At 40.7% G+C, this 144179-nt stretch overlaps 3 protein-coding genes, 1 long non-coding RNA gene and 1 pseudogene across 4 annotated transcripts; 2 read left to right on the top strand and 3 right to left on the bottom strand.

Moving 5' to 3' along the window:
- The first annotated feature begins 2659 nt into the window (after window positions 1-2659).
- LOC122669993 lies at window positions 2660-2833 on the top strand. Its single transcript, XR_006334116.1, has 2 exons — window positions 2660-2689; window positions 2784-2833. It is a non-coding gene; the product is annotated as an uncharacterized LOC122669993 (long non-coding RNA).
- A 16745-nt stretch (window positions 2834-19578) lies between these two features.
- Window positions 19579-22065, bottom strand: LOC122666928 (annotated as a pseudogene).
- A 5162-nt stretch (window positions 22066-27227) lies between these two features.
- Window positions 27228-87372, bottom strand: LOC122668110 (probable sugar phosphate/phosphate translocator At3g17430). Its single transcript, XM_043864681.1, has 9 exons — window positions 87113-87372; window positions 66474-66581; window positions 44789-44820; window positions 44655-44705; window positions 43593-43654; window positions 43239-43500; window positions 33727-33992; window positions 33479-33573; window positions 27228-27627 (listed from the first exon to the last, which is right to left on the bottom strand). The coding sequence occupies exons 1-9, from the start codon at window positions 87215-87217 to the stop codon at window positions 27448-27450; spliced, it is 1161 nt and encodes a 386-aa protein (XP_043720616.1). The 5' UTR covers window positions 87218-87372; the 3' UTR covers window positions 27228-27447.
- Window positions 48892-50585, top strand: LOC122668111 (pre-mRNA-processing factor 19-like). The gene has a single exon (XM_043864682.1). It carries the CDS (start codon window positions 49412-49414, stop codon window positions 49901-49903), a length of 492 nt encoding a protein of 163 aa, XP_043720617.1. The 5' UTR covers window positions 48892-49411; the 3' UTR covers window positions 49904-50585.
- Window positions 87373-95163: 7791 nt separating the features above from the next.
- On the bottom strand, window positions 95164-95751 carry LOC122668669 (1,4-dihydroxy-2-naphthoyl-CoA thioesterase 1-like). Its single transcript, XM_043865205.1, has 2 exons — window positions 95562-95751; window positions 95164-95382 (listed from the first exon to the last, which is right to left on the bottom strand). Exons 1-2 carry the CDS (start codon window positions 95697-95699, stop codon window positions 95164-95166), a joined length of 357 nt encoding a protein of 118 aa, XP_043721140.1. The 5' UTR covers window positions 95700-95751.
- Between the last annotated feature and the right edge of the window lie 48428 nt (window positions 95752-144179).

A 144179-nucleotide genomic window follows, 5' to 3' on the forward strand; every position in this document is an offset into this window, starting at 1 on the left:
TACTGCACATTTGTTGGAGGAAATCTGGTTTCATGGAAGAGCAAGAAGCAGAGTGTTGTGGCTCATTCCAGTGCTGAGTCAGAATACAGAGCTATGGCGCAAGTAACATGTGAATTAATGTGGATACAACAGCTATTGTCTGAGTTGGGGTTCAAGGTTCCAACTCCCATGCAATTATGGTGTGATAATCAGGCATCAATTCATATTGCTTCCAATCCTGTGTTCCACGAGAGGACGAAGCACATTGAAATTGATTGCCATTTTGTTTCGGAAAAGATGCGGAGTGGAGTGATTCTTCCAAGCCATATCAAAACTGGAGAGCAGCTTGCGGATGTATTTACTATGTCATTGGGTAATGGGAGGATAGAGTATATCTGTAACATGCTGGGCATTATTGATATATATGCTCCAGCTTGAGGGGGAGTGTTAGAGTGCTGTCGTGGGGTCCAAACAGGATCTCGTGATTAGCGCCTGGTGCTAATCATGAGATTCCTTAAGCCCCAATTATGAGGCCCTTTTTTGTCTTTTTACCCTTACCCTATACCCATGTATATATATTCTTTTGTCTCTCTATTGAATAGATTGAAGTCTTACGGCTGCAACTCTTCTTTCTTCTTTTCTTCTCTTCTCTGATTTTCACAGATATCATGGAGGATTACAAGGATACTCCATTTGAGACTGTGACCCTGACAAACATTATTCTTGATGTTTAAGTGATGGAATTTTTACTTCCCACCTCAGTACTTCGTAGATAGAGCTTCCAAGGTTGCCGATTTTATCCATATAGTCAATACACAACCAGAAATTTGTTTGAGACTGGTAAAGGCTGCTATTCAAATGCTACCTTATTACTGCAAAACTCATGGTCAAGTTTTCTCAAGCCGGGAGAACAGATGCAGCATTCAGTTGCCGGCAAGAATAGAAGGAAGGCTTGTGGCTGAATGATGATCAGAGCCCTTTTTGGTCCTCTGTTTCTCGATTTCAACCAGTTTCTGGCTTAAATATGATCTATAGTCCAGTATGGTTCACCCAATCGTTGGGTCCAGTTGGAGTCTTTATTTCTTTGTTTTATTTGTTATTAAATAAAGTGTTTTAGTTAGGCTGCATCATAGTTATCAAGGCGTCACCTAGGCGACGCCATGGCATCCAAGCTCCTTGGTCCCCTAGGCGGGGTGCATTGTCGCCATGGCAGTGTCACCTTGCTTTTTTACCCTTAAAATGCCATGGTCCCTTCCCGCCTTGATAACTATGGCCTGCATTAAAACTCTATTTGTCCAGCCTTAGTTTGGCTATTTTAAAATTGAGAAGAACAATGAGAGGAGTTCTGTTACGAGCAAGATAATCTGAAACTAAAATAAAATAAAAGAGAAATAGTAGGGATAGAAAGAGAGGAAGAGAGAGATAAATTTGGGATAGAGTTTTGCTTTACAGACGAAGCAATGGCGTCCTAGCGCAATTGGGAGGTCGCCAATCCTCTCTCAAGATAAACTCTTAAGAATTAATTAATATTTTTCTCATTTCTTTCTACTTCTTCATACATCAATAAATACACGGCTAATATTAACTACCCACTTCCCCACTCCTACAATTTCTCTCAACTCCTAAAATATCTCCCTAAATGTATCCCACTTTTAATAACTACATATAATAAATAACCACCATCCCGTAGATACATATAATTAATAATAAATTAATAATAACTAACTATAATCACAAAGAGCTACACCTAAATAAAAATCGACACATAACATTCCATCCCCCTAAATTTTGGTCTTGTCCTAAATATCACTAAATTACAAATAAAAATTAAAAACAATTTCACCCGAATCCCAAATCTTGTTTGGGTAATTCCCAAGTTGCTTCCGTCAATTGCAAATATTATGCCCACAAACTTGTCGATCCAACAATACCAATATTTGAAAAACCTGATGAAAAACTCGTACGGACCCGAGACGGTCAATCTCTGTTGAACAAATCGCTTCCATCCAGCTGTTGAATAGAGGAGGATACACCCGCATAGACCCGGGACGATCGATTTTCTCCGTCATGCCTGGCTCTGATGCCATTTGTTACGAGCAAGATAATCTGAAAATAAAATAAACTAAAAGAGAAATAATAGAGATAGAAAGAGAGGAAGAGAGAGATAAATTTGGGATAGAGTTTTGCTTTACAGACGAAGCAATGATGTCCTGGCACAATTGGGAGGTCGCCAATCCTCTCTCAAAATAAACTCTTAAGAATTAATTAATATTTTTCTCATTTCTTTCTACTTCTTCATATATTAATAAATACACGGCTAATATTAACTACCCACTTCCCCACTCCTATAATTTCTCTCAACTCCTAAAATATCTCCCTAAATTTATCCCACTTTTAATAACTACATATAATAAATAACCACCATGCCGTAGATACATATAATTAATAATAAATTAATAATAACTAACTATAATCACAAAGAGCTACACCTAAATAAAAATCGACACAGAGCAAGTTCAATGTTGAAATGGTTTCGTTCTCCTCAGACGCTGTCTCAATTGTTCAGGAGTCTTTTTTTTCCTTTGGAATTAATTTCTGGTAGTTGTAGATTTCAGCAAAGATTGGTTGAGGCGCAAAAATAAACGGTATATCAACTCTTTGATGTTCAAGAATTTCCATTTTTTGTTCTTTCGAAAATCATAATTCAGAGGTTTGAAATGCTGGACAAAGTTCAATTTTATGCATGTTTGTATGTTTTAACTTCTAAAGAAGTAGTTTTCTTGGTTTGGTTTTCGGTTTTGCAGAAACATTTTTGGGAGATTAGTGGGTTTTGGAAGAAGAATTCGAAGTTTTTCTTTGGGAGAAACGATTACCCTTCTTAAAATGATCAGAATCTTCGGCTTGGAAGATCGGAATCTGAAACCGTAGTCGACCTTCTGAAGTCTCAAATGTTGCGGTTCTAGTGGCGGATTTTGGATCCTGATCTCAATTATAATGAATCGGTAGAGTAAAAGAAGAGGTTATGCAACTGATGTTCTTGTAATGGTGAATTTGAATAGAAGTTTAAAATCATTCTCTGGTAGAGAAATTGTTGGTGCAAGACAGTAGACTTTTGAATTTGAGGTGGAGCCTTGGTTTTACTGGTTCTCTGCGAGCAATCGTTCTCTAAGAAGGGGAAATTTTGATTTTTCTTTCATATATTTTGTCTCAATTTTCTACTCAGTTTAGCTTCTTCTGTTCGCTTCAACTTCTGTTCTCTCTTGCATTTTCTTACGTGTCAAATGGACAAACTCCTTGGTCATTCTGTCTTTCCCTCTCTTGGATTCCAGTCAAGAACCGATCGCGTTGGATATCAAAATTTTGAGGCACAAAAGGATTTTGATTTTTTTTTTTCCAATTTGAAACCCTAAATTCCATAAGGGTTGAAAGGGTTTTGAAACCTGCAACTCATCTTCCCCAAAATCGATTTTGGGGAAGACGAGTTGCAGGTGTTTTTTTTTTCTTGTAAGGGAAATTTTGTCAGTTCAAGTCTAATTTTTAACAGTGTTAGTCATGAATTGACGGAATGAGCTTATTTGTTACTGTTTGCAAACCTCAGGGGTTACACAGAATTTTCCAAAACTAGGGGGTGAAAATATCCTTTCGTCAAACCTCAGGGATAGTATGCGTAAATTTCCCTTATTTTAATAATTTTGGACTAAGTCTCCGCATGATCTTTTTACTCTCCTTATTTAATGAATGTGGGCCCTTTATATGAAGTGACAGTTATGAAAACTCTTTTTTGTCTCTAGTCGTGTTGATGATATCAACATAAAAGGAGCAGTTTGTCGATCTTTTTCTCATAAATTATTTATTAATAATTAAGAGAAAGATTTCGTACATAATCGTGTAAACCATGTACGAAACTTCCCCCTCAAAAAAAAAAAAAGTGAAACTTCCCCACCCCAACCCCAAAAAAAAATGGGCATCGAAATCGCTTGAAGAAGTTTCTTTTCCGATGCTACTGCTGCTGCTGCCGATGGTGTGGTCATTAAAAACCTGAGGAAATTCAAAATTGCTTGAAGAAGTTTCTCTTCCGCCGCTACTGCTGAAAACCTGCGGAAATCCTTGGATTGCTGCCCCAAATTTAGATCGATTATCCTGAGCATCTGGATTGCTGACACAATTCAGATGGCCATCGAAATCGCAGGGCTGGCAACCATAAGACCACTGGTTTACCGTGATTTCCCTACGACACATATCACAAGTGAGAAATGTCGGACGGGGGATGGAGAGGATATATAAGAGTGTGGGGATGGGCTTTGTGGTTGAGTGATATGGGCATGGAAGCACAGTGGATATGCAAGTCAAGGGTGCAAGCTTTGCAGTGATAGCAGAACCCGTTGCCTTGGAGGCCGCAGGCATCGCAGGTGAAGGTTCCATCTGGATATGCTAGGAAAGGATGGAAAGTGAGTAGGTGGTTGGGGTCTGATGGGTGGTTGATGAGCTGAGGTCTTTGAGAGCATGAAATATGGAGGATGAAGTTGCAGGTTTTGCAGATGTAGATCAATCCAGAGGGTTGGAGCTTGCACATTGCACATAGAGGCATATTGAAAGTGGGTTGTTGCTGTTGGAGATCGATGAGCTCTAGAGGGTGACCTGTTCTTCAGTCATAATAATTAACTCATAATATTTGGTGACCTGTTCTTCAGATCTCTGAATAATACCGTTTGTTTTGTGTTTCTTGTTTTTATTGGAGTCCAGAAATGGTAGATTTAGAGCTCCTGAAGAGTACATTTGTCTGGTAAGTTTCAGATCTGATGCGCTTTCTGTTACCTACTGCGGTGATGTCCGTCGTCGCCTTCTAAGAAGAAGACTAAAGGAGGGAAGAAGATGATAATGGTCGTGGGACCCACAAGTTGAATTTAACCAAAAAAAAAAAACCTTTTTTTTTTTTTTTGGGAGGGAAAAGTTAGATCCTTTGAAGGGGAATTTCGTATACGGTTTACACGATCGTGTACGAAATCCTTCTTCTTCTTGTTTTTTTTTGTTCTTTTTAGATTCCCATGCTGACTTTGCTTGAAAATCACTTGACTTTAGAAGTTTCATTCTTTCATTTCTTTTTAATTTATTATTATTTTTTTTTAATCTTTTTATGGCTATTTGATTAGTATGAGCTCAAGCTAGTGGGCGACACCAATAAGGTGTGGGATAGGATATCATACAGAAAAGGCAGGGGTTCATTTTCAAAAGGAAAAAAAAAGAGAGATAAACACAGTAGTCGCTAGCGGTATGCCAAACTTGTTCTCTTTCTTAATATAATTGTTTGTTTTCTATTTTAAAAAAAATACATTGAATTTACAAAAAATCTTAGAAAGTATTTGGTTCACCGTTTGGTTGATTTTTGAGATGGATTCTAAGAAAGTACACGATTCTTCATTTCAACGTCAATATGAGGAGATGGGTTGGTCTTTTGCAACCTTCGCCGGAGCTGGAGCTTCACAAAGGCAAAACCTTAAATCGATTTAGGGATTTCTCGTTTGGAGGAGAAGAAGGTAAATAAGGGTAAAATGGTACTTAAAATAAGTCATTAAAGTAAAAGGGTCAAATTGTCTTTTTATTTTCAAAACTAACAAATAACACCGTGAGCCATCAGGGGGTTAAACGTAAATGATGAAACTATGGGGGTTTTGTTATTGTTTCAAACACTAGGGGTATAAGTAATTTGCTCTTTATTTTTTACTTTTAGCATGGGTCCTGGACCATGATCTAGGTGGTGATTGCTTGTCAAATTGAGAAATAGGGACCCTTTGAATTCTTTCAAAGGAAGAAAATGATGATTGATTCAAATATCCCCTTTTCTGGAATCAGTCCTATTTTTTTTTAAGTATTATGTTCCCACGGTCGCGGTTGATTCATATCAGGTTCAAGAACCTACAACAAATTTGAAGGAAAAAAGTGCAACATGATTTGAAACCCTAGCTCACAAGCCCCAGTCGCAATTGATTTGGAACCCCAACTCGCAAGACCTAGCTCCTAGATTTCTCCCATGATCATTGTGCTGCAACGTTAAATCGCAAGCCCCATCTCCTCTAGTCGCTCGAAGAAAACTTAAAAAGATACACATTAAGGTTAAAAGCTTTTGATTTTAGGGATTTTGTACCTAGTTTGTGATTCACTCCACAAAGTTGAGAAATTGCATTATATGCATGTTCTTCACTCTACAAATATTTATCAATCTCAGATCAAAATGGTTAGTACTTGGTTAACCTTTTGGGATTGGTGTGTGGTTTGTGCGATTACACTTTCATAAAAAAAATAGTTAATACTTAAAATTATTTGGGTTAATTATGATGGTAATGACAATTTTGTAAATATTGGCAACAATGTTAAGAAATTGTTTTGAAACTTGTTTTATCAAACGCTATTGTTGTTCTTTTTCTATTATGGATCCAGTTCTAGAATAGGTTTACCAAATGCTTATCTAGAGCCAAAGAACACAATTGGTGAACAGGAACGGAAAAAGATGGTTCTGCAAAAGAACAATGTTCCTAGAATAGAAACATAGCCTAAGGAACTTACCACATTTGGAGTTTGTACTTTGGATAACTCATTTTGAAATAAGAAAAAAGATTTTGCTATGCGCCTGTGTCAGTTTTCCTCTCACATGATTCTTTTTATTATTTTTCTCTTACTTATTCAAAAAATATTCCGTGTAGATGATATCTTTTTCAGGATATCCATTGGTGTAGTGTGCAAACTCCTCCCCACAATGTGGGAAACCTTCTCTCCCTTTTGAAGTGTTGGAATTTTAAATGGTTTTAAATTAATATTTCAAAATATTAATTTCTTTTTTATATAGGTTTGTTAGAGGGTTTGTCTTTTTCTAATAAACACCTAAATGACCAATAAGTGAGACTATCGAAAGATATGTTTGAATGATCAACAAACATGCATTGTGGGAAAAGACGTTGTGTTTGGGTATGTCTTCAGGAGACAACCCATGGGTGGTGTCTTTTCCTCTCCTATATATAGAGAGAAAATTAAGCACATACCTCTAATAAGTTGGATAAATTAAACCAATTTTGCACCAAATTTTAGGTTGTGGTTTAAATTGATGAAACACATTGGCATGATAAATTTGAGATCATTTAGAGAAGATTTGAGGGTCAAAGTGGCACTTGCGAAATTTGTAGTTTTTGTGGCATAAAAAAAATGATTCCGATCATATAATGGGCAAACGATGTCTCCTACATTATTTCTCCTTGATATTCTCTCAATTAGGGTAGTGGATTCCATGTTGAGTATCTCTTTTGAAAAGGCCAAACATTGTGAATCCTGTATACAAATATATAGTTTTTTTTAATGAGAAGAAAAAGATCCATTAGAAAGCTAAAGAGTACAAAGAGTATTGCTCCCAATTTTACTGAAGGAGAGCTTTAAAGTACAAGATGATATAACATAGTTATGAGCGATTTTCGCATGCCGTCTACTAACTTTAGTAATTACAAATGTAATAAGAGTGCTAAGGAGACATTTGATATCAGATAGTAATACAAAAAGTGGTCAAGGTCAATTAGAAAACCGTTCAAAGGATAACCCAGTCACTAATTGTTGAGAGTTCGTCCAAATTTCTAGATGTTTGATGCCCTTTTTAATTGCATCCTTGACACCTTCTTCGATTACTTTTGCTTCCGCTTCAACAGCTGAACCTAAAGAACCATAGTCGCAGGTGACATTAAATTGATCATCATTAAAGAAGAGGCAAGAAGCTCAACTTGCCTCCTTAGAGGATTGTAAGAAACTTCCATGAGTGAGATCATCCATTGCTTTTAATTGGACAGGGGGAAAAGGGGAGAAACAAGAGATTTATTATAACAAGTGTATGGAGGGATACATGTAAATATATAGTTAGACATAAACAATTGATTAACCAAACCCACAATGCATAATCACACCGATAAAGACCCCTCAGATCAAGGGAACAACTGTACACTACTGACGAGAATTTCTTTCCAAATAAACTGAGACAGTAAGGCACATGTGAAAATTCTTGTGTGATCCAGGTTAATGTACACACAATATGTACACTCACACTTGTGCTCTGGAATCTCCATTACTAGGTACAAACAGTTCGACGACCACATGAACGAGGTGTCTAGTCTCATATCTAGTCATGAAAAATTTTAGGTTAAAACCTAAGGGCTACCAAGGACCGTTATTAAATCATACAAATAAATTTATTAAATCCATACAAATATGGATTTGATGGACACATTTCCAACAATCCCCACCCAAACCCTCCCCCTTAGATACCAAGTAAACTACCCTGAAAATTCGACTGCTACAAAGAGTCTAGGAATACAAAAGAAAACCACAGAAGAAATAAGTAGCAAGCACTGATAGCATGAAAAACAATTATACGAATATTAAGCTCTTCTCTAACATCAATGATGGAAGGCATGACACCATCTGCTATAATGTAGTTTAAGGGTGGTCACAGGCTTAATTCTTGCTAAGTAGCAATGATCATTGCATTGAGAAGTGGATTTGCAGTAGCTTTAATGGAGTCTAATATGTCAAAGAAGGTGCCAACGGAATAAGGTGATTGGCTTGAAGACCATTGGCAATGGTTCGGAAGCAAAATCTAGGCCAATGGCTGAAGCTGGAAGACAGTTAGAGATGGTTTGGAAGTGAAATCTAGGCCAACAACTACCTCTGGAATACTGTCGATAATGGGAGGGGGAGGGATCACTACCACAACCTCTCTCTCTCTCTCTCTCTCTCTCTCTCCCCCTCCAACTTTCCCTCCCCCCTCCGGCTTCCCCCCTCACCCTCTCCATCTACATCTCTAACTTCCTTCCCTTAATCTAAGTCTCCCTCTTTATTGTAAGATATATTGGATAACTGTACTTTCAAAACTGAAACAAAACCCACTAACATATTTTGATGGATTTGGGGAATTAATGAACTTATGTCAATGAGACACAAGCCCTCTTTATTTATAATAAACCTTATGAAGTATAAGTTACAAATATACCCTTAGGGCAACACCAACTAAACCCTAATGGAAAAATATACCCTTGTACCCATAGCACAACATTCCCTCTCAAGTTGGTGCATAAATATCAATCATGCCCAACTTACTAAAAATGGAAACAAAATTCTTAACACTCAATCCCTTAGTAAATACATTAGTTAACTGACCATTTGATGGGACAAATGAAATACATAAGACCCTGTTCCAACTTCTCCTTTATAAAGTGACGATCAATCTCAACATGCTTTGTTTGATCGTGTTAAATAGGATTGTGGGCAATTTTGATTGCTGATTTCCTATAAGAGTATAAGCGTAGAGGAACCTCAACTGAGACTCCTAGATCCTGAAGCAACCCATGAAGCCAGAGTAGCTCACAAATGCTATGGACCATAGCCCAAAATTCTGCTTCTGCACTAGATCAAGCCACTACTGCTGGCTTCTTGCTCCGCTAGATGATCAAATTACCACCAACAAAGGTGTAGTATCCAGAAGTAGACCTTCGATCATCTGGGTAGCCAACTCAATTTGCATCTGTGAAAGACTTGATACTAGGTGATTATATGATGAGAAGAAAACACCTTTCACAAGAGTTGCTTTCAAGTACCTTAAGATTCTATACACAGCTTCCAAGTGTGATAAGCGAGGGTCTGCATGTACTGACTAACCACACCAACAACAAGGCTATATCCAACCTAGTGTGGGCCAAATAAATCAGTCTTTCGACCAACCTTTGGTAGTTGCCCTTGTCAAGTGGTTCACCGCCTTTATTCCTGAGATGAGAATTAGACTCAAAAGGTGTATTTGCTGGCTTACAACCTAACATGCCTTGTATCTAACAAGAGATCAAGAGTGTATGTCCGTTGAGAGAAAAAAATCCCTTTAGCTGAATGAGCCACTTCTATACCAAGAAAATATCTCAATCTACCTAGGTCTTTGATTTCAAACTTTGTTCCCAGATATTTCTTCAAGTGAGATATCTCAACAATTTTGCTCCCAGTAATAACTATGTCATCCACATAGACAAACAAGATTGTAATATGGCTACCTGTCTTCTTTATAAACAAAGTATGATCTACATTACTTTGTTTATAACCAATATATATCATGGCTTTATCAAATTGACCAAACCATGCCCTGAGAGACTGCTTCAACCCATACAAAGTTCGTTTAAGCTTGCAAACGTTCCCATGGGTTTCTTGAGATGCAAATCCAGGTGGAATGTCCATGTAAACCTCCTCTTCAAGTTCACCATGGAAGAATGCATTCTTGTCATCCAACTGCTACAGGTCCCATCCTATATCGATTGCACAAGAGAGAATAACTCGAACTGCATTCATTTTGGCTACTAGGGCTAACGTCTCCTGATAGTTAATCGTATATGTTTGAGGGAATCCTCTAGCAATCAACCTTGCTTTGTATCTATCTACTGTCCCATCAGTCCTTTGCTTAACTACGAACACCCATTTGCATCCTATAGGTTTCTTCCTTGGAGGAAGATGTACTAGATCCCATATGTCATTTTGCCCAAGGGCCCTCATCTCTTCATTCATTGCCTCTTTCCATCATGACTTAGCCAGTGCTTCCGTCCATGTGTTAGGAATGGAAATAGAAGACAATGAAAAAATAAAAGCGTGGAAGGAGGGATAAGGGAGTTATATGAGACAATATTAGAGATGGGAAGTTGGGTACAGATTCTACTAGGTTTTCGAATAGCAATGGTAAATTAAAACTTGAATAAGTAGAAGGAACAGACTCACTAGACAAAGTAGGAACTTGTATAGGACTTGAATCCAGTAAGGTCAATTGACTAGGTGAGATGGTGGTAGTCTTGGTATCCTGCCTTTTACTTTTCTTTCTTCGATTGCGAACAAAGACTTTTAGAGGAGAAGCAAGTGGAGGCTGGTCCCTTTGAATCATGGGATGCTGCTCCTGTCCTGTGATGCCATCTTCGAGCTCGTCCTCCTCTATTGGCATCGCCATAGGAGAAATAATTAAAGACACCTCTTCCCTTGGATAAGACTCCCCCCCTGAAGAGGTGTAGTAGGATAATAAAAAGGTACTGATTCTTGAAAGACCACATCCATGATGACAAACATCTTTGGCGAAAGGGGGGGGGGTGATAGCGCTTCTAACCATTCTGAGTGGCAGAGAAACCAAGAAATATACATCGGAGTCCCCTAAGATCAAATTTTCTACTCACTTGGTGGCTGCGAGCAAAAACCACATAATCAAACACCTTCGGTGGGACAGAAAAAGAGGAGGAGCCCAGAAGAACATCTAGTGCGCAATGAGATGCCAACACACGGGATGGCATCCTGTTGATAAGATGTGCCAGGAGAATTGCATCACCCTAAAAATGAGGAGGAACTTTCATGGCAAACATGAGTGAACGAGCCACTTCTAAGAGGTGATGATTCTTATGCTTGGCAAACCCATTCTGTTCAGGTATGACAACACAACTAGTCTGGTGAATTATTCCATAGTCAGACAAATTCAACTGGAAAGAGCTACCCATATACTCCTTACCATTATCTGTTTGAAGAATCTTGATATTGGCATCAAATTAAGTGTGGACCATCTTATGGAAAGATTGAAAACAGTGAAAAACATCACTCTTCTAGTGTAACAGGTAAATCTAAGTGGTGCAACTAAAACAATCTCTGAATGTAACAAACCATCGATACTCAGAAGTAGACACACACCGGGCAGGGCCCCACACATTATAATGAACCACACCAAAGTGCAAGCATCACAAAAGAAACTATAGGGTTTCATTAAATCAAGAAAAAGCCTAGATAAAGTTCCTAAAGGGGGAACTCTGATAACGCAAATGTAGACGGACCAAGAAGAGATGCAACATTTGTTAAAGCTGATGGAGAGCTCTCAAGCAAGTACAGACTACCATCCATTTTACCATTGCCAATTGTTTGTCTTATTTCCAAGTCCTGAAAAATACAGTGAGATGGAAAAATCGCCAATTTACAATTTAAATCCCTTGTTAGACTACTAATAGAAAATAAGTTAGTATAAAAATTAGGGACATGGAAAATAGAAGAAAGAGATAAAGTGGAGGAAGACTTGATGGACTCCTGTCCAGAAATAGAGGAAAGGGATCCATTGGCTACATGAACTCGACTATTACCTAACAAAGGATAATATTGAAAAAAATGAGAGTGGGACGTAGTCATATGATTGGTGACACCTAAGTCGATTATCTAAGGAACGAAATCGACTGAGGCACAATGACCACCAAAAGAAATACCTCAAGTGGAAGGAGAAGAATCAGAGGACAGTGGCATGGTGATGGCAGAAGCAGCATGCTAGTAGCGCTGAGGAAGATGAAGTCTTGAGCTGGGACATCAGGAGATGCAAGTGGAGCAACTCATCCGAAGAGAGAGGAGCATCTGTAGGAGTTATCATTAGTGGTAGAATGATGGGCATCAACACCAGTGGGACGACCGTGCCCACGATTACGAGAAAGTGGAGGACTCCCATGTAACTTCTAGCATATGTCTTTGGTATGGCGTTTCTTCCCACAAAAATCACACTTCATAGGAGCTTTCTCAGGGACAAAATTATGATTACCATGAATAACATTCCCATGGGAAGAGTTCCCATGAGATGGAGTGCCCGAACCAGTGTAAAGGGTTGAGCACTCCATGGGCACAGAATGGACCATAGCAGTACAACAACTGTCCTCAGTTCGCACCATTGCATAAGCTTGCCCAAGAGTAGGAAAAAGATGCCGATTAAGGAGATGAGACATAATCTGATCAAACTCCATATTTAGACCAGCAAGAAAGTCATAAACACGAAGTTTATCTTCCCACTTGCGGAACGCAACATGATATGTATCACAAGTAGTAGAAAATATCCCATAAAAATCTAATGTCTGGCATAGATCTCGCATAGCAGAGTAATACTGGGACAAAGATAAATCTTTATATTTCATGTATGGATCTTTTTCTGGAGTTCATAATATTGTGCATCATTATCAACCTAGGAATAAGTTTCCTTTGCAGCCTTCCAAATTTTTGCAACAATGTTAAGGAGAAGATATCCGTGTGCAATGGTAGGATCCATAGAGTTGAGAAGGTACAGCATAACAAGATAGTTGTCAGTATCCCATTTAATTTGAGCAGGACTAGTAGTATCAGGCTTGGCAGAATCCCCTGTAAGGTGGCTAGACAGACCACAGAGAACACACAACAAGAAAACAAGATCGAGACCACATCAGGTAGTTACTCCCATTGAGTTTGACGGAGCTCATAGGGAACAAAGGGAAGTCACGCTCACGCTGTAGGACTACTCCTTCATGTCCAGTAGATGCATTCGACATGTTTCACATAGTTGTTGATCACAGAGATGTGGGTAATAAAGGAAGAGATCCTACCACATGAAAATATCCAAAAAAAACTTTAGATGGAGATTTAGATCATAAGAATGGAAGAGCACTTGGTGGGAAAGAAATCACCACCAAGGGGAAAAGAGAAAGGAGGGCGAGGTGGTAGTAGTGGCGGTGGCAGTGGTGGCTGGCAGTAAAACTGAGAGAGAGGAGGAGGTGGTGGTGACTGGTAGTGGCTAGAGGTGAGAGAGAGAGAGAGAGAGAGAAAGGCATTGGGTAGTGGCGCTGAAACTGAGAGAAAGAGAAGGTGGAGGCGCAAGAGAGCGAGAGAGCGAGAGAGAGAGAGAGAGGCAATGGTAAGTTTAGGGTTTCATTAGGGTTCGACTCCCAATGTCGATTCTCTGCTCTGATACCATAATGGATTTGGGGAATTGGGCTTATGTCAATGAGACACAAGCCCTCTTTATTTATAATAAACCTTATGAAATTCAAGTTACAAAATATACCCTTAGGGCAAAACCAACTAAACCCTAATGGACAAATATACCCTTGTACCCATATTACAATATATTTAAAAAAATATGGTGGTGTCAATGAATGGTTTTTCCTTAAGATTATCTCTCCAATGAGAGTAAGTGTATATGTAATACAAGAGTGAGAATCCTAGTCTATCTCAATAACTAGGAAAAGAGAGATTGACTGTGAACCGATATCACATGTGATATGGTTTGTATACAAGAGAGATCCAATATATTTAGTTTCCTAATGTAGATGAGCTGCTTGGAGATCACGTGTGTTAATACACCTCCTCAAGATGGAGAATTGGGACACCGAATCTTCACCTTGTCTCTTAGAAACTTGAATCGTGAAGTGCCCAACGGCTTGGTGAAAATATTGGCAAGTTGATCTTGTAGAAGCGTTCATGAACAAAGTGAAATTCAATTTCCACGTGCTTAGTGCAGGCGTAGAAAACAAGGTTGGCAAAGATGTAGGTAGCCCCAATATTGTCACACCACAGAATAGGTGGGCCATGGAGCGAATGACCAAGCTTTTGAAATAAGGATTCCAACCATATAAGTTCAGCCGAGGCATCGGTAAAAGCCTTATACTCGGATTCGGTGGAGGACCGTGCAACGGTCTTTTGCTTTCTGGATGACCATGAAATAAGATTAGGGCCTAAGAAAATTGCATAGCCATCGGTGGAATGCCTATCATGACCACTACCAGCCCAATCTGCATTAGAGATAGGACCTACAGGGTTCGGGAAGTGGATCGGCCAATGTGTAATCCGTGATCAATGGTGGCCTGAAGATACCGAAGGATGCGTTTGACCATGACCCAGTGATCAGTTGTAGGAGATTGCATAAATTCGCAAATTTTATTAACGACAAAGGAAATGTCAGGCCACGTTAAAGTAACACATTGGAGAGCCCCAACAATGGAGCGGTACTGAGTTGGATCCGTATATGGTACACCCCCTGAATCAGTGTCGGATATGGAAGTGGCCATAGGAGTCTGAACTGGCTTGCAATCAATCATACTAGCCTTAGTAAGTAAATCCTTGATGTATCGAGTTTGAGATAATAAGAGACCATTCGAATGACAAACAACCTCAATACCAAGAAAAAAGTGAAGTTCACCCAAATCCTTGATAGAGCATTCAGCCGCAAGCTGACTAAGAAGCAATGGAACCTATGTAGGGTCGGTACTGGTGACCAAGATTTCGTCAACGTATATTAAGACATAAAGAACATGAGAGCCACCCCTGAGAATAAACAAAGATGGATCCATCTTGCTTGCAATGAAATCCAAGATGAGGAGATACTGAGAGAGGCGAGAGAACCAGGCACGGGGTATTTACTTTTAAGCCATACAAGACTTGTGTAGGCGACAAACATACACAGGGTGTGTGTGATCCTCAAATCCTGGTTGTTGAGACATATAGACCTCTTCAGCCAAGAGGCTATGAAGAAAGGCATTATGAACGTCGAGTTGTAGCAAGTTTAATGACAGGACTAAAGGTTTCGGTATAGGCAAGGCCATGCTACTGATGGTAGCCTTCTACAACAAGGCGAGCTTTGTATCACTCAAGAGACCCATTAGCCTTTTGTTTAATACTGCAAACCCATTTGCACCGAACTAAATTCTTCATGGAGGAGGAACGCGGAACGAGAGACCATGTACCATTGTGAACTAGGCATTAAATTCTTCAACCATCGCAGCGCGCCATTCTGAATGCTTGGATGCCTATGAGAAGCAAGTAAATTCAATAGCAACGTAAGCGGTGGTAAAAGCCGTAGGTGGCTTGGTGCATGGGCGGAGAACCATGGGATGAGGTCGGTGTGCAGGGGCAATGCCCGTGTGTTGGTCAGTAGGGCTGGACAGAGGGGAAGTAGGGAAGGCCGTGGGGGGGGGGCAGTAGGGTTGTTTTGGGATGACAGGTTGGGAGGGTCGGGTATGATAATGGAAGCGGCCTGGTAGAGGTCATGCAATATTTTGGTTCAAATTGGAGGAGAAGAGGTGGTGCTAGTAGGGCTGGAAAGGAGTGCCGCAAAGAGAATCGGGGAGACTAGTGAAGTGATGAACTGTGAGGAGGGCAAGACTATAGATGGAGAGGGGGAACTCACTCAAGCAGGGGGTGAGTAGGGTGGCCATAAGCAGGCAACGGCCCAAGGGGAGGATGAAGGGGAAGCCGACGGTGGGGACCCAAAATTGATGGAGTGAGAAAGGGGAATGAAGACTCGTTAAAGTGAACGTGCCTAGTAATGTAGAGGCAATTAGATTTAAGATCCAGACAATGATAGGTAGAATGGGAGGGACTGTAGCCGAGAAACACACACGGTTGAGACCGGTAATCCATCTTATGACAATTATAAGGACGAAGCAAGGGGTAACAAAGACACCCAAAAACCTGTAGAAAAGTGTAATTAGGGGGTTTGTTGTAAACAATTTGAAAAGGAGAAAAACCATCGGACACCATGGAGGGCATTCAATTGATAAGAAAAACATCCATTTCAAAAGCATAATGCCAATAAGACATCGGGACAGACCTATGAGCAAGAAGGGTGAGACCAGTTTTAGTAATGTAGCGATGATAGTGTTTTATTACTCCTTGTTGCTCATGGGTATGAGGAGCGGCCACACAATGAAGGGTGCAATACTCTCCTCCCCAATAGGTTTGAAGACATTTTATTTTTTGCGAAAAAAGTGTTCAACCATCACTTAAAATTGGCGAAAAATAGGAAACACATCAGATTTAAGTATTAATGGGTAAAACCAAATAAATTTGCTATGATCATCAATGAAAATTATGTAATATCGCTGTCCGGACACAGAGGGAGTAGTAAAAGGACCCCACTCTTTAAACAAGATCCAATGGAAACTGACCGTGAACATGAGACCTAGATAAAGACAACCTACTATATTTACCTAACTGCCATGACAGACAAACTGAATGCAAGCGTGCGGACCGGCACAATAGACTATTGACCTTCAACATGTGACGAAGCTGGCATTCATGTGGGTGACCCAAACGACAATGCCAGCCATTAAGAGTGGTGTGCTTAGCTACGTTAACAGATGGAGTGGAGCTGGAAGAACTAGGAGGAAGAGTGTAGAGCCCTCCCTTGCTTGGACCGGATAGCAGTATGGATTTGGTGACTTGATCCTTCACAAGAAAAAAAGAATGGAATTCAAAAAACACATTATTATCCATTGCAAATTTTTGTAAGGAAAGTAAATTTTTGGAGATAGTTGGAACATGTAAACTATTGGATAACTTGAACGAAAGAGAAGAGAAAGGGGAGAGAATAGAATCACTACCCATGTGGGAGATCGACAATCCCTTACCATTGCCTACTTGAACCTGGTTTGGACCAATGTATTCATCATAAGAGGACATTGAATGAACGTTAGGGGTGACATGGTGGGAAACACCTGTATTAAGGTACCAGGTGAGGGCATTGGAGGGATGTGAGGTAGGTAGAAGTGGAGGGTTGTGAGTTGGGTAGAGTGGGGTAGGGGTAGGGTATGGGGTAAGGAAAAATTTGCATTAGGGGGAGGTATAGGGTAATTGGGATAGGGGGTTTGGGGGCGAAAGAAGCAGTTAGCAGTAGAATGGTTGTTGCGGTTGTAAATTGAGCACCATTGATAACCACGACCATGCCCCCCACGACCCCTAGATGAACCACGACCAAGAGAGGAACCAAGTTTACTAGAGGAGGGGAACACTGAACGGTATTGGCAGAGGGAGTGGAGGAAGGAGCAACAACATCAACGACCGTTAATTTTCGGAAGGCGTGCATACTTTTATGACTAAGCAAGAGTTCATGAAGTTCAGTATAAGACGGAGGAGTGAGACGATTGAGAATGCCGAAGACAACACCCTGTAAATCATTGCAGAGAGCCCGAAGAACATGGAGGTTAAACTCGGTGGGCATGATAGCATTACCAGAGGCAGCCAGTTCATCAAAGATAGTTTTTGCACGACAGAGAAGAGAAGTGACCGACTCATCAAGTTTTTGGCGAAGATGCTGTAAGTCTAGATGAAGAGACATAAGGTGGGTGGAGGAGGCAGAACCGTAAGCTTCATGGAGAGTGGTCCAACTTTTATGACTGGTGTCCTTGTCCAAGAGAAGAGAAGAGCCAAATCTTCAGTAAGCGAAGAAACTAGAAGACTGACTAATTGTGCATCCTGTTTTTGTGAGGCAGCGACAACAGTAGGATTGGTGGGCCGGGGATGTGAGCCATCGAGGAAACCAAATAGACCTTGACCCTTTAAAAAGGGGATAAGTTGCTTTCTCCAGATTAAGAAGTTGGATCCAGAGTGCTTGATTGACAAAAAATGTTGCACCGAAGGGATGGTCAGTGGAGTGGAAATAGAGGGGGTAATGGAGGTGGTTGTAATAGGTAGTAGAGAGGAATCGGGTTCGCCCATGATCGATTGCTCGTGGGAGCAGGAAAAAAAAAGGGGATTTGCTCAGTGGAGCTTCTAGGCTCTGATACCATGTCAATGAATGGTTTTTCCTTAAGATTCTCTCTCCGATGAGAGTAAGTATATATGTAATACAAGAGTGAGAATCCTAGTCTATCTCAATAACTAGGAAAGGTGAGATTGAGTATGAACTGATATCACATGTGATATGGATTCTATGTGAACCAATATCACATGTGATGTGGTTTCTATACAAGAGAGATCCAATATATTTAGTTTCCTAATGTAAATGAGCTGCTTGGAGATCACATGTGTTAATAGGTGGCAAGGTTATTGATCATTCAAACTCAGCGTACTCATTTCTTTTGTAATTCTTCTTATTGGTTTTGCAATACGCATAATTGTTGATTTTCATACAAGAAGTATTAAAAGATTATAAACAAATTATCACCATACATGGGTTGAATGAATAAACTGAAATATATTACCTTAACTGATTGCTTCCCTTCTTAAATGAATCAATTGCGTCCTTTCCTCTATTGTTGTTAGAGGTATCTGATACAGGGGTTTTGTAACTTTCATCTGTCCAGTACAAGACACTGTTATCATTAAGAACTCCCAGAATGGTCATGCTGGCAGGTTTCTTCACCTCTAAATCGATTGAAAGTTTCAAATCTTTTTCAACCCATTCTCGGAGAAGAACCAGGTTTTTGTCATTCTAATCTCCTTCTACACCACACGACAGATTACCATTTCTCAATAAGTTGCCTTCCATTTGCCACCAAACATGTTCTCAACTATTTGTTGCGTGACTCGACTGGGCATGATATGTAAGTAACTGGAACCAGGAACCAAGATGGATCTGGGATTCATGCAGACCTGCACCATTGTAGATTTATGGCTTCATAATGATAAACTTGTTAGGAAATGTTAAGAGATACTGGTCTGGTGGTGCTCCCAGGATAAACAACCAAAAGCTGTGATTGTAAATGACAGGCTTGTAGTCAATTTTTTGAAAAATCGGATTCGGATCGGTTAAATCGACCGTGATCGATGCTGTCCAATTCTGATCAGATTCCAGCCTATTCGGATCGATATCGGTACTGCCCTGACTGATTCGATTCTCAATTCCAATTTTCATAACCTTGGTTGTAGCCCTTAATGTTTACCCTAAGTTCAAATTTGTTCGGCCTGCTTCAGCCCAGCATTCTGTACAGAAGATCTCCATGATAGTCCTAGGTGCTCGATGTAGCCACCAACCACTGCCTGATCCCGACTTTATGGCCATAAATTCCCCTACTGTAAAGACTTTCTGTTCAGGGTTTACAATTCCACTGAACCATTTGCCACACCATCATGGACTAATGGGTCTGTGGCAGTAGTCATTTTCCATGTCGATCTCCTCAACAAACACTGCTAATCTTTTCATGAAGGATATGGCCACCCTACTAGTATATAAAGACTGCCTACCAGTAGTCCCCACAAGAACACACACCATCTTTGAAATGATGAAAACGGTTGGTGTCTCGGACAAAAATTTCTCTCCCCTCGAAGCTGGATATAAATTTTATCACAACATGGCAATCACCACAAATTCGAAGGTTCTTGATTACTCGAAGTGGGGAGCCTGCATGAGTGTTCAGAAGCCCCAACACTACAGCCAACTTTTCGCTATGCCCACATAATATCTGCTCCTTGTCCTGTTCCTCAACATCTTGAAGCACGAATTCGGTATTCGGAAGGTAACCTAATTTCTTCATCTCCATGCTCACTCTTCCCAGCCTCTCAATAATTTGATTCATTTGAGGATGTGATTTGTCCCCCGCCATAAGTGTGTGCACCATGTTCTTGACCTCAATCCAACTGCAACCAGGGTTCTTCCTCAACCCCATTCTTTTCATCATATCTCTCACTCTATCTACCTCACTCCACATGCCCTGGGCAGCATAAATATTAGAGAGAAGAACATAGTTCCCAGGATTGCTTGGCTCCAACTTGAAGAGCTTGTCAGCTGCAGCTTCCCCTAAGCTGACATTGCCATATACTCTGCAAGAACTGAGCAATGCTCCCCAAACACAAGCATCTGGCTCGGAAGGCATTTCTTTAATCATGGCATAAGCCTCTTCAAGCCTTCCAACACGGCTAAGGAGATTAACCATGCAAGCATAGTGCTCCATTCTAGCTTCAATTCCATGCTCTGTAGTCATGCTATTGAAGAAGTACCGCCCCTCTTCTATGAGGCCATTCTGGCTGCAAGCAGATAGGACACAAGTAAAGCTGATAAAATCAGGCTTCTGCCCACTCCTCTGCATTAAATGGAATAACTTGATAGCCTCTTTAGCCTTGCCATGCATAGAATATCCACCCACAATTGCATTCCAACAGACCAAATTTGTAGTACGCATCATATCGAACCAATGCTGAGCATCTCCAATTTTCCCACACTTTGCATACATATCAATCAACGCGCTGCCCACATACACATCATCGGAAATTCCCTGCCTGAGGGAGAAGCAGTGAGCTGCCTTCCCATGCATCAAGGCTGCAATATTGGCACAGGCTGGAAGCAAGCATGGGATTGTGACAGAATTGGGCTCCACACCTGCAATCTGCATCTCTCTGAAGAGCTTCAAAGCTTCAATATCCTTCCCATTTTGAGTGCAACATGAAATTACCGATGTCCAAGATACAACATTCAGTTCTATCCCTTGGTCTTCGAATTGCCTAAACACTCTCAATGCATCTTCAACATGACCATTCCGAGCAAGCCCAGCAACCAGGGCATTGCATGAACCCAAGTCCATTTGAGCCATCTCGTCGAATGCCAGCATCATCTCTAAGGTGCACCCACACTTGCCATACATATCGAGAAGTGCACTAACCACACAGTTGTCCGACCCAAGACCCTGCTTGATCACGTAGCCATGGATCTGAACCCCAACATCCTGTTCTTTCAAGTCCCCCACTGCAGAAAGAACACTAGAAATGCTAGTCCCGTCAGGCTTAAACCCTTGCAAATGCATCTCCTGCAGAACCACAACCGATTCAGAGGATAAACCACTATGGTGAAGACCCGAGATCAAACCATTCCATGATATAGGATTGGGTTCCACCTGAACACCTCATCTCATTGAATAGTTCCTTTGCCTCATTTATGTATCCTAGTCGAGCATAACCAGCAATGATAGCACTCCAACTAACCACGTTTCTATGTGTCATTCTATCAAACACTTTATAAGCATCTTTCACCTCACCACATTTAATATACATGTGAACCAAGGAAGATTGTACGAAGTAGTCTGAAGCAAACCCAGTAACAGATGCAAGGCTGTGGACTTGCTGCCCTATCCGAAGAGACAATAGGCCCGCGCAGGCCTTTAGCATACTAGGGAGGACGAAATTATCGGGCAGGAGGCCACGGGAGACCATTCGGCGGAGGAGACGAATAGCGTAATTGAAGCGATCGAATTTGGCACAAACAGATAAGAGAGTGGAGAAGGAAAAGACATCAGGTTCAGGGATTGAATCGAGGACGAGAGCTGCGTCGGAAAAGCAGAGGTGGTGAGCGTAGAAAGAGAGAAGCTTGGTGTTGAGATGGGTATTGTTGGAAAGCCCTGTTTTGAGGATGTTGCCATGAGCTCGTTGGGCTTGTGATAGAGAGGATGTGTTTGTATTGAGTTGATTCAGAATAAGGTTGTAGAAATTATCGACAAGAAGGAGGCTTTGCCTGGCCATGGCTGCTCTCCCTCCACCTCATAACAAGAAGATGATTCCCTCTCTATTTCTCTCTCTCTCTCTTCAGTGGAGACTTCCATTCGAGCAATTCATTTAATAGTGATCGAAACCAGAGAAAATAAAAATTCAACTGAAAATTCAATTTCAGGAATTTTTTATTTTATTATTATATTTTTTTGGGGAAGCAGTTTTCTGCACGGGCGTGTGGCCTATGCCAGCACTCTCATATGTCTATCTCTCCTCATTAAAAAAGGGATTAGAGATGTCTTTTCATATGGGCAGGAGAGAGATAAACTCATGGGACCATACTCTCACACAGAAATCTTTTTCCCATATTTTTTTCTATTTTATGAAAGGCCAAATGTTCACGGGGGTGTACGCTATGCCCAGACACATGGGGGTAGGCAAAATGACCATCTTGCCCCCTGAATGGCATGTAAACCCAACCCATGTGTCTAGACACAGGCTACACTGTGGCACAGAGAACATCATCCCTTTATTAAAATTTATGGGAGTATGACACTTTTTAAAAATAGGATAAATCGCATCGGCCGATTTGGATTAGAATTGGCCATGACCAATCCCGATTATGGACGTTCTGATCCGACTGAGTCTAGGGCTTTTCTCATCGGATCATTGGGTTTTCAAATCTGAGGGGCCGATTCTATGATTCTTTAGATTGATTCAGGCTGATTGGGATCATAATGATTCGATCTTTGAATCCCATAACCCCCGGGTTATGGGATGGGATTTTTGGGGAAATGTTGATAGTGAAAACCAATGGTTCATGGCTCCATGAACTGACTCAGTACATTCCAGAAACAATATTACAGTGCAGAACCTGTGGTTCCAGTTTTAAAGAGACAATAAGAAGCAAGGGATATAATTCAAGGATTAAAAGAACAGATCGACCCAATTCCTTCGTTCCAGATCAGGCGTGGAATGGTCTGATATGGATCTATCAATCCAGTTGATAAAAAGATGGTAACCATGATGGACACATGTCACCACATGTAGACACCTCATTTTTTCACTTTAGAAGATATGGACAGTGCCCAATCCATCGCTGTGGACGTGGCTTGTGGAGTAGTTTTAGGATCTCCCACTCCTCAGACTTCACTTAGGAACCTTTTTTTTGGGAGAATGTTCTCTGTGTCGTAGCGCAGGCTGCGCCCAAGCACATGGGCAGCTTGTGCAGGGGGGCAGGATGGTCATTGCACCCACCCCCATGTGCTTGGGCGCAACCTGCGCTACGGCATAGAGATCAGCACCCTTTTTTTGTTTTTTAAACATTTGACATCAACGCTCAAAGTAGCCCTTGTCAAGGTTTTACTGGGTTTGAGCCGAGTTGGTTAGTCAATAACCTTATTTTATGTTGTTAAAATAATCATTTTTATCTAAATTAGATTGACCAACCTGGTGGACCTAGGTTGAGAGCGACAAAACACACATAGAGGTTTTCCATAGTTTGGGTTTGCATGCATGGTTTTAGTGCATGGTATCGGAACGGATATCGGCAACCTGCAAAACCGATACGATACCAATATGGTATTGGCCTGAATCAGCTATATCAGACAAAATTACCACTGAATTTTCTTAAAAAATGAGTTTTCTAACCATTTTACCCCTTGTCTGTACCATGCTATCGATACAGTATCGATATCGGTGACTAGCAAAATCGGTATGTATACGGACGATACGATACCGATACTTAGAACCATGTTTGCATGCAATAAAAGCTAGTTGACACTCAATAGGGTCCTATCAACGTCGACTAGCCGTCGGCAAACACTCAGTCAACGTCGACTGGAGTCTATCTAGTGCTAATCTGAGGCCATTGGATGTCAACTCCTGAGTTTCATGTTACAAGTAAGATTGCCAGGTGTGGACTCTTAAAGTCCTAACCTCATTCCAGTTACCTCTAATCATTATGGGAGTGGGCACACTACCCCTAGATTCCTTATCACATTGTATAGAACAAGAAGACCTTGCCAAAGATCGATTCACACTCAATTTGAGTTGTGGAAGATGTTTTCCACTATTTTCAACCATTGATATCATATTGTCCATGATCTATAACTCAATCAAAATCCAACGGTTTTGGGTGAGGTTTGTTGCTAATTGAAGTAGAGAGGTATTAAACAAAATCGATCACTGAGAGGGGGTGAATCAGTGATTTTCAAAAACTCGTTTCCTTAGACCTCACAAATTCAGGTACACACATTGCTTCTCAACCACATGTACACACAATTCTGTGGCAATGTCTACTCAGTGTGCACACCCATCCTGCAGCAAATGGACTCCATATATACACACATATAATCCATAGAGCCACCCCATTACATAAGATATTTGCATGGTTTGGCACTTGCCTACTACATCCATAGAGCAATGCCTCAAATGCGCTCCATATATGCTTAATACACTATTCTCTTGACTACTACAACGACCCAGGAGCACCTACCCCTAATTTATCCAGGATAAAACTAGGAGGGCGCTACAACACCTCACTTTAGGTAAGCTACAATCCCTGTGTTCAACACCCACTAAAACTTTAGTACAAGTGTACAACAGATAAATTTGGGCTTATAAATATTTGCCTTACAATGCAAGCACAAACTAGTCCATGTATTCAACAATACATCAACCTAGGTCTAGCACATATAGAGAGAATAAAAATGAAACAAGTCTTAGAGTAGAAACCCTTGCTCTGTTTCCATTCCTGGTACCTAGAAAACTCTAAATCACCAACCACAACTTCAATGACTACTGGAATCTTTGACTAACTCCTTGATGTGAGTAACTTGAATCTTCAGGTAAGCTTTTATTTGTGGGACTTCTTTTTCTTTCTTTTTTCTTCTCTTCCTTTGCAAAACCCCTCTAGGTTTACACACATTCCTAACCATCAGTCTTCTCGCCTAAAATGGAGTAATAACTCACACAAGAATGGTAGGTAGAATGGATTTAAGCAAGAACCCTATCTTCTCTCTTCCCTTTATCTTCTTCTCTTCTCTTTTAGGGCTTTGTCACTTTCGTTTTTGGGTGTTCTTCTACGATTTTAAGACTCAAGGGTTGATTATATAGTGCCCAAAACCACAAATCAAAATGGACCTGGTTGAACTGGCTACAGTTTGTCCATTCTCTGCGCGATGTCGGCAAAACGACAATATCTCACTCATTTAGAGTCAGAATGACTTGATTCCGACACCATTGGAAAGAAGACTTGAATCTATACAACTTTCAAGTTTTTAGCTTCAACCTAAGTCATGAGGAACACCTCAAAAATCACAATGCAAGTTGTTTTATGTATAAATAAAGTTTTCTCGTCACATTGCGCACCATTCACAGTCAAGAATAATACATACTCCTAATTTTGATCAGACTCAGATTGAGTTGATTCTTGAAGCATATGAAAATAGACTTCAAGCTCTCCACATCAAGACCTAAAAAATGCGCCACAATGTCGAAAAACAAACCCAGATTTTCCTCGGCGTTTGACAGAACCCAAGAGCAACACAACCTTCAACATTGACCGACTTCTGTCCATACAAACCTTCATATCTCTTTCAACTGATCTCCAATTGATGTGATTTTTTTTTTTTTTAGCGTAAAGCTGGCTCGAAGGTATGCATTTCTTATGATGTGACCTTTAACTCAGAAATAGTGCACATCTTCCAAAATTGATTTTGAAATTGAAGCATATGATGAAACTGCTGCCTGAAGCATATGTGATGCAAATAGTCATTGGGCTACATCCACGATGCAAATGGGCACTGGACTACAATCCAATTATGACTTCTGTGTAATGCACGATACAACTTTGATAGCTACAACTTCCAAGGAGCACCCACCCCAAGCTTATGCAACTCTAACTGTGAGGGAGCACCTACTCCCAACTATCAAGCACCCAGTTGACAGTAAATACAATGATGCACAATAGAATGGGCTTATAACAAATGCCCCAATACAAGCCTGGTAATGGAATAGACCTTTTAGAAATAAATTAATTTACCCAACATGAAAATAATTACAGGTGTTGAGTATGTCTTGTATTCCAAGGATCCGAGTGCGATGCGGATCCAACTCGATCCGACATATTTTGTGGCATGATCTGAAAAGAGAAAAAGTTGAGATTTAGTTCCTGACACGGAGGATATATAGGGCACTTTTTTCTCATTCTAGGGTAAGACGAAATAACTTGTATCTTTATCTTGCTTAGTGAAAAGTTTTGCCGCTGCTCTTCTCGTGAACGTAGGTTTCTCACGAAACCGAACCACGTAAATCTATGCGTGTTTTCAATTGTCTTGATTGTTATTTTCTTCAATCCAATAATTGACCATCTTGTGTGATTCCGTTCTAACAACAGGAATGAAACCAAACAATGAAAACTAAAAAATCTTACAACTCTTTGAATGGAGCATAATGTCAGGAAATAGACCTCCAATTCTCGATCTTACCGGCAGATTTAGGATTCCATTTCATTTGAAATTTCAGCAAAGTTATCTTTTATTCCTCCTCAGTGTTTAGATACTCCAAGAAACAGGCTCATTATTAATTCCTGAGACCTTTATAATGTTTCTTTTGTTGCTTTGGACTCCCCTAGCTAAGTTTGGGTTGGCTTTCCTATTCTTTCTTTTTCCCTTTTGAGGTCTCTTGTATGTCTTCTTCTTTTTTTCTTCTGGTAATGAATTTATTTATTCACCCAAAAACAACATTATAGTGAACAAGATATTAGCAATAGCCTGAGAAGTACATAATCCATTCTTAATAAAGTACACACCCATGTATTAGGCTCAGAATTGTGAACAATTGGTATCTTCAACATCGCCTTAGAAATCGAAGCAGGACTTGTATATGGTAGGGATGAGGAGCGCCTACAAACTAGACAAATCCCCTTGGCCTAAACCTTCTATGTGCTATTTCAGTCATCATCTACTAGACACACATGGCCATCTCTCTGCTGATTTTGAGTAAACACATGTAACACATTGATAACTTTTACACCCAAATCATCACTTGTAATAGCAGAGAATATCAATCTTTTCATTGAAATTCGATAGGTGTAGATTCCCTTCTTGAGACTCTTTCCAAGGGGTGGAAAAGCTTTGAGAGGTTTCATGACCTCACTCTCAACCATTTGCTGATTCTGTTACACCTGTACTGCTCAAATCTCAAACTGCGACATATCCATTAGTAAGCACAGACAAGGTCAATTGAAAATTACAAACTCCATTGAGTTCCCATACTAAAATATGAAGCTTCTACAACAAATTACCTTCTAATTTTGAGTGGCAAAGAATGACTCTTCATAGAAGGAATATACTACATTTCCTCTCTCTCTCTCTCTCTCCTTGAATTTTCTGCTCTCAGAATGAGTTGTTACACGAAAATTGACCTATAAGTAGGCTGCACATCTTAATTCAAGCACGGAGGCTGCTACCTGCTAATCTGAGTTCGTCCAATATGAGACAGCCTAGAAGATGGAATCAGAGGTGCTTCTTCATCCACAGGGGAGTCAGAGGCAGTGATATGCACTTCAGTGCTTCCTACATTGTTAGAGTAATTACTGTTGCTAGGTACATACAGATCAGACGACTTCTTCTCCAGTTTCCAGTCCTGCATTTAACAGAGTACCAAATTCAGAACCTGATGAATAGTAAGGGCTTACATAATGCAAACATAATCCCTTCAAAATCATTACAGTTAAACACAAACTGCCATACTGTCGCATTCTTATCAGACACATGGTGATTGTATAACGGAAGCCAAAGGGAACCAAATGATGAAGCCGATTTTAAGGCTAGAAAGGGTGTAGTTAGACAACATCGAAGTTTAGGGCTCTTCTTTCCCATGTAGCCAATTTCTATGTAGTGGACTTGTTTGTACCTGTTATTTGTAATCCTTCTCCCATACTGGGGCCCGTGGGCCTTGACCCTTGGGAATTTGTACTACTATGTGGACCATTGCTGAATAGTTCCTCCTTCGATATATAATTTGTTATTCAAAAAGGAAGATTTTTGGTTTCTTTCCTTACATACACCTCAACATACTGCAAACAACATTATTTTTTTTTCCCATACAGATCTTCCTTCAACACAACATGTACAAAGGTATTGATGTAGTCCTAGATAGGTAGGAGACCTACTAGGAGCCAGTTCAACCAGGATCTGATTTGAACAGGTCATCTGAATGGGTCAACCTTGAGTTTTAGGTCAAAATTAGGGTTAAAGTTAGGTTTAGGTTAAGGTAGTCTTATATGGTAATGATAGGCATGTGTAGGGAAGTCTAATGGTATAGGTTTTATGATGTTTGAGTGAATGAAAGTAGGTTAGGTGAGTTGGGCAGCAAGATAAGGAAGGTTATTTGAGACAATTCCTAATGGAGATAGGAGAAGGGGATTCTAGGGTTTAGGGTGGTGGGGGTCTGATGAAACTTGGATCGAGTGTCAATAATGATGTAAGGGATGTATGCTGAAAGTTTGGTTTGAAACTGATGGACAGAATTGAAGTTATGGAGTAATCCTAGTTAGGGTAGGAGTGAGGGCATTATGGTAAATAGGGTATTGGAACTAGGGTTAAGAGATATGATTAGGTTACTAATTTCAGAATTTAATATGTCATGAAATCAACTACTTATTCTGAGCATGAAATCAGAATCGATTATGGTTGAAGCTCTGAAACTGCACTTTAATGGAGGTAGGGGCAGAATGAGAAATATGAGAATATATTCAAATCAGGCCACATGAATTAGGTCAAATTTGAATCACTTCCCAAATTAGGGTTAATGGAGGTATGGTGAAAATCTGAGTTCAATCGGATGGCTGGTTTGGTAGATCTCAAAAATCACCCTGTATGTGACCTTCTCGAAGGAAGAAGAATAGTTGCAGAATTTTTTACTTGTTGCAGGTCTTCAATGGTAGCAGCTTGTTTGAAGATGAAAACTTGAAATAAAACTGAATCTTGAACTAGAACTTGAAGGAGATCCTCAAAAACTTGAAGGGAAAATTTGACAGAGAACTTGAAGTAAACCTCCCGGTACTACAAGACACAAGGAGTCGAATTGGAAATCCAGCAATCCCACTTGAATGAACCTCCCGATACTACAAGATGCAAGGAGTCGATTGGAGATCCACCAATCCCACCACTTTGATATGACACACAAAGCAAAAGTCTCTTGAAGAAGAGGAGCAGCAGTAATGGCTAGCAAGCAAGAATATTTTATTAATCAAAATTCGTGTTTAAGGCTTTGCCAACTTACAACCTTATATAGAAGACTCAAGAATAGACTCAAACACTAAAAAGAAAAGGCCTAACTCAATCCTTAACCTATTAGGTAACTTAAACTGACTAGGAAACTGAAATAGACTAAAAAATAGTCCTAATCCAGCTCAACTTAAATACTTAAAAAAGAAAACTACTAAAATCACTTAAATTGAACCATTGGCATAGTTGTCACGGCGTCACGGCGATCCAAGTCGGTGGAGGGGTGTCACGTCGATATATCGACATGTCGCCCGCCATGGCGTTGCCATGGCGAGCATGTCGACCATGTTTTATTTTTTATTTTCTCTATTTTTAATGTTTTAATAGATGTATACTCAAGCCATGTTTTATTTTTTCTCTATTGTTTCTCAAGTTTTAAGAAGAAAATTCAGAAATCGAAGAAGAAATCGAAGAGGGAAAGAAAAAATCGAAAGAAATCGAAGAGGGAAAGAAGACAGGAAGAAGAAATCGAAGAAGAAATCGAAGAGGGAAAGAAGAAATTGAAAGAAATTGAAGAGGGAAAGAAGAAATCGAAGGGGGAAGAAGAAATCGAAGACAGGAAGAAGAAATCGAAGAGGGAAAGAGAGACAGGAAGAAGAAATCAAAGAGGGACGCCATGGTATAGGTCGCCATGCAGTCCTCTCCTGTGCCAGGGCGCCATGGCGACGCCATGACAACTATGGTTGAACTGGTTCAATTTAAAACACCAAATAAAAAGCTAAGTACAGAAATAAAACTAAGTATGGGAGCTAATATCGTATGCAACCTATTTACCCATATTTTAGGCCCATAAGAGTGACCTATTACATTAGAAACCCATGGGATCAAAGGCCCAACATGTATGTAACCCAACCCTAGACTTATTCTCAATGAAACAAGCCCTATTTGGTGATGAATCTGCATCAGGTATCCAAAAGATATTTAAAAAAAAGTAAACATATGCATTAATTTTCCCTACAAACACAAATTTCTTAGCTAGCAGAAAATATTCTCTTTTGTAAGTGGTTAACAGCCATTAACCCATAAGCACAAGGACAGTGGAAGAGATCCAACCTACAGCATGACTAGGGTTGATGGAGCAGAACCCTCTTCCATGTAGGAAGTATAATAGAAGAATAAGAATAATATATTGTTGTGTACCCTTCCTAATAGCTCGAGCTTTTGGAACTAGCATTTATAACATGGTATCAGAGCCAGAGGTCGGATGATCGATCCCTGGTAGGTGCGAGGGATTGTGTTGTGCTCCTACGTTCTGTACCCTCAGTGCCACGTGCAGAGTCATGTGTGGGCCTGCACGTGCAAGGGTTGGGGGTTGCTGATATACATTGTTGTGTGCCCATTCCTAACAGCTTGAGCTTTTGGGATTAACGGCATAGTTGTCATGGCGTCGCCATATCGTCGCCATGGCGTCCTGGTGCTGGAGAAATGTGCATATCGAACTACGCCATGGTGTCCTGTCTCTCTTTCCCTCTTCAATTTCTTCTTCTTTAATTTTTTGTTTCTTCCCCAACCTTAGACCCACTCCCTGTTTCCCTAAATCTCCTATTTTAGCCTTGGTTTCTGAGTTTTTTCTTTCTATCGTGTTATTGCAAGGTTGAAGGACAACTTATATCATTTAAATTAAACCCCCTATATTCTCTATTGCTATTCTGTTTAGCCCATTCAGTTTTCTCTTTAACTCCATTAAATTACAGTTCTGCCACTCCTTTACAACTTCAGATTAATTACACTTCTGCCATTGCTCTCATAAATCTTGATTTATCTACTAGTTTGCAATTCAACTTTGGATTTAATTACAATTCTGCCATGGTCGACATGATTGCCATGGCAACACCATGGCGGGCGACGTGTCGATATATCGATCAGACACCCCTCCACCGACTTGGATCGCCGTGACAACTATGATTAACGGTTGTAACAAGGCTTAAATCTGTGGGCTCTCTCTAGAGCTGCTTTTTTTTTCTTTTTCAGTTTCCTTGTTGAGTTATGCTAGTTTTACTTGTTTCTGTATAAATTTGGAAGTTCTATTTGTAATAGGAATTTGATCATTAAGCTTTAGTAAGTTCAGGGTGAATGGAGGTGGATGGATTTCTCTGCAACTAAGGATGATTCCTTAGTGATTTTTGGCTAACCTTCTGAGGTAAAAGGAGGTGGATAGATTTCTTTGCAACTAAGGAAGATCTTTGACTGATTTTTGTCCAAGTTTCTGGGCTTCTGATTCTGGCTACACAGAGCTGGCTTCTAGGGCTTCGGTATTCTGGATACCCAAAAGTTGGCTTCTGAAAGGCAGGACCAACCATTGTCATTGGTTTGAAATAATCCCTGCCCCCCCAGGACCAAAATCCAAGAAGCTGGGGTGGGGGAGGTTATGGGCTTATGGACAGCTTATGTGACAGGAGGAAGGGATTATATCGGAGAGACACAAGATATGCTAAAAATACGCATGGAAATGCCTAGGATACATGCAATTTTTTTTTTACAGTTGTTGAAGCATAAAACACCTTATTGTGCAAGATCTAAAGATATATCATGTATAAAAAGGAGAATAAAGCATTAGAACTCAAAAACAGACAAATCTCAAAAAAAAAAAGAAGACTTAAGAATAAATATAATTGCAAAAAAATTCAAAAAATTGAGATATAAATCGAAGAGGATGATAGAGCTCATCTACTTTGATCATATATAATTCAATCAAAGCATTATATTAGCATTTTGCAAAAGAAAATCACAAATAAAAAAAAAAAATCAATAAAAAAAATAAAAATAATAATAATAAAATAAAAAAAATAAAAAAAATAAAAAAATAAAAAACTCATTTATGTTTCAGGAAAGAAATCAAAAGATTACATGCTCAAATCCTTGTAATTAACCCAGTTTGATGCAAGGATTTGAGTTGTTTTTACCTAATCTAGCAATGCATAACCAAAAAATAACATAAAAAGAGATCTGCGAACTTTACCTCTTTTTGCCCAAATCTGTTTCAATCCGAGACTTGAGCAATGTAAATCCCCAAAACTTGGTCAAATGGTCAAAATTAGGGTCTCCCCCAACACAGATTGAAGAGAAAAACAAGTTTCCAAGGCCTTCAGTAGCTCTCGGTTTCATATCTCACTCATGGTTTCTATTTTGCAGGTAAAGGAGGTGTATTGAGGTCTGTATTGGACCTGTATCGACCTATATCAGTCGATACAATTAAGATACAAGATTTTTTATTTTTGCGTATCGTATCGGTGAGTCCTGATATCAATACATATTGGCTGATATGATACAATACGATACTTCATTCCATGTCTCCACCTATATACATATGCCACAACGAAGAATAGGGAACAAAGTAGATCTCCCATTTCAAATTCTGTTAGGATTTGGAATCTGATTCCTACATTAGGTCTTCCTCATATTTTGCTTATAGTGGTGCCAAGGCAAGCCATGGGCCTGGCCAGCCTCCATGGTGCCTTGGCAACATATAGGTAGTGCCAAGGTGCCTAGGTGTCCATCTAAATACATACTCCATAACAAAGAATAGGGGAAAAATTTAGGAAACAAAAGCCTGCTAGAGTTCAGAAAGTTCCTGATACGCATTTGAGCTATAAATAACAAGAAATAAAAAGTAGAAAAAGCAATCTACAGTTCTAGACATTTAAGTCAACACATCTTAATGGAGAGGCCATTGCCACAAGTGGTGCCAATCCCCTAAATGTATGGAACATGGATCATATATAAAGGACCAGAACCCATCACTGAACAGTCTCCACCAAAGAGATCAACTATGATGGAAATCAGACTCTACATTAGTTTTATTTCTGTTTGTTATGGTACCACCACTTGACTTTTCGATCTTCGAGGTTTCATTTTCAGAAAGTTCTGAATTTAGGGCTGCCAGAAAGAGCATAAAAGATAAGATAAAGATCAGATAGCAATAAAATCTATTTTATAATGCAATTCTTAGCTTAATATCCCTTTCAGAATCAAGTGGGACTCATTCAATGATGGATCGTGATCTTCATTACATGAGAAACATTTCAAACTTTTAAGTGCAGCTGAAACCACTCGTATCCTAAGATTAATGCTATCGAATCCCATTCAAAAGACATACATAGATAAAAGCATTATATTAAGAAAAAGGGGGAAATTCTTCATATAACATCATAAGAAGAGAAAATTACTTGATCATAAAATTATCATGATTTATCTGTTTAACTAACCTTAGATGCTCTTTCAGGGATACTTTCAGCAAGAGATTGAGATGCACGAACATCCTTGACTTTCAAGTAATTGTACATGATTACACCACATAAAGCTGCAGCAGAATACATGATATTTAAGTATGTATATATACCTTTCTACCTTTTCTTGATCAGTAAAAGTAAATTTAAAACTCTTTATTATTAATAAAAGAATAATGAAGTGGTCATTCCATGAATCCCTATGTTTGCTATGGCAGGATAAGTACCAATTGCATAGCCAATGATATTGAGTCCAGTAATCGCTGACTCAGGAAATATTACTGTTGAAAGGGCAATCAGAATCCAGTCTTTCAAAACACCAGCAACCCGAATAGTGACAGCTCCAGTTCTACCAATTACTAAGAATATTGAGAAGTTCAATGCTAGAGCACATAGAGCATTGGAAAAAAATATCCAGAAATTGAACTGAATCTGTGAAACTTCCATTGCTGGCTGCTCCAGTAAATACCAAGGAACAAACAAAAACAGAAAACTGCAAATGGCAAAATAGGAGGAAATAAGATCTTCAATAAATAACATAATATTTATCCACTACCAAACAAGCAGTACTGCATGAACTAAACTGTCGAGCAAGAAGGATAGACTCCAAACAGAAAGTAAGTTATCATGGTACAAAAGGTATTCAAGGATTAAAAGTAGATAACCTCCAGAGGAAAAGGAAAGATCAGACGGAAAGATGACAACTGAAAACCATAAAGAAAATGATTAACATGATTTACCACATGCAAGAACTGGGCTCAGTGTATAAGATATAACGTCCTAGCTATTAATGTCCACGGATACAAAACTCTTACGTTCTCTGTCCAAAATAATAACAAACAAATCATGGATGATGGAACCTCTCCATCTTGATGACTGGCCTTGGACACATGTTAGCCAAAGGGTTCCATTAGCAACAAATTGCCAGGTCAAAAACAAATAAGAATACAACTCAACTCAGCCTTATCCCAACTAAATGGAGTCAGCTACATGGAGACTTTCTCTCCAATCAGCTCTATTCAAAGCCATTCTTGATACTAGTCCTAAGCTATGCACTTCTGGCCTCACCATTCCTCCTAGAGTCATTTTAGGCCTACCTCTGGCTCTTTTAGCTCCTTCAATCTGAATCAAACCGTCCCTAAGTACTAGCTCATTCAAAGGCCTCTGGTACACGTTCAACCACAAACAACTTTCTTGCAACTTGTCATGTATTAGAACTACTCCTAAATTATCCCTAATTTGTTTTGTAGGATCGTATGGCACACCCAAGAGGGGGAGAGTGAATTGGGTGACAACACATTCTTCTTTTGATTGAAGAACTTTAACACAATATTAGTGCAAGACAAAATATAGAGACAACAATGCAAGTAATATAAAAATGAGAGCAAAGAGAGATAAAGACAGAGATAATGACACCAGCAATTTAGAGTGGTTCAGATCCTCCTCGATCCTACATCCACTACCTTGATCTCCTTGACCAAGGATTTCCACTATCCACGACCCTTTTGAATCTGAAGGAATCAAGCCTTACACCTCTCAACCACAGTCAGTCGGATTGAGCACCCTAAAGATAGTCCGTCGGCCAAGGATTTCCACCTACAACACTGTCTGTCGGTCCTAGGATTTCCTCCACACAAGTTCAAAAGGTACAACGGAGCTTCTTCAAGCTCAAACACAACAACAATGGCTTCTTCTTTCAAGCTGAAAACTGTACCAATGCAAGCAAACTTTGAAACACACATGATAACTTTTGGAGCCCTTTTTAGTTCAGATATTGTATGACATGTATGATTAAGTTCTAATTCATTTTAGCCTCTTATATAGGCAAACAACTAGCCATTAACTAGCTGTTGGAGTCAACCTTGCTCTCCAACAATTCTAGCTGTTGGAAGTGCTAAACATCAATGAAGATGTTTCGTATTCCCATTTAGCATGTTAAAGTTAATTAAGTGCTTTAGATGTTCAAGATCATTCAAAGCAAGCACAATCGTAGAGCATTAATTACTTTGCGCACAGTCGTCCACACGACCATCACAAAAGTCCATGAAACAGAGGACTCATGGACGAAGCTACCATTTAGCACGGATGCATCTCGAAGATGCATGTCTCTTAAGTGTAGTCGTTTGTCAGTTATGACTTGAGACTCAAGACTTTTTCTGATTTGGTATAGTTTTTATTTTTGATTTTTGTCTTCAAAAAAGTTTTTTGTTGCATTTGGTATCGTTTATGGAGCCTGTTTCTATCATAGTTGTCACGGCGATCCAAGTCGGTGGAGGGGTGTCACGTCGATATATCGACATGTTGTCCGCCATGGCGAGTATGTCGACCATGTTTTATCTTTTATTTTCTCTATTTTTAATGTCATTTAGTATGCTATAATATATGTCCTATAACATAACAAATCAACATGAAAGTGTACTACTAATATACTATGGTTTAATTCATGAAAGTGTAATATCCATTAGTGTAGAACCATCCATTAGTTGAGTAAAAGAGACTACAAAAGTAACAAAACAAAAAAAACAATTAAACTGGTGTTTAGCACATTAACATTAAGCTGAACTAGGATGGAAAACACAAAATCAAAGTACTGGTTTTTAGCAGATTAACATTAAGCTGAAGGGAAAAAAAACCTGAAATGTGTAACTGTGTATGTGTGGGCCTGTGCCTGTGTGCCTGTGTGCAAGGTAAGAAGAAGAAAAAATAAAAAACAAACACCTTCTCTGTGACTGTGCAACCCTGCAACTGCAAGGCAAGAAGAAGACAAAAAAAAAAAAAAAAAAAGAAAAAAAAAAACAGAGATAGTTTGGCTGTAATAAATCCCTCCCCCCCCCTTCTGTCTCTCGACTCACTCCCTGTCTCTGTGTGTGACACTGTGTGTATGTGTGCACTGTGTAGGGCAACAAGAAGAAAAAAAAAATACATTCTCTGTCTATGTGGAAGCCTGCAACTGCAAGGCAAGAACTCCCAAGGTCTGCGACGGTAAGCAAGCTAGTTGCGGGGCAAGAAGAAGAAAAAAGAAAAAAGAAAAAAGAAAAAAAACCGAGAGGACTATGGCTGTAACTACTGACTGGAATAAATCCCTCCCCCCCTCTGTCTCTCGACTATCTCCCTGTCTCTGTGACTGTACAAGCAGTGGCGAAGAAGAAAAAAGAAAAAAAAAAGAAAACCGAGAGGACTACTAACTGAAATAAATCCCCCCGTCTCTCGACTCTCTCCCTGTCTCTGTGTGCGTAACTGTGGCTGTGCAAGGCAAGAAGAAAAAAAAAAAACGATACTACTAGTACTGGCTGTAATCATTACCGGAGGCTGGGAGAAGAAGAACTGAAGAAGAAGAAGTTAAGAAGAAGAAGAAGAGGTCTGCCTGGGAGGAGAAGAACTGAACTGAAAAATCGAGTTGCCGGAGGACTGGGAGGAGGAAGAAGAACCAAATTTAAAAAAAAATAAAAATTTACTTACTTGGAGTCCTGGAGGTTGCCGGAGAAGTTCGAACTCGACGGAGTGAAGAACTCTCTCTGCCGAGAGTTGCAGGAAGCGAGGAACACAAGCCAAAGTTGCCGTTGCCGGAGTCAGGATCCTCTGTCTCAACTCTCACGAACTGTTCCTCTGTCTCACGAACTCCCCTCGACTCTCGAACTTTGTTTTCCCTTCTGCAATTTCTATTTCCCTTCAATTAGGGTATATGACTATATGTTATTATGTTTAATGTTTTTAATTTTTATGTTAATGTGTATTGCAGGTGTAACTTTTCAAGTTACACCTTCAATACACATTAACAAAAAAGAATCTAAGTTATTAAATGGTTTTAAAAAAATATATATATAAGCCTGACTTTTATACATTCAAATGTACAAATATCGACCGACATGCCCATATATCGTGGTATGGCGTCCATGGCGACGCCATGGAAGCCATATCGCTCGATATTTATACATATATCATGGCGGACCTCGATATGTGCTTTCCCCCAGCGCCAGGACAACTATGGTTTCAATTTAAAAAAGATTGAAAAAAACCAAAAACCAAAAATAGATTGAAAGCCGTTTATGGTTTTTGGCCAAAAATCACTTTTAACCATTTATGCGGTGACTTTAATGAGCACGTGCTCATAGGTCTTAAAATCAAAGGGTAAGAGCATCATTTCGTTGTTTAATTAGAAATATGACCCTCATCCTCCAACTTCTTCTTCCTCCTGTGAGGCTGCGACTCCATCCGTCACTTCTCATTTTTTTATTTTTCCTGCAACTCCATCCGCCCTCTCTTCTTCTTCTTCTTCTTCTTCTTCCTGCGACCCTCATCTTCTCATTTTCCTGCAACTACTCTTTCACCCAAAAAAAAAAATAAAATTGAAACTACTCTCCCTCTGCAATCTCTGGCAACCTGACGATACCAATGCCCGGATGAAGAATTCATTCTTCGCCATAGATGAAGGGAAACTCAATCCTGATTTTATTATGTTTTTTTTTTTTTGGTCCTGGAGCAATTTGTGCCTGTAATGATGAAATCCAAATGACACCTTATCCCAATTAGCAAGATTGGTTTCTCTCATTAAAAAAGAAGGAAATTTCCTCTCTTCAAGGCTTCAAGCTGGGTATCAGAACACTAAGGTAATACAGAGAACACTCAGAAATCAGAATAGTAATTTAATGTTGAGGTTGCAGATAAAATACTAACCAAATAGCCTCGAAAAGAAGATTGAATCTTAACAGTGGCCCACTCCTCTCGCTTGCCAACATTTCCATGGGTCGAAGCGCACTGGCCACTAGTGCTGGTTTACTTGACTACAGGGGCAGCCGCTTGAGCCGCCACCACCGCAGCCTCGGCCACAGCAGCGGTGGCCGCAACAACCGCAATGGCATACTTATTCTGCTATTCAACTGATCCAGCGTTGTACGAACAGGGATACGATGACGATTCCTCTTTGTAAGACCCCCTCCTGGTCTGAGGTTATCGCAGACACATACACTTATTTGCTGCAACCGTGGGTTGTAAAGAAAGGATCTACTTTAGCCCTGAACAAGATATGAGTCAAACTTGACAACTAGATTTGCCATGGAGGTAGTTTTCCTTTACCGTGAACAGTTCTAATTCAATTTTGATTTGCAAAAACCTTTCGTATCTGGTTCTTAGGGGATTAAATCGCATATGGATGGGTGATCTAAACCCAAAATCCTAAAATGAAATAAGGAAAATCCAAAGAGATTGATACTCAACAGCTCGGTTCTGAGTTTATGCTTTGGGAAGGAAGATGGGTAAAGGTGGCATCTCTCCACCCACCCACTTCAAAAAACTATTATGCAGATAGGTATGCCAACCATATTTCTTTGTCTACAATCTATTCAGTGTAGTGGTTACCAAACAATTTTTATGTTTTGACCAAAAATGGTTTTCACAAATGGTTTTTGTTACATAGGCAAAAATCAAAAATAAAAAGCATACCAAAGAGAGCCTACCTCATGATAGTCCGTGGACAATAACCTTTAGCCATTCTCTAAGTCAATCCTTCTAGTTTGTTGGGTTTATCCATTTAGGTCATTTATGTGACTATTACTTGGGCTTTTCTATCTTGTGATCATCTTACAATAGGATTACAAAGATGCAACAATAAAACTCAAAATTCAAATCCTATGTCTTGAAAGATTCCCCAACTTGATGTACCTTTAAGTTCTTAAACTTTCTCATCGCAGGAGTCCGTCATCAACAGTTCTTCTCAATTTCAACATGTCATTTCTTCCATTAGTGATTCCACCTTAATGGCTTGCGTTCCATCATTCTCATAGCAGATGAATAAACATGTTAGGACACTAAAACACACATCACATAAGGTTTTCATCATCAAAACATATAATCACATATAGAAACCTTCTAGGTTCAACATCTTCTTTCCTTATTTTATCCTATCTAGTTCTATCTAGTTTTACTACTTATCCATCTCAACATCCTCATTTCAGGTACACTAAGTTTATTTATATGTTGTTTCTTCATTCCCAACATTCAGGCTCCATACATCATTGCTGGTCGTATAACTGCCTCGACACTGGATGTGCCAGTGGAAAATGATGGTGCACGACTGCACACCACTGTCCCAACTTCCCAACCCCACTACTATTCTCCAGCCTTAGGCCTCCAAGTGTGTCAAACGCAGAAGAAACATCTATCTCCATGTCAACGCTATCATGCTCCTCATCTGGTCTAAAACTACGACGTGGGTGTGGGGGTATGTACACCATGGTCAATATTTTTGTTAGCATGATCAAACTGACTCTCTTACGAATCGGATAGGCTCCAACTCCACCTTTGTCTGGTCATACTCATCTCAAAGGCTCGCATATCTATCTGTATCACAACCACCATTATCTCCATCAGCAGGGAGTGACAGTGTGGTAATGCAACCACTAAAATGTGACCAGTCAACATCTTCATCATCCCCGCTAGGCTGTAACTCAAAAGGTCGGGGTCTGTGTGTGGACTCGACCCTCTCGAGAAGAAATGAACTTGCTAATATCGGCCCCCATCTGACTAGAAATCTCAGGGTCGGGCCTACCACCAGCCTGATCCATCACCGGGTCATTGCGATCCCTCACCCACTCGTACAAGGGCTCCTCCTCATCTGACTTCAACTAGAAGATGTTGCTGAGTTCGATTGGGTCTTTGTCACTGTTTGCTCCAACGTGTATGAGATGTATGCCTGCATCTTCAATCTCATGTTTTAGTGCACACACCAGCTGCTCAAGACGTTTATGACCCAATCGGTTCCGCCTCTATGAATGGATGAGTGACAATGTACTCTAGTTGCGCTCTCATCCAGAGACGGAACATGACTGGGAGAGCACTTTAATTGCTATCTTCCTCAGGTTAGGTGCATATCTCCCATATAGCACCCACCATTATTCTTGGTAAGTGCTAGAACTTGGATACGTACATATGTGAAATTGCAAATTGAACAAAGAAACAATGTTAATGGACCTACTAGGTGCAGTTTTTTCTGTACCAGCCTGTGCGGCAGCACAGCCGAAAGTCCCTAGTGCCTAAAGGTCTTCATCTATTTCCATGCAAACATTGATACGTCAACATCAGTAATGGGACTAACTGTATTGCTTGTAATAACTTAAGAAATTACAAGTTAGCTTCTAACAACTTGTTCCACCAATCTCCCTCAAATCCACCAAATGTTAGCAGTAGATGACTTGTACAAGCTTCTAACAATTTGTTCCACCAAGGGTTGGAAGTGGAATGGCCAAAAACAAAGTAAAAATGAATTTTCTAGGGTAACCACAGTTGTCACGGCGTCACGGCGATCCAAGTCGGTGAAGGGGTGTCACGTCGATATATCGACATGTCGCCCGCCATGGCGTTGCCATGGCGAGCATGTCGACCATGTTTTATTTTTTATTTTCTCCATTTTTAATGTCATTTAGTATGCTATAGTATATATCCTATAACATCAAAAATCAGCATGAAAGTGTACTACTAATATACTATGGTTTAATTCATGAAAGTGTAATATCCATTAGTGTACATGAAAGTATGAAAACATAGATTAGCCTATCAAATAACTGTGTATGTGTGCCTGTGTGCAAGGTAAGAAGAAGAAAAAATATAAAAAAACACCATCTCTGTGACTGTGCAAGCCTGCAACTGCAAGGCAAGAAGAAGGGGAAAAAAAAAAACTGAGAGAACTACTGGCTGTAATAAATCCCTCCACCCCCCCCCATTCTGTCTCTCGACTCTCTCCCTGTCTCTGTGTGTGTAATTGTGTATGTGTGGCTGTGTGCAGGGCAAGAAGAAGATAAAAAAAAAACACCTTCTCTTTCTATGTGCAAGCCTGCAACTGCAAGGCAAGAAGAAGAAACAAAAAACCGAGAGGTCTATGATTGTGTGCAAGCCTGCAACTGCAAGGCAAGAAGAAGAAAAAAGTAAAAAAAAAAAACTGAGAGGTCTGCGACTGTAAGCAAGCCTGCAACTACAAGGCAAGAAGAAGAAAAAAGGAAAAAAAAAACAAAAAAAACTGAGAGGTCTATCACTGTGTGCAAACCTGCAACTGCAAGGTAAGAAGAAGTTAAGAAGAAGAAGAAGAACTGACGGAGAAAGTTGCCGGAAGTGAAGAAGACGAAGAAGTGAGAAGAACTGAAGAAGAAGAAGAAGAACTGAAGAAGAAGGATCGAGTCGCACTCGCCGGAGGACTGGGAGGAGATTGGAGAAGAAGAAGAAGAACCAAATAAATAAAAAATAAAAAATTACTTACCTGGAGGTTGCCGGAGGGGTTCGAACTTGCCGAGAGTTGCAGACTTGCAGCTTCAGTTCTTCTTCTTCTTCTTCTTCTTCTTCTTCTTCTTCTCACTTCTTCGTCTTCTTGACTCCTTCAGTCTCCAGACGTCTCACGAAGTCTCTCTTCTGTCTTGACAAACTTTGCGATTTCTAAAATCCCCAAATTTCAATTCCAATTAGGGATTTAGGGAATACTACTAAAGTGTACTGTTTAATCTTTAATGGTTTTAATTTTTAATGTTAATGTGACCAATACAAATGAAGGAAAAAGCATTTAAGCTTTTAAAAAAAAAATTTAAAACCTGAGTTTTTTACACTTATATCGACCGATATGCCCATATATCGTGATATGACGTCCATGGCGACGCCATGTACGCCATATCGGGCGATATTTATACATGAGCCATGTCGAAGGTCGATATGCCAGTTTCTCCAGCGCCAGGACGCCATGGCGACGCCATGACAACTATGAGGGTAACAGCAGGTTTGGGTCGAAACCTATCGAAATCACTGGTCGAAACAGTACAAATGATTGTACTGTTGATATCAGCCCTTTGGACCTGCTGATATCACCTTGTTTTTTTCAGCCTGTCCTTGAGATCGATTTCAGTAGTTTCAGCCTTGCTTGTGAAATCGGTAGGAGGTGTTTAGCTTACAGATTGCACAGAGACCTTGGGACTAACTCTACCTTGTTTTAGACCTATACCCATATACCCCTGTTCTATTCCAGGTCCCTAAACTGCTACCGAACAGCCTGACTTTCCTCTATTCTGTTTCATACCCTTATCCCATCAGCTTCACTACACCATGAGCATCTCTTAAGTGTGATTCATTCCCTGGTTTAAGATCCTGTTCTGGGATTGATTGAAGCTTTCACATCTGTCCTACATTAATTAGGTTTTGCGCCGGTTCAGGTCGAAACCGAACATTTTTGGTAAGTTTCAATTGAAACCACCGACTTCTTGAACCATGCTTGAACCTTGCTCCTGCATAATACACTGAGTCTGCCTATGAAAAGGTTTATCAACCAAGGATTTGATCTCGTAGGTAGTAACTTCCTCAAATTCTTGTTGAAATGTTAATCACTGTTAACCTACAAATACCCTCCTCTTTCTAGAGTTTAAACTAGACATAAACAACAAACACCTAACTTTCCCCACTGCTATTATACTTTTTTACTTAGTAACGAGATCATATTCAGGCATACATACTAAATTGCACATATATAACATAAAAAACAGATTTTATAAATTCAAATCAGTAAGTAGAAAATAAATTATATATAAAAGGGTGTACCCAGTGCACGAGGCTCCCGCCACTGCGGGGTCTGGGGAGGGTCATAATGTACGCAGCCTTACCCCTGCTTTTACAGAGAGGCTGTTTCCAGAAAATAAATTATATATGTAACATAGAAAACAGATTTTATAAATTCAAAACACTAAGTAGAAAATAAATTATCACAATTTGTTACCTGCAAGGAGCTATGTAATATAAGCTGGTGATTGGATTCAGAGTCAAGCCCTTCTTTTGTAGGAGTACTTGAGTTAAGACCAGTCTAAGGGCTTCAGCAAATATGCCAGTAACCTGGTAAGCTGTACCAACCACATTAAAATGAATTTCCCCATATGAGGAAACGACAACCCCAACGCTGACCAGCACCATGTTCAAGAACACGTCACACCTTAGTTTGTCAGTGCCACATACAACAGCCATGAGAAAAGTAGCCACTGGCACTGTAACAGTTTAAAAATAAGATTTCTTCTGAGTGAGTTCCAGAACAGAGTCTTGAATCAAGGAAACATGTAGACAGATGATATTAACTTACTAAGGGCTTTGAGCATCTGGATGAACGCCACAGAAATATGCAAATAAGCAGTGTTCCCGAACCTGTGATGGCAAAAAGTGGTGCTTTTCAGTACCTAAACAAATAATAAAGGCAATGGTTGACATGACAGAGAGGACGGAGAGAGACAAAAGCTGTCATTCCTCCAAATATATAAAGAGCTCAAAGATGAGCCACAAATTAGATATAGAAATAATACATAAATCAAAGAGGAAAAGATACAATAGGGTGAAAGACTTATGTTGAATGCCTTCCATTAAGTCGAAATGCTCTACAAATGGAAAAACTGTTTTTCTGATGGATCCTGAAAATGTACTTACATAACAGCATGAGAAGAAAAATATATCACCAACCATAAAAGAATTCAATGTATAATCCCATTAAAACATCCATCCAGAGAAAAAATAATTCAAATATTTGTTATTCTACTTTTTCTTCAAAAAGTAACAGCATCCCGAAAAAAAAGAAGGAAAAACTTAAGAGAGGGCAAAGAGAATTTAAAGCACTGCCTCATATGAAGGTTTGAAATGCAAAGGGAAGACCTACAATACTTTATTTTGTTTTTGTTTTATGTTTTATACCTACAATACTTATTACTTAACGTTTGTCTGCTGATTCATATGTATGAACCATAACCCATTAACCACCAGCAGCAGAAGCAAAGTTGTGTCAAGCAAAAGAAAGAAAAATGAAAAACATCTCGAAAATTAAACTGGTTTATTCAACTTTGGTTAAGAGACTTGAAAGTAAATACTCAAGACTGTCTAATAGGAACTCTAAGGAGAAGTATTAAATTTGGGTAAAAAAGTTTTAAGGACTATTATGTGGGGCTATATATATATATGGAAGGAATATATACTCAAGCTAATCCAGAATCATTAGCAAACTACTCTTTTAAGTATAGCCTGCAGAAAGAGGTTGTACCAAATTTAACAAGAATGCAACCCAAAATTGTACCGTCACGAAATACATTATAGTCAGGGATTCATGCAATATTAAGAAAATCCAAAGCATTAGTACAGTCCTGACAAATTAAGGGCTTACCAAAGGCTTGATGCAAAGAACGCACTTATGGGAATCACACAAGTCGCATATCTGTAATATAAACAAAATATTCAAGAAAAAAACAATGGAGAAAAAGAAAAAGAAAGAAACACAAGGCATTCCTGTAGTCTTACATCTCAAATGTCATTTTCACTGGCGAAACAACCTGCATAATTGAACCATTAAACAATGTCAACTAATATGTGAGAAGGAAAACAATAGCTTACGGGGAAAGACTTGCTAAGGCAGGACCACCTCTAAGAAAGTCAGCCATCATTAGAAACATTTCATCATGTTGAGCAACCATGAATTACGGTCACATAAATGGTAAAACAGCAAAAATTACACATATATGTTGTCCATATTGCTAGTCAGAATCTTAACACCTGACACAACAGAGGAAGGCAACATAAAACGATTGGGAGGTAAATGACAACAGAAATAAGCCATAGATATCAGATAGAATTTTATTTTTTTAACAATGTAAATGAAACAAGCAGATTAAACTGCAAGTGAAATATTAGCAACATAAACATGGAAAGAATATGTAGACACAGAAGTAATACATTGCACCACCACTGCTTTGAGAGGTAGGTGAGGCTAACAACTCCAGGCTCACTTGAAGGCCCGCATTTAGGAAGACAACTCAAGTATTAACTTGAAAAGCCCACATGCCAGATGTGTAAGTTACAACAAGAAAAGTAGGTACAGATCACAAAAAATCATGCTTTTGCTACAACATTCAAACTTAAATATTTCTACAGATGCATACAAACTTGTATTTCAGTCATCATATATTTCAACCTAAATAACTTTGAGCCGTGTTAGACATCAAAGCGTTTGTGATGAGGTAGTTTCAAGTTTGGCAGATCTTGTAAAATGACCATCCATCCAATTACAAGGTTTGAGGGGGGTAATAGAACAAATTCCTTGTGAATTCTGAATACCCACCGCTGAAAGAAATGAATTCATCTCTTTGAGCCTAGCCATTGCTGTTGCTAGATGCCAGCCAGAAAACTGTTGACTGCTCCAGTGGGGGCCAGACTTGCATTAGTCAGTCGTATGCACTGAGAGAAGAATCTCCCAACACTATCCTTGTTTTTTTTATCAAAATCAAACCCTCCGCACATTCAATGATACCGCAGTTATGGGGAAGCAGTGGGGTCAAAACCCTAACCATGGGGTTCAATTTCCACTTCTAGTTTTAGCCATGAGCTTCTTATAGAAGCTGCTTCTTTTCTTCCTTCTGATTTCTACGTCCAAGTCCTACTCTTATTATGAGTCCAGTTAGTTTCTATTTTGGTGTTAGAAGTTTCTATTTTATTTAGTTTAAGGAGAGTTTTTATTGAGCGGCAGTTTAGCCCCATAAATAGTGTTATTGGCTCTAACACAGAAGAATGTCCAGAACAGATGGCGAATATGAATCAAGCAACCAGAAGGACATAACAAGACATTAAATAGCATTTACTCAAGTCACAAGTTCGATCTATCAGTAAATTACGGAAGAAAAGTGGTTCTGAACTGTTCAGAACATTGCTAGGGTTGGGAACTTCCCAACTTCAAACAAATATCAGTAGAATATCAATATAACAAAGTCTTTCCATCCATACAGCCCTACTGGCTATTTATGAGAACTTCTAATGCAGGCCTGGTTTAAATTTGGCCAAGGTTTAGAAAAGAGGTCATGAGTTCAACTCTCCTTGGAGGCCACCTATCAAAAACAGAAAAGAAGAGAGAATAGGGGAAAGAACAACCGGGGGGAAGACAATAGAGAGTCATCCAATCAGTATGTCTTTATATATATATATATATATAAAACAAAGTGTAGTGGCTAGATCAAGTGCAGAGTCCGAGTATAGAGCCATGACACATGCAACTTCTAAACCGGTTTGGCTGAAAATGTTGTTGATTGAGCTTGGGTTTGAGGACTCCTCACCCATGCAACTATGGTGTGATAACCAAGCAGCAATACATTATGCCTCGAACCCAGCGTTTCATGAAAGAACCGAACATATTGAGGTAGACTATCACTTTTTTGAGAAAAATTTCAGCAGGGAGTAATCTCTACATAGCATGTGAAGACAGGAGAGCAACTTGCAGACATCTTTACTAAGTCATTAGGAAGTGGGAGGGTTGACTATATTTGTAACAAGCTGGGCATGATTGATATATATGCTCCAGCTTGAGGGGGAGTGCTGAGAGGGTAGATATTCCCTCTCAAGATTAGCATCAAACCTTTTGGCGCTAATCTCGAGAGATCCCCTCTCCTTTATTGTTTTTATTATTTCTTTCCTTTTTTTACCCCTATTGTGTAAAACCCTTTTATATTACAGTTTCAAAACCATTGTCAAGGTTGCTATGGGCCCACGGGTGGCAAGTCTAAGGGTCAATGGCAGTTTTGTAATTTTGTTGAAGTTCAGAGCCTATTGGGAAGGTAACCAGGAACAGTGACAGAATGGGTATTAAATTTAAAAGAGGACGTGCCTGGAATTTAGAAAAAGATGGGGGTAAAGCAGAATTCAAATTAAAAGAGAGGGCTATATGTAATTCTTTGAAAATAAGGGTCCCAACAAGTAGAAAACCAGCAGTAAACTGTTTCTGTTTCAGGTGAGTGAACTCTCTCGTTTGGATGCCAATAGTTTTAAGATTCAGGAGAAGATTACCCACCCACAATACTATGAACTCCAAACAAAAAGCCTTCGACTTAATAATCTGAAAATTAAATAAAAAAACCTGAAACTGAACCTGGTGGTGAAACAGAACTCAGATTAGGTTGCAGTCTTCAATCTCACAGCAGAGAAGAAATTAAAAAACAGGGAACTAGGGTTCAGGTCACCCTAGGGTAGCGATTCAATCCCCAAATTTTGAGGCTGAAAGTGAAGGACACAAGAGATATCAACACCAGTCTTCGAGGGACTGTAGTACCATTAGACAGAACAAGGGAAGAAGAAGAGAAGAGGAAAGAACACGGAGAAACAGGAAGGAGGAGACTAGGAAGAAATTACCTGAGAAGGAACGAGGACTGGATCGAACAGAAAAGGAAAAGAGGAAATCAATTGACCAACGTAGTCACACTCCACAACCGGAAGACAAACTCATCTCAAAATTTTCATTCGATATCTGAATACTCAATGGGTATAGAAATGTATAAATAGAGACTAACAGAACCACTCCTATACGTATCTAAAACAGAAATAAAAAGCACATTGGACTCAACCTCCTACTCTACCAACGCTACCTAAACTCCCATATAAAATCAAAGTGCAACAACAACAACTCAGCCTTATCCCAATTAGAAGAGGTCGCCTACATGGATCCCAGAAAAACCATAAATTAAAAATACAAAGGTAAAGGGAAGGAGCACACAACAATGACACAAACTCTAGGGCATCAACCCAACTTAGCTACGAACCGCATCTTAACTGCTCTACAATGAGCCCTAGACCTCGAGATAGGATTGTAATAACAACGGCGTCACAGCAAACAAGGCCCAACTATATGGGTCAACCACATGGATCCTCGCTCTCCAATCAGCTCTATTTGAAGTCATACAAGGAGCAAGGCTTAAGCTAAGCAGGTCTTTCTTCACCACTTCTCCTATGGTAACAAAAATAACCCCTAGTAAATATAAAAAATCCCTAGGTATTCTTTTCGATTGGAATCCTGATTTAGATTCAGTTCTTTTCATTGTGCCACGTAGATTCCCCAATAATTTGGGAAAAGGTCACTGACTCAGGCATATCCAGAACCCTTTCCAGCTGCCTTACCTATTTCGATCACATGGAATAATCAATTTGTCATTCCAACCGTTGAATAGATACGGAATCCATTAGATAGAGCACCTTTCAAATTTAGCGGCCTATCTCAACCATATATATAACCCACCATTTATGGGAATCTTTCCTTTTTCTTGAATTGTCCCTTTCCTTCAAACAGGAGTTACCTTTCCAAAACAATTTCAAAACAATATTCTGAAACATGGTGATGGTTAGTGGAACTGAAAACTAACCCATAACCAGATGATGATGGGGACAGTTCATCTACAAATCAAAGTTAGAATGCAATGACACTTGGCCCATGTCGCAGAAAGCCAAGATCATTAGAAGTCCTCTAGCTAAGTTGCATCTTGATCCCTCCCCCTACTCTTTTGAAGCCGATCTAAAGGAGGGAGTCACAATTTCTCTTCCGCCTCCAACAGTTCTCACTGGAACTCCTGGAACCACTCTCTCCAGTCTCCTCTCACCAGAATATTGGCAGCTACTAGACCTTCAAAACTGAGGAGGAAACATCGCAAAAAACCCTAGCTTTCATTACAATGTTCTGTTTTCAATCTCCGGCGTAGTGACGGAAAAGCCGGTGGTTTGCAGGAAATCCGGACTACTCTTTGAGAAGAGGTTGATTGAGCGACATATAGCGGACAATGGGAAATGTCCTGTGACTGGAGAGCCCCTCACTATGGATGACATTGTCGTATTGAAAACCAGTGAGATACTGAAGCCCAGGTCTTCACAGGCAGCTAGTATACCAGGACTGCTAGGAATTTTCCAAAATGAGGGGGACGGCTTGATGCTATCCACTTTTGTATTGGAGCAGCAGCTTCATATGGCAAGGTAAGAGCTCAGTCATGCTCTGTATCAGCATGATGCTGCTAGCCATGTTATAGCAAGACTAAAGAAAAGAAAGGGATGAGGCAAGATCGTTGTTGTCTCTGGCAGAAAGACAGATTCCTATTTCAGCCTCTTCTCCTGTGACAGCAAATGCTTTGGCTCTTAGCAATGGGAAAAGAGCTGCTGAGGATGAGGAGCTTGGCTCTGGGGAAAGAGAATTCGTCCAGGTATTTCCTCTGGTATCACTGGAGAGCTGACAGACTGCAATTGTGCACTCGCACAAGAGCGGAAAAACGGCAGATTCCTCCAACGTTGGCCTCCGTTGATGCACTGGAGAGGTACACCCAACTCTCCAGTCATCCCCTCCACAAAACTTGCAAGCCGGGTATATTATCTATTGATATTCATCCCTCTGAGGACGTGATTGCAACTGGTGGTGTTGACACCAATGCTGTTATATTTGACCATGCATCTGGTCAGATCTTGTCTACACTCAGTGGCCATTCTAAGAAGGTTACCTGTGTCAAGTTTGTACCTCGAGGTGAACTTTTTATTACTGGTTCAGCTGATAAAACAGTTCGGCTATGGCAAGGATCTGAAAAATGGAAACTACAATTGCCAGCACATCTTGAAGGATCATAATGCAGAGGTGCAAGCTGTCACGATCCATGCTACCCATAATTACTTTGTGACTGCTTCTCTCGACAATACATGTTGCTTTTATGATCTTCTTCCGGACTATGCCTCACTCAGATTGGGGATGCTTCAGGGTCAGAGGGCTATACCGCAGCTGCTTTTCATCCTGATGGTCTCATCCTTGGGACTGGAACTGCAGAGGCAATGTTTGAATTCGGGATGTAAAAAGTCAGTCAAATGTGAAAAAGATTGATGGGCATATTGGGCCAGTAACTGTCATGTCTTTTCCAAAAATGGTTACTTCTTGGCGACATCAGTTCATGATGGTGTTAAGCTTTGGCAACTCTGCAGATTGAAAATTTCCCAAACCTTAACTCCTTATGACTCAAATACACCAAAAAATGCCGCGGAATTTGACCAGAGTGGATCTTACCTTGCAATTGCTGGTTCAGATGTGAGAGTTTACCAAGTTGCAAGTGTCAAGGCACTGAGGCAGAATGGAATTGCATCAAAACATTCCCAGATTTGTCTGGCACAGGTAAAGCAACTTGTGTGAAGTTTGGTTCAGATGCAAAATATATGGCAGTAGGATCAATGGACAGGAACCTCCGAATCTTTGGCTTGCCTGGGGATGGTCCAGAAGAGTCTTGGTGCTAACTCATTTCCCCTGCCCTGCCTGCTTATCAGGTATTCATTTTTTAATTTTCGGGTGAGATAAATAGATGAAAACCAGGCATTTTTAGGTTACGTGGTTTGGGGTTCAATTCTGGGTTTCAAAAGTATACATGCAATGGTGCGGTAAAATTTTTGGCAGGCATTCTACTTTGAGCTTATTGTAGTGAGCATGAAACATGTAATAGCAGCACACATGTGATGGCGGAATTACCTTTTAACAAAATTTCTCTCTAAAAAAAAAATCCCTCCCTCTAATTTTTATATTTTGATTAAATTTATTTAAAATTATTCCTTTCCAGTGTTCATCTAAAAACATTTTTACCCCACTTTTCTTAAATATATGAATTTATGCAATGCACTCTGTACCTAATTATTTATTGAAATCTAAAAAACCTCCTTGGTGAAGTTGCTTATGCTCAATGCTTAAGGGGTATCAGACCCAAGGTTCGAAAACTCGGGTCTCCCTCCAAAAACCGAGACGAGTTGAGATCTCGGCGAGTTGATGCATTTTTTTTTTTTCTAACTCGAAATCCCATCTTGGTGGGTTTTAGACCTATTTTGGGTCTGAAAGTTAGTATTCAGCCTATTTAGGGCCATTTAAACACAATGGCATTATCAAATTTTGCAAAAACAAAGTCCAAATAGGACTTTTACATTGGACCCTAAGTTGGTAGGCGACGACGTACTAAAATACCCTACTCTACACATTAATGACATAATTTAGTAATAGAAAGCTAGCAAAACATTTAATTAATAGTAAAACAACTTAATAAGCATTAGAAATGTTAAAGTTATACATAAAATTCTTTAAGTTTAACAATGTTACAACTATCATCACATAAAAAGAGATTGAATCACGTATTCATTCCCCACTTGTTCCACATAGTCTTCTCATGACATATTGTTGCTGCACTGTTGCATATAGTGCTCCATAGCATTCATATAAGAGTTGTTATCCACATATACCAAGGCCCCTATCCTAGGGTATAGCTGTTGCCATGTGGCGTGAGACGGTTGCTATGAAGTGTGAGATCCACTGCTTCTGCAACTGTCATATTGAGGCATGTATGGGACTGGGAATATGGGCCCAATACTAGACTCAGTGCTTTGATTGTCAAACTCATGTGTTGACTGGCCAAATTGACCATAGGCACTATATTCAGAACTGGTGCTCTCCTGGCCATAATCATAGTGATGATGAGACTGAGATGAATGCCACGACTGATGCTCACTACCAGTATCCATACTCATGCTTCCGAAACTTGCTAGCATGGTGTTCATACTCGTGTCATCATGCTGAGGTTGGTTGTGTTTGCGACCCGTCCTCTTGTACGTTTTAGTGTGGCCACCATGGTCTTGATCTTGTGTGGCATGTGTAAACCGAGTCTCACCTGTGTAACGCACAGGGTGCACCTGCATTCCCACATCATGCTCATACTGCTCGCACATCCCCTCATGACGATCATCATAATAACCACCAGCAGGGTCATCACCATCACCATCACTCATCATCACTCATCATCAGTAGCAGTTTCTGTTACAGCCTCAAAAGGTCTCAGTGACTCTGAATGTGCACGCTCTTCTTGCAACATATAGTTCTCAACATCTGTACCGGCTAAGGACGCAATGGTGGAGTCAGGCCTACCTCCAGGCTCATCCATATCTAGTGCACCACGATCCCTCACCCACTGGAATAGGGGATCCGCATCATCATCAAAGTCCTCATGGAATATGTTGGCTAGTTCGATGGGATCTTTGTCATTGGTGTCAAATTCTTCACGTATGTGCCTCATCCTTAGTCTCATATTGTAATGCACATATACCAGCTACTACAGTCGTTGACTACCCAATCTGTTCCGCCTCTTTGAGTGTATCAATGAGAATGTACTCCAGTTGCGCTCGCACCCAGAGGATGAACAAGTTTGTGAGAGCACTTTCACTGATATCTTCCTCAGGTTGGGTGAACTTGTACCACAAAGCACCCACCAGTCGGCTGCATTATAAATCTAGAATATTAAAAATATGTACATTCTAAAGGGATAAAATTATAATTCATAAATGTAAAACCATACCACCATCTAGGGTCTGACTTTTGTCTACCCTCTACTGCAGATTTTCGACTGAAACTTGCTGAGGCCTCTCTGAAGAATTTGATCTATTGTCATTTTAAATTCCAAACATTGTTAGAGGCATTAGTATTTGCTATTTAGTAATTACATTCCTTTACTTACTACCAAAGTAGTAAAGTCCCATACTCTCACCTCGTCATTGCAGTCAACTTGTGTTTTGGCATTGGGCTCCAACTTCTCAATAACAGTTTGAACTGCCACTAACAAATCTGTGTCTAGCCCAAGATCATGCGAGTACTGGTACTTTGGATTAAAATAGTATGCTAGTAAAGGGGAAACCACAAATATAACTCGTTAGTGACTTAATGCTTTTGAGTTTTGAATATGTAAATATAAAAACTCATATAAAATGTAAAGTATGTTGAAGTGTTGAACTCACCAGCTTTATGCAATGGATGACTCAAGTGCTTCTCCCACCGCTCATCAATGATGTTAATGTATGACCTAGCACTTCGGGGTATCGTAGCTCTGACCATTTCCTTCATCTTCTCCAGGGCTACATATATGTGGGGCAAGGTACGCTTCTACTCCGTATCAACCATCCTTAGTACTGCCACCACTGGCTCTAATATGGCAACAACTTTATGCAAGTCCTTCCATAATTGGTCACTTCCAATGGTCTGTTGTGCTGTCCTCCCTTCTTCTGAATTAGAACCATGCCAAACAAACCACTGTTTACTTGCAAACATAGACCTCAGACCTATCACCTTCGTCTAAAAGCTCTTCAATACAATGTAATTAGCGACAAATTGAGTGACACCAGGCCTCACTAAATCTCCCTTACATTTTTCCCTCATCATGGCTAAAACATTACCATGGTTATATACAAAGTTGGTCACTTGCCTTGCCCTATTGACCACACCTACCACCAAAGTTTTTTTCTCCATGTCCTTCAACATTAAATCAATAGAATGTGTTGCACATGGAGTCCAAAAGAGGCGGATCCTCTTACTCTTCTTGTTCATCAACTTCTCTCCAGCCTTTTTAAAGTTAAAACTGTTATCTGTCATAATTTGGATAACGTTCTTTGCTCCTATATCTTCCTCCATCACTTGCTTCAGTAGCTTATACAAGTATGATGTATCCTTTACATGCTTCGATGCATCGACAGACTTTAAGAATATTGTCTTCCAATTGCAACTCACCATGAAATTGATAATGGATTGTCTAGTAAGTCCAGTCCAACCATCAGCCATAAAGGTAACCCCATATGTGTCACACCTTGGCTTCAGACCCTCAATATACCCTTTCAACTCCTCTACCTCTTTAGGCAAACATACATTATATAACTCATGTGATGAAGGCCCCTTCCATCCTAGGCTAGCCCTCCTTGCAGCGTCAAGGAATGTATTATAGTATGTTCCTTGTGCTACATTAGCTGGAATGCCATTGTATAACATGAACTTGCTTAGGGCTTTCCTTGCTTCCACTTGTTTACCACCAAACACTTGCGGGATGGTTGGCTGGTAGGCATCTTGTTGCCTAAAGGTAGATGGATCCTGCTAAAAAATGGAATCTGGGGAATATGCTCGTGGTCGGGCTTGAGGCCGTGGGATTTCTCTTGTGTCAATGCTTCTCCTCCTCTCAACTTCTTGCACTGGTGCAGCTGAGCCAGATCCACCAGCTCCTCTTGCTTGCTCATATCTTCTCACAATTTTTGCCAAAGTCTGCTGGTAAATTCTCCATTCAGCCTCTGATTCGAACTCACCAGGTGTAGGCCTATATTCAGTATCATCTCCTCCACAGATCTCTACACCAGGCCTCTCTAGAACTGCCTCATCAAAAGCTATTTGTTGTCTTTCCCTCTCTGCTTTCTTTGTTCATACTCCTTAAGTTTTGTGCCATAGCCAGTTTCACTTGGCTCGGAACATTTCGGCATGAGGTAATGTCCTTACTTGTACCAGACAAATGTTGCTTTAACCCAGTTGCTCCTTCAGAATTTAGAATCTTTCCACAATAATTATACTTCGACTTTTTTTTATCCTCGGACATCAGAACTCCATGTAGCCATGCTATATCCCCCATTGTGTAAGAAATGTCTTATTTTTTACACTGTTACATAAAAAAACATGTATTAGTAACTATTATAGACTTAAAGTAATGTATTAAAAACTTAAAGTATTGTGTTTATAACTATTAAAAATAATGTCAAGCTACTAGAACAATCAAATAGCTATCTCTTATTTATTCCCTAACCCTAATATTTATTTCTTAATTAAAAATAATATTTAGAATTTTTATTAAAAATAATATTTAGAATTTTTATTAAAAATAATTATACCTTAAAGTATAAAATATTATAACATAATGATGTATTTGACACCATTTGAAGTTAGACATTATGTACATATGTTGTACATAATTTTTCAACAAAAATAGGTATTTATCCTTAATTTTATATATTTTTTAAACATTTCAATAATATTTTTATTAATTTTGAAAAGTAAATTATTTTTTTAATGGGTGAAAAAATAAAATGACTCCATTAGAGCATTCAAAGTTGTCCAACATATATGAAAATCACATCCAAACAATAAGTATTCATCCTATTTTTTTCAATTTCTTTTTTCAAAAACTTCTTTTTTTTTTTGCAGAAAATATAATAAAAATATTAATAACAGAAAAAAAATTCGGACTCCATCAAGTGATAGATCGGCCAAAGTTGTGTAACATAACTTAAAATGACATGAATCTACCAAGGTTTCAACAATTTTTTTTGAAAAAAATATATTTGGGGAAAAATAGCTTACCTTTCAAAAATCCTTCAAATACTTTATGAATCACGCAAAAGTGGAGTTGAATCTTTAGTTTGCAGCTGAATCACCCTTGAAAGCTTGCAATCCATCAAAAAAATCAAGTGAAAGAGAGGTTTTAGGAGAAAAAGAGTAGAAGAGAGGTGTTTTAAGGTTTCTGGACAGAACTCACTGAGATATGCGAGTTCTATCGAGTTAGGTAGATAAAATAAAGATAGGTGGGTTAAAAAAAATGGGTCGAAAACAAAACCATATCCGAGATCCGATATCTCGGCGAGATATTAGACTTTTTTCTCTCGATCTCTGTCTCGTCTCAGGATTTTGGAATACCGAGAAACTCGGCGAGATCTCGCGAGTTCTCGAACTATGGAACTACTCGCTTTCCTAGTCAATTCCAGCCTCCATCATGGATCGAGAACTCGCGAGATCTCGGTGAGATCTTGCCGAGTTTCTCGGTTATTTCAAAACCCGAGACGAGACAGCCTACGGTACAGGAAATTACAATTTCTCGCCGAGATCTCGGATCTTGGATCTTGGTTTCAGTTTTGTCCATGGTTTTGACCCATCTACCACCATATATTCCACCTAACTCGACAGAACTCGCATATCTAGGCGAGTTTTGTCCTAAAACACTCAAAACACTTAAACACCTCTCCAAACACCCCAAAAACGATATTTCTTCTTCTTGGCTTCAATTTTTTTATGGATTGCAAACTATGAAGTGTGATTCAACTACAAACTTGAAGATTCAACTCCAATATTGCAAGGATCATCACATATTTGAAGGTTTTTTCTATTCCCTCTTTTCCCCAAATCTATTTTTTTCAACAAAAATTGTTCAATCCTTGGTAGATTCATGTGATTTTGAGATATGTTAAACAACTTTGGCCGATCAATCATTTGATGGAGTTTGAATTATTTTTCTGTTATTATTTTTTTATTATAATTTCTGCAAAAATAAATGATTTGTTTGAAAAAAATTGGATGAATAGTGTGATTGTTTGGAAGTGATTTTCATATATTTTGAACAACTTTGGATGCTCTACAGCCTCATGGATCAGTTTTTTATTTTCACCCATTAAAAAATTATTTTATTTTTCAGAATTAACTAAAATATTTTTAAAATTAAAAAATATATATAATATTAAGGAAAAATAATTGTTGTTTATAAAAAATTATGCACAACATCTGTACACAATGTTCAACTTAAAATGATGTCAAATACATCATTATATTATATTCTTCTTATACTTTAAGGTATAATTAATTTTAATAAAAATTCCAAATATTATTTTAATTAAGAAATAAATACTAGGGTTAGGGGATAAATAAGAGATAGTTATTTGATTGTTCTAGTAACTTGACATTATGTTTAACAGTTATGAATAGAATACTTTAAGTCTTGAATACATTACTTTAAATCTTTAATACAATACTTTAATTCTTTAATACATTACTTTAAGTCTTTAATAGTGACTAATGCATGCTTTTTATGTAACAGTGTAAAATATAAGACATTTTGTAGACAATGTCTGATATAGCATGGCAACATGGAGTCCCGATGTCCGAAGACAAAAAGAAATCCAAATGCAACTATTGTGGAAAGTTGCTATCTGGAGGAACCACCAGGCACCAGCTTAAAGCAACATTTGTTAGTACAGGCAAGGATGTTGCCCCATGCCCAAATGTTCCGACCCAAGTGAAACTGGCTATGGCACAACACTTGAGAGGAGGAAGAGTAAAAAAAGCTGAGAGGGAAAGAATACAACAACAGTTTGACGAGGCAGTACTAGAGAGGCCTGGTGTAGAGGTCCGTGGAGGAGATGATACTGAATTTAGGCCTCCACCTAGTGAGTTTGAATTAGAGGCTGAATGGAAAATTTAGCAGCAGACTTTGGCAGAGAGTAGACAAAGTTTGCATTTTGAGAATGTGAGAAGATATGAGCAGACAAGAGGAGCTGGTGGATCTGACTCAGCTGCACCAGTGCAACAAGATGAGAGGAGGAAAAGCACTGGGTCAAGACATATACCACGGCCCCCAACCCGACCATGAGCACATTCCCCAGATCCCATTTTTTAGCAGGATCCATAAATTTTTAGGCAACAAGATGCCTACCGGCCAACCATCCTGCAAGTGTTTGGTGGTAAACAAGAGGAAGCACGAAAAGCCTCAAGCAAGTTCATGTTATACAATGGCATTCCAGCTAATGTAGCACAAGGAACATACTATAATGCATTCCTTGATGCTGTAGGAAGGGCTGGCCCAGAATGTAAGGGGCCTTCACCACATGAATTATATAATGTATATTTGCCTCAGGAGGTACATAAGCTGAAAGAGTACATTGATGGTTTAAAGCCAATGTAGGAGACGTATGGGGTTACCCTTATGGCTGATAGTTGGACTGGAACTACTAGACTATCCATTATAAATTTCATGGTGAGTTGCAATGGGAAGACAATATTCTTGAAGTCTGTCGATGCATCAAAGCATGTAAAGGATGCATCATACTTGTACAAGGAGTTGAAACTAGTAGTGGACGAGGTAAGAGCAAAGAATGTTATCCAAATTGTGACGTATAACGGTTCTAACTTTAAAAAGGCTAGAGAGAAGATGATGAATAAGAAGAGTAAGAGGATCCGGTTCTTTTGGACTCCATGTGCAACACATTCTATTGATTTAATGCTGAAGGACATGGGGAAAAAAACTTTGGTGGCGGGTGTGGTAAATAGGGCAAGACAAGTGACAAATTTTGTATATAACCATGGTTATGCTTTAGCCATATTGAGGGAAAAATGCAATAGGGATTTAGTGAGGCCTAGTATCACTCGATTTGCCACCAATTACATTGCATTGAAGAGCTTTCAGACGAAGGTGATAGGTCTGAGGTCTATGTTTGAAAGTGAACAGTGGTTTGGTTGGCATGGTTCTAAGTCAGAAGAAGGGAGGGCAGCACAACAGATTATTACAAGTGACAGATTCAGGAAGGACTTGCATAAAGTGGTTGCCATATTAAAGCCAGTGGTGGCAGTACTGAGGATGGTTGATACAGAGAAGAAGCTACCATGGCCCACATTTATGCTGCCATTCAAAAAATGAAGGAAATGGTTAGAACTGCTATACCTCGAAGTGCAAAGTCCTACATTAACATCATTGATGAGCGGTGGGAAAAGCACTTGAGTCATCCATTGCATAAAGCTGGTGAGTTTAACATACTTTACACTTTAAATGTTAAAACTTTACATTTACATATTTAAAACCCAAAGGCATTAAGTCACTAACAAATTATATTTGTAGTGTCGACTTTACCAGCATACTATTTGAATCCAAAGTATCAGTACTCCCATGATCTTGGGCTACACAGATTTGTTAGTGGGAGTTCAAGTTGTTATTGAGAAGTTGGAGACCAATTCAAAGATACAAGCTACCTGCAATGATGAGGTAAGAGTATGGGACTTTGGTACTTTAATAGTAAGTAAAGGAATGTAATTACTAAATAGCAAATACTAATGCCTCTAACAATGTTTGAAATTTAAAATGAAAATAGATCAAATACTTCGGAGAGGCCTCAGCAAGTTTCGATCGACAAGCTACAGTGGAGGGTAGATAAAAGTCAGACCCTGGTAGATGGTATGACATTACATTAATGAATTATAATTTTATCCCTTTAGAATGTACATATTCTTAATATTCTATATTTGTAATGAAGCCGACTGGTGGGTGCTTTATGGTACAAGTTCACAGGTAGGTAACAGTGAGAGTGCTCTCACAAACTTGTTCATCCTCTGGATGCGAGCGCAACTGGAGTACATTCTCATTTATACACTCAAAGAGGCGGAACAGGTTAGGTAGCGAATGACTGGAGCAGCTTGTGAATATGAGATTAAGGATGAGGCACATACGTGAAGGAATTGAAGCCAATGACAAAGAACCCATCGAACTGTCCAACATTTTCCAGGAGGACTCTGATGATGATGAGGATCCCCTATTCCAGTGGGTGAGGGATCGTGGTACACTCGATATGGATCAGCCTAGGGGTAGGCCCGACCCCACCATTGCGTCTGTAACCGGTACTGATGTTGAGGACTATATGTCGCAAGAGGAGCGTGCACATTTAGAGTCACCGAGACCTTTTGAGGCTGCAGTAGGAAGTCCTACTGCTGATGATGATGATGATGGTGGTGGTAATGGTGGTGATGGTGATGGTGATGGTGGTGGTGGTGGTGGTGGCATACGGAGTGGTGGTTATTATGATGATCGTCATTGAGATGCACGAGCAGTACCAGTATGATGTGTGTTAGGAGTAAGGGGGAGGAGGAATCGTGAATAGAGCTAGCGTCAGCACTCTATTCACGATTCCCCATTCAGGGGTATTTTTGTCTCTGTAATATTTGATCCAAACCTATTATAAATATACTGATTTGGGAGCAGTCTAACTTACGGCTGTATCTCCTAATTGCAGCAGCTCTTCTTCCTCCTCTCTTCTTCTTCTTCTTTCTTCTTCCTCTCTACATTGATTACATGGTATCAAAGCAAGGACTGTAGGAGTCGATCCAACATCCTTAATCCTTCTCTGTTCCCTGCGTTTTATTTTGAACAACCTTGCGGTTTGAAGACCTAAAGGTTTGGAGTTTCCCGTGATATTATCTTGAAGGGGATGCAGCACCCTTTGCTGCAGTTTTGTGAATTTATTTGAGACTTGTTCATGTCAATATAGAGGAACTAGGTCTCGGCTTGGGGTATGTATAAAGGGTGAGATCGATTCAGGTACTGTTTGTGATTTGAATCTGAATCGAGTCATTGGTGATGATTTTTGTTGCTGGCTGGATCGAGTTATTGGTGGTGTATCAATTTCAGAAATTTTTTCGGTGATTGATTGTGATATTAATTAAGAATGGGTGATGTAAAGACTACTGTGACTGAACTGTCCTCCTCTTCTCATCGCATTACCGAAAGGAAACTTGAAGGGATTTCTAATTTAGCAATGGAAAAAGGTTGTTCGATTGGCCTTGACGGGGCGTGATCAACAAGATCATCTCACAAAGCCAAAGCCTGAAGGAGACACGACATGGGATACGGTGGATGCATGCATATTGAGTCAGATGTTGAACTCAATGGATAATTAGATTGCAGACCTGGTTACTCACATTGACACAGTAAAGGATTTATGGGAATACTTGAATGTCCTCTATTCCGGGAAAGACAACTTGTCTCGGATTTATGACCTGTCCCAAGCTTTTTATAAAGTGGATCAGAAGACTCTGACTGTAACCCAATATTTTGCGGCATTCAAACGACTATATGAGGAGCTGAATTTCATTCTTCCTATCACGTCTGATGTGAAAGAGATGCAGCAACAGCGAGAGCAGCTGGCTGTTATGGTATTTTTGGGTGGACTTCGAAAAGAATTTGAGCCAGTACGGTCTCAAATCCTCGGTGGGGATAGAGTCACCACACTTCCAGAAGCTTTTTCTCGACTTTTACGGGTTTCTCGTGAGAACAGCCAAGATTCCACCCATAGTAATAAGAGTTCAGCTCTTGCAGCATTTCCCAACCGTGGGTCCAGTGGTGGGACAGGTACGAGCAGCAGTGGTGGTAGCCGTGGTCGTGGGTCAGGGAACAGTAAAGCACCCACATCCGGTACTTCAGAGACTTTAGGACAGGTGCGCACTTGTCATCATTGTGGCAAAGCTGGTCACATTCAGCGCTTTTGTTGGAAGCTTCATGGTAAACCACCTCAGTTTGCAAATTCAGCCAGCAGTGATCCGGTGGTTACCCCTCCTTCCAAGCCTGAGGGTAAAACAGTGACTATGTCTAATGAAGATTATGAGCGATTTACTCAATTTCAGAATTCTCAGTCATCTCAGTTCTCCACTACTACCCTAGTTCAACCAGGTAATGCTATTGCATGCCTATCATCTACTTCTCGTCCCTGGATCATTGATTCAGGTGCTTCGGACCATATGAATGGAGCATCAAGTATTTTTTCTTCATTTCGTGAATCTTCTTCCAATGTTGTGTTAGCCGATGGATCTCTTGCTAAAGTTCGAGGTACAGGCACTGTGCAAGTTACCCCCTCTTTGTCGTTGTCCTCCGTTTCTTACTTGCCCAAATTTCTTTTTAATTTATTATCTGTTCGAAAACTTACCAAAGCTAACAATTGTTCTGTTACATTTTTTCCTGATTATTGTGAGTTTCAGGATCTCCAATCGAGGAAGACGATTGGTAGAGGTCGCGTATCTGGGGAACTGTATCTTCTTGACGACGCATCCATTGTGGCGTGTTCGAGTGTGGCACTTCCTCATCAGATTCATTGTTGTTTGGGTCATCCTTCATTGTAGAGTTTGAAGATTTTAGATAGTCGGTTTCAGTCCTTGTCTAGTTTACAGTGTGAGTCTTGTCAGTTTGGGAAACTTCACCGTGTAAGTTATCCCCCTCGAGTCAATAACAGGGCTGTCCAACCCTTTTCTTTAGTTCATTCTGAGTTCATTATGATGTGTGGGGTCCGTGTCCTGTTACTTCTGTGCTGGATTTTCGTTACTTTGTCACTTTTGTAGATGACTTTTCCAGAGTAACCTGGATTTATTTAATGAAAGATCGTTCTGAATTGTTTTCCATTTTCTGTACTTTTGTGCTTGAAATTCAGAATCAATTTCCTACTTCTTTGAAAGTTCTTCGAAGTGACAATGCAAAAGAATATTTTTCTGCTCCCTTTAATGAGTTTATGGTTCAGCATGGGATCATTCATCAGTCCTCCTATGCGGATACACCTCAACAAAATGGTGTAGCCGAGAGGAAGAACAGACATTTGATGGAAGTTACTCGATCTCTTTTATTTGAGATGAATGTAGCTAAATTTTTTTGGGCTGATGCTGTTTGACTGCGTGTTATCTTATTAACCGCATGCCTTCTTCTGTTTTGGGTGGCGGTATTCCATATTCTTTGTTATTCCCTTCCCATCCATTGTTTGTCTTACCACCAGGTGTGTTTGGGTGTGTTTGTTTTATTCGGGATCATCGTCTTGGTCGCTCTAAGTTGGATCCTAGAGCTCTTAAATGTCTTTTTGTGGGGTATTCTAAAACCCAAAAGGGTTACCGTTGTTATTCTTTTGATTTAAGAAAGTACTTTGTTACCGCTGATGTCTCCTTCTTTGAATCTACTCCATTTGTTGCATCCTCGCTGCCTGCTTCAGAGTTGGACGATGATCTCCCTCTTTATGTTGTCAATACTTGTTCTCCTGTGCAGGATCATTTGCCTCATGTGCCACCTCCAACACAACCACTGGCTGTTTTTCGCCGTCACCCACCCGATGAGCCGACACATCGCATTACACCTATGGAGAGATACAGTACCCAGGCAGCACCATCTCCCACGTCCTCCTCGCCTTCAGATCCCCATCCAGGTAATTCCTCCTCTGCTACTGTACCTCCTATTTCTGATCTTGATGTTCCTATTGCTATCCGTAAGGGGGTTCGGAGTTGTACCCAACACCCTATTAATTGGTTTGTGTCCTATGCTCGTTTGTCCTCTTCTTTTGTTGCTTGTTTGTCTACTATTGACAATTATCCCATTCCCAAGTCGGTGGTAGAGGCCTTGGCTCACCCTGGATGGAGGACTGCCATGACTGAGGAGTTATCTGCTCTGAAGGACAATCAGACATGGGACCTTGTTTCTTTACCCTCTGGTAAGTCTGCTATTGGTTGTCGCTGGATATTTGTGGTGAAGGTTAATCCTGATGGGTTTGTGGCTCGGTTGAAGGCCCATCTTATTGCTAAAGGGTATGCCCAGGTCTATGGTGTGGACTATATCTGGATACTTTCTCTTCGGTTGCGAAACTAACTTCTGTCCGCATTTTGATTTCATTGGCTGCTATACATCACTGGCCATTGTTTCAGCTAGACGTCAAGAATGCATTCTTGCATGGGGACCTCCTTGAGGAGGTGTATATGGAGCAACCTCCTGGGTTTGTTGCTCAGGGGGAGTTTGGTAAGGTGTGCAAGTTGAGGAAATCTTTGTATGGGCTGAAACAGTCACCGAGAGCGTGGTTTGGCCGTTTTACAGATGTTGTGCTGGAATTTGGTTTGACTCGGTCTGAGAGTGATCACTCAGTGTTTTTCAGGCAGTCAGATGCAGGGAAGATATTTTTGGTAGTTTATGTAGATGATATTGTTATCACAGGGAATGACTCTTCAGGTATTGAGAACTTGAAGACATATTTGGGACAGCAATTCCAAACTAAGGACCTGGGACGACTGAAGTATTTCTTGGGTATTGAGGTAGCTCAATCAAGGAAAGGGATTTCGCTCTCACAGCGAAAGTATGTGCTTGATTTACTTTCAGAGACAGGATTATTGGGATCTAGGCCTTTGGATACTCCTATGGATCCAAATGTGAAACTTATGGCAGAGGATGGGGATGTTCTGGATGATCTAGAGAAGTATCGAAGGCTTGTAGGGAAACTCAACTATTTGACTGTGACTAGACCTGACATCTCTTTTCTTGTCAGTGTTCTGAGTCAATTCATGTCCGCCCCTCGGACAGCTCATTGGGAGGCAGTAATAAGGGTGTTGCGATATATTAAGAAGGATCCAGGGCGTGGTCTCTTATACTCTAATCATGGCCATAGAAGGATTGATGGATTTATTGACGCGGATTGGGCAGAATCTCTTATTGATCGAAAGTCTACCTCGGGCTATTGTGTCTTTGTTGGAGGGAACCTAGTTTCATGGAAGAGCAAGAAACAGACTGTGGTAGCTCGATCTAGTGCAGAGTCAGAGTATCGGGCTATGGCTCATGGCACTTGTGAACTAATATGGATTAGACAGTTGATGGCTGAACTTGGATTTGGTGATGAGTCTCCTATGCTGTTGTGGTGTGACAATCAGGCTGCTATTCATATTTCTGAGAATCCGGTGTTTCATGAGAGAACGAAACACATTGCGGTTGATTGTCATTTCTCCTCATCATATTCGTACTGGGGAACAGCTTGCTGATTTGTTCACCAAGCCCATGGGAAGTATGAGAGTAAATTATTTTTGTACCAAGCTGGGCATGATTAACATCTATGCTCCAGCTTGAGGGGGAGTGTTAGGAGTAAGGGGGAGAAGGAATCGTGAATAGATCTAGCGTCAGCACTCTATTCACGATACCCCATTCAGGGGTATTTTTGTCTCTGTAATATTTGATCCAAACCTATTTTAAATATACTGATTTGGGGGCAGTCTAACTTACGGCTGTATCTCCTAATTGCAGCAGCTCTTCTTCGTCCTCTCTTCTTCTTCTTTCTTCTTCCTCTCTACATTGATTACAATGTGGAAATGCAAGCAGACCCTGTGTGTTTCTTAGGTGAGTCTCAGTTTACGCATGCCACTCAAGATCAAGACCATGGTGGCCACATTAAAACGTACTACAGAAAGAAGGGTCGCAAACACTCACATGCTCAGGATGATGACAACAGTATGAACACCATGCTTGCAAGTTTCGGAAGCATGAGTATAGATACTACTAGTGAGCATCAGTCATGGCATTCATCTCAGCATCATCATGGCTATGAATATGGCCAGGACAGCACCGGTTCTGAATATAATGACTATGGTCAATTTGGGCAGTCAACAGTTGAGTTTGACAATCAAAGCATTGGGTCAGGTTTTGGGCACATATTCCCTGTCCCAAACAAGCCATACACGCCTCAAACTCAATATGACAGTAGCAGTGGATCTCATACCTCATACCAATAGCCTCCCATGTACCCTAAGATAGGGGGTTTGGTATATGTTGATGACTGCACTTATATGGAGGCTGTGTCACACTATGTGCAACACTATAGCAATTCTATGACATGGGAATTCTATGTGGATCAATATGGGGAAGAATTCATTACTCGATCACATTTTATGTAACAAATTCAGAGAAGATTGATGTAATGTACTCTTTATTTGAATGTTTTGATTGCTATGTACTAAATTGAATGTTTTGATTGCTACGTATTACTAAATTATGTGTAGAGTAGGGTGTTTTAGTACGACTCGTCGCCTACCAACCTATGGTCCAAAGTGAAACTCATATTTGGACTTGTTTTTTGGAAAATCTGGGCATGCCATTGTATTTAAATGGCCTGAAATAGGCTGAATACCAAGTTTCGGACCCAAAATATGTGTAAAACCCACCGAGTTGGGGGTCCGAGTCCAAAAAAATAAAAAATGCACAATCTCGGCGAGATCTCGACTTGTCTCGGTTTTCCAAGGGACCGAGATCCCACCAAGACCCGAGTTTTCGAATCTTAGCCTCCATCAATTATATTTGAAAATGGCAGAGAATAGTTCATAAATTACATGACTACCATTTAATGTAGCTTATCAACGTTTGATCAAGAAGACACTTCACAATATATGCACCAGATTTCTAAGTTCTGATTCTTCATGCAAAATTTGTACGTAGAACCACCAATCAGGAGCAGCCCCCCCCCCCCCCCAACGCCCGGGTGGGTTGGAGAGCAATCAAATTTGAAACCTTCTTAAGAAGGATCCATAATGTGTAAGTTTGTCTGGTGAAAAGAGCAATGCAGTCCCAGCATCATGCAAGCTGGCTCTGGATTTTCAAAAAAGAGGTAACAAAAATGCAAAGAGGCCCAATGCAAAAAGAATCTAGTAAATCCTTTTTCAGTGGAAGGGAACAAAGGCAGGAAGAGGAGAATGAACAAAGGGGTAAATCAAATTTTCAGTTGCAGACGATTTCATGTGTTAAGACACTGAACCAGAAGTTCCAGAACCTCGTCAACATAATATCATGTACTTGCCTCTTTTGCAAGTTGGGTATCAACAAAGTGTTATATAGAAGTGGTATAAGAAAGATACCTAGCAATAGAATGAGAGGGGACTAGAAACAAGTGCGAGCAGATCAGATACGTATAATGAACAGCCAAACTAGATTAATTTAGCTTATTATTAGCAACATTGGTCAGGCAGAAAACAAAAGAATGCGAGTCTGCAAAATAGCTAACAAAAATAGAAGGGAAAACATACCTTAAAGACACGAACAAGAGAAAATGCTACTACACCAGAAAATCCCATATGAATCATAGTGAGTGTTATTGGAAAAGGAAAATTGAAGTACTTTGGAGAGAGAACCCACTGCATGAATAAATAAACAGACATGTTTCAAAATTAATCATATTAATTATCAACAGACAAAGAATAGTTAAAAGGCTTCAAAAATGACTACTGTGATAAGAAAAGCATGCATGTACTTAGACTAGCATCCATATTCGTATTGGATTTATTTAGACTATAAAGAGTCATCTATTTTACAAAGGCTCAACAAATCGGAAGAATGCTCAAGGACACACAAAATACCAAATTCAAATAGAAATAGTAACTTGATGAAACACAGCAAAAATAAATTATCTTCGACAATAATAAAAGCTACTCTGTTAGGAAAATATTCAGTAACTAAACAACAGAAATTGAGAGCAATCTTCTGGCACAATAGAAAAGAGGGTGGACCTCGAAGCAACAATAAGGTTGCTCCATTGTGACCTACTGGTAGCGGGTTCGGGTTGGGAAACAGTTTCTCCACGAAGCGGGGGTAAGACTACGTACATTATTAACCTCCCCACAGACCCTGCAGTGTGGGAGCCTCATGCACTGGGTACGCCCTTTCTTTTGGCACAATAGAAAACTTTCAAGGACTTCTAGTTTTTTTTTTTTTTTTTCTCTTGGTCAGATATATCAGCTAAAAGAAGCATTGGCACTAGAACAGTCAGCCAGAGACCCTTTGAAATCAGACTCAAAAAGTCAAATTCCCAATAGCAATTTATTCCATTCCCTTGATCGTGTTGACGCCCAAATGCTCCAACAAAGCTCATGTGGAGCTCATGCCCATAGTATCAAGGTTGCACCCAATTTTGGACACTAACTCTTGACAAGTCTTTGAGGTTGAAACCTTTTAGTAGACCAAAAACAATGATGAATTTCTGATTCACCCAAGGGGCAGGAATACATCTACGAATTTCCAGTATGCAGTAACATTGCGAATACTTCTTCCATGAGTTTATCGTTTTGTAGTTGTTTGGATAACCATCAGAAGTGTAACAAAGCACATATCAGAGTGTTTTGTTTGTAGAACCAGATATTAGTGGAGTAATAATATTTCTACCTGGTAAGTTGGTGCCTGTTAATACAAAGAAACGACGACTTTAAAAGATAGAAATAGAACAGAGAATTTATTAGCCTGACAAAAGGTATTGAAAAGCTGTGTTCTTCCCTCATTCAAGCCTCATACCTAAACCATAGTTATTTTTGGGGTTCATAGTACAAGGTTTCAACAAAATTTCACGAAACTAACCGAAATATTTTGGTTTCGCAGGTTGTCGAAACAAAACAGCCTGCGATACTTAAGAATTGCAATGTTTTGACCGAAATTTCGTAGTTTCGGCAAATTTTCGACCATGTTTCGGATTTCAATATAGTTTTGGTCAAACCCTTTGTATAAAATGCATGGTTTCGATCGAAATTTTGTAGTTTCGATGAAATTTCGACCCTGTTTCAAGTTTCAGTATCGTTTCATTTCACTAGTTTTGACTCCAAAAGGGAAACTTCCTAGAAAACCTCTGATTTTGTGATTTTTGGCCAAATCACTCCATATTTTTGTCATGAACGATGAATAACATTGATAATTATGAAATGGTTTCTAATTTTATGTTTATTCATTCCTAAAGCATATATTAATAGTTTTAATTGAATTATGTGTGTTCTAGCACTAAATTTTGAGTATACAACATCATATAGCATATCATGTAAACTACCAACCTAGGGTTCAAATCCAAACTACCATTTTGTATGTGATTTTTACAATCTAAGGGTTCCACTATGTTTAAATGGCTTAAAATAGGGTTTCCTAGAAGTTTTGGGAACTAATTTGGTCATTTGGGCCTCGCAATTATCAATCGAAACCAGCAACCGAAACCTTCCAAGTTTCGACCAAAATTTCGCAGTTTCACGAAATATTAGTCAAAACCAGGCTCGAAAACGAAACCTTGAACCTTGTTGTGGTTGGATTATGACCTGTAAATGAAGGTACCGGGGATAAGTTTGCAAATTACCTTGTAACCTGTAGATTAGGTTTAAAATGGGATCTGTAGGTTTGTACCTTTAGCATTTACTTACCTTAATTTTCTGAAATGAATTTCCTGTTTCTGTTGATAATCCTATCCACAAGACTCCTGTATAAAACCTAGCTTAGGTCATCAAGCAACCCAGATTTGCATCAAAGGGACCAAAGTTGTCTTTGGTACCATTTCTGACCCAAAATCCGTTCTAAGCCCGAAAACTGGCATTTGGTATCATTTCTGGATCCCTATTTCTTTTCCTAAGAGCGGGATTTCTCATAATGGGCTAAAAGCTCATCATCAAATTTCTGAGTAACCAATTCTCAGAGTTGGCATGAAAGTTTAACGAGCACGTGTGGCAATGACCAATGAGTAAGGGTAAAAAGGTAAAATAAAGTCTTTTATAAGAAAATACCCTCCGAGACTCCTAACGCAGCTAGTCTAAAACCCAACGCCACCACAACTCTCACGCAGGTAAGCATCTCTGCCAACTAAGATCAGAGCCAACCTACCCTTCTCTTTCCTCTCTCTATGCATGAACCATTGTCTCCCTCTTTCAGAATCTCCACAATCTCCGCCTCCCACTAATTATGTGATGGGCATTTAATGCCCATCCCTTTCCAATGCCCCAACATCTATCTTCCCCTCCCTCTCAACGTATCTATTGTGTATTTCCCAATATTCCCAACGTCTCCCTCCTCAATTCCCCCCAATGTCTCTCTCTCCCTCCAACTCTATTATATATTTGTAAATTGTTTTGAAAAAAAGAAAGTGAATACCCTTATACCCCTTTACCTTTGGTTGTGCTTTGTAAGCCCCACTGAGAATTTGAGGTCCTCTTGGGGTGACAAGAGTCTCACACTTGTGGGAACGAGTCCCCAAGAAACCTTGAGTTATGTGGTCCTCAATGACCCTTGTCACTTTGTACTTGGTTCTTCATTTTGCAATAGAATTCTCTCCATTTTCTATATTATTATGCAAGTTCACTAAGAGCAGCATCAACTTGGTATCAAAGCAAGTTCCACATCTTGAGCACTATGCCTAGAGGTAAAGCAAAGCAACCTCACGGCCCACATGGCATCCTATTGAAGATGCTTCTCTCTGTGACAAGGTAAATGAGTTACAACAAACAAATACCAACCTTCAAAGAACCATGGAAGATATTTTGAGGCTATCTTCATCTAGTGATCCACCACCTCATGCCTCATTTGAAATTCCTAATTTCAATGAAGAACATGACAATGCGTTGAGCTCTACATCAACCCGGTCACACCCATCGTTGCGGTCATTGACATGCCCTCCATTACCACCACATGAACAATCTGCTTGGGCAATGAAGCGTATTGCATGTGCACTAAAAAATACCGATAGGAGTATTCGTGTTCATGTTTCTGATTTTGATGGTGAACCTGATCCTGAATCTTATGTTGATTTGATTGCTTTACTTGAAACATTTTTCAAATGTTAAGAAATGACCAATGGAAGAAAGGTTCATTTTGTTGCAACCAAACTTAAAGGTCATGCACAACTTTGGTGGCCACAACATCAATCGAAACTTCAACGGAGAGGATACCGTCCTATTAGAACATGGACGGAAATGAAATTAAAGCTAGATGATAAATTCCTCCTAGAAGACTATCCTCAAACCTTGTGCCATGGGTTTCACCACCTTCGTTAGAGAATTGATCAAAATGTGAATGATTACAACAACAACTCAGTATTATCCAAACTAAATGGGGTCGGCTACATGCATCATTACCCTCCAATCAGCTCTTTTCGAGATCATACTTGATACAAGGCCTAAGCTATGCATGTCTTTCCCCAACACTTCTCCTAGGGTAATTTTAGGTCTGCCCCTTGCTATTTTAGCTCCTTCAATCTGAATCAAATCACTCCTCCATACTGGAGCATCCAAAGGCCTCCGTTGAACATTGCCATACTACCTCAAATGACTTTCTCGTAGCTTATCATGTATCGGAGCTACTCCCAAATCAGCTCTAATATGATCTTTCCTTACTTTATCCTTCCTAGTTTTTCCACACATCCATCTCAACATCCTCATCTCTGCTACACTGAGTTTATCTACATGATGCTTCTTAACTGCCCAACATTTCGTACCATACATCATAGCTAGTCGTATAACAGTTCTATAAAATTTTCCTTTTTAAGTTTTAAAGGAATATGTTGATCACACCACACTCCGAACACACTTCTCCACTTCATCCATCCTATTTTAATTCTCTGTGAAACATCATCCTCTATATCATCTTCTTTTTTTATGATTGAGCACAAATACCTAAAATAATCACTTTGCAGAATCTTTGTCTCATCAATTTTCACCACCTCAACATCCTCCAAATGTGAATGATTATGCAGATGAATTTTACAAATATTTGAGTAAGTTAACTTTGGAAGAAACCAATGACCAAAAGACCAATTAGTGGCTAGATACATTGGCGGTTTGAACAAACCATCCAAGATGAAATTTCCCTAGAGTCTTAAAAAAAAACTCACCAGCTAGTTTGATAAGCCCTCTCAAAGTAAGACCTCTAAGGAGAAGAGGAATATTCAACATGCCGTATCTAAATCCTAAACACCAACATCACATGAAAAGCCTAAAAATGGTGGGTCCTCTTCCGATTGTTTTTGTTGTAGAGAAAAATGTCACCGTATGCATGAATATCCTAAGAAAAGTAGTGTTGTCTGTTTAAATTTTATTGAGGACTTGGAAAATAATTGTGACTATGATACCAATGATGAGGACGTTGAACCTCAAGAAATATATATACCTGATAGTGGGGTTGAAAAGACTTGTATACAACAAGTTTTATCTGCACCAAAAGGTTTAGAGGATGACCAATGGTTAAGAACTATTATTTTTCATACCTATTGTATCGCTTATGATCGAAAATATTTGGTTTTAATTGATTCTGATAGTTGTGAAAATATAGAAGCCAAGAACATGGTGGAAAATTTTAATTTAAAATGTGAACCCCATCTAAATCCCTATAGCATTTCTTAGTTTAAAAGGGGAGGTGAGGTTCTCATTAACCAAAGATGTTTGGTAAAATTTTCAATTGGAAAATATTGTAATGGACTTTGGTTTGATGTTTTACCAATGGATGCATGCCACCTCTTACTTAGAAGACCTTGGCAAATCAATCGGAAAACACAACATGATTGCGAAAAGAATTCTTATGCCCTCTCTCTTGGTAGGGTAAGATACATTTAACTCCATTAAAGAAGTTGGCTTTTAAAGACCATAAGAATAAGAAGCCTAATTTCTTATTGATAAGAACTTTGAAAAAGTTTATAAACAGACTTCTCAAGCTTATATTCCAATTGGTTGTGAAGTTAACCAAGAAGAAAAAGATGAGATACCTAGTGCATAAAAGAGCTCCTCAATGAGTTCTCCAATGTTTCTCCAGAAGAATTACCAAATGGTTTACCTCTAATACGTGACCTTCAACATATAACTGACTTGTTTCCTGAAGCTACTTTGCCAAACTTGCCATATTATCAAATGAGCCCAAAGGAACACGTCTAACTTCGAAGGCAAGTGGAAGACTTGCTAAAGTAAAGGCTTATTCAAAAAAGCTTAAGCCCATGCACTGTCCTGGTCTTCTTACGCCAAACAATGATAAATCTTGGAGGATGTTTTGATAGTCGGGCTATAAACAAAATTACAGTAAATTATATTTCCCATACCCCAACTTGATGACATGCTTGATATGCTACATGGTGCTAGAGTATTTTCAAAACTTGATCTAAGAAGTGGGTACCACCAAATTCACATCCAATCGGGTGATGAATGAAAGACCACTTTTAAGACTCACGAAGGAGACTACGAGTGGTTTGTCATGCCATTTGGCTTATCAAGTGCACCAAGTACTTTTACGAGAATAATGACTTAAGTTCTTAAACTTTTCATTGGAAAATTTATAGTCATTTATTTTGATGATATTCCCATATTTAGTCCTTATGATGAACACACTAACCATATGAGTTAAGTTTTTGAAGTTTTGTGAAGGGAAAAGCTTTATGTCAATCTCAAAAACTGTGCATTCATAACCAAAAGTATATCCTTTTTGGGATTTGTTACTTCTTCTCAAGGTGTCAAAGCAGCTGAGGCAAAGATCAAAGCAATTGTGGATTGGCAAACTCCAAAGTCAATCTTCGAAGTATGGAGTTTTCATGGATTGGCAACATGTTATCAGTGGTTCATCAAAAATTTTGGCATCATTGTTGCTCCAATGACAAATTGCTTTAAGTGCAAAGAATTTATTTGGACTTATGAAGGCGATGAAAGTTTGATTTGATAAAATAATAAATTGGTTGAAGTACACACACTTGCTTTACCTAATTTTGAGGAAATTTTTAAGTAAAGTATGATGCAGCTCATATTGGGATTAGGGCATCTTATGCCAAAAAGGGGCACCCAATTGCCTACTTCAGTGAAAAGCTCAATAATGCTAGGATGAGATACTCCACTTACGACCTAGAGTTTTATGTCGTGGTAGTTTGTTTTATACTCTGACCATGAGGCTCTTATGTTCCTTAATGCCCAAAGCAACTTAATGCTAGGCATGGTAAGTGGGTTTCTTATATTCAAGAATATGACTTTGCGATCTGTTAAAAAAACCAAACTATGAACAAAGTTGCGGATGCATTTAGTCACAAGCTGTCTTCTCAAAATCATGTCTTATGAAGTCATTGGGTTTAAACTCTTACCAAAAATTTATGAGATCGACCCCTACTTTGGAAAATTTTGAAAAGAATTCAAGAATGATTTAAAATAATGATTTAATGATTCCAAATAATTATATGGGAAGCAGTAATCTGTCCGGGAGTGTGGCCTACGCCAGCATTCCCATGTGTCTATCTCTCTCCTCCTTAAAACAAGGGGGCAGAACTGTCTTTTCATATGTGGAGGAGAGAGAGGGAGATTCATGGGAGTGCTGGCGTAGGCCACACTCCCGGACAGAGTTCTTTTTCCCTAATTATATAATAACTATATGATTCTAAACAATTGTCTTTTCAAAAAGAACCAACCATACATTCCCCAAAGCTCTCTAAGATAAAAGATTATCTTTGAATTATTGGAGGATTAGGAGGATATTTTGGTAGAGGCAAAACCATAGCTTTGGTTAGGAACCATTACTTTTGGCCTAAGTTAAACTGAGAATGGTTTGTCCAAAGTTGCTTGGTGTGTCAAAAATCCAAGGGTGGGACCCAAAACTGTGGGTTTTATCAACCCTTACCATTACCCGAACACCCATGGGAAAATATTAATATGGACTTTGTTCTTGGGTTTCCTAATATTCAATGTGGTTTTGATTCAATTTCTGTTGTTATTGATAGGTACTAAAAGATGGCACACTTAATTCCATGCAAGAATACTTCCAATGCTTCACATGTTGCTTATCTCTTCTTCAAGGAAATTGTTCAACTTCATTTAAAGCGGAAAATTTGTCAACCACATCAAAAAAGAGCTAGAGTAAGTGAAGGCCCAACTACAACATGCCAACAACTGCTACAAGGAAGCTTATGCCTAACGCAGAAGACTTAGTTATGGCATATTTGAAGAAAATTTCCAAAAGGGACAGATAACAAGCTCTAGAATAGCAAGCTGGGCCCATGCCGCATTATCAAGAAGCTTAGGCCTAACGCATACCTTATTGAGCTATCAATGGAATTGGAATCAGTCTCAGTTTTAATGTTGCCGATCTCCATCCTTATCCTGGAGATGCAAACCAATCTGCACCTAATGTTTGGAATGTGAATCTTCCACCAACTGATCTTGCCAAATTTCAGAAGTAGTTGATTCAAGGTCTAATACCACTAGAAATGGGACTTACACACAATATCTTGTCCATTGGAAGAACAACCCCGATTCGAAATATACTTGGATTAGTGAGTAAGAGTTGAAGATGTTTGATCATGACATATGGACGAAGATAGCCATTACAAACTCGGACGAGGTCTTTCAAAGTGGGGGAGAATGATGACGTGATGGGAATTTAATGCCCATCTCTTTACAATGCCCCAAAGTCTATCTTCACCTCCTTCTCAATTTACTATTTTGAATTTAACTATATCCCAATGTCTCCCTCCTCTCTCCCTCCTCCCCTATTATATATAATTGTAACTTGTTTTGAAAGAAGCTAGTGAATACCCTCGTAACCATTTACCTTTGGTTGTGTTTTGTAAGCCCCATTGAGAGTTTGAGGTCCTCTAGGGGTGAGAGAGTCCCACACTTGAGGCAAGAGTCCCCAAAAGACCTAGAGTTAAGTGCTCCTCGATGACCGTTGTTACTTTGTACTTGGTTCTACATTTTGCAATAGAATTCTCTTCATTTTCTACCTTATTGTGCAATTTCACTTTGAACAGCATGTCGGCCTCACCCACTCCAATCATCAACCAGATCTGAAGTTTAACGATGAGAGGTCTTTGTAATCACTCAAAATACAATTCAATTTGGGATTATTGGTGCCTCTGGCAAGGTCTGAATGGAATAGTCAACTATCTGAATGCTCGATTCAGCCCTCAATGAAGATAGATTACACTCGAGTTCATAACCAAGAGGTAGCTTCTCTCTCTCTCTCTGGCTGCCACTGCAACACTCTCGTCCTCTCTGAATCTTTCTGTGAATCAATCTTCTGCCCCTTCCCCCTCCCTCTCGCTCTCTATCTTAGTCTAACCCTTCCTACAACTCCAACTCTCCACTCTGTTCTTTTAGTGAGTTTTGAATTGGAATTTTTTATCTTTTAGCATCTGTTTTGTTTTTAATATCATTTTTCTTTCTTGACCCAAATTTGCAGCCAAACAATTACTCTTTTCTAACCAAAAAACAATACTAAGAACACTTTCTGAGAGAGAAGAATGGTTTCTGAGAAAGGGTACCAAAGAAAACCCAAGTTTTCCCAACAGCCAGGCCCATGTGTTGAGATGGGCTGCTTTACCCGATAGGGGTAACTTAGTCCTTATTGTTTTAGTTATTTTATTAGTTGTTTTTATGCTTTTTTTCTATTTCTGTTCTTTCCCCTCTATCCGATCTCTATTTTGGGATTCCTAGTTGTTGTAGGAATTCCTAATAGGAATAGGACTGGGGGGGGGGGGGGGGACTCCTACTTTGATTATGATTTGAGATTAATATAAATAAGGGGCTGGGTGATCGATTAGATCATTTCAAGCATTCATATTCACTGCTGTTTACATGGTATCAGAGCCACCTCTGATCTGAATAGCAGCCCTGGGTTTCCTTCTCTAACTCTCTTGGCTACTGGTTCTTCTCTTCTCCAACTCTCTCGGCTACTAGTTCTCTTCTTCTCCACCACTCTCGGACTCTCTATCTCATTCAGGGCAGCAACTTTGAGGTGATCCAATGAAGATGTAGCAGCTGCCCTCAATGACACCTCACTGAAGATCGAAGACAACTGCTGTGACCTAAATCTGCCGGCAGATTCCCTCCATCCTAGGAGATCAAGCTACTTCTTCAACTACAGTTTGATTTCTGTTTTGTTGGAGATTGGTTCCTGCCATTATTGGTCTACACCATTCCCTGATTGAAGACTGCAGTTTTTGCATCAATCCTAAATCAGATTCCAACCTGCGATTTTTCTAGAAATCAGTTTCTTTTTCCTAAATTTTGATAAATTTAGGGTTTCTTATTGGCTCATTCGAAGGAGCTAATTTTTGGAGGACTTCTTCCCCACTACTAAAGGAGCACTCGATCTGTTTTTCAGCCTATTCTGACGGCTGAAATTGCTGCAACTTCAAAACCCATATTCAGGTTTTTTTAAGATCTGTTTTTCAAATTTGTGGATCGATTTCTGAATGGCTGAATTATGGGTGATTCGGAAATGACTACTGCTACTTCTGGAGGGGATGGTCAGACTAGGACTGACTTTCTTCCCTATCTTGCTGCCATTAAGCTTGATGGTACAAATTATTTAATTTGGGCCAGATCACTTCCTTGACCGTGGCTGGTAGGGGACTCACTGGACATCTTACTAGCACCACCAAACAGCCTACTGAAGATGGTGCTGCCCGTACTAAATGGGCTGCCAATGATGCTATGGTGATGTCATTTGTTTTGAATTCTATGACCACTGATCCTTCCAGTCAATATCTCCTCCTTGACACTGCTACTCAGATATGGATTGCTGTCAAGGGAACTTATGGTAGGTCAGGAAGTGGTGCTCAGGTTTATGAAATTAGGAAGACACTCCAAAATACTACTCAAAAGGAAATGACTGTCACTAAATACTATGCTGCCCTCAAGTGTTTATGGTAACAATTGGATCATTATGCTCAGTTTCATCCTACTACTAATGCTGACATTACTGCCTATCATTCTTATGTTGATCAGTTTCGAGTCTATGATTTCCTGGCTGGTCTCAATGATGATTATGACCCTATTCGGGTGCAAGTCCTTGGTCGGGTTCCTTTCCCCACTTTAGAGGAGACTTTTTCTTATGTTCACAGTGAAGAGACACGAAGGGCTGCCATGATGATTACTCCCAAAGTTGAGAGATCAGCCTTACAGACTGCTGGCTCCACTCCTGTTACTTCTTCTGACAATGTTGCTGCTACTACCAAAGAGCCTGTGAAGTGTGAGCATTGTCACAAACCATATCACACTAAGGCCCAGTGTTGGAAATTACATGGGAAGCCTGCTGATTTTGAGGCCAAACGTGGTTGTGCCAAGTCTAAAAACAAAGCCAATCACACTGAAAGTGTAGCTCCAACGCCCACTGCTGACATCAGTTTCTCCCAGGAAGAACTCTAGGCTCTACGTCGTATGTTGAACACATCCGCTGCCTCTACTACGTCTGCTGCCAATTCAGGTTCCTTCTTTGCCCATACAAGTATTCCCTTTGCTGGTCATTGTGCATCAGTGGTTTCCACTCCATGGATCATAGACTCCGGTGCTACTGATCACATGACAGGTTCTTCCAGCCTTTTTAATACATACTCTCCTGCTTCTGGTAAGGATAAAGTCAAAATTGCTGATGGGTCCCTCTCCTCCATTTCAGGGAAAGGATCCATTGGTTGTTCTCCTTCCCTTACACTGTCATCTATGTTGCATATTCCAAAATTTACAACTAACCTTCTTTCCATTAGCAGTATCACCAAATCCTTGAATTGTAAAGTGAATTTTTTTCCCACTCACTGTGTTTTTCAGGAACTGGAATTGGGGAAGACGATTGGATCGGGTAAAATACGTGGCGGCTTGTACCTGCTCGATGGAAATCCTACACCTATAAAGGCTTTACCTTCGGCATCTTTCTCTTCTGAACTACACAATTGGCACTCTAGGCTAGGCCATCCCCCTTTGGGTACTTTATCCACTTTATTTCCAGTGTTAGTTAAAGATTGTACTAAGGAAGATTTTTTTTGTGAGCCTTGTGTCTTGGCTAAACAGACATGTTCCCATTATCCTATTTCTAATAAAAGATCCTCTTCCTCATTTCATGTTGTTCATACTGATGTGTGGGGTCCTAGTAGGAAAACTTCCCTTTCTGGACATTGGTGGTATGTCACTTTTATTGACTGCTATTCTAGGTTCACTTGGGTCTATCTTATGCACACACAAAATGAAGTTTTTTCATGTTTTAAGCACTTTCATCAGTTGGTTAAGACCCAATTTAATGCCACTCTTCAAATTTTGAGGAGTGACAATGGGACAGAGTATATGGAAGGTCAATTCCAAAAATACCTTGCTGCCCATGGAATCCTCCATCAGACCAGCTGTGTCGATACTCCAGCCCAAAATGGTGTGGCTGAGAGAAAAAACCGCAACCTCTTGGAGGTGGCTAGGGCTCTTCTGTTTGCTCGCAATGTCCCTTCCCTTTATTGGGGGGATGTTGTCCTTACTGCAGCCTATTTAATTAACAGGCTACCCAATCGGGTCCTTAATTTCAAAGCCCCTATTGAGCTACTACTTGGCTCTTCTTCCTTTATAGTCCCACCTAAAGTATTTGGCTGCATTTGTTATGCCAGGGATACAATGTCCCTTGGTAAACTTGAATCCTGTAGTCTCCGCTGCATTTTCTTGGGATACTCTGCTACATAGAAGGGGTACAAATGTTATTACCCTCCATCCCGCTGGACTTTTGTCAGCATGGATGTTGTCTTTCATGAAAATGTTCCATATTTTGTGTCCCCACCTCTTCAGGGGGAGAGTGTTAGTGACGATGTGCTGACTATTGACTCTCCACCTCCACTTCAGTCTGTTTACCCCGAGTCTGAACCAGTTTGGCCTGCCCCTTGTACTCCCCCTGAGTCAGGGGGAGAGGTTCCTATCCAGGGGGAGACTATCTCTATTCAGGGGGAGCAGACTCCTATCCAGAGGACTATTAGTGAATTTCAACGGAGGATTGATGACAGTACTGTGAAGACCTATGCAAGGAAACATAAGCAGGTTCAATCAACCGTTGCTCCAGTACCCATCCAATTGCCGAACCCGGATCCAGAACCTGCCTCTCCATCTGGTAATGTTCCTTCTCCTGAATTACCTATTGCTCTTCGCAAAGGTGTCAGGACTTGCACTCAGCATCCCATATCTCATGTTGTTTCTTACGACTCCCTTTCCACATCCTTTCGTGCTTTTGTTTCCTCTCTTTCTTCAGTTCGTATTCCTAACAATTGGCAGGAAGCTCTATCAGATGGCAAGTAGAAGGCAGCTATGATGGAAGAAATAGAAACCTTAAAGAAAAATAACATATGGGAGCTTGTGGTTCTTCCATCTGGGAAGAAAACCGTTGGATGTAAATGGGTGTTTATGGTGAAACAAAAGGTGGATGGCACTATGGATAGATATAAGGCACGCCTCATGGCCAAGGGGTTCACTCAGACATACGACATTGATTATCAGGAAACTTTTGCACCTGTTGCAAAGTTAAATATTGTTCGTGTGTTATTATCTTGTGCAGTCAACCTTGGATGGGATTTGCAGCAGCTGGATGTAAAAAATGCCTTCCTAAATGGAGCACTGGATGAGGAGGTGTATATGGACATTCCACCAGGGTTCCCTTGCGACAGAAACCAAGGAAAAGTGTGTAGGCTGAAGCGTGCACTATATGGGCTGAAGCAGTCACCGCGAGCATGGTTTGGCCGGTTCCACAAGGCCATGATTTCTGTGGGCTATAAGCAGAGTAATGCTGATCACACACTCTTTATAAAGAGGGCTGGTGAAAAACTCACTGTTCTTATAGTCTACGTTGATGACATAGTGGTTAATAGCAATGATAGTGATGAGATCAAATGGTTGAAGACCTTCCTTGGACAAGAATTTGAGATTAAAGATCTAGGGAAACTACGGTACTTTCTTGGGATTGAAGTGGCCAGATCTGCTAAAGGTATTTTTCTCTCCCAAAGGAAGTATGTCCTAGACATATTGGCTGAAACCGGGTTGTTAGGCTGCCTGATGCAACTCCAAGAAGGAAGAAGAAGAAGAAGAAGCCCTAAACTTAGGGCTTGAATAGGGGGCCATAGATTAGGAGTATTATTTTTCATACTTAGTTTATTTTCCTGTTTTTAGATTGAACCGGTTTAGAATTCGTTGCATTCAATTGGTTCAATTAGTCTAATTTAAGTGAAGTGTTCCTATTGGTCAATAGGTCCTTATATCCTATTGGCTAGTATGGAATCTTCTTTTAAATTAGTTGTTTTAAGTTAGATTCTTTTATTTTAAGTTAGTAGGGGTATCTTAGTCAATTTACTATTTTAAATTAGTTAAGTTAGATTAAATCTCTCCCTTCCATGATTTTAGAAGGAAGGGACTTTAATTTGTACTAGGATTTGGCCATTGGCCCTTTATTATAAAAGTAGAAATCGTGGGAGGCTCCCCCACATTGAAAATTTGAAAAAAAAATACTGTTTCTGCTGCTGCTGTTCCTGCTCCTTTGAGTGTGCATCCTTGTGGATTTCAAGGTGAAAAGGGTGGGTGGATTCCTACGACTCCTTACGCCGTGACGGCTGGGAGGATCTCTCTCTGAAGGTGGTTTCATCCTTCATCATTCAAGCTGCTGCCGGTGGATTCCAGTGGTGGTGAGTTTGAAGTTTAAGTCTATTTTTTTTATTCCTTCTCCTTCCCCATTTGATCCCTTTATTTTTCTGTTTTTACTTTCATAAACCCTAGCCTGCTGAGTTCTGTCCAGATCTATTCCTCCATCAGAATTCAATTAAACTTAGGCCATAGCCTCCCTACACCATTATCTACACTCGACCCTAGCTGCTGCCCATAATCAACACTCAAAACCCTAAATCCCTCTTCTCCATTAAAACCCAAAAAAAACCCTAATTTCTGTCTAGACTTATTCAGCTGACAGAATTCCTTCAAATCACAGCAGAACTTCCATTCCCTTGTCCCTCACACTCGACCTCAAGCCCTGGTCATAAATCCCACTTTAAACCCTAGTTTTGGTAGTTTCCTTAAGTTCTAAAACCCAAAACCCTAACCCTAAATCTGCAGAGTTATAAAACCTAATCAAATCCTATTTTTTTTATATCAAATTAATCCTCTAGGCCTGCTGATCATTACCATGTATCACATTCATCCATAACCCTAGCCTAAACCGTAGATTTGCCCTAAACAGCCCAAACTGCCTAGCCAAACCAGCAGCTGTATTTAGATCCTGTTGCATGGCCTCTAATAGGATCATTTTCCTATTTAGAGCTACATTATTTTGGTATAAGAGCCATGGATGAACATGGCAATCCGATGCTGCCACAACCAGCCGACCCTATGGCAGCAATGTTAGAGATGTTTCAGAAATTTACTGCTGACCAGAAGACTTTGGCTGAAGATTTTAGAGCTGAATAGAGAGCTATTACTGAAAGGCTGCAAGTAATTGAGCATAGACAACTTGCACTAAATGGGGACAGCAATGTACCCATAGAAGAAGATAGGTACCAACTCCATTCAGTGGTACAGAGGCTGCCTGACAGAGATGGGAGCCCCAGAGATGACTACAGGGGTTATAGAGATGGACACATAGGTCACAGGGACAGATTCACAGCTGACCGAGATGACAGGGATGGTAGAGATCATTACAGAGATCGTCGGGACAGATCTAGATATGCCTGTGAACCTTCTCGGGAACACAGAGATTACCACCAAGGCTACAGAGACAGAGATAGAGAAGACCGGGACAGAGACAGAGGTCAACAGCCTACTTTTGAGGAGTATATGAGGTCCTACTTCACTGGAGACCAAGGTACTAATCAGCGCTATATAGGCAACCAAAAAGTGAAGCTTGAGCTGAAGGAATTCGATGGTCACTCTGACCCCCAGGTATTTTATGATTGGCTTGCTACAATAGAAGATTATTTTGACTGGTATGACCTGTGTGAAGAGCGGAAAATGAAGTTAGTCCGTGCTAAACTTGTCGGACCAACACGTGAGTGGTGGAGAACTGCTGAAAGAGAGATGGACTTTAATGGTACTGCACCCCGCACTTGGGAAGACATGAAATATGACCTGAGTAAGCAATACTTGCCAAGGCACTTCAGGTCTCAGTTGCAGGATCAATTCAACTCCCCTCGCCAAGGGACCATGACTGTGACTGAGTACATGAGGAAATTCGATGTTCTTTCTTCTCGCACTAGCATTAGGGAGGAGGGCATCCAAATGCTTTCTCGATTCAGGTTGGGACTGTCAAGTGAGATCAACAGGACAATTGGGGTGGTTGACGTTGCAGACGTTCGAGATTGTTTTGAGAAGGCCTTGAAAGCAGAGGAGTTATTAGCTTCAAGTAAACAGCCGGGTTCTACCTCCAAGCCGACCTACATCAACAATAGCACCTCAAAACAAGGTTCCTCCATAGGCCACACCTCTTGCCCTGCTGTTCCCCCACGTGTGGATGATAAGGGCAAGGCTCCTATGGGCCGGAATGACCCCTTCACTTGTTATTACTGTCAAGACAAGGGACACATTGCTAGGGGCTGCCCACACAAAAAGAAGCCTATCAACGTGGTTGAAAAAGAAGAAGTTCAAGGTGAAGATGAAGACCAAGGCGGAATTCATATTCATGCACTCCCTCCTGATGATGAAGATGATGAGGCTAATTATTTTGATGATGATGATTTACGAGGTGTTCATGTAGTATGTCAAGGGGCTGCTGTCCACCCAGAATTCCAGCCTTCTTCATCCATCAAAGAGCTGTTGTCCGCATCCAAGCTTGAACCATCCGCTGAAGATGAACTCAAGAAACTTGATCCTGATTTGGAAGACCATTCTATGATCTCCAGCCATTCATCGGGGATGAATGCTTTCAAGACGGGGAGAGTTGATGCAGCTCCAAGAAGGAAGAAGAAGAAGAAGAAGCCCTGAACTTAGGGCTTGAATAGGGGGCCATAGATTAGGAGTATTATTTTCCATACTTAGTTTATTTTCATGTTTTTAGATTGAACCGGTGTAGAATTGGTTGCATCCAATTGGTTCAATTAGTCTAATTTAAGTGAAGTGTTCTTATTGGTCAATAGGTCCTTATATCCTATTGGCTAGTATGGAATCTTCTTTTAAATTAGTTGTTTTAAGTTAAATTCTTTTATTTTAAGTTAGTAGGGGTATCTTAGTCAATTTACTATTTTAAATTAGTTAAGTTAGATTAAATCTCTCCCTTCCATGATTTTAGAAGGAAGGGACTTTAATTTGTACTAGGATTTGGCCATTGGCCCTTTATTATAAAAGTAGAAATCGTGGGAGTTTCCCCCACATTGAAATTTTGAAAAAAAATACTGTTCTATCTGTGGACTCGCGCTTGCTTGTTCTGCTCCATTGAGTGTGCATCCTTGTGGATTTCAAGGTGGAAAGGGTGGGTGGATTCCTACGACTCCTTACGTCGTGACGGCTGGGAGGATCTCTCTCTGAAGGTGGTTTCATCCTTCATCATTCAAGCTACTGCCGATGGATTTCAGTGGTGAGTTTGAAGTTTAAGTCTGTTTTTTTTATTCCTTCTCCTTCCCCATTCGATCCCTTTATTTTTCTGTTTTTACTTTCATAAACCCTAGCCTGCTGAGTTCTGTCCAGATCTGTTCCTCCATCAGAATTCAATTAAACTTAGGCCATAGCCTCCCTACACCATTATCTACACTCGACCCTAGCTGCTACCCATAATCAACACTCAAAACCCTAAATCCCTCTTCTCCATTAAAACCCAAAAAAAAACCCTAATTTCTGTCTAGACTTATTCAGCAGACAGAATTCCTTCAAATCACAGCCGAACTTCCATTCCCTTGTCCCTCATACTCGAACTCAAGCCCTGATCATAAATCCCACTTTAAACCCTAGTTTTGGGAGTTTCCCTAAGTTCTAAAACCCAAAACCCTAACCCTAAATCTGCAGAGTTATAAAACCTAATCAAATCCTCTCTTTTTTATATCAAATTAATCCTCTAGGCCTGCTGATCATTACCATGTATCACATTCATCCATAACCCTAGCCTAAACCCTAGATTTGCCCTAAACAACCCAAACTGCCTAGCCAAACCAGCAGCTGTATTTAGATCCTGTTGCTTGGCCTCTAATAGGATCATTTTCCTATTTAGAACTACATTACTGCCACCCTTCAGATACTCCTATGGATCCTACTGTTCGACTCAAGGAAAAAGAGGGTAAGCCTGTTGATAAAGGCCGGTACCAGAGACTTGTAGGGAAGCTTATTTATCTTTCACACACTCGTCCTGACATTGTTGTCGCCGTGAGTACTGTGAGCCAGTTTATGCATGATCCCTACTCTTCTCATATGGAGGCTATACTTCGTATCTTGCACTATTTGAAGTCAGCTCCTGGAAAAGGAATTCTTCTGTCTGCTCATGGTCACCTACGGATAGAAGCATACATTGATGCTGATTGGGCTGGTTCTGCGGATCGCAAATCTATTTCTGGGTATTGCTCATTTGTAGGTGGAAATCTTGTCACATGGCGTAGCAAGAAGCAAAATGTAGTTGCTCGTTCTAGTGCCGAAGCTGAGTTTCGAGCTATGGTACAAGGTATTTGTGAGTTACTCTGGCTTAAAGGTTTGGTACAAGATATTGGTGTTCCTATGATGTTGTACTGCGATAACAAGGCTGCAATAAGCATAGCACACAACCCAGTGCAGCATGATCGTACCAAGCATGTTGAGGTGGATAGGCATTTCATCAAAGAGAAGTTAGAAGATGGGCTGATTTGTATTCCCTTTGTGACATCTGCTGATCAACTTGCTGATATCTTCATCAAGGGATTGTCCAGGAAATTGTTTCATCCCAATCTAGTCAAGTTGGGCATGATCGACATCTTTGCTCTAACTTGAGGGGGAGTGTTGAGATGGGCTACTTTACCCAATGGGGGTAACTTAGTCCTTATTGTTTTAGTTATTTTATTAGTTGTTTTTATGCTTTATTTCTATTTCTGTTCTTTCCCCTCTATCCGATCTCTATTTTGGGATTCCTAGTTGTAGTAGGAATTCCTAATAGGAATAGGACTGGGGGGGGGGGGGGGGGCTCCTACTTTGATTATGATTTGAGATTAATATAAATAAGGGGCTGGGTGATCGATTAGATCATTTCAAACATTCATATTCACTACTGTTTACACCATGTTATTAGGGTCCTAGGCTAGGTGATGCAGGAACATACCCAGAGATACTATTATATTTTATTAATCTTGGGTTTTAACTTGTAATAGGATGGAACATAAAGTCTAATGGGCAGAATTGATTATAATCCATGTTTTGGGGAGTCAGTGTCTTATTCCTTTCTGTATAAGTCACTGAGTATGAATACGAATAGTTGGAAAAGAGTTTGGCATGAAATTGTGAGCTTAAGTTTAATCCCGAAGTTTCAAGATATGCTGGAAACAGAATAACAGATCATACATATTTCAAACCAACTAAATCTGAAATGCTTCTGTTAAAAATATTTCACCTTCATTAAATTCTTAAGAATTAGTAAAGCCATTTAATTATTGTATTATCCATTGCGACTTCCCCAATTGGGTATTTTGTCGCAGCACAAATTCTACGCCCCTATTATGTTACAAATCTTAAATGCGTTAGGAATTCCTAATGATCAGTTCAATAGGAAGGACGTTACAACAGCATAATGACAACCAATTATACAATGACACAAAAACCAACATTAAACAATCAATGACTGCCTCATACAAAGATACATGTCCAGTAATGTAGTCTTAGATTGGTAGAAAACCAACTAGGAGCCATTAAACCAGGATCTGTTATGAACAGGTGAATCGACTAAGTCAAAAATAAGGTTTTGGTGAAATTAAGTAAGGGTTATGCCAAGATGAGGTAGGGGAGTACAATGAAAGTCCTGAAATGTTTTAATGGAGGAAAGTACGCTGATTTGAAATATCAACAATTTAGGGTTAGGGTTTTTGGGTTTTTGAAAAGTGTAAAATAGGGGAATCTAGGGTTTAGAGTGGGAGGATGGGGCTAGGGTTTGGATCAAATTCTATAGGAGCAGGGGTGGAGAGTTTGAACCAAAAAAGGAGGGATTTTGCTGGCCGGTTTGGTCTGGGCAGAATTTAGGATATGGGAATGTTGTTCAGTGATGAAGGGGATGTTAGGGTTTGGTGGTTTAAACTTTAGAGGATTAGAAGAAGAAAGGTTAGAGATGGGGTGATTCAAACTCACTGTTGTTGCAGAGAATCCTTGGCAGCAGCTTGTTTGAATGCGAAACTTGAATAAAAATTGAATCTTGCACGTAGAACACCAAAAGAAAGCTTCAAAAGAACCACCCGGGCTTCACACCGCAAGATGTTGATTGGATCAAACACCAATCCTACCAGCCTTTATCAAACACAAGGCAAAAATCTTCACTGGAGAAGAAGAGCAGCAAAAGTTTTTCATTAATATCAAAATTTGTGTTCAATTTTTGCTCCCCTTACAACCTTATATAAAAGACTCAAAAATAGACTCCTACTCTAAAAAGGAAGCCTAACCCAATCCTTAACCTATTAGGTAACTTAAACTGACTAGGAAACTGAAATAGACTCAAACAGAGTCCTAATCCAGCCCCCACTAAACATTTAAAACAGAAACTACTAAAATCACTTAAATTGAACCACTGGTTCAAACTAGTTTTGGACCGGTTCAATTTAAAACATTAAAACATGAAAATAAACTAAGTATAGAAGCTAATCCCATATGCAACCTATGTACCCCTACTTTAGGTTCATAAAAGAGTCCTATTACATCAAAAACCCATGGGATCAAAGGCCCAACATGTATATAACCTAACCCTAGACTTATTCCCATCAAAATCAATCTCTTTTGGTGATGTATCTGCATCATCTAGACAGCCTTTGTATGACTGAATCAAGACAAACAATACAGAATGGTATACAATCTCCTAACTAAACAGAAAGAAGCTAAAGTAGACCGCATATAAGTCAGCATCCCCTTTCTCGATGGATCTTAACCAATACAAGTCCAAATTTGTGGCTAGTCAACTCAGTATGTCATGCACCACAAGAAGAAAATATAAGCAGACCTGAAGGAACTACCATTAACAAAATAAAGAGCAAAAAAATATTAAAGAACATTACCTTGTTGTACAAAATAACTCCCGATGAGAGTAATATGTATATCAGTAGGTATAGATAGGTTAACAAAAGTGGTTTCCCAATCATGTTGTCTGCTTTTTGTTTCATGTGTTGACGCTCTTCTATGAATTCTTAACTTTCCAATCATCTGAAAAAATGAGATGTCCACTTGAGACAAAACATACTGGGATTCTGTACATGCTCCATCATACTATAACTATCTCAATCCTGAATTATATCCATCTCCTCAACCATTGCCTATCACCATATGGATAAGTTCCTACAAATGAATTTGTTATAGACTTGTAGTACAGGGAGCCTACTAAGCCAAAAACCTGAAAAGCCAAAAATCAGTTAGGTAAAATGACATACGACCTTAGTAGCAGTAGAGCAACGCAAGTAAAAGAACCAACTTATTCTTAATAGTATTTACATATTCAAAAATTGTCCTTGAAAATGATAGCAAGTAATTAATGAGCAAGCTAATCTGACAGTTAATTGAAGGAAAAAAGCAATTGAAAAAGAATTTTACTCTCAATGAACAAAAACTGACAATTACGATCAATATAAAAGAGATCCATAAAAGGGTTTATTTATCCCTCCACCCCACACCAACCCTCCCCCCTCCCATCCCACCCCCTCCAAAAAACATGAGAATAGGATTTCAACCAATATGCAAGCAGTAAATGACAATTACGAGTGAACAGGTATGAAAACCATACAAATTAACCTATTTGAGTGGAGCTATTACCAGAATGGCAAGATTTTAATTAACAAAACCACTTATCCTCACTTTGCTCCATGGTTTTGGGTATGTGCTGGAACATTTCCATTTCCACAGGCCACAGCAACAGCATGAGACAGTCCAGCAAGCAAGTAGCATGTGTTGACTCGCAATTAACTGAGACATAATGATGGGCTTTTGGTCCAAGGGGAATTTGTTCTAATAGGCCACTCTAATGGGCTAACTAAGGGTAGAAACTAAGAATACGAGATAAGTCAAGTAAGACTAGTTTAGTTCAAATCAGTGGGATTATTGAGTCCTTTTTTATGTTAAAAAATAGTTAAGTCCTAGAATTATTAGGAATTTGAGTCCAAATTTCATTCTAAATCTATGTTCTGTATTTAGAATCCTAGTTTGAGTAGGAGTGTCAAATACTAGTAACCAGTCTGTTTTGGCTTTTCCACGCAGCAGTTAGAGATCTAAATCGTTATAGGATATTAGAGTCAGTTTGACAAATCTAAACATAGATGTAGTGGCCAATGGCCTTACCTACAAATTTGTGAGTTAATAAACTTCAGCCTTTTGCAAGTACAGGGGCAAGCTTTGAGTGTTCAAGGGGGGTTTTAAGTGGATTCATGGCCCATTCTATCTCTATTATTCTTCTTGATGCAAACCCGAGAGTGGGTAAGCAAGCCAAGATCGAATCTGGAAGAGAATAGGATAAGTTGTAGAGCTGGAGTAGAGCTGGAGTCCCACCTGGGTTGCTGAGTCTCATAGCTCTTGTTTCTCACAAGGGTTCTCACAAGAGGATTTTTGTTTTCAAAATTTTGGGTTGCCTTTGAGAGCAGCCAGGACTTGCATTATATAGAGATGGAAATCTTGAATACAACACAATAACATTAAGAGACTCTTAGAATTCCAAAACCCCTTTGGAATTCCCCATTATAGAGAACAATTTCTAGACATTGAAACTATCCCCAAGACTTAGAAAGCTGTTCTCAAGACATAGGAATACAAACAAGATATAATAACTACTAAGCTAGGAAAACTAAAAGATTAATTAATACTACCTAGGAAAGTAAAACCCACTACATTAATTAACCTAGGGACATGAAAAGACAAACTAAGAATACAAATAGTCTTCTCCAGCAGCTGTTCCAAAATAATGAACCCAAGTGGACCCAAAAAGAACTATATAAATAAACTCAGCAGGGTCAGGTTGGGACAGTAAGGACCTGCTTGTGGCTTGGGCTGGTGCTGGCCTTTGGACCAGCATTTGGCCCAGGTTCTGGAAAAGAACCTTGTGAGCCAATTTCTCCCTGTATCACTTCTAATTTTTTCTCTCTTATAACAGGTCAGTTTATTCTAATTTCCACATAACTGTGGCAACTCTGTTTCCTATCAAGTTTCCTCTTAGCTTATTCTGATCATAGCTACCAGAATAGTGTTCAGATTTGTACTAAATTTGAGAAATAAGTTTGTCATCTATTCTGTTGGTTTTTGATTGAATCTGCTGAGGTTAAACTGCTGGAATATCAGATCAAGAAACAGAGTTCTGTTTTCCTAGTAGCAATAGGAGTTATCTGCGCCAAACATTCTACTGCTCTGTTTTCAAAGATATTTTGCAGACATATATTGTTGATAGAGAAGACCACTAGGCCAGAAAATCAGACCATTCTGATTTCTCTGTATCGGTTAAATCAGACCAGTCTGATTTCCCTGCTTCGGGTTATCAACTTTCTCCATAGCCATATTTCTCTGTTTTGGTGATTCTGGTTCAGCTAGTCATTACTGGTTCTGTTATTTCGGAACTGTCTTTGCATTACACTATCCAAGGAGAAAAAAGGTTCAGGAGAACAATCATGGTTAGCCAAAACTCAAGTGACCATTCTTTACTTTTCATTTATTTTCATGGACAAAAGAACTAAAGGTTCTAAGTCATTTACCAAAACTAGGAACAAAGACATCTATACAGTCTATTTGCAGCCACTTTTTTCTATGGAATAATTTCTTAGCTTCATTCCGCTACCTAAGGGCTTGAAAAGTAACATCTTACAACCATTAGGCCCTTTGAGAAATACTTAATCCACTGCCATAATACAAATAACAACTGCACCCAGATACTCTTAAGCATCCTCAAAACTCATCTAAGGACCCTCACCAAGGTCAGCCTGTTCCCTTGATCCATGAGCACCACCATGTGTAAGAACAATTCAAACACTATACAGGAAACCTACAAATTGGGTCAGTAGCCTTCTCATTGTTACCTCTTAGCATGACGAAATTTAATTGGTGAACAAATCTGTCAGTTACAAGAAGCAAACTCTTCATTGGAATAGCTTAGTTAAAGACGAACCAAAAATCATGTCACAATCTTTTTTTTCCCCTCCTCGTGTATAGAGTAAATCATATTACCAATTTCCAATACGGGTTTCAATTCTTATGTTACATCTTCCTCTCAGAAAGATGCAAAAGCAAAGCCTTTCAGATATTTTCCTTTTAGTAATAGTTTTCCACCTTAACAACCAGCAAGCAAGGTTCAAGATTTAGGTTCCGACCATGGTTTCGACCGTAGATAAAACTAAAATATTATGGGTTTTGACCGGAACTCTACATGTTTCGGTTAGCCATTTCGGTAGTCAAATGGCCATATTTGGACCCGAAACTTCAGGGAAACCCTGATTAATGATTTCTAAACATATTGAAACCTTTAGACTATATATTTGAAAGAGGGAAAAAAAAAACTCAAAATGACAATGTAAAAGTGTTACAAATGTAAGAGTGTTATAGTCAAGTATAAGTGTACAACCAAGGTTAAAACACACCCCTGTGAAACCATTTCTTTAACTCTATGTCAGTACCACATAGAGTTACAGGAAGGCTCGAAACCTTTGGGGTAAAAGGGTAAACCTCTAAGTTTGAATCGTATACAAATCTTGCTCAAATGCAGAGAATCATCGCTGTAAATGCGTTGTGGTAGTCCCCCAACATTTTGTTCCACCAAGATATGTAGGTGATTTGGCCAAAAATACCAAATCTGGAATTTTTTGAAATTTTTCCTCCTAATAAGAGAAACCAATTGATATTGAATCGAAACTGTGTCGAAACCGTAATTTAGGCTGAAACAGTGCTTTTATATACATACTGTTTTGTACCAAAACCAAGTCAAAACCGTAATTTCGGCCAAAACCCAGCATTCCTACTGAGGCCCACAAACTTTCACTTCAACTTTCGTCAAAACCGAAATATTTCACAAAATTTCAAACTATGGTTGCAAACAAGATATTTCTCTCCGACAGACCCATTAGATGCAGGTTGGAAGATGAAAGACATCCCTAATGGAGGTAAATTGTAACTGTACAGTACCCTAACCCAACCCATAAGCCCAATCCCCCAGTTTAAACACACACACAGAAGTAGGACGACACAAAATGCTCGTAGATTAGCTTCATTGCTTAACAACTGATCTTAGGACAAAGGACCCACATTCCAATGGACTACAGTGTCTCTGCGATGAAGACTTTTATTAGCCAAGTACAAGCATAAACAATTTAGCAGGACTAACATTTTTAAAAGCAAATGTACATCAAAAAGGTCTGGAATTAATGTACCGCATAATTTGTTAACAATGTCTTCAAGCAAATCATGCAAATACAGGGATATTGTAAGCATCTTACAGATCTATAAGAGAATCCGCCACATACAGAAGAAAGCTCACGGATCATAACCACACACTGAAACGAAAAATTCGACCCAAACGACCTAGATCAGACCTAAGAACGAAACCCAAGAACCTAAAAGCTAAGATGTTCACCGGGAATTGGGCAAATAAGTGACTAAACAAAAACAAGTTCCAATTTTCTTTGAAACAAACCGAGACAGAACTAGAACTGAAGGAATTAAAGAATTAAAGAAAATTAGCATTAAACTCAATGGGGGAAAAGCATATATTAAACACAGAGCTTACATTCAATGGTTAAAGCGTCAAACAATGAGAATTTCCTGAACAGTAACAGCAAGAAGAATCGGCAGATCTTTCAATGTAAGACCTCGACAAAAGAATGATCGAAAAGCTTTCAGATGTGTGAAGAGCAAGTGAAGTTTCCTAACCGATGTGAAATACTCTTAGTGCGTTTCTTCTTTTTTTAGTTTCTGCTGTGTCAGACGGTAACAGTTATCCTCCTCAACGCTCACGCTTGTCATCACTCATCACTCTATGCAATTAATAGTATATTATACCGTAAGGGGCCAGGAATCACCTCCTGTGCGGTGCAGCACCGCATCGTGCCGTGCTACAAAGGCCAAGTGGTATAACGGGCCCTACATGATGCACATGTCCTTTGCAACCGTCGCATGATGCATTACTGCACCATACAGTAACAATAGAGGATAAAATTTCAAGGGATCAGTTCAGTTGGCAAAATACCAACTATTCAACTAAGAGGTCATTAGTTCAAACCACTTTAGGGTCTATTTCCAATCCCTATCCCCCTATTAAAGCTCTCCAATTTCAAAAATAAAAATTAAAAATATATTATTATTATTATGGGGATCTATGAGAGTTTCAAGGCATTAATTATAGATTCCTCCCTCGATACTTTGCCTTAATTATAGATTTCTCCCTTAATTTTACCCAATTACATTTAAACCCCTTGGGCTGAAAGTGTTAGCCTTCTGTTAGTTATTGTATGTAAAAGACTATTTTCACCCAATATTAAAACATTACGAATAGAATTACTATGCTACCCTTTTCTTCATCTTCATCCTAAAAGACCTCAAATCGTTAAAATGTGGTACCGTTTTCTTCCGGCTGAGAGTTATTTGGAGAGATCCCACCTGAGATCACGAGTATGCTGACTGCTTTCCAGTGGTTGGAGACGGAGAGGCATTGGTTCACAGTGAAGCTTTATAACCTGTTTTGCCTCTAAACTCTGGATTTGGCAATCTTCGAATTGATTTTGGATCTCATTAAAATGTATTCTCTTCTAGGAAAACTATTGTCAAACAATTGCTTTTGGATCTCATTATGGGTTATGGGTCAAAGGACCTCTTCAAGAAGCTTTATAAAAGCCCCAAACAATCAGCCAAAACTAGATATCAGATCTGGAGTAATTGAAGAAATCGATATTAGCAGAAGTTGCAGGTATTGATGATCAGCACAAGCAAAGGGAAAATTGCAATTGTGCTTCGGCCAGGCCTAGGATCAGCACAATACTCAGATCAAAGGACAAAAATATGGAGGACTTCAATGTTCCAAATTCTGGTACTGGCTTTGCATTGCAGAATTAAGAAATGTTTTTCAAGTGAAAAAAGCAAAATCCAAATGCAGAAGCAACCTGATCTGCTGGGTAATTAAAGAAAAAAAAAACTTGGAAGACAAATCTGGGCTGCAACAAATATTACAAGAAAATGGCGAATGAAAGTTAGGAGGAAGAAGATGAAGTTCAACGTGTATTTATCCCAAGACAAGCTGTTGAGGCTGCACTTAAGAAGTCTAGCCAATCACCAGTCTCCGTTTCGTTTTTAGGTGGCGGGAAGTGTCTCCTTGTTCTCTCGGCGAAGTGTCTCCCTTCTCAGTCAATGGAAGCCGGTTTCATCACCGGCAATGTCCAGGTACAGAGGAGGAAGACGAGGTTGGGAAAAAGAAGAGAAAGAACGGTCATGTGTGCACAATGGGGCCCGCTGTGCACTTATGACCGCTGCTGCACCGCACGATGTGCATAGCAGCACCTCAGTTACAACAGATTAAAATTCAGAAAGAACTTGTTCTCTTTGTTTTTAATCAAAAGGGTAAGGGAAAAGTTTTCATACACGGTTGTATAAACCGTGTCCGTGAGAAGGTCTCTCACAAAGAGTTGGAAAAGTCATAAATCCCTATCCATTAATTAATGTCTTGAAACTCCCACCCTCTCACATACACGATTTATACGACCGTGTATGAAAGCTTTCTCCAAAGGGTAAAATGGTATTCTCACAAGGTCTTAGGGATAGTTTTGGTATTAAAAAAATACAAATACATCACGTCACGACTTAACAGACGAAAGCTAACAGTGGTGGTCTTAGTCTTTTCGCGAAAACTATAGGGGAATTGTATGTAATTGGGTAAAATTGAAAGGAGGAATGTATAATTAGGCAAAGTACAGGGGAGGGATCAATAATTTCTCCATAATAATAAAATATTCACAAGAACATTAAAATATTCATAACCATCCAAAATAATAATAAAATTATCATGGCACATATGTGGGGTGTTACATCATCCCCTTATAAAAGTTTCATCCTCGAAATTAAATGATGTATATAAGCATAAAAAAGATACAGATAGTTGGCGTGCATCTCATCATTTACTCCCAAGAAGCTTCTTCAACCGAATGATTCCGCCACAAGATTTTCACATAAGAAATCATTCAGTTCCTCAAAACATGCTCTTTGCGTTCTAAGGTTCGAATCATTTTCTCTTCATTAGTCAGATCATCCTTGAGTTGAAGAGGTTCATAGCTAAGTACATGGGATGAATGTGACACATATCTCCTCATAGCAGGAACATGATAGACATTTGTGAATTCCGGATAAGGGTGGTGGTAATGCTAGCATGTATGCCATACTACCAACTCTTTGTAGAGTTTCAAACGGACCCACAAATCTTGGGCTCAAGTTACCAAATAACTCCCTTATTGGGGCTGCTCTAAAGAACACCAAATCACCGATTGCGAATACCAAATTCTTATGTTGGGAATCAACACAACTCTGCTATTGGCTCGGGATAATAGAAATCCTCTGCTGAATTAGCTTTACTTTATCTCAAGTTTTCTAAATTATTTGGGTTAAATACATATATCCCTTAAAATGCACCCAATATTCCTCATGCTCCCTAAGGTTCTGACAAATCCACACCCCCTAAAAATTCCACGTACCACCCTTACTTTACCCCTCTAAAACCATTTAAGATTTTAAGTTCACACCAGGCGTTAAATGCTTAAAAATGACCAAACTATCATTTTTTCAATCTTTTCTAAAATTTGAAAAGACTTATTTGCTAAAATTTGAAAAAACCAAAATGCCCTCATCTTCACCAAATCATCATCTTCTTTTACAATGTAGATACCCAATACTACCACCACCACCATCACAGCCACCCACCATTACCACCATCACCACCGTGAAGCCCCACCTCCAACACCCCCTCCAACTCCTCCATCTCTACCAATTCCACCACCGAGTCCCCCTCCCTTACCTATTCCTCCACCAACACCACCGCCCTTACCATTGAAATTTGGGCAGCCATGGTAGGGATTGTTTTCATTGGATGAGCCTTGGCAGCTCTGTGACTCTAAGCTTTCTGTAAGATGTCGCCTTCACTCCTTTCACATAGAAATAGGGCAATGAGGGCAGCGGCCACCACCATGTCGTCCAGGTAAGCCTCGGCCAAATGGTTGATGTTGAGCTCAATTCCGACAATCCGACAGAATCCAGATGCCATTTGAGCTCCCATACTTGCCAGTGACTCTGCAATCAGTGCCGCTATGCCTTCGTGCAACACCTTCCATCTCTGAATCATAATAATATTCATAATTACAAAAGAGAAACTAAAATTAAGATCATCAAAAAATTGATCAAACGAGACAAAAAGGTTAGGGTTTTTGGTTTCGACTTTCAATTCTCAAGCAGAAGAGAAGAAAACGAAAAGAGGAATCGGACTAAGGTGATAAGTTATGACTTATTACTCACCTGGCAACACTTATCGGTCACCTTTAGATGTCCAGTTAGCCTCTTCAGCGAAACTCCCTGGATCTCAAACCCAAACATATGGAGTAATTCGTCCAGAGAAGCTGTCTTTGACGATGATGACTCTGAACCAAATCCCATAACTGATAATTAACTTCTCACCTCTCTCTGAAATTTGAAGGTTGCAGGAGGACCTTTCGGTTCTGAAGTGTTTTGTGGGTAATTGGCTAATAGTCGTCCTTTAATTTTTGGGTTTTGTCGTCAACTGAAAGAGGAAAGTAGGTGTAGCCGTGTAGGTTAGTTGTGATTTGTGAGTGTGTTGCAGGTTGGCTTTCACCTACCAGTACCACCTCCATTCTTCATTATTATATGCCAGATTAAAGAATTTCTCCTTCTCCATTTTTACAAGATAAATCCAAAGAAGTGTCTTACATGCAATACCTAACCAGAGAACCACTGAGCGTTTGATAATCATTTTGACTCTTAGGGTCGGTTGATGTGGCCAATCAATGACCATGGATCATGGAAGGATAAATGGAAAATTGAGGTTTAATGGCTGCCTGAATTTCAGTTGTAAGGGCGGTGATGTTGGTAGAAGAATAGGCAAGGGAGGGGGACTCAGTGGTGGAATTGACAAAGGTGGAGGAGTTGGAGGTGGTGTTGAAGGTTGGGCTTCACAGTGGTGATGATGTTAATGGTGGGGGTGGTGGTGGTGGTGGTAGTATTGGGCATCTACATTGTAAAAGAAGATGATGATTTAGGGAAGATGAGGGCATTATGGTCTTTTCAAATTTTAGCATATAGCTCAGGGCAATTAGGTCTTTTCAAATTTTAGAAAAGATAGAAGAAAGGGTAGTTTGGTCATTTTTTAGCATTTAATGCATTGTGTGGACTTAAATGGCGTTAAGGGGGTAAAGTAGGGGTAGTACGTAGAATTTTTAGGGGGTGTGTGTGGACTTGTCAGAACCTTAGGGGGCATGAGGAATATTCGGTGCATTTTAGGGGGGTATGCGTATTTAACCCAAATTATTTCTAGACCAAGAATCTTTCTCGAACTTCATCATAATATAGTGGGCATCTGCACTTCCTACCATATAATGCCTCTTAAGGTGCCATGCCTATAGTAGCTTGAAAGCTGTTATTATAAGCAAATTCTATAAATGATATATGCTCATCCCAGCTACCACTTAAATCCATCACACAAGCCCTTAACATATCATCTAGGGTCTTGATGGTCCTTTCTGACTGTCCATTAGTTTGAAGATTGAAAACTATACTACAGTGCAATTGAGTACCCAAAGCTTGCTGCAATTTTTGCCAAAACCGAGATGTTAATCTTGGATCCCAATCAGATACAATAGATACTATACTCTATGAAGTCTGACAATTTCATCAATATACATCTGATAAGAAATGTGTTGACTTATTCACCCAAAAAAAAGAAATGTGTTGACTTGGTCAAACGGTCCACTATAACCCACACTGCATCATAACCTCTGGATGTTTTAGCTATGATGTTAAAAAGTCCATGGTCACATGCTCTCATCTCTACCCTGGGATCATCAAGGGCTGCAATAACCCTGAAGGTCTCTAATGTTCCACCTTGACCTATTGGCATACCAAGCCTTGCTCAACAAACTGAGCATTTTCTCTCTTCATGTTATTCCACCAAAATATACCTTTCAAATCTTGGTACATCTTGGTACTACTTGGATGTATTGTATATGCTGACTGGTACGCCTCTTTCAAGATTTCCTACTTCAACTCAACATCATTTGGTACACACAGCCATGTGTTGTACCTCAAAGCTCCATCGTTATAGATATTAAAATTTGTTTCTTCCCTTCCTATACTTCTTTTCTGATCTTCACCAAGGACTGATCATTTCCTTGTCTAGATTTGATCTTATCAAACAAGAAGGTTGTTCTGTAAGATTTGTTAGGATAGCTGTGGTGTTTCTCACAACTACCTCTACCCCTAGTTTCTCTAGTCCTCAAGGATGTGATCTTGTGTGGTTAACAACATTGCTAAATATCCTTGAGTATTCCTACTTAATGCATTTACAACGACATTCGCCTTCCCTGGATGGTAGTTGCTAGAGAAATCATAATCTTTTAATAACTCCAATGACCTGCATTGCCTCATAGTTAATTATTTTTTAGTGAAGATATACTTCAAACTCTTGTGGTTTGTGTAGATCTCAAACCTTCCCACCATATAGGTAGTGTCTCCATATTTTTAGTGCAAAAACTATGGCTGCCATTTCTAAGTCATGGGGTAGGATAGTTCTTTTTATATTCCTTGAGTTGCCTTGAAGCATATGTAACCACCTTCCCATGTTGCATCAAAACATAATCAAGACCTAAACGTGAGGCATCACCGAATATGACAAAGCCTCCTGAAACAGAAGGAATGGTTAACATAGGGGTTGTTATCAATCTTTGCTTCAGATCTTGAAAACACTTCTCAAATTTATCAATCCACTCAAACTTTACATTCTTCCTAGTCAACTGTGTAAGCAACACTGCAATACGAGGAAATCCTTCCATGAATCTCCGATAATATCTCGTTAAACCCAATAAACTCTATACTTCAGTTACACTAGTCGGTCATACCTAATCCAACATTGCTTGGACTTTGCTTGGGTCTACTAATATACCTTCCTCTAAGAAAACATGGCCTAAGAATACAAGCCGATCTAGCCAAAATTCACACTTCTTGAATTTGGAAAATAATTTACTCTCTCAATATCTAAAGCATTGCTCTCAAATGTGCCTCATGCTCTTCTGCACTCTTGGAGTAGATCAGAAAATCATCAATGAAGATGATGACAAATTGATCTAAGTAGTTATGAAAAATTCTATTCATTAAATCCAAACGTTGTTGGTGCATTAGTCAATCCAAATGACATCACTTGAAATTCATAATGCCCATATCAAGTCCTAAAAGCTGTCTTGGGGACATCCTCCTCTTTAATCTTCAACTGATGGTACCTCGAACGGAGGTCAATCTTTGAGAAAGCCTTAGCTCCCTTCAACTGATCAAACAAGTTCTCAATGTGGAGTAGAAGATACTTGTTCTTAATGGTAACCTTGTTCAATTCTTGATAGTTAATTCACATACGCATGGCCCCATCCTTCTTCTTTACAAACAATACTAGAGCTCCCCAAGGTGATGATGAGGCATAAAACACCCCACCTATCAGAGGCTGCCACGTCGCCGACCCGACCTCAGTCCGAGAACCGAGTTGGGCCGAGCAGGAAACTGGGCCGAACCCCATATCCGATAAGTCACCCGACAAAGCCGGGTTTGAGCGAGCTGCCGGTGATTGAGGCCGAGATTATACGGGTCGCCAGGGACTCTGGCCGACCTCATAGCCGAGACCAACCTCCTCTCGGGCCGACCTCGTAGGCGAGCCCTCCTCCATTGAGGCTCCCATGGCACCCCAGGGGATCTCAGAGCCACGTCAAGCACATCCGAGAATCACGGGATAAGGACCGAGCCACGATCCCAAGCCAACACGAATCACACTCTACATGGACTCTTACCTTAATAAGAGTCCGACCCCAAAAATAACTCTCCACTCCGCTCTACGCGAGAGAACCTTCCGAAAGAAGGACTCCTACCATACTAGGACTCTCCCAACCGTCTCATCTCCTCCTTACTCTATAAATACCCAGGTATGGAGCTCTATTCCGCTTCTGGCTTTTAATAGGCGATTACGCTATCGCGTTGAAGACCTGACTTGAGCATCGGAGAGTCCTAGGCCGAGCCACACCGGCCCTCTTGCGCTCATTGCTTGGTTTTGCGGAGTTCATCCACGGGCGAACCACTACCGGAGGTTTTCACACGCAATGATTTGGCGCCGTCGTGGGAACGACATCGGCAAGTATCGTCGTTTACGCCAATTCCTAGAACAATAATAATGGTGCATACGAGGTCGGGCAACATGGCTCTACTTCCGTACGGAGGAGCCGCAACCCGTTGTGCCGACGAGACGATCACCGCCCGAAGCCTCTCGGCAGGGGATAAAGAAGACCCCTAGAGCGGTGCGCAGCCCATCACGGGCACCATTCCACCTCCGAGAGAGCGGGAATGGAGGAGGTGCACTAACCACGGCCGCGGCTAGCCGGGTGCAGGCCGAGCCAAGTTTGGACGGGAATGTCCTACTGCACCGCCACCCTTGCCGGAGAGTTTGGACCCGAAGCCCCGACAAATAATCGACAGGTTATGGATTTGCGGTGCAGATGCTCCACACCAACGAGATGCTGCGCGCCTTCATGAACCGGATGGCCCGATGTGGGCTGATGGGTCAGGCACGCCGGTCCCTCCAGCTCCGGCCCACGCCGAAAGAAACTTACAAGCAAAATGGTGGCGGCATAGGGCCGAGCCGAGTCGGGCTACGTCTTCGCACCCGTCTCGTCGAAGACTCCACCTCCGCGCCCGAGAGAGGCCCTCGCCGGGGTGAACAAGAACATCGCCAAAGCCCGCGAGCAGGGGGGAAATTGAACCAGCCGGCTCGTAGCAAGGAGGTCGGTATTTTCTCGGTCGGATCGGGGAGGGACGAACCGCCAAGGATATTCCGAGAACAAATGAAAGACCGGTTGAAAGCGCGCGCCGAGACACGGACAAGGATAGCGTCATACCCCGGCGTCGAGCTCACCTCCCGAGAAGAACAACGGGGAGCCCCGAGGTCCAACTTCCAAGAAGAAAAAGAACAAGGAAGGATGGTGAGGGCCGAGCCGACCAAAATGGCCGACTACGGTGGACAACCGACCATATCAATCCGGGCCAAGGAGCCGGTTGGCCGAGCACCTGAAACCGAGCGGAGAAGCGGCTACGAGATTTGGCCGAGCAAGTAGAGGGGTTGAAGAAACAAGCAACCCCGGATGCCTACTCTCGGTCGGGCGTCACCCTTATCCTCCAGAGATCATGACCGCGCCGCTACCACACGGTTTCAAACCTCTCCCGTTCGACGGTATGACGGGATGACCGACCCAACAGATCACATCAACTACTTTAATGCGATGATGACCATGTACGGAAGTACCGAGATCGTTTCTTGCCGAGCCTTCCCTGTATCCCTCAAGGGCGCGGCGACCTCATGGTTTTCCTGGTTGCCGCCGAATTCCATAAAAGCTTCGCTCAACTCGTCGAGCCTTTGTCACGCGCTTCAGTAGTATGAAGCACAAGAAGACCACGGTCAACCTCCTCGGCGTGAAGCAAAGGCCCGACGAGTCGATCCGAGCATTCGTCTCCGCTTCAACAAGGAATCCTTAGATATCAAGGATTTGGATGAGGTCACGGCCCATACGGCTATGAGCAATGGATTGGCCGACATGGACCTTATCAAGGATTTGGCCGGAAGCCGACAAGAAACCTGGCCGAGCTCTTGGAGAGGTGCAACGAGTTCGCAAATATGGCGAGGTCCTCCAAGCCCGGAAAGCAACGAAGGCCGTACGGCAAGAAAAGGCCGACAACACGGCAGAAGAGAAGACAAAAGGCCAAGGACGGATCAAGTGACAGATCGGATCGAGCTCGGAGCCCCGACTACACGCCATTGAATGCATCTCGCAAGGAGATCCCGATGCAAATACAAGATGGGGGTACATCCGCCGACCCCGACCGATGCAAGCGGGGTCATCTCGGAATCCCAACAAATATTGCCAATTCCACAAGGACATCGGTCATGACACCAAAGATTGCTATCGGTGAAAAGAGAAATTGAAGAGGCGATAAAAGCAGGCCACTTGAAGCGATATGTCAAAGGAGGCCGAGAAGATCGGGAGGTCGATGGCCTGATGACCGAGATCAAAGAAGAGCCGAGCCTAAGGCCGAAAACAAGGCGAGTTGAAAGAGACGATGACAAGGTCGAGCCGAGAAGAAGGAGGACGGATCGGGCCGAGCAACGATAAGGGAGCCCCCATATACACTATCCTCGGGGGCCGGGCAAGAGAGTACTAGAAAGGCTAAGGCAAACGCTCGCTTCGTCGGAGTAGCCGAGATGCCCGCCAAGAAACTCAAGCGGCGTGCGATCTCCTTCACGGAAGCCGACCTCGAAGGTATAAGTTTACCTCATGACGATGCTTTAGTGGTGCGGGTAGAAATTGCGAACAGCACCCGTACACCGTGTATTGGTCGATACCGGCGCATCGGTGGACCTTAAGTCATTGAAGCGTCGACAATTTGGCTTCGGCGACAAGCGCTTAAGCCCGAAGGAACCTCGCTTCACGGATTCTAGGAGCGCGCGACCATCAAGGGCTCGTCGATCTACTAGTCACAATTGGGCAAGCTCCACGCCGAGCGACGATCCAAGTCAAATTCATGGTGGTACGGTCGGTAGTGGCTTTCAACGCCATACTCGGCCGCCGTCATTGACCGCCCTCCAAGCCATCATCTCCCGACTCACTTGAAGATGAAGTTCCCCACCGAGAACGGTGTCGGCGAGGTCCGAGGCAACCAAAAGAAGGCACGAGAGTGCTACGCTACCTTCGTCAAGCGAAACAAGGGTAATGTTCGAGGAATGGCCATGTGCGTCGAACATCTCCCCGAGGATCAGCGGGATGAGCTTATCGAGAGAAGAGGGCGACCCGTGGAAGACCCGACCCCACTTCATCTCGGCGAAGATGACCCACCAAGGTGGTCCAGCTCGGATCACTACTAAAGAAAGATCAAAGAAGGCGGCTCGGAGTTTTCTTAAAAGCGACGCCGATGTCTTCGCCTGGTCGGCCCGACATGTCGGGCATACCGGACATATAGCCGAGCACCGACTCCATGTGGATCCGGTGGAAACCAATCCGGCGAAGAGAAGTAACTACGCACTTGATCGGCAACGCAATCAAAGAAGAGGTGGAGAAGCTCAGCCGATCGGGATTCATCCGAGAAGAGAAATTCCCGACCTGGTTGGCTAACGTCGTCATGGTCCCTAAACCGAACGGGAAGTGGAGAATGTGTGTCGACTACACCGACCTCAACAAGGCCTGCCCAAAAGATGAGTACCCATTACCTCGGATCGACCTCTTGATCGACGCCATGGCAGGTCACGAGATGCTGAGTTTCATGGATGCGTACTCGGCTACAACCAAATCATGATGCATGAGGAGGACGAGTCGTACACGGCCTTCCGAACCCGACTAAGAGAATTTCGCTACAAGGTCATGCCGTTCAGATTGAAGAATGCCGAGAGCGACATACCAGCGCCTCGTGAACTTTATATTCCGCGAGCAGATCGGAAAGAACATGGAAGTCTACGTGGACGACATGTTGGTGAAAAGTTTGAAGGCCGAGCACCACTTGGCCGACTGGAAGAAGCCTTCGGCGTATTGAGGAAGAACCGGATGAAGCTGAATCCCGCCAAGTGTGCATTCGGCGTAACCTCGGGAAAGTTCCTCGGCTTCATGGTCTCTGTCGAGGCATCGAAGCCAATCCGGCAAAAATCAGAGCCATCCAAGAGATGAGTCCTCCAAGGACGATCCGAGAAGTACAAAGGCTAAACGGACGTGTGGCGGCGTTGGCGCGATTCATGTCGAGATCGGCGACAAGTGCCTACCGTTCTTTAAGGCCCTAAAGAATATCCGAACCCAAAAGATTTTATCCGGTCATCCGAATGCCAAGAAGCTTTTGAAGAGTGAAGAAATATTTGGAGAACCCGCCTCTTCTCACCGACCTGAACCAAAAGAGGAACTTCAAGTCTACTTAGCCGCCACTCCGTAGCGGTCGGTGCGGTGTTGATCGGGAAGAGAGTCGAACTCAAAGGCCGATATACTATATCAGCCACGTTCTTGTTGATGCCGAGACAAGGTATTCCGGGAGAAAGTAGCATTCGCCTAATCACGGCTGCAAGGAACCGAGGCCGTACTTCCAAGCCCATCCGATCGTGGAATCACGACCAGCCACTCAAAAAGATATTGCACAAACCCGACGTTTCGGGACGGCTGATTTCCGGGCGGTTGAGCTGAGTGAATACGATATAAGCTATCGACCAGGACGGCGATAAAAGGACAAGCCCTGGCCGACTTCATCGCCGAATGCACGGGGCCCGAGCATGAGGTTGTAGAAGAAAAGACAGTCGAGGAGGTTGGGGCTACGGCCGACCCGACTTGGACCATGAATGTGGACGGCTCAAGCAATTCCGGAGGAAGTGGGCGGCCTAATACTTGTAAGCCCCGAAGGCTTTCGGTCCAATATGCCCTAAGGTTCAAGTTTTCCGCCTCAAACAATGAGGCTGAGTATGAAGCCCTTCTAGTGGACTTGAGTCGGCAAAGCTATGGGCATAAAGCGGTTGAAGGTGCGAGGAGACTCCCAACTCGTGGTCAACCAGGTCAACGGAGACTACGAGGCAAAAGACGAAAGGATGATAGCATACCGGGTCGAGCCCGAGATCCGATCTCCGAGCTCGAACACTTCGAGATGACTCGAATACCGAGACAAGAGAATGCCACGGCGGACTCCTTATCTAGGTTGGCCAAGGCTGACCTCCAATATCGAGCCGGTCAGTATACATAGAAATATTGGAGAAACCATCCTTACAAGAAGAAAGCATAAAGCACATTGAAGAGGATGGGCCGACTGGTTGGACCCCATTGTCAACTACTTGGAGAATGACCGCTCCCGGGGAACCGAGACGAAGCAAGGAAGGTCAAGATCCGATCTTCCAAGTACTCGATGATCGACGGAGTACTCTACAAAGGGCAATCTCGGCCCCTCTTCTCCGATGTCCGGGACCGAAGGGGGCCGAATATGCATTAGCCGAGGTGCATGAGGGAATATGAGGGAGTCACATGGGCGGCCGAGCTCTTGCATACAAGATACTTCGTCAAGGATTCTATTGGCCACGAATGCAAGAAGAAGCCATGAAATACGTGAAAACATGTGAGAAGTGCCAAGCTGTTCGCGCCAATCCCAAGCCGACCAGCAACAAAATTAACCTCAATGCCGAGCCCAATCCCATTCGCTATGTGGGGAATGGACATTCTCGGAGATTTCACCCCCGTCGGAAACAGAAAATACGTAGTGGTGGCGATCGATTACTTCACCAAGTGGGTCGAGGCCGAGCCCCTTGCCACCATCATCGAGAAGAACATGGAAAATTTTTTCCGAGATAAGGTCATCTACCGGTTCGGGCTACGAAAGTTCTCATCACCGATAATGGCGCACAATTCAACAACCCGACCTTCCGAGAATTCTGCGAGCACTTCCACATTGACTTCCGACCCATCTCGGTAGCTCACCCACAAGCAAACGGACAAGTAGAAGTGTCCGACCGAACATTACTTGCCGGCATTAAAAGGAGGTTGGATGAGGCCAAGGGGAGATGGATGGAAGAACTCCCAAGCGTCCTCCGGGCATATCGGACAATGAAGAACTCCAACCGGGAGAGTCCATTTCGCCTCGCTTATGGGACCGAAGCCCTCGCACCGGTTGAAGTTATGGCTTCATCATACCGAGTGCTCAACTTCGATGAGAAGACCTATAAAGATGGGCTGCGAGCCAATTTGGACTTCCTCGATGAATTCGAGAAAATGCCCTACTTGAAACGCGGCGTACCAACGAAAACGGCAAGCTACTATGATTCAAGAGTCAAAGAGCGGCATTTTCGTCAAGGGGACCTTGTTCTCAGAAAACTTAGCGCATCCCGGCCGAGGCAACAAGGAAAATTAGCACCAAACCGGAAGGCCGTACATAGTCTCCAAGCAAATTCGCCTGGCACATATCGCTTGCGACTCCGGGGCAAGAAGGTACCGAGACCTTGGAACTCGGAAAATTTGAAAAGTTTTTTCAATAATTGAACATGATTGTATTCGGTTTCAGTTCGACATTTGATTCAATAAAGTCTTTTCTCCAACACTCAACGTATTGGCAAGCTCCCAAGTCGAAGTCGTAAGACCGGTCCTCATAGACCAGGCCGACATCAAAGACCGACCCTTATAGGTCGGCGCCAAGTCATAAGACCGGTCCTCATAGACCAGGCCGACATCAAAGACCGACCCTCATAGGTCGGCAGCCAAGTCGTAAGACCGGTCCTCATAGACCAGGCCGACATCAAAGACCGACCCTCATAGGTCGGCACCAAGTCGTAAGACCGGTCCTCATAGACCAGGCCGACATCAAAGACCGACCCTCATAGGTCGGCAGCCAAGTCGTAAGACCGGTCCTCATAGACCAGGCCGACATCAAAAAACCGACCCTCATAGGTCGGCAACCGAGTCGTAAGACATGTCCACGTAGACATGGCCGACCTCTCCGCGGCCGACGTCCCTATTTGGCCGAGCCTAATGAAGTACAAAACCACGCTAAGGCATTGGGCTCGGCCAAGAAGGATATTCGCCACGCGTCCGCTTATATGATAGCCTCTCCAATCGATCAAGGGAAAGGCGAATTAACCAACCAATGCGAAGATCGCATTGACCTCGGCGGGCATAGCGAAACCACCGACAACGTTTGGTATGGATAGAAAAGAGACGAGTTCCTAAGCTCGGTTAGTGAAGCGACTCGGCAGCTCGGCCACAAACGAAGCAGAATACGCAAGGAAAAGAATACGAGGCGCCGAGTTCAAATACTTAGACAAATTTTGACAAAAATAAGTTGTTTTATTCATTGAAAGCCGACTAATCGGCACGGTTACAAAAGAGGCACTCGGCCCCACACATAAAAAAAAAAAAAAAAAAAAAAAAAATTTTACATCTCCGCCTCCTCGGCGTGGGACTTGGAGGCACCCTCGGAGGCGTCCACGGTGTTGGGCTCGGCGGCGAGGTCTTGAGGTCCAGCTCCCGGAGGGACGACGTCGGCCGGCGAGTGGCCTGTGGGTGAGCTTGGGTGACCTCGGCACCCTCCTCATCTCCCATCTCCCCGCAAAAGTAGTCGCATCATCGTCAAAGCGGGAGAGATTGAGATCGGGGATACGTTGCCTTGATCTCGGCCAAAAGCTCAGCTCGGCTGCTTCAAAACCTTCGGCGAAGGGAGGCTTCCTAATCTCGTGGGAGATATCGGCGTACTCCTCCGATTGGAGATAGTCGCTAATCGCGCGCTCCGAGCCGTGGCGGATCTTCCTTGGCCTTCTCCTTCACCTCTGCGAGCCGAGCTGCAGAGCCCGGACCTTATCTCTGCTGGCCACCTAGGCCCGAGAGCTCTCCACTTCGGCCTCGCAGCGGTGAGCTTCTCTTGGGTCTCCCGACGCCTCGAACGGCATCCTGGGCGGCCCTGATAAGCCTTCTTGCACTTGGACGCCCAAGGAATAGTTCTCGGTCAGAGCCGCTCAAGCGGAGCATGGTCTCCACTGCTTTGGCGAACCCTACAAAAAAGCATGAGAACAAAAAATCGGGATAAACTACACATATCGGATCATAGGCAAGAGCCGACAAGGAAACTTACCATGTTGAAGTCTTGAAATAGGGTGGAGAGGAGCTCAGGTCGGACAGCGCCTCCAGCTTCTCCTTGTCGGGGGAGCCGACCGGCATCCAGCCATTCCTTGGCGTGAGCGGCCGACGCCAAGGCCGAGTCCCGGGAAGAGGCGCCAGTCGGCCTCACAGTGGGCGTTGTTGGTCAAGCCCTCCCGGGACGTATCGGGAGATGTTGGTGGGAGAGGCCACGGGCGGAAGGCCGCCACTCGTCGGTTAACCGAGAGCTTTTGGCGTTTAATGTCTCTCGGCGGGCTCCTCTCGCCTTTTCGGCCTTTCCCCTTCCTCGGAGACCCGGCTGGACCCGTGTTCTTCTCGGCCTCCGGACCGACCACACGCGTCCGATGGTCCCGGCATCACCCCCTTTCCTTGGAGGCCTTGGAGGACTCGCCCGGGTCTCTTCTCGGCATTCTTCTTCTTCCTAGCCGCGATAATCTCGGCCCTCACCGAGCCGTGTCCATTGGAGGAATGTGGCCGACCACCGCAAGAGAAACCGAAAACATAGGAAACAAGTCGAGAAAAGGAAAAGAAAACTAAGTTAAGGGGTTGGCTCGGATAAGCGAGATAAGCTCGGCAAGGGTTCCTACCAGGGGTCATATGCCAACTTTGAAGAAACCCCTCGTCCAGCCGGAGAACATCGAAGGGCGGACGCTGGGGATAAGGTCGAGCGAGGTCATCTCGTTCTCGGTCGGGGTAGTACCCTATTTACATAGTTCAGGTTCATCTCCTTCCACTCGGTTCGGAGAGGGCTGTTGGGAATGGAAGCGAAGAAAAAGCGGGGCTTCCAATACTTGTTGAAGGTCGGCGTGCCGACTTGAGAAACTTGTGACCGCCTAGAACCGCACTCTTCCCCGATCGGCGGCAGAAATAATACCACCCCTTCTCGGGAGACTTCTTCAGAAGAAGAGCCGAGAGAAAAGCGCCACGCTCGCACCTCGGTCCATCTCGTAAAACAGGCGTAGAAGCCATAGACGGCCAGCTAGGAGTTCGGCACCGGTGACCAGAGACAGTGGAAGTGGTCCAAGATCTGGTCCACAGGTGAGAACGGGAGCCAAAATGCATACTTGAAGGGTATCTCGCATGAGCCACCTCGCGGCCACGATGAAGCAGGCCATCTCCCGGGATTAGGAACTCGGAGTGAATGTCCTCGGGGATGGCGAGGTCGTCCTCGATAGTCGAGGTCGGCCTCCGTGATTGTGCTCGAACGGTGCCGACACGCCTTCCTCGAGCTCGGGCGTCGGTGGACGAGCTTATCGAGCCAACCCCATCTCGGACGAATCTCCTCGCTTGATTCCTCATCGATGAGGACGACCGGAGTTCTCGGCCCGATCTGCGGCGTGGATTGGGCCGCGTGGTCAAACTCCATGGGTAACGGGGCTCGGCCACCTCGGCCCGACGAAGCTCCACTACATCGGGCTCGTCGAGGTCGAGCCCAACAGTCTATGGTGGGAGAGCGGACGGGAGTTCTCGGCTCGGACTCGTGCCCTCGCCGCCACTGGCGGGTTCGCCCATAGGACTACTACCAACCGACATCTGGCGGAGAAGACTTTCGGTTGAAGAAGAGTTGAGCTGAACGAAACGACGGCCGAGACGATCACGAACGAAGCTTCACCGAGTCGATCACGAGCAGGCAAACGACGAGATCTGCCGAGTTGACGGTTCCAAACTTGCCGAGAAGTCAATAACTTAGAGCGTGAAGAATGAATAGTTAGGAGTCACCTATTTATAATCCTTGGGTTTCATCGATCCGACGGCCACGCAGCTCAAGCATGATCCAACGCCTGCATCGAAGGACGTTCAATTCCCGAGCCCGCCATAATGACTCGGCGCGCGGGCACGGACACCCAACCGCGATCGCGTGCAACGCCAAATCCGCAGCAATAAATAATCTCGGCCCAACCGCAAGAATCTTCCCGACAAGCGCCCAGAAATTTCACTCATCGGCGCGAGCCGACACCGATGAGTGGGGGGCTCGTGATGAGGCATAAAACACCCCACCTATCGAGGTCGCCACGCCGCCGACCCGACCTCGCCGAGAACCGAGTTGGGCCGAGCAGAAATTGGGCCGACCCCATATCCGATAAGTCACCTCGACAAAGCCGAGTTTGAGCGAGCTGGCCGGTCGAGGCCGAGATTATACGGGTCGCCGGGACTCCTGGCCGACCTCATGGCCGAGACCAACCTCCTCTCGGGCCGACCTCCATTGCCGACCCCACGGACCGACCTCGTAGGCCGAGCCCTCCTCCATTGAGGCTCCCATGGCACCCCACCGGGATCTCCGGCCACGCCACATCCCGAGAATCACGGGATAAGGACCGAGCCACGATCCCGCCCAACACGGAATCACACTCTACATGGACTCTTACCTTAATAAGAGTCCGACCCAAAAATAACTCTCCACTCCGCTCACGCGAGAGAACCTTCCGAAAGAAGGACTCCTACCATACTAGGACTCTCCCAACCGTCTCATCTCCTCCTTACTCTATAAATACCTGGTATGGAGCTCTATTCCGCTCTACGGCTTTTAATAGCGATTCTGTTGTCGCGTTGAAGACCCGACTTGAGCATCGGAGAGTCCTAGGCCGGAGCCACACCGGCCCTCTTGCGCTCATTGCTTGGTTTTTGCAGGTTCATCCACGGGCGAACCACTACCGGAGGTTTTCACACGCAACAGGTGACATACTAAATCGTAAACTAAAAGACCTAGAAACGCTCAATAAACATAGAAACACATGCTCTGTAAACTAAAAGAATAAGACTAAGATAGTGTTATCCACCTTTCTCTGGTGTGCCTTTTCTCCTCCGTTTGGAGTGTCCTGGTGTTATTTCTCCTTCTCCCTTGTAGTGTTTTTTCATGGACTCATCTCCACTGCCATGGCCATCTACGGGTGGTCCCCATATTTTAAACCAACGGGTAGGCCCCATTGATACTTCTCCTGATGTCGGAGGAATACGATGTTTTTACAGTCGATGATGAATTTGAGGATAGAATCAGCCACAGTGAATCCTTAACGCTGGTAGGTCATGTTCTTACGGGGAGATGTTACCACAAACAGGCTGTTACGGAGGCTCTGGTTAATGCTTGGAACACCTCTTCTTCGGTTCTGGTGTCACCGTTTGGTGTTGATACATATTTATTCAAGCTCAACATGCCATGGACTTACAGAATGTGCTAGAAGAAAACCCTTGGTCAGTGGCCAGAAATCTTATCGTCTTAGAACGATGGAGGGCGACAAAGGATTGGACGTTCTCGACTACAGATATTTGGGTGTAGTTTCATGATTTGATGGAGGAGCTTTATAATCATGGCCTTATGAAAAAATTGGCTGATAAAGTGGGAGTTGTCTCAAAGTTGCTTTAAATCTCGGGTATTAGAGGAGGGCTAAGAATCAGGTATTATCGTGCCCGTATAAGGATCAATATTACAAAGCCCCTTAGAAAGTCTGTGCAAATCAAAAGGAGGGGGGGTTGATCAGCGGGTGGATCTGAGATATGAGAGACTTCCCATTTTCTGTTACTTTTGTGGAAGAATTGGCCATGATGAGCAGCATTGCAGAGTTCTGTTCGAGGAAGAAGCTAGACATCAAGCAGTACATCAGTGCGAGAGATCAGTGCCCTGCATGGAGTTTTCGAGACGGCTGTTCTCTCCTTCTCTACGCTGTCCTAGCCCTGATGCTCGCTTGCTCGAAGGTGCGGTGATTATCATTCCTAAGATGTCGTCTGGTGGTGTTCCGACTTCTTCTTCATGTGGTCAGAACTGTCGGCAACCTGAGAAAGCCAAGGTGGACGATGCTAGCTCACCGGAGAATCTGTACTCTCCTTATTTTCAGGGATCATACCCGGTAATGAAGCCAAACCCCCCCTTTCACGCATTGATCTTTCTCAGTTACCTTAAGTGAATCCATCCCATTCCATATCTGCTTCCCCACCAAACCCAAATGATCACGCTGACCACACCTTACTAAATATACCCCCTCTCAACGTGATCCTCCCAAATCACCCAGTTACCCCGCTTTCCATGCAATCTGCTGAACAAATACAATCTCACTTTCTCTCTCTCCTATCTACATTACCCCATAACCCTGAGCTGGCGCAAACATTATGTTCTTTACTTCCAAATATCTCGGGGTGCTCCCTTAATGTGTCCCAATCAGCTACCCCTTCCTCGTCAGCCCATAAGGTGATGGATTCGACAAATCAACCTCTCTCAAACTATGACTCGAGTCATTTCCCACTCGGCAGGGCCCCTTTGATACCAGCCCAACCAGACCGTAGGGTTCAACCACAGAAGAGAAGTAGAGTGGATGCCCGCAGGTCATGATCATAAAAGGAAGCTGAGTCTAGTTACGGTTTTACTGCTGGTACTGGTCCTTTTTTAGAGGATACCCCCGTGGAGGCTGGAGAATACCAGCTCCACGGGAAGCAATGAAGATCATTGGGTGGAACTGTCAGGGGTTAGGGAGCCCCTCGACAGTTCGTGCGCTCTTCAATCTCCTAAAATCGGATAGTCCGGATATCCTTTTTATCATAGAGTCAAAGAGTAAGCTGGCAGCAATGGAGAAAATTAGAAGGAAAGGAGGATTCAGCCACTGTAATACAGTGGAGTCGAGTGGATCCGTGGGTGGCCTTGCGTTGCTTTGGAAGGGTAATGTCTCTGTAAATGTTCTCTCAGCCAATAAAAATTATTTTGATGCAGATGTAAGCATGGCTGATGTCCCCTCCTTTTTCCTATCCTGTGTATATGGAGACCCCATTAGACACAAACGTAAGCTGGTTTGGGATCACATTTCTGCTTTGAATCACCATGGTAGTCGTTGGGTTTGCCTGGGGGATTTCAGTTCCTATTTATCTTGGCAGGAGAAGGTGGGTGGATCCCAGAAATGCCAACACGATGGAGATGTGTTTAGAGGCTTTATTCAAAGCTGCAGTTTTATGGATTTGGGCTATCATGGTTCTACTTTTACTTGGAATAATAGAAGAAAGGGGGCTTCAAATATCAGGATCAGGCTCGACAGGGTCCTTTGTAATCCGACCTGGAGACAAACTTTTAAGGATGCTGCTGTCTTCATCAAACCGGCTGTTAGCTCGGACCATTGACCCATTTTGCTTGATACTGATGGTGGTCGTTGCAAGGGAAGAAGACCTTTCAGATTCGAATATATGTGGACCTTACATGATGATTTTAAGAATGTGGTGCATAATGCTTGGACTATTCCAGTCTCTGGATCGGCTTCAAATCAAGCTTTGAGAAAAATTAAGAACTATCAAGGGGTGTTTAGGAGATGGAATAAGGAGGTTTTCGGTAACATCTCAGAAAATATTAAAGCTCTCAAAGACCAGTTGTTACACATTCAAAGCCAGCCAAGTTCCCTTTATTCTCAATCCAAGGAAGCTGAAATGCAAAATCTCCTAGACATTGAATTACAAAAGGAGGAGGAGATGTGGCGTAAAAAATCGAGGGTGGATTGGCTCAAGGGGGGTGATAAAAATACTGCTTTCTTCCATGTGACGACTTTGAAGAGGAGGCATAGAAATAAAATTTTGAAGTTAAAGTCTGCCTCAGGGGAGTGGTCTTCTTCGGAGGATGAGGTGTCTAATATCTTATGTAACCACTTTCAATCTCTGTATTCTTCTGAACCATTGAATAATAATGCCCTCAGTTTGGTCTTGGATGCGGTGCAACCAATTGTCTCTGATGATCTGAATAATGCCTTGAATGCTGCCCCAAAGATTGATGAAGTTCAAAAGGCTCTTTTTGATATGGCCCCTTTGAAATGTCCTGGGCCTGATGGGCTTTCTCTTATTTTTTACCAGAAATATTGGGATGAGGTGAAAGATGATCTCTTTGGCCTTGTGGAGCAATTCTTTAGGACTGGTGTGATTCCTAGAGAGTTGAACAAAACTTATATCTACCTTATTCCAAAGGTGGCAGTTCCTGAGAGTGCAGACCAGCTAAGGCCCATTAGTCTTTCTAATATTGCTTTTAAACTAATCACCAAGATTATTGCAGATTGTCTTAATGGTACTTTGGATTCGATTGTCTTTCCTTCCCAGTCGGCTTTCATCCCAAATAGGCTTATCTCCGACAACATTTTGGTGGCCCATGAACTTTTCCATTACATAAAGAAGCATAAGAAGGGGAAGGAAAATTTTTTGGCGCTGAAGTTGGACATGCGAAAGGCTTACGATAGACTGGAGTGGAAGTTTATTGAAGGTATGCTTCGCAAGCTGGGTTTTAGTAACTATTGGGTGGATCGTGTGATGACCTGTATTACAAGTGTGTCTTACAACTTGCTCATAAATGGGTGTATTAAAGGTGTTGTGAGCCCATCTAGAGGCATCCGTCAAGGGGACCCAATTTCTCCTGCAATCTTTAGTCTTTGCTCTCAAGCCCTTACTGCCGTCATTAAACAGGCTGAGATGGTTGGGACCCTTAGGGGGGTAAGGGTGAGGCATCGCAGTGATCCCATTACCCACCTTCTTTTTGCAGATGATTGCTTACTGTTTGCTCGAGTAGACTTGCAGGAAGTTAATTCTCTTAAGGACTGTCTTGATGTGTACTGCGAAGCCACAGGTCAAGCTATCAACTTTCAAAAATCTAGCCTCACTTTCAGTCCAAACACTCATGTCAGGATTAGGAGATGGTTTGCTAGAGTCCTCAAGGTGAAGCATGGTGATGGTCCTTCGAAGTATTTAGGCCTTCCCTCTTATTTTGGTGTGTCAAAGAAGGATGCTTTTATTGAGATCAAAGAAAAGACTCTTAATAAAGTGCAGGGTTGGAAAGAGAAGTTACTATCCCATGCAGGGAAAGAAATTCTTTTGAAGGCTGTAGTTTCTCCTATGGCAAATTACGCTGGTTCCCACTTCAAACTGCCTGCTTCTTTTCATGACTCTGTGGCAAAGGTTTCCTCTAGGTTTTATTGGGGGGACTCCGAGGTAAAGCAACACATTCATTGGATGTCTTGGAAGAGGCTTTGTAGACCAAAATCCAGAGGAGGCTTAGGTTTTAAAGATACAAGACTTCAAAATAGGGCCTTACTAGCAAAAGCAGCTTGGAGGTTGTGGTCAGCCCCTGAGTCTCAATGGGCAAAATTCCTAAAGTCTATCTATTTTCCTAAATGTGACTTCTTGAATGCAAAGTTGGGAAACCGTCCCTCTTGGGGTTGGAGGAGTCTCCTCTTAGGTTGTGATACCCTGCTTGAAGGTCTTGTGTGGAGAGTAGGGGGGGGTACTGAGATTGACATCGGGAATGATAGGTGGATCCCCTCTTTACCAAATTATAGGTTGAACTTTCCTAAACTTGAACACTGCAATACTTTCTTGGTGTCTGGTCTTATTGATCTGGGTAGTAGAAAGTGGAGAGTGGGTTTGGTTAAAAATCTTTTCCACCCAGCTGAGGCTGTGAAAATTTTAAAGATATCCCTCAGTATTTTGCCGATAGAAGATAAAAGAATTTGGGGAGCGTCAACTGATGGTAAATTCACAGTCAAGTCAGCTTACAAGTTGCTGGTGAAGAGAGAGGAGGAAAAGAGCAGAACAAATGCTTCTACTTCAAAGTTCAGGCATTGGGAAGGAATATCAGATTCAGTGTGGACTAGGATTTGGTCCATCAATACTCTTCCGAAGATTAAGTCTTTCCTATGGAGGTCTTACAATGATGCTCTAGCTACTGGAGCAAACTTGGTCTCACGTAAAGTTCAGATCGATCCTTGCTGCCTCAGGTGTAACGCTCCATCTGAGACTGGAGACCACATTCTTTTTTATTGTCCGTTTGCGCGATGTGTCTGGTTTGGATCCCCTCTCCAGTTTTCCCCCCTGATTCTGAGCCTAATTTGGCTGCTTGGTTACAAAGCTGGGATAGTTGGTTTCGTGACAATAAGAAGGGAGCCAGGTTAGCTATCTCAAGAGCATCTTTTGTTTGCCGGTATCTATGGAGAGCTCGCAATGAGCTGGCTTTTAACGACAAGGCCTGGTCTCCCTCTGAGGTTATCATGCTCGTAGAAAAGGCTTTCTTGGAGTTCCCTGCTACTGTTCCAACCTTTTCAACAACCAGTAATGGCGGTATGGTTAATCCCAGTCTTCGTAGCCAGCTTTGGGTTCCTCCTCCAGTTGGGAAAGTAAAGGTGAATTGCGACGCTGCCCTCTCTAGATCTAATAGTAATGGCGGTCTGGGTGTGATGTTGAGAGATCATACTGGGTCAGTCATCTTAGCTCGCTCTACCCCTTATCATTTTAGAACCATCATTCAAGGGGAGGTTCTTGCTATTCGAAGTGGCCTCTCTACAACCTGGGAGATGGGGGTCAAGCATGTTTTAGTAGAGTCGGATAATCAGGATGCTTTTCATTATGACATAGGCTCTAAGACTGCTTGCGCTGAGGTCGAGGATTTGGTTTCAGATGTTTTCTGGTTGGCTTCCCAATATTCTTTTGTTTCTTTCTCTTATATTCCTAGGACTATGAATAGTATTTTGGATGTCCTAGCTCGGAAGGCTCTGTCGATTGGGTGTACGACAGATTGGCCATTTTCTACTCGGTGGCTTCACGACATGTGTGTTGTTGAAGCTGCTGGTTGTAATCACCCTCTTTCTCTTCAGTAAAGTTTCTATTTACCAAAAAAATAAAAATGAATCGTAAATGACCTTTGTCTAATAACTCTTGCAACTGACTTTTCAACTCCATAATTTCTGTTAGAGCTATACTGTACAGAGCTATTGATATGGATGCTATATTGGGTACTAGATTAATTACAAATTCCATCTCCCTATCCATTGGTAACCTAACCAAGTCATCATGGAAAATATCAAGATAGTCCCTAACAACTCTAATATCTAATAGAACTGGCTCCTTTGCTTATGTATCCATGACACTTGTAATAAAACCCTGACATCTTCGTCTAAGCAATCGACTAGTCTGTAGGGTTGAAATGATCTTCAGTGGTGGTACCATTGTCCTATCACCCTTGAATCGAAATTCATTGTCATCTAGTGGATAGAATGTCGCTTCCTTCTGAATGCAATGGATCCTGACGTGATTAGATGTTATCCAGTCCATGCCCAAAATGACGTCAAAATCCTACATATTGAGTAGATATAGATCTGCACAAAGCTCTCTACCCTCCAGTTGAACGATACAGGGCTCAAACAACATATTAGTTACCATCACTTCCCCTGATGGTGCCATCATATTCAAATCAGTCTTCAACATCCTAGGTAGAGTTTTCGACTTAGTAGAAAAGCTAAGGTAAATAAATGAGGGTGTTGACCCTGAGTCAAACAACAAATATGTAGGATGACTAGATACATTTAACATACCTGGAAACAATAAATCATACTAAGTATACAATTTAAATCAGACAATATACTAATATACGTAGGTCTTTCTAAATAAATAATATACCAGTAAGTACAACTAGAGAAGCCTCTACGCCTTGTTGGGTAAGCTCAAAGACCCTCCCTTGCACCTGGGGCTTCTGACCCCCTAACTTCCCCGTCCTTATTGTTGTTGCTATTGCTTGCCTTACATGTTCCCTGTAGGGAAGTTCTTTATAATATGCCCGTTCTTTCAACACTTGTAACAAGATCTAGTGCCAAATCTACATTGGCTAGGGTGAGACTTTCCATATTTGGGATACGCTTATGGAGCTTTTCTATTGGGCGCTCCTTGTCCAGGATTGGTCTTCTGTTGCTTTCTGAGGGGGATTATCCTTGGTGTTCTAAGTTGGGTAGAACCACTTCCCCTGCTCTTTGTCCTCCAGATTGGAAATTCCTTTTCCTTACCCTTTAATTACTAGGGCACGGGCTCAAATGCCACTATAAAACGTTGAATCTAGAGGTCAGGCCACTCTCAAACTGCCTAGACTTTGACTGATCAGTGGCCACACGGTACGGGGCATACTAGTAGAGCTCCTCGAACTTCTTCTCATAATCGGCCACTAACATGGTTCACTATTGCAACGAAAGGAACTCGGCTGCCATTGCATGCATCACTGTGATAGGAAAGTACTTCTCACTGAACAACTCCAAAAAATAGGCCCAAGAGATCTAATGGTCTGCTCTCAAACTGCTTGATGTAATTCAGTTCGACGTAAATGGTTAGTTCCGGTATTCAGTCACCTTTAATGGAAACTAATTCTGATCCCCACATGGATGTTGTTAAATTTCATGCCTAAGTTAGGATAAGATAGAATGATAAATGTCAAAATGAGGGAGATTCTTATAGCCCAAAGGTACGGGGTTTCTCTTGTTTAGGATATGATGCATTCTAGTCTTATTGATTGAGGTGCAAACCTTGCATAGTTGTAGTCTTATCCCAAAGATAGATTGTGATGGGTTTGGGTTTCTATTGATTAATCAATATGGGTTGATATCAGTACTAAGGATATAAACTGCAGTGAGTTGCAGTGTTGGTCCAAAGGTAGGTTGTAAGATAGTTCAAAACGTATCACGTTTCAGTGTCTCGAAGAAACCTTGAAATTTCAGCAAATTTTTGCCGAAACATTGTATTTTATTCTATAAGTTTTGCTTGGACATTTTGGGGTGTAAGAGGCCGAAATGAGTGAAATACCGAAATGAAATGACCAAAAGAATTGAAATTTTGACGAAACAGTGCATTTTTTTATTTTGAAATGAGCGAGATTTTGAAACAAAATGATCAAAATTTCTAAAAATTTTAGAATTTCGATCGAAACATTGTTTAGTTTGCATTTCAATGCTTCGTATGTTGTTTCAGCTAAGGGTGGGATTGAAATTTTAGAGAAATTTTGATGAGTTTTTGAACTATGGGCTGTAGTGAGCTATAATTTGTTACTGGAATCGGAATGAGTTAATTAAGCCTAAAGTATTGGGTATATGGTAGTTGGTGTTGTCATTGTTGTCAACACATTCAGGATCAACACACTCACACAGTGTGATCAACATTGTCAGTGACAGACTTACACAATGATGGATTACACAGTGGTGGACAGTACTGGAGTTAGCATACATATGGCAGTTGCATGTACAATTGTAGAACAGATGTGTCAGTGGCAGTATAGAGTACAATGGCAGCTTATACATTGACAGTGATAATGGTAGTAATAGTGACAATGGAAGTACAGTTACAATTTCACGTGATATTGTAGTTGATGTAGGCCTCTTGATAGGCTACTAAAACCAAGGATCGGGAGTGACCACTACTCAACTACAAAGCAGGCCTTCTAGGATGTGTTTGTAGCTCCAAGGGTCTTGCAACTCTTATAGGATGCAAAGAGGATAGGGAAAGCTCCTACTCTTTAAGGTTTTCAAGTAGATATAGCAAACACCAACTCTTCAAGGTTGATGAAAAAATTCTGCAAGGTTTTTAAGAGATGAACTCAACTTGGTTCAAAGAGATGTCAAAGGCACTTTCATTCAAAATTATCAAAATTCACTTCACTATGCATTACATGAAAATTGACCACTATTATAGGCCTAACAATCCTTGAAAATATCAAAATGATCTCAATCATCCCCTATAATCTTAGGGCTAAGATTGCACATAGAGAAAATAAAAGAAAAAACATAAATAACTTAATAATTCTAATACATTGAAACTTGCCCCAAGGTGTTGATACTTGTTCCTAGGCATTGATACTTGTTCCAAGGAGAAGACTTGAATTTACTAAGAGAGTGTAGTTGAAATAGCGTGGACCAATGAAAACTTTCTAGTCTTCAAGGAAGACTCTTGGGAGAAGTAGTTGCCACATCATCAAGCACTAAGGATGTGAAGAATTCACATCATATTCTTTGCTTCCACATCATCTTTTCACTAGGGTAGTTGAAATCATCACCAAAAAGATGGCACATCATCTTCCACTGTGAAGCTTTCCACATATCAAACCCTAAAATCTCCTACAATATCTATGCCATTGATTCCAATTGAGCTTCAATGGATGAGATTAAATCTTTACATTGCATAGTAAAGACTAAGAAATGTTAATCATGGGCTTGCTTTGCATTATGGGCCAAACCTAAGTATTAGGTCTTGGGCTGGACTTGAGATTGAATACGGGCCGATCTTTTTACAGTTATTTAGTGGTCCAAGTGGCCTTGGTCCAGACCTGCATCAGTAGTACAGTGACACAAAGTAGTGATAGTCATAGTACAGTTAAGTCAGTGAATTGGTAGCTTCTGGACATATGTGGCAGCATATAATTGTGTTCATTGGAGAAAGAGAAAAAAATCATTGGACCTGTAGTTATAAATTCAAGAGGTGTTGTACAACCAACCCAGATGGTTTGGGTCTTTACAATAAGGCAGCCTCTCAAGACCTTCAGGAATCCTCTACTGTGGTCGATGAAACAATAGGTAGCATGGATCGAGGAATTGAAGCTATGAATCAAAGGTTTGCAGAGTTGGAAGCTTTGAATCTTAGGTTGATGAAATCTCTCTGTCGCATGTATAAAGGACAAGAACTCCTCCTCTTACTCCTTTCCATATTGAAGAGATGGTTCTCTCTATTTGCAATCATTTTCAAATTCAACTCGTGTATTAGTTTGTCTATTGTTCTTTCGATATATCTTATGTGTATTTTTCTAGGTTAAATGTCTTTCTGTTAAGTGTTATAGAATTGTTTTAGTTTCTGGTTGTAAGCATGTTGTGTTTGTAGGAGCCTTGCTTGTGAGTTCCTTTACAACATGTGCTTTAGAAGGAAATATTAATATGTTCTATCCTTCTATTATTATTTTTTTTTATGTCTATATTTTCTATTTTATGTCAATAAAATATGTTTGAATAATGTCGGTATGTGTGTTGTAGCATTAGAGTTCCTGCACTATTATTGGAGTGCGACAACCATATAAACTGATTGCCTAGATCAATCCCCAGGTGCAAACAGTTTAAAGGTCTAACCTTAAGACACAAACCATCGCACATGATTGGAACTAATATCAATTAAAATATTAATATTGGGTATGATGGGCACACATATGGTTATTGGTGAAGCCTGATTTTGGTCCAGCAAGTGCAGTTGGGATCTTCGGAGGGCTATTTTGATCTTAAAATGACCTCATATTGGAGAAAAATGGCGTACATCACCGTCGATGACAGTGAGTTGTGTTGAGCTTGTCGAGATCTTCGAAATGGTATATTTTGGGATATATGTTATGTTTTGGTCCGACCCTATATGGTTTGGCATTTTTGGGTCTGGGGGCATTTCTGTACTTTCTCGGGTTAGGGCTTCTCTATATAATGTTCTTATCTCTGGGAGGGCTGTAAGAGAGGTTTTGTAACATTTCCAAAAGATAGTGAAATCTACTCTATTGCTTGGTCGTGGATATAGCTTCCCATCTTGGGGTTGAACCACGTAAATCTTTGGTCTTGTGTGTTGTGTGCTTTCTCTGTTTCTCGTTTTTCTTCTGCAAATCACCATTCTAGGCATTGTTTTCTTAACACATATGCAACACCCCATACATTCCTCACAACAGTTGTGAAGGCCATAGCTGAGACAATGCATGTCATTGCTATAGAAAGCCCAATTATGGTGGCTAATTGAGCTCTAACTAGCCGGTTTCATGACCCATAAGAGTTGACCGTGGAAAACGACAACCTAAAACGATGTAGAAAAGAATGGAGCTTGCTAAGAAATAATCACACACAATGGACACAAGGATTTATATGGTTTGGCAAGATTTCCTAGGTCCATGGTTTGATGAGATCTTCTTCAATATCAATGGAGAATAGGGTTACATCCGTTCATCCTCACTCCTCTCTCAGATTGATTACAAAGAAAGAGCCCTCGCTACAAATATATGGTGAAACCCTATACAGGTAATTTACCCTTTTTAATGACCCTTCATAATAAGCCCACTAATGCTCATTAAAAAAAAAGTTAGCCCACTAATGCAACGGAATACAAGACATTGCACCCTCAACATTGACAAGCCCATGCTTAATGAATTAGAATTCCCTTTACAATGTTGCCGGACTGTGGTTGATTAGTTATCCACACAGAAGCTGATGAGTTCATACCACCACTACTCCAAATACACGGACAATGCAGTAGTGTCGATAAGGTCTCAAACTCAATTGAGAGAAATACCGAGCTCTCTAATCTGCAAGATTCACAAAAGCAGGATTGAAACTGGTCACTATAAAACACACACACACACACAGAGCATGCACATGTATAAATTGTGACTAGGAAGGTAGTCTAGCACATACAAAGAGGGTCAATCTAAGCCATTAAATGGAAAGGGGAAGAGGATGCCATGTAATATTAAATGAGTCAAATTGGGATCCTACCCTGAAGAAAATAATCCTGAACAAATAAATAATAAATAAGAATAAAAAAGGATTCTTTTAGAAAGTTAATAGGCAAAATGAAACACCGTCAACTACAAATTGTATGCTAGACCAGGATGATATATATAATTATATCCCTCATATATGATGAATAGCATGAAATAGTTTATTTATTGGAAAAGCCCAAGCCTTTCATTAGGACAGGATCAATTACTAAAGCTGCCTTCAAAAGATTGACTGTATCAATTTAAAAGACATTGATTAGAAAGAAAACTGAGTAACTACCCTTCCATGATAAAAGTGTGCACCTTGAATTGGGAACTCCTTAAGTCTATGACATAGAACTTTGACCACTCCAATAGAAGGAAGCATGCCTGTTTTCACCTGAGCATTTCCAAGTAGAAGCATTGCATTATTAACAAAAATTCAGCAGTGCATTCAGCCAAGGAAACAAATACTAATGAGTTTTAGCACAGCAAGAAACGTAACCAAACATCAGGTTTTTAATCCAGTTTTTCCTTGTTGGGGCGTCTCTAGACCTCCGTTGAACATGACCATACCACATCAAACGACTCTCTCGGATATTGTCTTTGATGGGGAAAACTCCTAAGTCAACTCTAATACGTTAATTCTTTACTTTATCCTTCCTAGTTTTTCTGCACATCCATCTTAACATCCTCATCTCTGCTACACATAGCTACTTAATATGACACTTTTAACTGCCCAACATTCTGCCCCATACATCATAGCCAATTGTACAGCGGTGTTTCAAACACCATCCTTTATGTCCCCTTCTTTATTCATGATTGACCTTAGATATAAAAAATAGTCAATTTTTGATATCTCTCTTTCCTCAATTCACACCATATCAGTATCCATCATAGTGTGACTAAAGTTACACATCATATACTTCGTCTTCGTTCTACGAATCTTAAAACCTCTTGTTTTCAAGGTTGATCTCTATAGCTCTTTGTTTGGTTGTCCATAATAAGTGCAAAAAGATAAGGGCTTAAGGCTGATACCTGATATAACCCAATTGTAATTGGGAACTCCTTCCCCTGACCTCCCATAGATCTCACACTAGACACCACACCCTCATACATATCTTTAATTACCTCCACATATTTATTCGACACCTTTCTTCACTAGAACATGTCGGATTAAATCACTAGGGATTCGGTCATAGGCTTTTTCCAGGTCAATTAGTATCATATGGAGATCCTTCTTGTTATCTCTATATCTTTCCATGAGCCTCCTGAATAAGAATATAGCTTTTGTCGTGGATTTGCTTGACATAAAGCCAAATTGGTTCAGCGAGATATGAATCTTTTTTCTCAAACGGGCTTCAAGAACCTTCTCCCAAAGTTTCATAGTGTGATCATTAGCTTTATGCTTCTATAGTTATTACAGTTTTGGATATCACCTTTATTTTTGTAGATTGGGACTACAATGTTTCTCTTCCATTCATCTGGCATCTTCCTTGTATTCATAATCCTGTTAAACAGATTGGTTAACCAGTATACCCCACAAATTCTTAGGGTTTTCTACACTTCTATTGGAATCTCATCTAGGCCTGGTGTCTTGCCTACTTTCATCTTTCTTAAGCCTTCTTTAACTTCTGCCACACTAACCTTTTGTATATATCTTTACCGTGTGTGTAGACACCTAATTTTGTAATTTCTCCTAGAAGGCTTTTCAAGATGATGATGAGCATCATTCGAGGCGTAGAGTCGATGTATCTGTAGATGAAGCGCCAGTGTGTACTTCCCAAATTCATTCACAAATCATTTACCCATAATACCCCTGAGAGGGAGAACCCCATAAACCTCTACGTGAGCCAAAAAAAAGAGCCCATGTGCACTCCAAACCACCCCTAGAAGGGCTAGATCCGGCCCAATCCTTTTTGGAACCAGCTTGGTCCAGCAAAGAATAAGCTTAAACAGCTAAAATTGCGCTATTGACACTTAAACCTAGGGCTAACACTTAAAGACCCCAAGTCAACATCGAACCTACCTTCCACTGACATCAACATCACCCTTGTGAATGTCAAGCAGAGCCCTTTGAATGCCTATTTGCCCTTGAAATTTAGATTTTTCTCAGCAAAACTTAATAAACCCACACTGATGTCGATACCTGTTCATCGACATTAACTCGATGTAGATTCCACCCTTACTTGATGTCGACTCGACCCTACTTCAATGTCGATCCTGTAAAAATCCGAGACACCCAAACTTGCTATGTTTAGTTCTGTTTCACTTTTATTCGCAACTAAGATCAATCTTAGTAACTTGAATCCGTATTTTGGCTCCCTTAAGCCCCAAGAAACCTCAACTTTGGTAACAAACCACTTGCCTAAGCCCTATTGGCCATAACTTTGACCAAATACTCACTGTCAACGACACCTCTTTTAATACCTTATCAATGACCAGGATCAAACCTTTGATCCTTCTGCGAATTATGGAGTGCACACACCCTCTACAACTATAAATACATCCCTCTAACGTTGAGGAGGGTCTCTTATGGAATTGGTCCTTGGGCTTTGGACTTCAACTTCTTACTTCAACCTCTGTTGCTTGCCTTGAATGTTCCACGTAGGGAAAATTTTCATAATATGTCCATCCTTGTCACAGTTATAACAAGCTCCAGTGCCAAATATACATTGGCCAGGGTGAGACTTTCCACGTTTGGGACATAGGGCGCTCCCTGTCCAGGATTGGTCTTCTGTTGCTTTCTGAGGGGGATTGTTCTTGGTGTTCTAAGTTGATTAGAACTACTTCCCCTGCTCGTTGTCCTCCACTTTGGAAATTCTCTTTCCTTACCCTTCATGCAATAGGTCATGCCTTACTGGCTCATGGTTCTGTTCCGCACATGTACTGGCACTATGCCTTTGAATCTATTGTTATTTTGATTAATCGGTTACCCCCTCGTGTCTCTTCTGGCATTTCTCTCTATCAACTTCTATTTCACCATATTCCTAATTATTTTTTTCTTTGTGTTTTTGGGTGTCTATGTTTTCCTCTTGTATGTCTCTACAATTCCCACAAAATGGACTTTTGTTTCTCTCCATAAATTTTATTGGGCTACAGTCCTTCTCACTTGGCTTATCATTGTCTGGATCGCACAACCAATCGTATTTAACTCTTTCGACATAATCATTTCTCTGAGGATGTTTTTCCCTTTGCTGCTCCGTCCTTTTCTCCCTCCCCTTCTACACCTACCCCTGCTCAACCATGGGCGGCTGCTCCTAACCGTCTTATACCATTGCTGCACCACACCATGTCATGCCCCCAGAATGCTTAGACCTAGTGGGGCCCATGACACCGGATCTAGTTGGGGTCTGTGCAAGTTAAACTTAACATTCACATTAAAACATGTACTATGCATGGATCATAAACATTCTTGGAGTCTAAAGCTCCGCTACTACCATAGGTATCCATTCGAAAAATCCATTACATTATAACCATCAGAGTTATACTAGAAACATTCATGGGTTAGGGGTATCAAATTAAAATTATTAGACCATATAAACATTCATCCACCCCATGTTCTTTGGTCTATGGCTGTGGCTTCAATAGGAAAGATTTTGTCTTCCAGGTATGTCTTGATGTCATGAAACCACTGCTTACCTTTCTACTTCTCCTTCTTCGATTGCCAAATAGTATGCATGATCCTCTGTCACTTTGATCTCTATTGGCTGGATATCAATACCTTCTGGGATACTGATCATGGAAGCTAGTGTGGCCATCCATTGGGTAGTAACACTGTTGGCATCTATCCTTGATAATTACAGTCATCCTTTAAAACATTCCTTGTTCCGTAAAAATATTTAACAATAATGGGAAGAGTTTTACAGCCTAGTGAGCAAGATAAACAATCATGCATAACTATACATGTGCATAATCCATAACCATTCCTAGGGCAACATACATCATGCATCATTTCCATCTTTCTTTATATAATTCATATGTTACTCAATTCCATTCTCAGCCTTAGTTTCAACTTCCCGTTGGAGTGGTATCCTTTCATGTTGGGTTGTGTCTTGGCAAAAGCCTCAACACCCGTCATAGCATTTATGTTGAGTCATGTCATGGCCTTAGCCTCAATGCATATCATATCATTTGTGTCGAGTCATATTTTGGCCTTAGCCACAATGCCTCTTATGACACCATTTCATACCATCCCGAGTCGTCTATTGACTTAGGGCTTCGAATGACTTTCTTTCCTTATCCTTGAGCATTCATTGTGGACTAAGGCTACCTTTTCATAATCTATTCTTAACATCATCATTAATCTGTACGTGATTCATAGGAGACATATCTTAGTTGCATGCACAATAAAAGCACACGACATTCATTCCATTCTTTTGTCCATTCATATTCATATGTAATTATGCATTCATTAATCATTCGCATTATAATAGACATAGTAAATAAACATTGTACTATCATCAATCATAACCTTGCATTTAGTTTCTCACTCATAGTCAATCAATCATGTATTCTTATCATTCTAACCATTCACCATACCCATAATGCATAACTAGCATCTCTTATCATATTAAGCCTTCTTACTCACATTCTAACATGCATCATTTATATCTACCATGCGTGCATAGTTTATAGTTAGCATAAATCATTCATTCATTCCAATTATCATTCATACTTGTATAGCCTAATAGCTACATGTCATAACATAATTGAGTATCATTACTCACCTTTCAAATGCTTTCCAATCTTCCAACTTTTAGTCAACTTTGAGTGGCCCTACGGGTCACCAAAACATCGAATCAATGTGTGGTTTCTTATGTCTAAGGACTGATCAAATTATGGAACATTACCATGCAAAAATATATTTCAAAAACCCAACTTTAACTCTATCGGTCAACTGTCAAATCGACCTACAGAAATAGAAGGTTGTTGGTCAATTGTAGGTCGACCGACACCATCGTATAGGTCGACTGTCACTTGAAAAATTATGCTCGTAAAAGCAAAATAGCCATGAAACTCATGCCCAAACATGGGGGTTTCGTCCCCAAACCTTCATGCATGAAAGTAACTAAACAATCCCACCATAACTTGCATCCTAATCACTCTAGAATGCTCAATTAACTCATGCATGAACCAATAAGGAAACCAAATTAATTATAACTTCTTCTTCAATGAAAATCCCCAAAACTTAGGGTTCTTTACTTGAATCCTCAATCAAAATGTGGAATCACTTCAATCCTTTTTCTTCTTTAAATGGGTCGGATCAGTGTTCTTGGGGTTTGACCACCTCTGGGCTATTTAGTGTTAAGACGGCTTGGGACTGCATCAGGGTAAAAAATCCAATCGTTCCTTGGTGTGGGGTGATTTGGAACAAGTCTCTGCTCCCTCGTCATTCTCTTTTTGCATGACGTCTGCTGTTGGGTAAAATTCCGACGGAAGAAGCAGTGAGATTGAAAGGGATTCCGTTGGCTTCTCAGTGTGAGCTGTGTGATTCTGCCTTTGAGTCGTCCCCCCATATTTTTATGGATTGTTCTTATGCTGGGGCAGTGTGGAATCGCTTTTTAGAGTTCTTTGGTGAGCAATGGCCTGATCCAGTTTCCTTTGAAGGTTTGGTGGCATGGTGGAAGAGGAAAGGTAAGCTGGTGCCTATGAAGGATGCCTGGCTTGTTGGGGTGGTGCTGGTCCCTTATGGTTTGTGGGTGGAACGAAACAGTAGGAAATTTGAGAATAAATCAAAATCGGTGATTGCTTGCTTTGAGGGTATTCTTGCCTCTCTAAAGGAGATCTCGGTCAGCTTTAAGTATCTGATTTCCTCTCCCTCTGATCTAGTATGTGTTAGGCGCTTGCACCTCCCTATGCTCTCCAAACCTCTTTAGGTTATTAGAGAGGTTTTCTGGTGTCCCCCCCGGGCTAGGTTAGATTGAATGTTGATGGCTGTTCGTTAGAGAATCCTAGTCGTGCAGGGGTGGGTGGTGTTCTTAGGGATGATGAAGGGGTTGTCCCTTTGTCTGCTTTCAGTCTTTTCCTTGGTACGATCTCAAATTATGTGGCAGAATTTTGGGCTATCTTTCATGGCATTTTAAGGGCCAAGGAGTTGGGGGTTTCTTGTATTTGGATTAAGTGTGACTCGGCATCAGTTACAGGGGCTTTTTTAGTCGGACAATATTCCTTGGTTTGTTAGACAATATTGGATCAGTCTTCATTCCTATCAAATCCGATTGCGGATTACTTAGCAAAATTGGCAGCTAGAAGTGGGGCTTCTTCTCTAGTGGTGTCTGTGTTTCTAGATTTTGTTAATGTTTTCTTGTCTGATGATGCTCTAGGAAGAGCCAGATACAGATTTGGGTAGTGGGGAGCTATTTTCCCCTCTTTTTTTTGGGCAGGGCTTGTACCTAAGTCCCTGCTTTGTGTTTTTTGTATTTGTCTGGGTATGCCCAGAGGTTAAATAGTTGTTTGTGGTTTTCTTTATAATTAATTCATTGCTGATCTTTAGCAAAAAAAAAAAAACCTAAATAAGACATCCAAACCATCAATAGAATGAACCCTCACTTGGTTGCAAAACAAAATCACTTCCATGACCTTTACCTTGAGTTAAAAAACCTCCAAAAAATGAGATAAACGCCTCCAACTTTGCAATACCTATCAAATACAATCAATAACCTTCTTAATTAAGCTATTCTAGTAACAAGCTATGAAACCAAAACATACTTAAGCTACCTATGATGAAACCAACCGAAAATCAAGGTTCTATTACCTCAAAATCCCTTAAATGACTTCACCTCCTCAATCCTTTGCTCTAATCCTCCTTTAATCACATAAATCTTCATTCATAAGCCTTCAATCCACCAATTTTAGCTTCATTCCATCATCTTGAAGCCATTTCCCTTCTCCTCTCACTCTCTAATCCTAATTTGATTAAGTGGAGAAGAAACCTTATTGTGAGATTAAACCTCTCCAAAAAAATACTTATAGTCAATGGCAACCTTGTAAATACTTGTGCTTCTTAAGACAATAATCAACCCAAAAATCTTTACCCTAAGCCTTCCAACCAATAATGAATCACTTTAGGAGTTTAGGGTATCTTCGTAGGGTCTTTCCTAATATGGCCTTGGTTCTATAGCCTAATATTGAACTAGACCAAAATCACTTAAAATGAACCAAGACATGAGCCAATCATTAAACCAACATTGAACCAATAACATAAGTGAACCCAAAAATATATAACATATACCTAGGTCAACCAAATACATGTCTTTCATCATTAACCATACTGTATAAAAATACAACCGTAGTGTATAAACTCACATGATAGTCTATAAAATAGAATCATGGGTTATAAACCAACATAAATGTTCATATAGGACCATCAATCATACATATGCCCAAAAATCATCATAATACTTGTAAAATCATAAATACATGAGAATTTTATCATAGTCTAGCAACATCATACATTAGGATCGGTCCCCTTCCATCCAGTCCAGTCATTCATTAAGTTCAATGATAAATACTTATTAAATCAACAGTTCTAGGATCGGGATGTTACAGTTAACAACCCAACAACTTCGCTACTGGCCCTTCTTGCTCCCCCACCCCTTTGTCACCATCCAACTCCCCTTCTAACATTGAACCAGTAACCCATGGGTCCATTAGTCCTTCTCCCCCTACTCGCACTAGCTCTCTTGCGGAAGTTGAACATCGAGGCCACCAACCTCTTTGCCAATCCTGTCTTCCATGCTTGCACAAAGCATGTGGAGATAGACTTTCTTTTTGTTCATGAACGTGTTTCCTTGAAATCCTTACAAGTTAAATTTATTTCTATACTTGACCAAATTACTGATGTATTGATCAAGGCGCTTCCTACCGTTTGCATACAGTTAATGAGGGACAAGAAAAGATCTGTTGGTTCGGTTCTTCATCTTGAGGGGGTGTATTAACCAATAGAGCGGTTCCCATTCTTGGACCGCTATATTGGGTTTCCATATGTATTCTATTTCCTTTAGAAGTCTTACCGTTGTAAATCACATGCCATAATGGTAACTTCCTTTATTATCGCATGTGAGATATTTCACCCTAATTTGGTTTCTTTGTATTATATGACCTACATTGTAACCGATTGGAATTCATTGAATGGAATACAAACTTGATTAACAACGAAAACAATCACACACAATGCACACAAGGATTTATGTGGTTCGGCAAGATTGCCTAGGTCCATGGTGAGATGAGATCTTCTTCAATATCAATGGAGAATAGGGTTACATTTGTTCGTCCCTCACACCTCTCTCAGATTGATTACAGAGAAAGAACCCTCGCTACAAATATATGGTGAAACCCTGTACAGGTAATCAGCCCACTAATGCAACAGAATATAAGACATCGCACCCCCAACATTGACAAGCCCATGCTTCATGAATTAGGAAATGCCTATATTAAGCTTGCAGTTTGTATTAGAATTCCCATTGCAATGTTGCTGGCCTGTGGATTGATTAGTAGTCCACACAGAAGTTGGATGAGTTCATACCACCACCATTCCAAGTACATGGACAATGCACTAGTGCTGGTAATATTTCAATCTCAACTGAGAGTGATCCCCAGCTATCTGAACGTTTCCTAGATGACCTAGAAGACCATTGAAATGATGCGCTCTTGCTAGAGATATTAGCCACTCTCTGATCTGCAAGATTCACAAAAGTAGGATTAGAACTGGTCACTATAAAAAACATATATTATGAGAGCGAGTATGTGCGAAAGCACGCACATAGATACACTGTGATTGGGAACATACTCTAGCACATATAAAGAGGGTTAATCTAGGCCATTAAATGGAAAGTGGAAGAGGATGCCATGTACTATTAATGAGTCAAATTGGGATCCTACTTTAATAATATGGATCACTATATATTGCACAATTTATATTTTCTCTTCAACTATAACACACCTGGTAAATCATTGATCCGATTAACACTTTGGAAATAGTAATCCTGTATCTCTTCATTTGTAATGCATTTCCATGTTTTGGCACAATCCTACCCTGAAAAAAATAATCCTGAACAAATAAATAATGGATAAGAATAAAAAAGGATTATTTTAGAAAGTTAATAGGCAAAATGAAACACCGTCAACTACAAATTGTATGCTAGACCAGGATGATATATATAATTAAATCCCTTATATATGATGAATAGCATGAAATAGTTTATTTCATTGAAAAGCCCATGCCTATCATTAGGCCTATCATGTCCTAAGAGGATCAATCTTGGACAGAACCCCGAAAAAACTGAGTGCCATGCATAGCCTTTAATACCACATTTCACTGACTAAAGTGTGGCCTAGCTCTAGAGTAAATCTCTAATCATGTGCTTGTATACCAGTTTTATAATGGGTACACCCACAAAGCCATCTTGCAGTATTGAACGATGTTGCTTGGTAGAACAATCTTGAGTATTCTTTAGTAAGGTCATGATGCCTTCAATAATGTAAAACATCTCTAAATAACTACTTAAAGTAATTTTGAAAATGCTCTAAATTTTTTAAGGAATCCTATGGGTTGGATTGTGAAAGATAGATCCAATATCATAATGTACTAGTGTTATTGGATTCCTTCTCCTACGGTTTTAAGATAGCATAAATCTAATGTATTACTTTCAACCTCAAAATTGGTGATTTACTTGATACTATTAGGAGGCGAGATCTATTAATAGATAAATTTTGACTATGATAAGAGTGTCACTGATATCTTATGATCATTATTAAAATGGAGGTGTAGAGATAAACAGTGTTTGATTTGGACCTCCTTTAAGAATGTTGCTATTACTACTATATCAGCAAAATAAAATAAGGGCTTCAGAGGCGGTAGAAAGCTACCGCTGCAGCTAAAATAACCGCCACTAAAGGTTTTACGAGCAGTAATTCCACCCGTCACAATACCGCCTCCAATTTGTCCATCCAAAAGCATTAAATGTGATTTTTTTCTTCAATCATCCGTGTTTCTTTAATTAGAATCTGTTCAAACCGCCTTGAATAACTAAGTTTTAGCTAAAGTAGTACCATCATTAATCATAGTTTATTACTGTTACTAAAGGGGACAAATATTTAATAAAAATCCTTGACTGCGGTCAGCAAAAGATGAGAGCCACTCACACCCTGCTCTCCGCCCCACCTTGATTTTGCTCCCCTGTTGCAACTCCTCTCCCCCAAACTCTACAACTCCTCATCACACCCCAACCTGCAACTCCTCCCCCTCCCTAACCATACCCATCTCCCTCCTACCCCCACCCCCACTCACCCCAACATCTCCCTCTGCTCCTCTCCCCCCTTAGATCAATTGAAAATCTAAAGTACTCAAAAAGGGGTCTCCGAAGTTCCCTACAAGTATTAGATGACAAGAGGTGAAGAGGAGATTCGGAAATTCCTGCTCAATGTCGACAATAGAAGGAAGAAGAAGAGGCAGCCAACTTATTACCCACTCGATCTACTGATTCTAAAGAAGAAGAAAACAGTGATGGAGAGACTGGTGGTTGTTGATGTGAGAGAGAGAGAGAGCATCAACCCAGGGATTCTTCCATAGCTCCACCTTATGCGAGTTGGACTCTGCAAGTTATGTGGGAGGGTGGGAGACTATGGAAGAAGATGATAGAAACCTACACAAAAATGGAGCTTGCGAGCAGGGTTTTCAAAAATATAATTTGGAACAATTTAGAAGCGGTAATTAGTTAGGGTCACTAGTTAGTAACCTTTAGGGGTGATAATTTACAAACTGCTCTCAAACCCTACAGAAGCGGTAAAAACACTGTATAATGTCAAATAGACATTTAGAAGCGGTAACTTGAAGCCGCTGCTAAAGCATAGCACCAAATAGATTACCGCCGTTAAAGCATTGCACCGAAAAGACCTATATATGCGGTAACTTCTTACTGCCACTAAATCCTATCCCAAATAGCTTTAGCGATGGTAACTAATTAACACCATTAAAACTATATTCAAAATGCCACTATTACCCCCTTTTATTGTAGTGTATAGACATATTTGGATATTAAAAGGTGTAGGAATACTAGTGATGATTTTGGAAGAATATTCAGAAAGATTGTTTCTATCCCTAGGGTTAGTGGCTTTGCTTGAGGAGAGGGAAAGAGTATTCCATAGTAGTAGTAGGACTATTAAAATGAATTCTATCTCATTATCCTTATGTTAAAGCAACATATTCGTAAGATGGAATAATCTACTGCAAGAATATCAAGTATTATTCTTTCCACTGTTGGAATATTTTTGTAAGCAAGGAACATTTTATTTATTTTGTCTTTAAGTCTAATCCTATTAGTAATATATCTTCACTAATGCTTCTTAATGGTAGATCATTATATTGACAAAATTTCTCTCACATTTTCATGTTCTTAGCAATGAGTGGGGATTTTTTTTTTTTTTGTTTAAAGAATTAGGTAGGGGTTAACTAAAACATTTTATGAAAATTTAAAATTCAACTTTATTTGAGTCTCTATGCCTAATCCTATAAGTAATATATCATGGTTTCATTATTTGCAACTTTGTTAAGATTCTTTTGTGTGTCAAGGGGAAAGGAAAGAAACAATAGAAAAGCAAAAATGTAGAAGCATTTGCCATAATAAATGTTTTACATTAAGTAAAAGAGTTCTTCTTTGATAATGTGTTCTTTGAGATGCTTTGTAGGTGACTGCCAGCCTAATAGTTCTCAATGAGTTCTGTGAAATTAGAGAATTCATAAATTACGTGTATATGGACATTTAATTTTCTTGGTATATGTTTTCATATTTTTAAGTTTCTTTTATGATGATCAAGTTTACGGATGTTCCCATCAAGTGGTTATCTTTATTTTAAATTAGGAATATCTTTTCATTCTCTATATGATTTGTTGTATATTATTAGAAAGATAAAAGAAAAAAGATCCATTCTATATTCCTAAAAGTTAGATAATTAATTTTTAAGGGAATAAAGCCAAAGTTGAGTACAGATTATAATGGATCCTATCCTTAAAATATTTTGGGGGGAGCACCTTCCTTAAAAGCAGAATGGTCCTTGAAAGAGTAATACTTAGGGCAACCATTCTCCCAAATGCCACCCTAGGCATTTTAGGGATGCAGTGGAGAAAATAAATTGAAAATAGAAACATAAATATATAAAAAGGAAACAATTAAGAGTGTAGGGTAGGCAGCTGGCTCCACTTTCCATTATGGTAAAAAGGATAGACTTCACCTAAAAGATAATATTTTGGAGAGGATTTCTAGTTTTTGATATTATCTATCTCTTTCTTAATAGAGAATAATTAGAATATTTTGTAATCAAGTGCTTAATAACTTACCCATTAATAGTTTCTTACTTTATGTAGATTTCATTACCTTTAAACAAGAGTAAATTTAATGAATTGTAGGTTGACCATAAAATTTTTGGAATTTTAGACTCTTTTGTAGATAATGAAATCTACATTTAGTAAAATGTAGGTAGGACCACAAAACTTTTGAAATTTCAAATTCTTATTTGAAAGGTAATGTGTTGGTGCAATGGATTGAAAAAATCCAACCTACATCCTATAGGGAGTTGCCACCTAGATCAGGTTCTAGGACCTGAAAATGGTGCTAAATTAACACCAAACTCAATGGTTGTGGTCGATTTGCTCAAATTACTGCGTAAGTATCAAGGTTGCGGGATGGAAGGAGTTAGGCATCCAACAACTGCCATGCCGACGATCGGGCTTCCTAAACCAAACTCTTATTGTATTGTTGGTGCATTATACTTGTTACCAAACAAACAAAAGTTATTTATTATACATATTATGTACCTAATTAATATAATTTGGGAAGTTTAACCTATCTTTATTGAGATTTATGAGCTTAATTAGGTTAATTACAATTAATGTCTTATCATATTGATTATTCATAAATAGGTCATAAATATAAATTATGCCAATTAGAGCTTAAGTTAGGTGATTTAATACATTATGGATCTTAATTGATCTAATTAATGTATTTTACCCTAATTCTATGGCCATAGCCCTAAAGTTGACTTCAAGATTAATTAGACGCTTAATCTAAGTGTAGCATGGTGAAAAATTAAATAATATCTAATTATGATAAGATTATAAATATGTAAAATGACCCTTAGGGGGCTAAGACATAAGCTAAATGCATGAAATTATACTTAAATACAGAAACTTGCTAAAAAATATGACTTAACGACATTAAAACATGTAACATTTTCATAATTAAAACAATTTTACCCTATACATGATGCTATGACCAAATTACCGTTAAGAGGCAAAAAATGGTAAATACCTCTATGCATGCTTGGACTAGGGAAAGTTATCTAATTATTTCTTAACTATTTAAGGTAATTAAATATTTTAAAATACCAGAAATGCAACTAATTAACTATAACTAAGTAAGAGGTATATGATGAAAGCATGCATTTACAACATTAGAGATATGCGTGACATATTAAAGTAAATACCTACATGTACTAAAAATGAAATGAAAATGGAAATGGAAATAAAGAGTACATACCCTTTAACTTCTGATTTACCAGGGAGATGTGCCAACTCGAAGGTGTGAGGCCCAATCGGCAGTATTTCGACTGCTCAGGTGATTCCTGACACAATTCTGGAGCCGAAAAGTAAATTTCAGGTACTCAGTCTCTTGGTGGGAATTTCGACAGTGATTCCGTTGGAAAGGGAGAAATACTAAAAATTTTGGTAGAGATCTGGTTCTACTTTCATTGATTGAAAGAAAACCTTTTCCTTCTCTCTCTCCCACTCTACTTTTCCAATGGGGACAGAGGGTACAATAAATTGGGGGTCAGGTGAAGGCAGTGTGTGAGTGACTCCAAGTATGGCACTGTGGGGAAAGTATTTGGGTAGGATGTGTGTGTGTGTGTGTGTGTGTGCTCTTGGGTAAACAAGAAGAATAAGGTGAAGGGGAGTGGATTTTGGGTGTTGGGTTGTTATAGAGGAGAAGAGAGATAGTGGGCTTGGGTGGTTGGGATTAAAGAAGAAGGTATTAAGAGAGGGTGTTGGGTGGGTTAATGGGAGAGAAGAAGAAGAAGATGGTAGAGGGGGTGGCAGTTTGGGAAGAGAAAAGAAGAAGATGATGGTAGAGGTAATGGTGGTTCTTAAATAGAAAAAGAAGAAGAAGATGGTTGTGGTGATGGTGGTTTTGGGAGAGAATGATAAGGAGAAGATGATAGTAGGTGGAAGAAGGAAAGAGAGAGGAAGAAATGTAAAAAAGGGGGGAGGGTCACAGTTATGCAAGAAGGGAGAGGGATGGGGTTTGGGTAGTGGAAAGCTAGGGATGGAGGGAAGATCTCTTGGCTAACAAGTAGGAAGGGGAGGGGGTTCTTGGCTTAGCTTGTCTTCTTTTTTCTCCTCCAAAGAAGGGGGATGGGGGGTTTATATAGGTGAGGAGATGGGTGGGTTGAGTTTAAGGGTGGAAGGGGGCTTAGGTGGCTAAGGAGGGAGGGGTTATTGCATGCAAGAGAGGGAGGGAGTAGGTGAGGCTTGCTTGTAGGACATGAAAGGGGGTACATGGGTTGAACTTGTAAGGTGGATTTATCTTGCAAAACAAGAAAAGGGGTAAGTGAATTTAACTTTCAAGGTGGATTTAACTTATAGAACAAGAAAGGGGAGTAGGAGTTATAAAATTGACCATTTTATCAGATAATATGATGGTGTAACCGCTGACTGCAAGTTAAGCAATTAAATGAGTAACAATTTGAATAGAGATGATATATTAAGGAGTTATGAAATTGAAGGCATGTAACCTCTGGTCAACTATGGAGGTAGATGAGCATTTATCATTGTAGTAGAGAATATGGTGATGTAATCGTTGTAACCACTGGCCAACTGTGGAGGTAGATGAACATCAACCATTGTAGCAGAGAATATGGTGGTGTAACCGCTAGATTCACGTTGAGTATTTAAATGTGTAACTGTTTGGATAGAGTTATGATATATTAACGAGTTATGAAATTGAAGGCATGTAACCACTGGTCAACTGTGGAGGTAAATGAACATTAACCATTGTAGCAGAGAATATGGTGATGTAACCGGTGGCTGCACATTGAGCATTTAAATGTGTAACCTTTTGGATAGAGTTATAACATATTAAGGAGTTATGAAATTGAAGACATGTAATCATAGGTCAACTGTGGAGGTAGATGAGCATTAACTATTATAGCAGAAAATATGGTGGTGTAACCGCTAGCTGCACGTTGAGCATTTAAATGTGTAGCCATTTGAATAGAGTTATGATATATTAAGGAGTTATGAAATTAAAGGCATGTAACCACTGGTCAACTGTGGAGGCAAATGAGCATTAACCATTGTAGCAGAGAATATGGTGATGTAACTGGTGGCTGCATGTTGAGCATTTAAATGTGTAACCGTTTGAATAAAGTTATGATATATTAAGGAGTTATGAAATTAAAGGCATGTAACCGCTGGTCAATTGTGGAGGCAAATGAGCATTAACCATTATAGCAGAGAATATGGTGATGTAACTGGTGGCTGCAAGTTGAGCATTTAAATGTGTAACCGTTTGAATAGAGATGAAATATTAAGGAGTTATGAAATTAAAGGCATATAACCACTGGTCAACTGTGGAGGCAAATGAGCATTAACCATTGTAGTAGAGAATATGGTGATGTAACCGGTGGCTGCACGTTGAGCATTTAAATGTGTAACCGTTTGAATAAAGATGATATATTAAGGAGTTATGAAATTAAAGGCATCTAATTACTGGTCAACTGTGGAGGTAGATGAGCATTAACCAATGTAGCAGAGAATATGGTGGTGTAACCGTTGGCTGCACATTGAGCATTTAAATGTGTAACCATTTAAATAGAGGTTATAATATTTTAAGGAGTTATGAAATTGAAGGAATGTAACCGCTGGTCAACTGTGGAGGTAAATGAGCATTACCATTGTAACAGAGAATATGACGATGTAATCGGTGGCTGCATGTGGGGCATTTAAATGTGCAACCGTTTGAATAGAGTTATGATATATTAAGGAGCTATGAAATTGAAGGCATATAACCACTGGTCAACTGTGGAGGTAGATTAACATTAACCATTGTAGCAAAGAAGATAGTGGTGTAATCGCTGGCTGCATGTTGAGCATTTAAATGTGTAACCTTATGAATAGGATTACGATATATTAAGGAGTTATGAAATTGAAGGCTTGTAACCACTGATAAACTGTGGAGGTTGATGAGCATTAACCGTTGTAGCAAAGAATATGGTGATATAACCGTTGGTTGCCAATTGAGCATTTAAATGTGTAACCATTTGAATAGAGTTATGAAATTGAAGGCATGTAACCACTAGTAATTGTGGAGGTAGATGAACATTAACCATTGTAGCCGAGAATATAAGGGTGTAACCGCTGGTTGTATGTTGAGCATTTAAATGTGTAACCCTTTGACTAGAGATGATATATCAAGGAGTGATAAAATTGAAGGCATGTAACTGTTGGCTATACATTGAGCATTTAAATGTGTAACCCTTTGAATAGAGATGATATATCAAGGAGTTATGAAATTGAAGGCATGTAACCACTGGTCAACTGTGGAGATCGATGAGCATTAACCATAGTAGCAGAAAATATCGTGGGGTAACCGCTCACTGTGTGTTGAGCATTTAAATGTGTAACCGTTTGAATAGAGATGATATATTAAGGAGTTATGAAATTGAAGGCATGTAACCACTGGTCAATTATGGATATAGATGAGCATTAACCGTTGTAGAAGAGAATATGGTGGTGTAACCGTTGGCTGCATGTTGAGCATCTAAATGTGTAACCGTTTGAATAAAGTTACGATATATTAAGGAGTTAACTAATACCAAAAACTGAACTAAAATCCTATCGAGTTTTATCTCATAGAAACTTGTATAATACATGGGGTTTGGCAAAGAATGCAGCAAAATCATAGGTGGCTTCGATTTGGTATGACAATCTCAGCTTTGCTTTTTTGGAGGTTTATTGAGATGCTAAAAAAAGGCCTTGATTCTAATTTAAAAACTGGATTCTTTCAGGTTTAGTTGGGTTGGAAGTCTGCGAAAGGCAATGCTGAAGGTGGCCCTATTATTCAATCCTTGCTAAGTGCTATGTCATAGGTGGTGATAATGAAAATGTGTCTGATGGTTCTGTGTCTGGGTATTATACCTGGACATTTAAACGTGTATTTGTAATTCATCTTTTACTCTATTAATATACTTTGCTGAATTCTAACAAAAAATACATGGGGTTTGATTTTTAGGAAAATAAGCATACCAAAACTTGCCAATTAAAGTGGCCCTCGTTTGTTTCCATAACATAAGAGGTCCATATACAATTCTAAGTGTTTTATCTTATGTCTGGATACCATTTGCGACTATGTTATATTTTGGAAAGAAAACTAAATATGCCTGGTTTATCCTTAACCGTAGGACTCATTACATCCCTTAAAATTATATATGGAGCTATCTTATGGAAACAGATAAGGGCCACTCTGATTGGTTGATTTTTGTCTTCGTTTTGTTTTTTGATTTTTTTTAAATCCAACATCATTTTTTATAGCAACAAATAGGTAACTTCCCACAAATTTATATGAGATAAAATTTGCAAAGGATTTCTATCCTTTATAGATTATAGTTAGCTCATTTTTTGGCATTGATATTATTTCTTAATAGGTAATAATTACTAATTTTACAATGTGTCTTAATTTCAATAAGTGTCTTAATAAATTTTCCTAATTTAACGAAAGTTTTTGAAATTTACATTTAGTAAGAAAGTATAATAGATAAATTAGTAAATCTATAATTGTAAAATTTATTATGATAGCAAAAAAGGAGCTAACTACACCTCCACCGCAACCAACAACAACAAACTCAACTTTATTCTAACTTAATGGGTTTGGCTACATGAATCCAAAGTAATTTTCAAAATGCTCTAAATTTTTTAAGGAATCATATGGGTTAGATTGTGAAAGATCGATCCAATATCATAATGTACAAGTGTTATTGGATTCCTTCTTCTACGGTTTTAAGAAAGTATAAATCTAATGTATTACTTTCAAACTCAAAGTTGGTGATTTACTTGATACTATTAGGAGGCGAGATGTATTAATAGATAAATTTTAACTATGATAAGAATGTCACTGATATCTTATGACCATTATTAAAATTGAGGTGTAGAGATAAACAATCTTTGATTTGGACTTCCTTTAAGAATGTTGCTATTACTACTATATCAGTAAAAGAAAATAAGGGCTTTAGAGGCGGTAGAAAGCTGCTACTACAGCTAAAATAACCGCCACTAAAGGTTTTACGAGCAGTAATTCCACCCGTCGCAATACCGCTTCCAATTTGTCCATCCAAAAGCATTAAATGTGATTTTTTCTTCAATCATCCTATGTTTCTTTAATTAGAATCAGTTCAAACCATCTCAAATAGCAAAGTTTTAGCTGCAGTAGTACACCATCATTAATCGTAGTTTATTGCTGTTACTTAGGGGTGTCAATACCCAACCTGAACCGATGAAACCGGCTCGAACGAGCCCGGACCACACCGGACCGAATTCTTAATGGTTCGGGTTCGGTTTGTGGATCCAGAGAGACAAACAGTTTGGTTTGGTTTGGGCTAGCCCGACGGTGCACCGGTAGCCCGAACCGTTAGGCCCGAACCCAAACCGAACCGACCTAACCCGATAAATAAGTAAATCAATAAATGCCTAATGCCCCATTGCCCCCTAAATGTGTTGTGATAGTTTCTCACTTTATCTCATATCCTTTGTTAGTGATTACCCAACCAATTGTATCCATAGGCCATAGGACATAGGATACAAAGATGCATTGTATTTGAAATATTTTATGTACTTAAAAGAGAAAGAGAAGAAAAATTAGCACTAACCGGACCTTACTAATTGTATAAAACCGGTACCAAACCGAATCCAAACCGATATCAACCCGTTATCATAAACCGAAACCGACACGAAACCAAACCGCACTGAAACCGAAACCGAACATTTCTTAATGGTTTGGTTTCGGTTTCTATAAAAGTCACACCGAAAAGCCCGAACCGAAACTGGCCCGAACCGGCCCATTGACACCCCTACTGTTACTAAAGGGGACAGATATTTAAAAACAAAAAAAAAAACCTTGACTGCGGTCAACAAAAGATGATAGCCACTCACACCCCGCCCTCTGCCCCACCCGAATTTTCCTCCCTTGTTGCAAGTCCTCTCTCCCCAACCCTACAACTCCTCATCACGCCCCAACCCTGCAACTCCTCCCCTCCCCAACCATACCCATCTCCCTCTTACCCCCACCTCCACTCACCCCAACATCTCCCTCTACTCTTCTCCCCCTTTACATCAATTGAAAATCTAAAGTACTCAAAAAGGGGTCTCCGAAGTTCCCTACAAGTATTAGATGCCAAGAGGTGAAGAGGAGGTTTGGAAATTCCTGCTCAATATCAACAATAGAAGGAAGAAGAAGAGGCAACCAACTTATTACCCACTCGATCTACTGCTAAAGAAGAAGAAAACAGTGATAGGGAGACAGCTTTGGAGTTTATCGACGAGGTGGTGGTGGTGGGTGTTGATGTGAGAGAGAGAGCATCCAACCCAGGGATTCTTCCATAGCTCCACCCTGTGCGAGTTGGACTCTGCAAGTTGTGTGGGAGGGTGGGAGACAATGGAAGACGATGATAGGAACCCACACAAAAATGGAGCTTGCAAGCAAGGTTTTCAAAAATATAATTTGGAACAACTTAGAAGCGGTAATTAGTTAGGGTCACTAGTTAGTAACCTTTAGGGGTGATAATTTACAAACTGCTCTCAGACCCTACAGAAGCAGTAAAAAACACCGCATAATGTCAAATCGACATTTAGCAGCGGTAACTTGAAACCGCTGCTAAAGCACAGCACCGAATAGATTACTGCCGCTAAAGCATAGCACCGAAAAGACCTTTATAGGCGGTAACTTCTTACTACCACTAAATCCTTTCCCAAATAGCTTTAGCGATGGTAAATAATTAACACCACTAAAAGTGTATTCAAAGTACCACTATTGCCCCCTTTTATTGTAGTGTATAGACATATTTGGATATTAAAAGGTGTAGGAATACTAGTGATGATTTTGGAATAATATTAAGAAAGATTGTTTCTATCCCTAGGGTTAGTGGTTTTGCTTGATGAGAGGGAAAGTGTATTCCATTATATCAACTATAACCTTTTTTTTTGCTAAAAGTTCATGTATATTAAAGAATGAAAGAAAATACAAGCAAAGACTGGAGAAGACCAGATACATCAACATCGAACACAAAAAACTACAAATTTAATCCCCCACCAATGGCATTGCCATCAGCAGGGGATCAAACCGCATACAAGCAGAATATGTTAGGAAAGAGAAACCTGAAAAGAAGTAATGCCAACGGAATCTTGGTCTTCCCTGAGCATCAAACCTGAGATCCTTTTCAATAGAAGCAGGCCAAGAAATTATAGAAGATAATTCAAACTTAGCAGCCGACTTAGCAAGGTAATCAGCCACCGGATTAACCTCTCGAAAGCAATGGAAAAGTTTCCATTCAATGCTGCCAATGTAATCTTAGAGACCTAACCACTGTTGTCGAACAAACCACGGCAGCAGCAACTTAGAAACCAAGACTACCACCGTAACCGAGTCATACTCAATCCAAACCTTAGGGAGACGAAGATCCCTTGCCTGAGTCAACCCTATAATCAGTGCCCTAAATTCTGCTTCAGAATTGGTAGAGATACCAAGGAAGGATCGAAAAATCACTTTAGCTTTTGAGTCCCTGATAACACCACCAGCACCCGCCTTTCCAGGATTACCAAGCAAACACCCATCAATATTGATTTTAAGCCAACCTGATTGAGGTAGACACCGAAAGACCTCTAATAGGGATGGAGGTCTACCAAGGGGAACAAGAATCTTCAGATATCTCGTACACATTAGGTCCACAACCGAAGACACCCGCCCTTTGAAGTTAGGAGCCAAGTCCCTTAAAGATCGAAGAATCAAGCATAAAATCTGCCCAAGATTCCACCAAACCTCCTTGAATTTCTTTCCAGCCAAATAAAATAAGGGATTAGAATAAAACTAGCATACCAAGCATCTTTGAGGCCCAAAGTCCTTGCTCTTTGCAACCACCACTTACCCAACATATGGACATTGATCCAGTTCTCAGACCAAGCCACGCCAAAACACTCAGTGAAGGATTTCCAGATGAAAACTGAAAAATGACACTCCAAAAAAATATAAAAAATAGGGATTCTTCCTGCAGAGAGCATAAGACACATTTTGAAGGCAAATTGATACTCTTTCCCTTAATTATATCATCACAGGGAAGCTTGTCGTGAAGGAGCCTCCAACCAAAAATAGACTGGCAGGGAAGGAGGTAGGAGCCCCAGACCAATTTTGCCCACCCCACTTTTGGATTGGAGTTTCTAAGAGCATCCCGGCCTGATTTCAAAGAGAACTTGCCTAAAGGATATACTAACCAGCTGCAAACATCTTCCACCTGGCAAACCAGAATGGGTAAAGACGAGCAGCCTAAAAAATATCCTTCAAAAAAATAGAAGACACATGGGGGAAAAGTCCACTGACCATTTAGAATAAAGTCTGCCACCTGGGTTGAGCGCCCTTGAAAAACAGATGGATGCAAGGGTGCCATTTTGACCACAAATGACGGGCCAAGCCAATTGTCATTCCAAAAAAGAATTTTGTCTCCTTTTCCCACAACCCACCGCTCCTTGGATTTAACAAACCCCACATCTTTCTAATACCAGGCCATATCGAAGAAGATTTGTAACCCGTCTTTAGAGAACCATCAGCATTAATAAATCTTGCATGAAGGAAATTGCTTAAGGCTGAATTTTCATGCTTAACTAGCCAGACCAGCTTACTCAAGCAAGCTCTATTCAACTCTCTCAGCCAACGGATGCCTCAACCACCCTCTGCCTTGGGCTTACAGACATAATCCCACTTCATAGATATTTTCTTAACTATGTCCATCTCTCCCGTCAAGATAAAATTTCTAACCCACCGTTCTGCAATTCTGATAATTGACTCTGGCCACTAATACAGTGCAAAATTATGAATTGGAACGCCCGCTATCACCGACCGAATCAACTCCACTCTATCTGCCATTGATAAAAGCTTACCACGCCACCCTTGCAATTGGTTCTTGACCTTGTCCAAAATAGGGAGCAAACGATCTTTACAAACCCTTCCCTTGAATATTTCTACTCCTAGATAGCGAGTAGGGAGAGAGCAAACAGGGACACCTAACTACTCCGAAATAAATCTTTTTCTATGGGGGGGGGGAAACTTTACCAAAAAAAAAGTTTGCTCTTCTCTAAATTAAATCTCTACCTTGAGAATTCCTGGTACTTTATGATAGCTTTGGGAATCGTGACTTGTGTTAATGAAACACAATCACATGTCTAGTTATAATAAATGCTTTGAGAATACAAGGACAGAAATGCCCCTACGACAACAAAACATAAAACACCTAGGACAATTCTACCCTTATATATCCCATATTACAACACTCCCCCTCAAGTTGGAGCATGGATATCACACATGCCCAACTTGCATACAAGAGGACAAAAATTTTTACTACTCAACCCTTTAGTAAATAGATCAGTTAACTGTTCTCCAGACTTGACAAAGGGAGTACAGATCAGTCCCTGCTTGAGCTTCTTAAGGAAGTGACGATCTATCTCCACCTGCTTGGTGCAGTCATGCTGGGCTAGATTATGAACAATGCTAATACCAGACTGATAGTTGCAATACAACGTCATGGGCAGTGAAGTAGGAATTGCCAAATCAGTTAAGAGTCCCTGTAGCCACATCAACTCACATATGCCATGGGACGTGGCACAAAATTCTGCCTCAGCACTAGAACGGGCAACAACAGTTTGCTTCTTACTTTGCCAAGTCACCAAATTAC

Source organism: Telopea speciosissima, chromosome 7 (genome assembly GCF_018873765.1).
Source record: "Telopea speciosissima isolate NSW1024214 ecotype Mountain lineage chromosome 7, Tspe_v1, whole genome shotgun sequence".
NCBI classification, from domain to species: domain Eukaryota; kingdom Viridiplantae; phylum Streptophyta; class Magnoliopsida; order Proteales; family Proteaceae; genus Telopea; species Telopea speciosissima.

Bases quoted from the DNA above. Each gene is read 5' to 3' on its own strand.
- LOC122668111 (XM_043864682.1), top strand. From the start codon at position 49,412: ATGCTTTGGCTCTTAGCAATGGGAAAAGAGCTGCTGAGGATGAGGAGC.
- LOC122668110 (XM_043864681.1), bottom strand. From the start codon at position 87,217: ATGAAACAAAAAGCAGACAACATGATTGGGAAACCACTTTTGTTAACC. The intron at 66,582-87,112 runs GTAATGTTCTTT...TTATTCATGCAG, and splicing joins GAGTTATTTTGTACAACAAG to TGGGTTCTCTCTCCAAAGTA. The intron at 43,655-44,654 runs GTAAGCCCTTAA...TTGCCATCACAG, and splicing joins TTCTTTGCATCAAGCCTTTG to GTTCGGGAACACTGCTTATT.
- LOC122668669 (XM_043865205.1), bottom strand. From the start codon at position 95,699: ATGGGATTTGGTTCAGAGTCATCATCGTCAAAGACAGCTTCTCTGGAC. The intron at 95,383-95,561 runs GTGAGTAATAAG...ATTATGATTCAG, and splicing joins TGACCGATAAGTGTTGCCAG to AGATGGAAGGTGTTGCACGA.